At 40.7% G+C, this 121358-nt stretch overlaps 2 protein-coding genes, 1 pseudogene and 20 gene segments (V, D, J or C); 1 reads left to right on the top strand and 22 right to left on the bottom strand.

Annotated features, from left to right (window-relative positions):
• Positions 1-11513: 11513 nt before the first annotated feature.
• Positions 11514-11936, bottom strand: LOC115575160 (Ig heavy chain V region 5A-like). The segment is given in 2 exon segments: positions 11514-11806; positions 11897-11936. Coding segments are annotated over 2 exon segments (333 nt in total).
• Positions 11937-12895: 959 nt separating this feature from the next.
• Positions 12896-13335, bottom strand: LOC115574834 (Ig heavy chain V region 6.96-like; the record flags this gene model as incomplete). The annotated part of the segment is given in 2 exon segments: positions 12896-13176; positions 13271-13335. Coding segments are annotated over 2 exon segments (330 nt in total), but the record flags the coding sequence as incomplete, so codon positions are not given.
• An 8938-nt stretch (positions 13336-22273) lies between these two features.
• LOC115574837 (Ig heavy chain V region 5A-like) lies at positions 22274-22696 on the bottom strand (the record flags this gene model as incomplete). The annotated part of the segment is given in 2 exon segments: positions 22274-22566; positions 22657-22696. Coding segments are annotated over 2 exon segments (333 nt in total), but the record flags the coding sequence as incomplete, so codon positions are not given.
• A 1240-nt stretch (positions 22697-23936) lies between these two features.
• On the bottom strand, positions 23937-24372 carry LOC115574835 (Ig heavy chain V region 914-like; the record flags this gene model as incomplete). The annotated part of the segment is given in 2 exon segments: positions 23937-24235; positions 24324-24372. Coding segments are annotated over 2 exon segments (348 nt in total), but the record flags the coding sequence as incomplete, so codon positions are not given.
• A 154-nt stretch (positions 24373-24526) lies between these two features.
• Positions 24527-25985, bottom strand: LOC115575159 (immunoglobulin heavy variable 3-21-like; annotated as a pseudogene).
• A 2576-nt stretch (positions 25986-28561) lies between these two features.
• On the bottom strand, positions 28562-28969 carry LOC115574838 (Ig heavy chain V region 5A-like; the record flags this gene model as incomplete). The annotated part of the segment is given in 2 exon segments: positions 28562-28839; positions 28930-28969. Coding segments are annotated over 2 exon segments (318 nt in total), but the record flags the coding sequence as incomplete, so codon positions are not given.
• Positions 28970-31139: 2170 nt separating this feature from the next.
• LOC115574832 (immunoglobulin heavy variable 3-23-like) lies at positions 31140-31594 on the bottom strand (the record flags this gene model as incomplete). The annotated part of the segment is given in 2 exon segments: positions 31140-31432; positions 31534-31594. Coding segments are annotated over 2 exon segments (336 nt in total), but the record flags the coding sequence as incomplete, so codon positions are not given.
• Positions 31595-36391: 4797 nt separating this feature from the next.
• LOC115575979 (immunoglobulin heavy variable 3-48-like) lies at positions 36392-36826 on the bottom strand (the record flags this gene model as incomplete). The annotated part of the segment is given in 2 exon segments: positions 36392-36690; positions 36778-36826. Coding segments are annotated over 2 exon segments (348 nt in total), but the record flags the coding sequence as incomplete, so codon positions are not given.
• Positions 36827-40155: 3329 nt separating this feature from the next.
• Positions 40156-45496, bottom strand: LOC115575158 (Ig heavy chain V region 5A-like). The segment is given in 3 exon segments: positions 40156-40387; positions 42153-42441; positions 45441-45496. Coding segments are annotated over 3 exon segments (564 nt in total).
• A 1518-nt stretch (positions 45497-47014) lies between these two features.
• On the bottom strand, positions 47015-47449 carry LOC115576102 (Ig heavy chain V region 5A-like). The segment is given in 2 exon segments: positions 47015-47322; positions 47410-47449. Coding segments are annotated over 2 exon segments (348 nt in total).
• A 5195-nt stretch (positions 47450-52644) lies between these two features.
• On the bottom strand, positions 52645-53064 carry LOC115575965 (Ig heavy chain V region 5A-like; the record flags this gene model as incomplete). The annotated part of the segment is given in 2 exon segments: positions 52645-52934; positions 53025-53064. Coding segments are annotated over 2 exon segments (330 nt in total), but the record flags the coding sequence as incomplete, so codon positions are not given.
• Positions 53065-54303: 1239 nt separating this feature from the next.
• Positions 54304-54959, bottom strand: LOC115575956 (Ig heavy chain V region 914-like). The segment is given in 2 exon segments: positions 54304-54805; positions 54895-54959. Coding segments are annotated over 2 exon segments (363 nt in total).
• Positions 54960-61004: 6045 nt separating this feature from the next.
• Positions 61005-61441, bottom strand: LOC115575960 (Ig heavy chain V region 6.96-like; the record flags this gene model as incomplete). The annotated part of the segment is given in 2 exon segments: positions 61005-61303; positions 61393-61441. Coding segments are annotated over 2 exon segments (348 nt in total), but the record flags the coding sequence as incomplete, so codon positions are not given.
• A 3464-nt stretch (positions 61442-64905) lies between these two features.
• LOC115575153 (immunoglobulin heavy variable 4-38-2-like) lies at positions 64906-68055 on the bottom strand. The segment is given in 3 exon segments: positions 64906-65089; positions 67628-67925; positions 68016-68055. Coding segments are annotated over 3 exon segments (522 nt in total).
• A 4812-nt stretch (positions 68056-72867) lies between these two features.
• On the bottom strand, positions 72868-73300 carry LOC115575963 (immunoglobulin heavy variable 3-33-like; the record flags this gene model as incomplete). The annotated part of the segment is given in 2 exon segments: positions 72868-73157; positions 73252-73300. Coding segments are annotated over 2 exon segments (339 nt in total), but the record flags the coding sequence as incomplete, so codon positions are not given.
• A 3782-nt stretch (positions 73301-77082) lies between these two features.
• LOC115575952 (uncharacterized) lies at positions 77083-83514 on the bottom strand. Of its 16 annotated transcripts, XM_030408386.1 has the most exons (14): positions 83255-83514; positions 83126-83177; positions 82375-82437; positions 82166-82228; positions 81923-81985; positions 81714-81776; positions 81467-81529; positions 81258-81320; positions 80957-81019; positions 80710-80772; positions 80501-80563; positions 80273-80335; positions 80045-80107; positions 77083-79750 (listed from the first exon to the last, which is right to left on the bottom strand). In XM_030408386.1, exons 1-14 carry the CDS (start codon positions 83350-83352, stop codon positions 77528-77530), a joined length of 3066 nt encoding a protein of 1021 aa, XP_030264246.1. In that variant the 5' UTR covers positions 83353-83514; the 3' UTR covers positions 77083-77527. The 16 variants fall into 16 exon arrangements, with proteins under 16 accessions (XP_030264246.1, XP_030264248.1, XP_030264247.1 ...); XM_030408388.1 differs by lacking the exon at positions 80045-80107; XM_030408387.1 differs by lacking the exon at positions 80710-80772.
• A 21-nt stretch (positions 83515-83535) lies between these two features.
• On the top strand, positions 83536-88291 carry LOC115575954 (uncharacterized). The gene is made up of 7 exons (XM_030408404.1): positions 83536-83660; positions 84850-85076; positions 85906-86057; positions 86305-86479; positions 86627-86853; positions 87012-87221; positions 87514-88291. The coding sequence occupies exons 2-7, from the start codon at positions 84860-84862 to the stop codon at positions 87652-87654; spliced, it is 1122 nt and encodes a 373-aa protein (XP_030264264.1). The 5' UTR covers positions 83536-83660; positions 84850-84859; the 3' UTR covers positions 87655-88291.
• An 887-nt stretch (positions 88292-89178) lies between these two features.
• Positions 89179-91744, bottom strand: LOC115575152 (immunoglobulin heavy variable 3-23-like). The segment is given in 4 exon segments: positions 89179-89284; positions 90219-90259; positions 91298-91587; positions 91689-91744. Coding segments are annotated over 4 exon segments (480 nt in total).
• A 3223-nt stretch (positions 91745-94967) lies between these two features.
• LOC115575151 (Ig heavy chain V region 6.96-like) lies at positions 94968-96068 on the bottom strand. The segment is given in 4 exon segments: positions 94968-95082; positions 95213-95256; positions 95632-95933; positions 96020-96068. Coding segments are annotated over 4 exon segments (510 nt in total).
• An 846-nt stretch (positions 96069-96914) lies between these two features.
• LOC115575150 (immunoglobulin heavy variable 1-46-like) lies at positions 96915-97357 on the bottom strand. The segment is given in 2 exon segments: positions 96915-97219; positions 97315-97357. Coding segments are annotated over 2 exon segments (348 nt in total).
• A 19388-nt stretch (positions 97358-116745) lies between these two features.
• On the bottom strand, positions 116746-117197 carry LOC115575957 (immunoglobulin heavy variable 3-30-3-like; the record flags this gene model as incomplete). The annotated part of the segment is given in 2 exon segments: positions 116746-117044; positions 117130-117197. Coding segments are annotated over 2 exon segments (348 nt in total), but the record flags the coding sequence as incomplete, so codon positions are not given.
• Positions 117198-117970: 773 nt separating this feature from the next.
• On the bottom strand, positions 117971-118394 carry LOC115575962 (immunoglobulin heavy variable 3-30-like; the record flags this gene model as incomplete). The annotated part of the segment is given in 2 exon segments: positions 117971-118260; positions 118346-118394. Coding segments are annotated over 2 exon segments (339 nt in total), but the record flags the coding sequence as incomplete, so codon positions are not given.
• A 2315-nt stretch (positions 118395-120709) lies between these two features.
• LOC115575955 (Ig heavy chain V region 914-like) lies at positions 120710-121325 on the bottom strand. The segment is given in 2 exon segments: positions 120710-121127; positions 121262-121325. Coding segments are annotated over 2 exon segments (447 nt in total).
• Between the last annotated feature and the right edge of the window lie 33 nt (positions 121326-121358).

Below are 121358 nucleotides of genomic sequence, written 5' to 3'. Positions count from 1 at the left end.
CCTTTATTGTACTATAATGGGCAGCACATAAAAATAATAATGTAGATAATCTAAAGTTTTATTCTGATCACCAGCATCTTCTAGCATTTGTGAAATTCATGTCATTGTCATCTCACAACATCATACCATGAACCAGTGTTTGGAATATAGAATTGTATTTTTGTGGACGGATCACTTTCTAATCATGTTCTTATAAAGCTGTCTGATCAAATGTTGTTCAGCTTCTTTCTACTTCAATCATCAAATTTACATCACTTGTTACTTGTCACTCATTTCACACACTCAAAAGCTGACTGCAGAAGCAGCCATGCAAGGTTCCAACATGCTCATCTGGAGCGATACAACCCTTCTTATCCAAAGTCATTCTCATAAACACACACACACACACACACACACACCCACACACCAATGAAAAAGCCATCTGGAGCAATTTGTTCAGTATTTTGCCCAAGGATAGATCGACATGCAGATGTGGTCTGGGGATGCAACCACTGATTATTACTGTGACGGATCTGAAAAACGGAGAATTTTTATTTCATTGAATACAAACTATAAAATAACTCTAGGAAATCATATTTTCCACTCTGACATAAATCTACAGGTTTGTCAAGGGATCAGTTTGGAAATGAAAGTTCTGTTACACAATAAAAATTATGTTTTCTCTGTGATTTAGTGCATTGTATCTGAATTAAATATATAAAGATGACATTTGACTTCAACATTGTAAATCTCAAGCAGTATGAGAATTGATGTGACGCTGAAAAAGTGAGTGTTCTCATTTGTGGTGGTAAATAGAGGAAATAGTTTTTGTATGACTCTCCTGTTATTGTCTCTCACTGTGTCTCTCCGGCACAGTAATACACTGCTGTGTCCTCAGTCTTCAGACTGTTCATCTATAGGCAGAGTTTAGTGCTGGAGTCATCTCTGGAGATGGTGAATCTACCCTTGACTGACTGGGAGTAATAGATAGGAGTACTATCTGTGTGTATAAAAGCGATCCACTCCAGTCCTTTTCCAGGAGCCTGTCTGATCCAGTTCATAGGATAGTCACTGAATGTGAATCCAGAGGCTGTACAGGTCAATCTGTGAGATTCTCCAGGCCTTTCAACCACTGGTTCAGATTCTGTCAGAGTCTGACCATCAACACCTGTTGAGACAAAAAAAACGTATGTTGTTGAAGCCATTTTACAGATTTGCTTTATTGATTCACAATTATGTCGAGGCATCATGCATTTTCTGATGTTAATTATGCTGATCATGTGTTGGAATGTATTGTGTTGTGGTTTCTGTTTTGTTTTCATCATTATGATAACTACGATGATCGGATGTCTAATAGCGTGACGTGATTTGAAGGCGGGGAATGCCCTTTGATTTAGGACAGGTAAACAGGTGCTCAGGGGAGCGGAAGGGCAAACAATTTTCAACCGCACGACACGAAAGGATTTGTCTGAAGCCAAATTAATTTATGATCTGATTTTCTGTTTTCGTGCTTCAATAAAGGCCAAATGTGGCATTGAGGACATGAGTGCGTGTTGATTTGAGGACCGCTCCTAACATATGTCATTGGCTTGGCAGCACAAATAGAAGTAATCTAAAATTAAGACCTTTGTATACATTCACCTGCCCAGCAGACAGTTAACAGCAGCGGTCCTGTCCTATAGTCCATCATGTTAAACTGTGTGTCCACTGTTCTCTGTCATCCTCTCTGCAGTCAGATAAGTAGAGGAGGAAGACATCTGAGTTTTGCATTGACTCCTCCTCACATTGTAGAACTGGATTTGACATGGATCTCAGTCACTGTTTGGTGAAACTGGAGAACTGAAAGTTTATTGTTCATGAGTTCCTCCAATTTGTGCAACAGGTTGACAAGCACATGTTTAAAATTGGTTGATCTTCATCATGAAGCCACAAATGAAGAATTTCACAACATTTGATCAATTGCACAGTTCCACTAAAGGGGATTTGCTTAATTATATTTTAGAGGGGTGTTGTGCCAGCCGTTTCCTCATTACCTGCAGAAGGAAGAAAAGAGTCTTCAGAAGGAACAAAACTGTACCTTCTACGAGTCGACATATCGCTGTGATCCAGCCTGCCGTCAGCCATCTAGGACGCTAACACTGACCCCGCGTTCGCCTCCCGATCGAGTTGGAGCTCCGAGTTAGACGGGCACCCACGCTACAAGCGGCATCCAAAGTAAGAGGCTTTTGTTTGGGCAGAAACAGATAGTATATAGTGTGTTTTTCTTTGTTGTGCTTGATTTTGTTGTGAAAGGACCACCGAGTCCGATTTATGGTTACCCATACTGTGTGTGTTAACTGTGTTTGCTACGCTCGCTAGGAGCTCATTCAGGCTAACCCAGCCTGTATAGTCTTGCCGCCCTGTGTGACCACAATACGTCGTATTCCGGCTTGATCAGCAGACAATAAATGAACCTTGATTCGCTTGTCGGCCATTGTTCGAGGGAGAGATGACCGCTGTGTAACACATGGTCGTTGTGTTTGTTTCTTTGTTGTCTGCTAAGCCCCGCTTAGCTTCTCCCCTCTTTTACTAACACACACACACACACACTCACGAGATACACGGACTCTTTAGGGCGATCTCTTGTAAACGTACAGTTAACAACCCCGCTAAACATAAGGCGTGTGTTCAGCATTTCCCTTTATTGACTTGACGGACTGTTCTCGGTAGCACTGCTACTGTGGGTATTATCCCTGTAAATTCACTCCTCGTGTGATCAAACCGCACACGAGGTCAAAGACGGCGCAACCGCTGCTTGTTCAAACCTCGCGTGCACGTGTAAGTGGTCACCATCGGTCAATACCGTCACTGCCGCCATTTTGAATTCCAGGTACATGAATCAGTGAATCTGAATTCATTACCTCAGAATCCGCGCCCTCGCGTGACACAAAGTCACGCCCGGACTTCCCTGTGGTCTCTCCGACGAGACTTCCTAAGGCACGCCCACTAATTTGTAGTCCAACGAACGTGACTTCCCAAACCACGGTCGGCCATCTTTGTAGTCCTTGTTGGGGACTTTCTCACACACACATACATACATACACGCCTTTGTTTATGCTTGATATTGCTAGTTGTTGAAGGAAGCTGTTGTTTGTTAAAGTTGGTGGTTTGTTCTGTGGCGAAAAGCTTTAATAAATACTGTTGAGTTTAATTGAGCAGCCTCTGTGATTATTTTGCACAACCCCATATTGTGATAACTGCTGGTTGAGATGGTCAGTGCTCAGATTCACACCTTCCTTCTTATCTAATTATTGATATTTTCATAATATTGACAATTTGATTAATTTCCAGACTTTGAGACTCAAGGTAAATCATATTGATTGTTGATCCCTGATTTCAGGGTGGTGCCCCATGTTCATTAATGACTCATAGTTACCTAGGTTTCATTAATTAACTATAATGATTTTGATTAATCCTCCTGATTTTGATAAAGCCTGGGCTCTGGAACCCAACTCCTTGAGAGAGGCTGGACTCTCTTCTACTCTGGAGTTGCCCGCGGCGAGAGGCGGCGAGCTGGTGTGGGCTTGCTTATAGCCCCCCAGCTCAGCCGCCATGTGTTGGAGTTCTCCCCGGTGAGCGAGAGGGTCGTTTCCCTGCGCCTTCGGGTCGGGGATAGGACTCTCACCGTTGTCTCGGCTTATGGGCCGAACAGCTGTGCAGAGTACCCGGCCTTCTTGGAGTCCCTGGGAGGGGTACTGGAGAGTGCTCCAACCGGGGACTCCGTCGTTCTCCTGGGGGACTTCAACGCCCACGTGGGCGATGACAGTGTTACCTGGAGGGGTGTGATTGGGAGGAACGGCCTCCCCGATCTGAACCCGAGTGGTGTTTTGTTACTGGACTTCTGTGCTAGTCACAGTTTGTCCATAACAAACACCATGTTCAAGCATAAGGGTGTCCATATGTGCACGTGGCACCAGGACACCCTAGGCCGGAGATCAATGATCGACTTTGTGGTCGTGTCATCTGACCTCCGGCCGTATGTCTTGGACACTCGGGTGAAGAGAGGGGCTGAGCTGTCAACTGATCACCACCTGGTGGTGAGTTGGATCCGCTGGCGGGGGAGGAAGCTGGACAGACCTGGCAGACCCAAACGTATCGTGAGGGTCTGCTGGGAACGTCTGGCAGAACCCTCTGCCAGGGAGATCTTTAACTCCCACCTCCGGGAGAGCTTTGACCAGATCCCGAGGGAGGCTGGGGACATTGAGTCCGAATGGACCATGTTCTCCACCTCCATTGTTGACGCGGCTGTCCGGAGCTGTGGCCGTAAGGTCTCCGGTGCCTGTCGCGGCGGCAATCCCCGAACCCGGTGGTGGACCCCGGAAGTAAGGGTTGCTGTCAAGCTGAAGAAGGAGTCCTACCGGGCCTGGCTGGCCCGGGGGACTCCTGAGGCAGCTGACGGGTACCGGCAGGCCAAGCGTGCGGCAGCACGGGCAGTCTCGGAAGCAAAAACTCGGGTCTGGGAAGAGTTCGGGGAGGCCATGGAGGAGGACTACCGGTCGGCCTCGAAGAAATTCTGGCAAACCATCCGGCGCCTCAGGAGGGGGAAGCAGTCTTCCACCAACACTGTTTACAGTGGAGGTGGGGAGCTGTTGACCTCGACTGGGGACATCGTCGGGCGGTGGAAGGAATACTTCGAGGATCTCCTCAATCCCGCTGACACGCCTTCCATAGAGGAAGCAGAGGCTGGGGACTCAGAGGTTGACCCATCCATCACCGAGGTAGTCCGTAAGCTCCTCAGTGGCAAAGCACCGGGGGTGGATGAGATCCGCCCTGAGTACCTCAAGTCTCTGGATGTTGTGGGGCTGTCTTGGCTGACACGTCTCTGCAGCATCGCGTGGCAGTCGGGGACAGTGCCTCTGGACTGGCAGACCGGGGTGGTGGTCCCCCTATTTAAAAAGGGGGACCGGAGGGTGTGTTCCAACTATCGGGGGATCACACTCCTCAGCCTCCCCGGGAAAGTCTATTCCAGGGTACTGGAGAGGAGAATTCGGCCGATAGTCGAACCTCGGATCCAGGAGGAACAATGCGGTTTTCGTCCTGGCCGTGGAACACTGGACCAGCTCTATACCCTCCGCAGGGTGCTCGAGGGTTCATGGGAGTTTGCCCAACCAGTCCACATGTGTTTTGTGGACTTGGAGAAGGCATTCGACCGTGTCCCTCGTGGCATACTGTGGGGGGTGCTCAGGGAGTACGGGGTCGGGGGCCCTCTGTTAAGGGCCGTACGGTCCCTGTACTGCCGGAGCAGGAGCTTGGTTCGCATTGCCGGCAGTAAGTCAGACCTGTTCCCAGTACATGTTGGACTCCGGCAGGGCTGCCCTTTGTCACCGGTTCTGTTCATTACTTTTATGGACAGAATTTCTAGGCGCAGCCACGGGCCGGAGGGGATCTGGTTCGGGAGCCAATGGATCTCATCTCTGCTTTTCGCGGATGATGTGGTCTTGTTGGCTCCTTCGAGCCAGGACCTCCAGCATGTCCTGGGGTGGTTTGCAGCCGAGTGCGAAGCGGCTGGGATGAGAATCAGCACCTCCAAATCCGAAGCCATGGTTCTCGACCGGAAAAAGGTGGCCTGCTCCCTCCAGGTGGGAGGAGAGTTCCTGCCTCAAGTGGAGGAGTTTAAGTATCTTGGGGTCTTGTTCACGAGTGAGGGAAGGATGGAGCGTGAGATTGACAGACGGATCGGTGCAGCGGCCGCAGTAATGCGGTCTTTGTATCGGTCCGTCGTGGTGAAGCGAGAGCTGAGCCGAAAGGCGAAGCTCTCGATTTACCAGTCAATCTACGTTCCGACCCTCACCTATGGCCATGAACTTTGGGTCATGACCGAAAGAATAAGATCCCGGATGCAAGCGGCCGAAATGAGTTTCCTCCGCAGGGTGGCAGGGCGCTCCCTTAGAGATAGGGTGAAGAGCTCTGTCACCCGGGAGGAGCTCAGAGTAGAGCCGCTGCTCCTCCACATCGAGAGGAGCCAGCTGAGGTAACACGGGCATCTGTTTCGGATGCCCCCGGGACGCCTCCCTCGGGAGGTGTTCCTGGCATGTCCCTCCGGGAGGAGACCCCGAGGAAGACCCAGGACACGCTGGTGTGACTATGTCGCCCAGCTGGCCTGGGAACGCCTTGGGGTCCTCCCGGAAGAGCTGGAGGCAGTGTCCGGGGAGAGGGAAGTCTGGGTGTCCCTGCTCAGGCAGCTGCCCCCGCGACCCGGCCCCGGATAAGCGGATGAAAATGGATGGATGGATGGATGGATTTTGATTAATTAATAATAACATATTAATTAATAATCAATAGCCAATAACGATTCCTAACAGGGGGAAACAAAAAATGACAACAGATGTTGTTTCTTTTGTTGTTATGTTGATTTTCTGAAACTTCTATTGAAGTGCTCATGAGGCATACCTTTCTGAAACATCTGAATAAAGCTCCAAATGAAAAAAAAAGAAGAAAATTTGAATGAACTATGAATGAATTGAAATGAAATGAATTATATTTCTTTTATTTTTTTCATTGCTGAATGTGTCTTTATCTCCCTTTATCACTGCAACAACTACATCTGAGTGTTGAGAGTCAATCAGTGAATATTAATGACAACACAGAGTCTCCTTTAAGTAACAGAGGAGAGACAAACTTGTCACTGACTGCCCTCTAGTGATTTCATGAAAGAAACTGTAACATTATTTGTCATCTTCATATGACTACTAATTTGGATTCCACAAAATTTAGAGACATTGTTGCTTATAAATGCATAGAAAAGTTTAATTTTGTGGTAGTAGTTTTTTCAGACCACATTATTGTGCTGTCTTTTGGCATTTATTGTGTTTTGGTTCATTTAATGTTTACTATCAACATTTCTCAGGAAAAGATTTAAAATTATAATATAATTATGTATGATATAAAATATGTCATGCTTGGGCTACTTCAACTCAGTAAAGATGAGTTCTGTAGCTTTTTGTACAGCTGCTCAACAACTCCAGTCACTGTGAGTCTCGAGCACAATAATAAACAGCAGAATCTTCAGTCTTCAGACTGTTCATCTGCAGATACACCTGCTGTCTGCTGTTGTCTCTGGAGATGGTAAACCGGCCTTTGGCTGACTCAGAGTAGTAAGTGCCGCCACTACCAGTATAGATCCGAGCAAGCCATTCCAGTCCTTTTCCAGGAGCCTGTCTGATCCAGTGCATGTATTGGCTGCTGAATGTGAATCCAGAGGCTGTACAGGTCAATCTGTGAGATTCTCCAGGCCTTGTAACCACTGGTTCAGATTCTGTCAGAGTCTGACCATCAACACCTGTCAAGGCAAAACAGTTACACATATAATGAGTTACGTTCCCAATGACAATGAAAATATTTGAAATGAAAATCAGTGTAGATGTTCACCTGCCCAGCAGACAGTTAACAGCAGCAGTCCTGTCCTATAGTCCATCATGTTAAACTGTGTGTCCACTGTTCTCTGTCATCCTCTCTGCAGTCAGATAAGTAGAGGAGGAAGACATCTGAGTTTTGCATTGACTCCTCCTCACAGGGAGGAAACAGCTGGACTAGTGATATTTAATGAAACTGGAGGATCAACGTCCAAGAGTCTACTCTTCTAGTCTGCTGTTTTGATATTTGACTGACAAGTGTTACATTTAAATTGTCTATAAGTGTGAACACTAGACCGACTCCAAACATAAGAAAATGTTCTGACAACCGAAACAGTGACATCATGAAGATGTCTTCAAATGTTCAGAATTATCACTGATACATCAAGGCGATGTCAGTATTTCCTTTATTGTACTATAATGGGCAGCACATGAGAATAATAATGTAGATAATCTACAGTTTTATTCTGATCACCAGCATCTTTTAGCATTTGTCAAAATCATGTTATTGTCATCTCACCACATCATACCATGAACCAGTGTTTGGAATTTATATACTTATATTTATGTGGACGGATCACTTTCTAATCATGTTCTAATAAAGCTGTCTGATCAAATGTTTTTCAGCTTCTTTCTCTTTTAAGCTAAATTCGTGTATTTAATGATCTGTAGTTGTGAATATAAAGCACTTGTCTAGTAAATCATCAAATTTACAACACTTGTCACATTCACTCGTTCATACACACATTCAAAAGCTGAAGAACATTTGAATAAACTATGAATGAATTGAAATTAAATTAATTATGTTCCTTTTATTTTTTCATTGCTGAATGTGTCTTTATCTCCCTTTATCAGTGCAAAAACTACATCTGAGTGTTGAGAGTCAGTTAATATTAATGAGAACACAGAGTCTCCTTTAAGTAACAGAGGAGAGACAAACTTGTCACTGACTGCCCTCTAGTGACTTTTTGAAAGAAACTGCAACATTATTTGCCATCTTTATATGACTACTAATTTGGCTTCCACAAAATTTTAAGACATCATTGCTTATAAATGCATAGAAAAGTTTAATTTTGTAGTAATAGTTTTTTCAGTGACCACATTATTGTGCTGTCTTTTGGCCTTTATTGTGTTTTGGTTCATTTAATGTTTCCTATCTACATTTCTCAGGAAAATATTTGAAATTATGATATAATTATGTATGATATAAAATACTTCATGCTTGGGCTCCCTCAACTCAGTAAAGATGAGTACTGTAGGTTTTTGTACAGCTGCTCAACAACTGCAGTCACTGTGTCTCTCGAGCACAATAATAAACAGCAGAATCTTCAGTCTTCAGACTGTTCATCTGCAGATACACCTGCTGTCTGCTGTTGTCTCTGGAGATGGTAAACCGGCCTTTGACTGACTCAAAGTAGTACTGGGTGCTACCACTGCTATAAATCCAGTCAACCCACTCCAGTCCTTTTCCAGGAGCCTGTCTGATCCAGTGCATAGCGTAGCTGCTGAATGTGAATCCAGAGGCTGCACAGGTCAATCTGTGAGATTCTCCAGGCCTTTTAACCACTGGTTCAGATTCTGTCAGAGTCTGACCATCAACACCTGTTGAGACAAAAAATATGTGTGTCATTGCCTTGGCAGCACAAATAAAAGTTATGAAAATCAGTGTAGATGTTCACCTGCCCAGCAGACAGTTAACAGCAGCAGTCCTGTCCTCCTCACAGAGAGAAAACAGTTCCCTGATTTATTTTAATAACACACCAACATGTGAATTTTATTTCAGGAATCTGTCAAGTTTCCAAACAGCAAACATTCGAACAAGTTCACAAATAATTTGTCTCATTGTCATAGTTTCTCATTACTTCCTGTAGACCGCATATGTGCTAAATACTAATCTGCAGCATTCTTACGATCACCAACATCGATGAGTAATTTTGAAATTTGTTGAATTGTCATCGTATCATGTTAAACCATCCACCAATAATCAGAATGTGTTTTGGGGGGAGTTTGTACTTAAGTAGATGTCATTAGAAATATTGAATCATTTAATATTTTGACAACTGAATAAACTCTATTATTGTGAGTGGTGTCACACAAATAAAAGAATATTTAGTCATGAGTTTACAGTAAACTCTATGGAAATCTAATGTGGATATAAAGTGCTTTTACAGGTGGAGATGAAACCCAGATGTCATGAAGGTCACATGTTTGTTGTCTGTAGAGGTTTTTGTGCAGCTGCTCCACTGTCTTCAGTCACTGTGTCTCTACGAGCACAGAAGTAAACAGCAGAATCTTGTGCTGTCAGGCTCCTGATCTCGAGGTACTGAGTGCTGCTGGACACATCTTCAGTCATGAGGGAACCACTTTGAAAGGAGCTGGCATAGCTAGCAGAGTTTGAACCTGTGCTCATCCACCCAATCCACTCCAGAGCTTCCCCTGGTTTCTGTCGTATCCAGACCATATTAGCACTCTTCATGCTATAACCAGATATGATACATGACATCTTCACTGTCTCTCCAGGTCTTTTCACCTCAGAGGGAGACTGGTCCAGTTTGATCTCACTCCAAACTCCTGGAAGCAAAGAAAATGTGAACATTTACCATTAAACTTGTAAATCACAGGTTTGACATTTACAAAAGAAGTAAAGCAGAATTAATTTTCTCACCATGAATACTAACTACGAATAATAAACTCCAGATGATTGTATTTTCCATTCTGTGATAAATACTGTAGTTCGGAGCTCTCTGATCTCAGTGTTTCAAATATATCTCAGTCTGTCACAGGTTTCTGTCACAAGTTACTGATGGTGTGTTTATAAGAGGAGAGTTTGCATAAACCTCCTCTACAGGTTTAAAGAGGGAACATGTGACACACACATTTTCATAAGTACAGTAATAGCAGACAATGTAGAAAAATGTCCTGGCACCCAATTTCTGGACTGATGTTGTCATGAAATACAATAATCTTTTTTGCTAAATGGCATAAGATTTTTTCAGCTTGGCCAAATTCCAACAGGGAAATTAGCATCCTATTTGTGTATTTGTTAAAAAATAAAGCTACTCTTAAAGTTGTAGTTACGTTATGAAAAGTTTTTTGCCCATTTTTTGAAGGCATTGCAATACATGTGCAATGTGTCCCACAGTCTTGTATTGGGGGACATTTAAAATTCTCTCAGTCTCCTCTGTTGTGTTTTGAACATTTATTTAGAAAGCATGAAAGAAAATGTGTTTATTATCTGAAGTATAGTTTAATGTGAACAAATGTTTTTTTTTACTAATCTTCAAACACAAGCCGAGTCAAACATTCACATTTATGAGAAGATCATCAAAATATTTACTGCTCCCACTTTGAAGCACTATTCTAAAAAAAAAAGAAAAAAAAGTCTGAACAAGTTGTATTGTTTTTTATGTTCTTAATCTATGAATGTGAAATGCAGAGTTTTGACTTGTGTGTGTTTCTTTGATCAGACCTGGACAATGATTTAAGAAACGAGGCTGTTGTGCTGTTCTTGAATGTTTGTGAGGGAGTGATTGTTATTGAAAAAAACTTGAATTCTCCTTCAACAGGACTTTTGCTCTCCTAACATTTAGTATATATTTTGAAAGTTGTAAAATGTTTTAATTTTAGATGAATTTTTTGAGACAAATTCTCAATTGGATTTAAAATTCAACATTTCAGTTTAGATAAAATAAGAATTCAATATTGAATCACAACTTCGAACTTTCAAGACCGACAGTTACTGACAAAAAAGTGATACCAGGAGAACTGAATGATTCCAGTGGTGGTAAATAGAGGAAGTAGTTTTTGTATGACTCTCCTGTTATTCTCTCTCACTGTGGCTCTCTGGCACAGTAATACACAGCAGTGTCTTCAGACTGCACATTCTGTCCATTTAGAGTCACTGTGTTGCTGGAAGAGTCTGTGCTGATACTGAACTTGTTCTTTAGAGAATCTTTGTAGCGTGTTGTGTATCCAGTAGCTGCATGCCCAATCCACTCCAGTCCTTTCCCTGCAGGCTGTCTGATCCAAGCTGTGTAGTAGCTGCTAACAGAATAAGAGACCTGACTCTCTTCCTCTCTTTAATGTAACAGTGAACTGGTGTCTAAATCATTAGTGGTCTGAGGGCTCCTCCTCTGGTTTGTGTTATTGTGGCTCTCTGGCACAGTAATACACAGCAGTGTCTTCATGCTGCACATTCTGTCCATTTAGAGTCACTGTGTTGCTGGAAGAGTCTAAATTGACACTGAACTTGTTCTTTAGTGAATCCTTGATGTTAGTATCTGAACTAATCCACTCCAGTCCTTTCCCTGCAGGCTGTCTGATCCAAGCTGTCCAGTAGCTGCTAACAGAATAAGAGACCTGACAGGTGATGGTCAGACGTTGACCTGGCTGCACAGTCACAGAGGCTGGCTGTGTCAACTGTTCACACTTCACACCTGTGGAGGAAACAAAATGTTTTGTCAGAAATGATCAAGTTAAACTACAAAAGAAGAACTGTTGACTTTGACAAATCCAGAGAGACTCACATCCAGCTGCCAACAGCAGCAGCAGAGCTACAGAAAACATGGTTGATGTTGAAAGTGACGTGCTGTGAACTCCACTGACAGCCTGATGGGAAGTTTTTATAGCTGAGTAACAAGGAAGCTCACTGAGTTTGCATAGAATCAAACATATGAAGCATCAATGTTGGTCTGACTGGAGCCAATAGAAGAGTCTGTTGACTGTTATTATATCTGCAGAGTGAAAACTTGCCTGGAAATCACCTCTGCTTTACACATGATATTTTCATTTCATTACACACTCAACTGGAACATTTTGAAATTGTCCCTGTTTTTACAGAAATTAAACAACTGTAAATGATTATCACAACTATTCTCACTGTGAATATTACATGAACCGTAATTGATGGAAAACTTCTGTCTGATGCTGCTGGTTGGCATGAAAGATCCTTAATCATTTCAGTGTCAGCAGATGTTCGAAGACAAACAGAGAAACTTGGAGCCTCGAGAGGAAAACAGCTGCTCAGGAACTGAAACCTGTGAGACAAAATGCAAAAACTACATCTGAGTGTTGAGAGTCAGTCAGTTAATATTAATGAGAACACAGAGTCTCATTTAAGTAACAGAAGAGAGACAAACTTGTCACTGACTGCCCTCTAGTGATTTCATGAAAGAAACTGTAACATTATTTTTCACCTTTATAGTATGACTCATTTAAGTTCTACAAAATCTACATTGTCTCTTAATTTGTAGAAATGTTTAATTTTGTAGTTTCAGTCACCACATTGTTGTCCTGTCTTCGAGCATTTGATCAACAATTGACCTTTGTTGTGTTTTGTTTCATTTGATGTTTTGTATCGATATTACTCGGGGACTGATTTCAAATTACAATATAATTGTGTATGATATGAAATACTTCATGCTTGGGCTCTTATAGTCCAGTAAAGATGAGTTTTGATGGTTTTTGTACAGCTGCTCAACCAACTCCAGTCACTGTGTCTCTCGAGCACAATAATAAACAGCAGAATCTTCAGTCTTCAGACTGTTCATCTGCAGATACACCTGCTGTCTGCTGTTGTCTCTGGAGATGGTAAACCGGCCTTTGACTGACTCAGAGTAGTAGATGTAGCTACTACCATCAGCACTGATAGCAGCAAGCCACTCCAGTCCTTTTCCAGGAGCCTGTCTGATCCAGGCCATATAGTAGCTGCTGAATGTGAATCCAGAGGCTGTACAGGTCAATCTGTGAGATTCTCCAGGCCTTTTAACCACTGGTTCAGATTCTGTCAGAGTTTGACCATCAACACCTGTCAAGAGAAAAAGGGATATGCCGTCCTTAGTTGCTTGAAGCTGGAAGCTTTTTGAAGACAACTCTGAATTAAGATCAGTGTAGATGTTCACCTGCCCAGCAGACAGTTAACAGCAGCAGTCCTGTCCTATAGTCCATCATGTTAAACTGTGTGTCCACTGTTCTCTGTCATCCTCTCTGCAGTCAGATAAGTAGAGGAGGAAGACATCTGAGTTTTGCATTGACTCCTCCTCACATGGAGGGACCGGATTTGACTCATATATGAGTTACTGTTTGGTGAAACTGTAGTGTTACGGCCCCAGGGCTGTGGGTGTATTGTGTGTGTTTTCTTTCACCCATTCAGGTGACTCCCGCATCCTCCTCCTCCACGTCAGTGTGTGGATCGCACACCTGAGGCTGCTTGCCACTTAGGCCAGGTGGTGTAAAGGTGCTGCAGATGCCAGTAGGCCGGCCGCAGCAGTGATATGCAGGAACCAGATGCCTGAGAGCCTGAGCTACAGCATGTAGTGTGTTTTGTGAAGTGTTTTTGTCGTGACTATAGCCGTGTGGGCCAATAAGAGTTTCTTTCTGTGGGCAATAAAGCCGTTTTTGTAACAATCTCTGTCGGAGGCAGGCGTTTCAGGGCTTTGGCCACTGATAGTAGCCTTTCAAGTCGCCTCGAGCCCAGCACCCTCCAGAAGATAAACAGGTAAAGTTTCATCATAGGTAGGATCTGAGGAGTTTTGTTCTCGCGCGGTTGGTCGGGTAATGATTGTGTGTGGCGTCGGACGTCAGTGTTACCACGTGCGCTGCTGTTAGATGCAGTGATTGAATTTCATTTTAGCGATCAGCTGTGATTTGCCTGGCCAAGTGGAATGCGGCTTTAAACTAGCCGGTGGCTAGGTGTGTGATTTTCTTTATCTGCTGTTTTTTGAGTATGGCGACTTTTGTGTTAGATGAGTTTGTGGCACATGAACACTTGTGGTCTGGTCATTTGGGGGTCACTAAAACATATAATCGCATCCTGAAACATTTCTTTTGGCCATGTATGAAGGGGGAGGTAGCGCGTTACTGTAAAACTTGTAAAAACTCAGATTGTGGGAAAACCAAATCAGGTGGTGCCTCCAGTCCCTCTGCACCCTATCCCAGCTTCTGGTGAGCCCTTTGAACATGTGACTGTAGACTGTGTGGGTCCGTTGCCCTGTACAAAGGCGGGTACTGAATTTATGTTGACTATAATGTGTGTTGCCACTCGCTTTCCTGAGGCCATTCCCTTAAGGAAAATCACGGCCCCAGCTGTCACCCGAGGTTTGACTAAGCTTTGAGTATGGCGACTTTTGTGTTAGATGAGTTTGTGGCTAATCCTAGTGTGGAGCAGCTTGAACTGTATAAAAAGCGCGATTTATATGAAATTGCTAAGAATTATGAATTACCTGCAACTGTGTGGGTGAAGGGAGAGCTTAAGGCAGCTATTCTTAACGGCCTAGTTGATCAGGGTTAGTTGCTGGTACCTGGGTCGGATTCTCCTGGCTTGGTGGCCGCCGGTGAGGGCACCGCCCCCGGGTCGCCAGAGCTCCTGGCCGCCGGCCGCTCCGCTCCTCAGGTGGGGGAGGCGGCGCGGTCAAGGCCGGTTGATCCTACTCCTGGTGTGGGGAGAGTTGGGCCGGAGATGAAGCCGTTCACGCTGCCTCGATTTGAACCACTCTCGGTTGAGTCGTCTCCCAGTTCAAAAGTAGACACTCGGTTGAAGCTCCGGATAGCTCGTCTGCAGTTAGACCAGCAGGAGAGGAGGGAAGAACGGGAGTTTCAGCTCCGGAGGGAGTTGGAGCTCAAAAAGTTGGAAGCGGAGGCTGAGACTGCTGTTAAGTTGCGCCATCTGGAGCTGCAGAAGGAAACGGTCAGTCTTCCTAGCAGCGTCCGCTCGTCAGATAACGCCTTTGACCTGAGTAGGAATTTTTTGTTGGTGCCCCCGTTTCGTGAGAGCGAGGTTGAGTCCTACTTAGGTGCATTTGAGCGTCTTGCAGTTGCTTTACGCTGGCCGAAGGATGTGTGGGCCATTTTACTTCAGTGTAAACTAACCAGCAAAGCTCAGGAGCCTTGTTCTTCTCTGTCCGGGGAGTACGGTCTCAGCTTTGAGAAAGTGAAAAGTGCGATTCTGCGTGTGTATGAGCTCGTGCCTGAGGCGTATCGGCAGAGGTTTCGAAACCTCCGAAAAACATCAAGCCAAACACACGCTGACTTTGCGAGGGAGAAAGTGCTTCTTTTTGACCGTTGGGCCGCAGTTGGCTGGTAGTTCAGAAAAGCTGTGTTTCTTTTGCCATAAGCCTGGTCATGTAGTGGCTGACTGTCAGTCCCTGAAGCGTAAGCAGCAGGCGTCGAAGCAGCTCAAAGGTGTCGGGCTAATTAAAACCGCCTCTGTGGTGGAGCTGTCCAGTGTTTCAGGTGGACCTGATGAGTGTTTCAAGTCATTCATTTTTCAAGCTTGTTTCCCTCACAGGAAGAGCCGAGGACCAGCGTCCTGTCACCATGCTGCGAGACACTGTGTGTTCACAGTCCCTCATCCTCTCAAGGGTGCTGCCATTGGGTGCGGAGTTGGTCTGTGATGTGAGTGCGGTGGTGAGAGGAATTGAGATGGGGTTTGTACCAGCACCCCTCCACACAGTTCACATTAAGTGCAAGTTGATAACTGGTTTCTTCCCAGTAGCAGCAGGTGCTTGTTTTCCAGTGGACGGGGTCGACCTCATCATGGGGAATGACGTGGCTGGGGGTGGAGTTTTTCCATTGCCAGAAGTGGTTGTGAGTCCCATCCCTCAGTCTGAGCCTGACGACCTGGCTAAGGGTCATCCAGGAGTGTTTGCTGCTAATGTGCTCACTCGAGCGCAGTCTGTTAAGCCGGCTAAAGATGTTGACCTGTGTGATTCCTTGTTTGCTTCTGTTTTAACTGAGGATAGATTGCCCCCTGTTGGTGAGATGGTGGATTGCGCGCCCAAGAGCCAAAAACCAAAGTACCTGCATCTGCAGATCCATTGCCGCTAACACATAAAGCGCTGATTAGTGCTCAGAAAGGTGATCTATCCCTGGCAAAATGTTTTGCTGCAGTCGAGCAGAACCCTGGCGAACCCTCATTGATAAAGGTGTCTTGATGCGTAAGTGGGTTTCACAGCCAAAGGTTTGTGATGAGGACAGGTGCACGGTGTATCAAACTGTCGTTCCTCTGGAATGTAGACGTCATGTAATGGAGTTGGCACATGAACACTTGTGGTCTGGTCATTTGGGGGTCACTAAAACATATAATCGCATCCTCAAACATTCCTTTTGGCCATGTATGAAGGGGGAGGTAGCGTGTTACTGTAAAACTTGTAAAAACTCAGATTGTGGGAAAACCAAATCAGGAGCCCTTTGAACGTGTGATTGTAGACTGTGTGGGTCCGTTGCCCTGTACAAAGGTGGGTACTGAATTTATGTTGACTATAATGTGTGTTGCCACTCGCTTTCCTGAGGCCATTCCCTTAAGGAAAATCATGGCCCCAGCTGTCACCCGAGCTTTGACTAAGTTTTTCACCACTTTTGGTTTGCCGAAAGTAGTGCAAACGGACCAAGGGACTAATTTTCTTTCCAACCTGTTTAAGCAGATTCTGCGATCATTAAGCATCTCGCATGCTGTATCCAGTGCCTACCACCCTGAGTCACAAGGTGCGCTTGAGAGGTGGCACCAGACCTTAAAATCAACGTTGTGAAAATACTGCCATGAAACTGGTAGGAGCTGGGTTGAGGGCTTCCCATTTGTCCTGTTTGCCATCAGGGATGCAAAACAGGAATCACTTGGTTTCAGCCCCGCAGAGTTGGTGTTTGGGCACAATGTGCGTGGTCCGTTAAAGGTGCTAACTGAAAAATTTATGTTGGAGTCTGAAAAGATGAATGTGCTGGATTTCGTCTCTCAGTGTAGGGAGAGCTTGCATCGTGCCTCCGCCCTGGCGAAAGAAGCACTCGCCGCCTCTCAAAGTGGCATGAAGATACAGTTTGACAAGAAGGCTGTGGTGCGACAATTTAATCCTAGTGATGAAGTATTAATTTTGTTGCCCATGCCTGGTGCAGCTCTCCGTGCACAATTTAGTGGCCCTTATGTGGTTAAAAGTCAGATGTCACCCACAGACCATATAATCTTGACACCTGAGCGTAGATGCAAAACAAGGTTGTGCCACGTGAACATGCTCAAGCCTTTCCTTTCCAGAGATGTCACTGAGGGGAAAGGGGAGCCGGCTCCAGCAACTGCAGCTCCTGGAGGGGATGCTGTTTCATTAGCCTGTGCAGGCTTCCTGGTTGATGATGATTTGGAGGAGCGAAGTGATGGTGAACAATCTGGTAGGCTGAGTAACTCGAGCATATTGGCCAACATTGAGTCTCATCTGTCCTACCTGCCTGTCGAGCAGCGCAGTGAAGTTGTAAATCTGCTCTACTCACACCCCTCTTTGTTTGGTGATGTGCCCTCCCGTACCAGTGTGTTGTCTCATGACATTGACGTTGGCTCTGCTGCACCCATCAAGCAGCATGCATATCGATGTCCACTTCCAAAGAGGGAGATGATGAAACAGGAGGCCGAGTATCTGTTAGAAAATGGTCTAGCAAAGCCTAGCAGCAGCCCCTGGAGCTCCACATGTTTACTTGCTCTTAAGGCCGATGGAACACCGCGCTTCTGCACAGACTTTCGAAAGGTTAATTCCGTTACAGTGCCGGATTCATTTCCTCTGCCACGTATGGAAGACTGCATTGATAGCATTGGTCCCACCTCCATCATCACAAAATTAGATTTTTTGAAAGGATATTGGCAGGTCCCTTTAACAGCCAGAGCATCTGCTATCTCCGCGTTTGTCACACCAGACCATTTTCTGCAGTATAATGTCATGGCTTTTGGTTTAAGGAATGCCCCTGCCACCTTCCAGCACTTGATGCACCTGGTGTTAGGAGATGTGCCAGCCTGTAACGTTTACTTAGAATATGTGGTGGTATATTCTGACTCATGGGCGGAGCATGTGTCCACCTTGTCTGAGGTGTTCCGGCGATTGGCTCCCGCATCGCTGACGTTGAACCTTGCGAAGTGTGAGTTCGCCAAGGCCACCGTCACCTTCTGGGGAAGCAAGTGGGCCAGGGCCAGGTCCGTCCGGTGGATGCAAAGGTCCAGGCGGTGGTGTCCCTACCCTGTCCCATCCACCAGACGTGAACTCAGGCGGTTTCTTGGAATGACCGGATATTACCGATACCGATGTTTCTGTCGTAATTTCTCTGTTGTGGTGGCCCCGCTTACCAAATTGTGCAGCCCTGCTGCCCATTATGCGTGGAGTGAGGAGTGTCAAAGTGCGTTCGAAGCAGCCAAGTCTCTGCTCTGTAGTGGCCCTGTTCTGGCAGCCCTGAACTTCTCTCAACTATTCAAGCTCGAGGTTGATGCCAGTGCATCAGGGGCAGGTGCTGTGCTACTGCAGGATGGCAAAGGTGGCATAAGTCATCCTGTGTGTTATTTTTCCTTCAAGTTTAAACGCCACCAGCTCAACTACTCCACGATAGAGAAGGAGACACTTACCATGCTCCTGGCTCTTCAGCACTTTGAGGTGTATGTGGGCTCGAGCCCCTCCACTGTGTTGGTGTACACTGACCACAACCCCCTTGTGTTCCTGGCGCAGATCCGCAACCACAATCAGCGCCTGATGCGCTGGGCTCTGATAGTGCAGGGTTATAACATCCGTGTGTGTCACAAAAAAGGGTCCAACAACATAGTAGCAGATGCACTGTCTCGTGGGTGAGGTGAGGGGTCTGTTTTTGGTTGCCAATTGTCATTATGGTGCTGGGTCTGGTGTAACATGAGTGCTTTGTGTGTCACCAGGTGAATATGACCTGTGGCAGAGGTCTGCACTGTGTCTGTCTGTGTGTGAATAACATGTAGTGGAGGTGTATGGAGTAAGATCGCTGTCAAAAAGACGTGTGCATGATTCTAACATTCGTATTCGTAATGTTAAACATTTGTGTGCAAATAAAAATGTTGTAGGCCTACACAAAATTCTACTGTCATATACACAAGTCTGAGAAATTGTTTGGGTTAGGATTGTTTTTATGTGAGTATGAATCTAAAAGCTGTGAGTGCAAAGTCTTGTGAGCACGACTCTAATTTCTACGACTACGAAGTCTTCACTGTGAACATGAATTCAAGTTTTTGGGTACGAGTAGAAAAGTGTTGAAATTACGTCACGTAGGTCACAGGCAGGTCACAGGGGAAAACAATCGAACCTCGATCACTCCAAACGGTGCACTGTACCTGTCCTCTGTGAGAGGGGCGGGTCGAGAGGCGAGCTGCCGGAATCTGACCGAGACCCCAAGACCAAGAGAGAGATTAACTGAAACTGTAGCGGAACCACAAGGTCCAAAAGACTGAAACCATCCGGCTCCCAGTGAAGGAAAAGAAGGAAAGAAGATAGAGGTACAGTAACGTTAATGTGATGAAGAGAAAGGAAATGAATAGTTTAATGATTGTAGTTACCGTTGTTGTTAACTTGCTAACTTACTTCGGGCGATAGCAGCATTGTTTAATAATCAATAAATAGTTCGAGTCGACGTGTGTTAATGTTACTCCACCTTAAATTCACAATGGACGTTTGGAAAGTTAACGTTAGGCCTGTTCAGGTGTTATTTACAGGTGTCTTTCCTGCTTGTATGTAAGTTAAAATGCTAGTAGTTTTCCATCCCCTTTGTAACAGGGTCGTTGTAAGCCTTTGGTTTATTGTGTCACAGTTTATGTTTGTTAAAGTTTACATCAGTGTTAAAGTGTATTACTGTTAATACTCCACATCTTAGCTTTCCCATATCATTCATAGGCGAATGAATATATATTAGGGCCGGGACTCGATTAAAAAAATTAATCGAATTAATCAGAGGCTTTGTAATTAATTAATCGAAATTAATCGCATTTTAATCGCATATAGATATTTGACCTGAGAACAGTGAGAAGCAATTTTTTTCACATGGATTTTAGTATACCATTGAATAATGACTGACTACAGAAGCTTAAGCAACAAAACATTGTTTTTTTTTTTTTTTTCATAGTTTATAGTTGTCGTTTTCGTTAAGGTTCTCTAGTCTTCTAGTTTCAGCTTTATAATTTATATTTGATATTTGAGTTAGTCTATTTAGTTATTGTATATAATTCAGCCTTTTATTGTATTTGTTTCTTTTACCTACCTCATTGTTTTTGGATTTTGATCTATGTCAAGTGGCTGTAACACTTTAAGTTCCCTTTGAGATTAATAAAGTACTCTATCCATCAACCAGTGTCTCATATAACTGGCAGTTTCAAAAGTGGTATTTTTATTAAGCCCACTCTGTAGTAGTAGCTATATCTACATACATTTTAAGCTAATCATTTTGACTAATCACCATACTTTGGTTTTGTAGAAATTGCATTTTTGATGTACCCTGTGCTGGTTAAAAATTACAAAAGTAATAATTCAGAGTAATGTTTCTCTGTTACTGTATTTGTTTATTATCCAAGTTTGTCTTTTGCATCCCTCGGGATCAACTCGTCTCCGTCCTCCTCACCCTCTGCCATCTTTCCATCAAGTAACGTAACTCACTCAAGCTAACCTGTCTGTGCAGCAGACACGTTGTTAGTCTGTGGTGTCACCGTGCTACAAGTGCTTCTGCCGGCTCCACATACACGGCCATGTGTGGCGGTGGCTTCACCGGCTTATCCTTTTCATTTCAGACCGCAACAGAAAGCTCCGCTGCGCTGAACTTCAGAGGTGTTCATAAAAATTTTGCTTGTGTGGACGCTACCGCGCTACTTGGTCAATAAAAGAGCAAAGCTACTGAAAAGCTATTTCATTCAGAAAGTAGCGACGCTACCACCACGCTACTGAGAAATGTAGTTAAACTAGTAACCCCGCTACTTGCCCAATACTGCATGAACGCTATGCATGAACGTTTGTTGGTGCTCCAGTATAATCGGTACCCCTGAAACTCATCCAGTGAGAAACGTTCCGCGGTGCAAAAATTAGTGCGATTAAAATGCGATAATTTTTTTAACGCGTTTTTTTTTGTGTAATTAATTAATCGTAATTAACGCGTTAAAGTCCTGGCCCTAATATATATATATATATATATATATACATACATACATACATACATACATACATACATACAGAGAGAGAGATGTAGATATAGATAGATATAGATATACACTGCACTTGTACTCTGATTAGACTTAATTGTATTGCAATGACAATAAACTGAATGAATCTCATCACATGTTCATTATTAGTCTTATGTATAGCACCCATAAAGCATCTGTTTTTGTTTTTGTTTTTTTATTAAAATGTAACATGCAGTGGTCACATATACTTCTCTTCTCTCTTCAGATGCAGTTTTAAAATATTTCACCAGCCCAGTGACACAGCATCAGGACTAAAGGCTGACTGGACATCACTTCTGACTAGTTCACAGAGGACCAGTTCAAATAAAAAAGCAGTTACACATTTTCCAAAAACAAAGATGGGAGTGTGTCACTGTGTTGCTGGAAGAGTCTAAATTAATACTGAACTTGCTCTTTAATGAATCTTTGAAGTATGAGCCTGCAGTATTTTTCATCCCAATCCACTCCAGTCCTTTCCCTGCAGGCTGTCTGATCCAAGCTGTGTAGTAGCCAAGAGAATAAGAGACATGACAGGTGATGGTCAGACGTTGACCTGGCTGCACAGTCACAGAGGCTGGCTGTGTCAACTGTTCACACATCACACCTGTTAAAAAAACAAAATGTTTTGGAACAAAACAGTTATGAGCTGAAAAAATGTCATCATTAGTTCATTAATTGTGAGTCAGACAGAGAAGACACTTTTTAGATGATGTCTCTGCTACATTCAATGATATTGTTATTTTGCATTCTAAGGAAATACGTTGTATTCATTTTTCTTTATCATTGTTAAATGTGTCTGTTTCTCTTTACAGTTAAAGTGAACTGGTGTTGAAATCATTAGTGGTCTGAGGGCTCCTCCTTTGGTGGCTTCATATTACAAGTGTTCAGGCACTGAGGGGTTTTTGTTCAGGTCTACTGATGGTTTGTGTTATTGTGGCTCTCTGGCACAGTAATACACAGCAGTGTCTTCAGACTGCACATTCTGTCCATTTAGAGTCACTGTGTTGCTGGAAGCGTCTGAGCTGATACTGAACTTGTTCTTTAGTGAATCTTTGTAGTATGTTGTGTATCCAACACGTGCAATCCCAATCCACTCCAGTCCTTTCCCTGCAGGCTGTCTGATCCAAGCTGTCCAGTAGCTGCTAACAGAATAAGAGACCTGACAGGTGATGGTCAGACGTTGACCTGGCTGCACAGTCACAGAGGCTGGCTGTGTCAGCTGTTCACACTTCACACCTGTTAAAAAAACAAAATGTTTTGTAACAAATCATCAAGTTAAACTGCAAAAGAAGAACTGTTGACTTTGACAAATCCAGAGAGACTCACATCCAGCTGCCAACAGCAGCAGCAGAGCTACAGAAAACATGGTTGATGTTGAAACTGACGTGCTGTGAACTCCACTGACAGCCTGATGGGAAGTTTTTATAGCTGAGTAACAAGGAAGCTCACTGAGTTTGCATAGAATCAAACATATGAAGCATCAATGTTGGTCTGACTGGAGCCAATAGAAGAGTCTGTTGACTGTTATTATATCTGCAGAGTGAAAACATGCCTGGAAATCACCTCTGCTTTACACATGATATTTCATTTCATAACACACTCAACTAACATTTTGAAAATGTTCCTGAAATGAAACAACTGTAAATGATTATCACAACTATTCTCACTGTGAATATTACATGAACCATAGATAATGGAAAACATATTCTTTAAAATCAGCATTACAATATTAATGATGATGTGTCATGGAAACAAAAGGAGAAACCACCAAGAATGTAACTTTCTATAAGCCATGTTTACAGTGTGTTCAGCATGTTTTCAAATCATTAAAACACTTTAAATATGATGTGAGCTGTTTTCCTGAGAGAATGTATTTACTGTCAGCACCTCCTACATCACATTTAAGATTAACTTCAAATGTAAGAACAGCTTGTTGTTATTGCAGCATTTGATCACTTAGTGTTCTTCCTGTATTTGCAGCAAAGTGACAGCAGACAGCATCATGTAAACAGTATGAAAACTTCTGTCTGATGCTGCTGGTTGGCATGAAAGATCTTTAATCATTTCAGTGTCAGCAGATGTTTGAAGACATACAGAGAAACTTGGAGCCTCGAGAGGAAAACAGCTGCTCAGGAACTGAAACCTGTGAGACAAAATGCAAAAACTACATCTGAGTGTTGAGAGTCAGTCAGTTAATATTAATGAGATCACAGAGTCTCCTTTAAGTAACAGAGGAGAGACAAACTTGTCACTGACTGCCCTCTAGTGTTTTTATGAAAGAAACTGTAATATTATTTTTCATCTTTATGATGATCCATTTAGATTCCACAAAGTTTAGAGACATTATTGTCTCTAAATTTTGTAGTAGTGTTATTTCAGTGACTACATTGTTGTGCTTTTCTGCAGGCTTTTTATCAACAAATATTCTTATTGTGTTTTATTTCATTTAACATTCACTATAAATGTTTCTCAGGAACAGATTTAAAATTATGATATAATTATGTATGATATAAAATACTTCATGCTTTGGCTCCATCAGTCCAGTAAACATGACTTCTGTAGGTTTTTGTACAGCTGCTCAACAACTCCAGTCACAGTGTCTCTCGAGCACAATAATAAACAGCAGAATCTTCAGTCTTCAGACTGTTCATCTGCAGATACACCTGCTGTCTGCTGTTGTCTCTGGAGATGGTAAACCGGCCTTTGACTGACTCAGAGTAGTAAGTGCTGCCACCACTAGGATAGATCTCAGCAAGCCATTCCAGTCCTTTTCCAGGAGCCTGTCTGATCCAGTTCATATAGTAGCTGCTGAATGTGAATCCAGAGGCTGTACAGGTCAATCTGTGAGATTCTCCAGGCCTTTTAACCACTGGTTCAGATTCTTTCAGAGTCTGACCATCAACACCTGTTGAGACGAAAAAAAAACATGTGTGTCATTGCTTTGGCAGCACAAATAAAAGTTATTTAAAATTAAAATCAGTGTAGATGTTCACCTGCCCAGCAGACAGTTAACAGCAGCAGTCCTGTCCTATAGTCCATCATGTTAAACTGTGTGTCCACTGTTCTCTGTCATCCTCTCTGCAGTCAGATAAGTAGAGGAGGAAGACATCTGAATTTTGCATTGACTCCTCCTCACAGGGAGGAAACAGCTGGACTAGTGATATTTAATGAAACTGGAGGATCAACGTCCAAGAGTCTACTCTCCATAGTCCACTGCTTTGATTTTCGTCTGACAAGTGTTACATTTAAATTGTCTATGAGCGTGAACACTAGAACAACTCCAAACATGAGAAAATGTTCTGACAACTGAAACATTGACATCATGAAGATGCCTTGTTCAGAATTATCACTCCTACATCAAGGCGATGTCAGTATTTCCTTTATTGTACTATAATGGGCAGCACATGAGAATAATAATGTAGATAATCTACAGTTTTATTCTGATTACCAGCATCTTCTAGCATTTATGTCATCTCACAACATCATACCATGAACCAGTGTTTGGAATATAGAATTGTATTTTTGTGGACGGATCACTTTCTAATCATGTTCTAATAAAGCTGTCTGATCAAATATTTTTCAGCCTCTTTCTCTTTTAAGCTAAATTCATGTATTTAATGATCTGTAGTTATGAATATAAAGCACTTGTCTAGTAAATCATCAAATTTACAACACTTGTCACCGTCACTCATTCATACACACATTCAAAAGCTGACTGCAGATGCGGCCATGCAAGGTTCCAACATGCTCATCTGGAGTGATACAGCCCTTCTTATCCAAAGTCATTCACACACACACACACACACACACACACACACACACACCGATGAAAAAGTCATCAGGAGCAGTTTGTTCAGTATTTTGCCCAAGGAAAGATAGACATGTAGATGTGGTCCAGGGATCCAACCACTGATTATTACGGTCAGGGATCTAAAATTGTGTGGAAAATCAATATTTTTTTTCATAAGCTTAATTATTTACCAGAAAAGTATTTTGTGTTTTCAAGCAGACTTATTTCCTTTCAATGAATGCAAACTATAAATTAACTCTAAGAAATCATATTTTCCACTCTGACCTACATCTACAGGTTTGTCAAGGGACAAAGCAGTATTAGAATTGATGTGATACTGAAAAAAGTGAGTGCTTCCATTTGTGGTGCTAAATACAGGAAGTAGTTTTTGTATGACTCTCCCGTTATTGTCTCTCACTGTGTCTCTCTGGCACAGTAATACACTGCTGTGTCCTCAGTCTTCAGACTGTTCATCTGTAGGTAGACTTTACTGCTGGAGTCATCTCTGGAGATGGTGAATCTACCCTTGACTGACTCAGAATAATAGATAGGAGTACTAGCTGTGCTTATAAAAGCGATCCACTCCAGTCCCTTTCCAGGAGCCTGTCGGATCCAGTTCATGTATTGGCTGCTGAATGTTTACTCCAGAGGCTGTACAGGTCAATCTGTGAGACTCTCCAGGCTTTTTAACCACTGGTTCAGATTCTGTCAGAGTCTGACCATCAACACCTGTTGGGACAAAAAAATATCTGTGTGTCATTGGCTTGGCAGCACAAATAAAAGTTATCTAACATTAAGATCAGTGTAGATGTTCACCTGCCCAGCAGACAGTTAACAGCAGCAGTCCTGTCCTATAGTCCATCATGTTAAACTGTGTGTCCACTGTTCTCTGTCATCCTCTCTGCAGTCAGATAAGTAGAGGAGGAAGACATCTGAGTTTTGCATTGACTCCTCCTCACAGAGAGGACCTGGATTTGACTTGGATCTCACTGTTTGGTGAAACTGGTGAATGATTGTTTACTGTTCATGATTAATTCCTTCAAGGGAATCTGTTTTTATATCCACATTGGCTGTTGCAACGATGTGACAGTGATCCTACAGCATTGTTCTTCTGTTCTGGAATCATTTTTCATCAACTGAAAACCCAGAGACTGTAACGTCATTCATCAGCTTCTGTGAGGACTGCGTTGTACCATCATGCACCAGGGTGAGCTATAACAGTGGCTGAAGTTATAACAATAAAGGTTGAAGAAGTATTTAGGAGTGGGGACAAAGACAGTTTTAAAGAGTCAGAGTACAAGTTTAGCAAGGTGGTGAGAGAAGCTAAATGACAGTACTCTGAGAAACTCCAACATCAGTTCTCAGCCAATGACTCTGCTGTTACTGTCTGGAGTAGACTCAGGAAGATCACAAACTATAAACCTACAGCCCCCCACCATCCCTGTGACACCCTTCATGAGCTCCAGCCCAGGATCTCCCCCTCCCCGACCTCGGCATGAGCACCTGCTTTTCCACCATGGCCCACCTCTGCACCCTCTCCCCCCCACCACAATGACAACTCTCTCCATCCTGAAGAGGGATGTCAACAGACTCTTTAAGAAACAGAACCCCTGCAAAGAAGCCAGTCCTGATTGTGTCTCTCCATCTGCTTCTGACCTCTTTGGTAATGAAGTCGTTTGAGCGCCTTGTTCTGTCTCAGCTCAAAACCATCACTGACCCCCTAATGGAGTCTCTATAGTTCACCTACAGAGCAAAAAGGTCTGAAGACGATGCTGTAAACACAGCGCTCCACTACATCCTCCAGCATCGCAACTCTACTGTCAGTTAATATTAATGAGAACACAGAGTCTCCTTTAAGTAAGAGAGGAGAGACAAACCTGTCACTGACTGCCCTCTAGTGATTTTATGAAAGAGACTGTAACAATATTTGTCACCTTTATATTATGACTCATTTAAATTCCACAAAATTTAGAGACATTATTGTCTCTGAAATTGTAGAAATGTTTTATTTTCTAGTGACAACTTTACTGTGCTGTCTTTGGACGTTTTATTAACAAATGATCTTTATTGTGTTTTGTTTCATTTAATGTTTGCTGTCAATATTTTGCAGGAACAGATTAAAAATTATGATGTAATTATGTATGATATAAAGTACTTCATGCTTGGGCTCTTTCAGTCCAGTAAAGATGAGTTCTGCAGGTTTTTGTACAGCTGCTCAACCAACTCCAGTCACTGTGGCTCTTGAGCACAATAATTCAGTCTTCAGACTGTTCATCTGCAGATACACCTGCTGTCTGCTGTTGTCTCTGGAGATGGTAAACCGGCCTTTGACTGACTCAGAGTAGTAGATGCTAGTGACATCAATAGTGGCAACCCACTCCAGTCCTTTTCCAAGAGCCTGTCTGATCCAGTTCATTAAGTAGCCACTAATTGTCAATCCAGAGGCTGTACAGGTCAATCTGTGAGATTCTCCAGGCCTTTTAACCGCTGGTTCAGATTCTGTCAGAGTCTGACCATCAATACCTGTCAAGGCACAAAAGATACACATTTAATGAGTTATGTTCCCAACAACAATGAAAATATTTGAAATAAAAATCAGTGTAAATCTTCACCTGCCCAGCAGACAGTTAACAGCAGCAGTCCTGTCCTATAGTCCATCATGTTAAACTGTGTATCCACTGTTCTCTGTCATCCCCTCTGCAGTCAGATAAGTAGAGGAGGAAGACATCTGAGTTTTGCATTGACTCCTCCTCACAGTGTGGAACTGGATTTGACTTGGATCTCATTTACTGTTTGGTAAAACTGATGAATGAATATTTACTGAACAAATTCATTCCTTCAAGAGAAACTGTTGCATGAATTGTAGTTTTTGTGCAGCTAAGACAAAAACATAATTTTGGCTGATTGCACCTCAATATAAAACCCAACTGCCGCACTGTGCATCATGTCAAGAATTTTTGCAATGCCACTGAAGAGAGTATTTTGTATCATATTTTGATAGGAAAAACACAAATGTATGACAAATGTTGTTGTTTATATAGTTATGTTGATTTGCTAAAAAGTGTTTATGGAACATGCCTTTTTAAGGACGTCAGAGTAAAGACAACTAGACAAGCAACACACCTTTATTTAGTTTCATGTTTGTTCAGATAAAGAGATTTTTCAAAATTCAGTTGTGAGCTAGAATAAATTTGTCAGTATTTAACTTATATATTGTGAGTCAGACAGACAAAATACACTTTTTGGAAAATGTTTCCATTCAATATTATAATTTTTAAAATATTTTCATACTCTCTTCCTCTCTTTACTGTAACAGTGAACTGGTGTCTAAATCATTAGTGGTCTGAGGGCTCCTCCTCTGGTGGCTTCATGTTACAAGTGTTCAGGCACTGAGGGGTTTTTGTTCAGGTCTACTGATGGTTTGTGTTTCTGTGGCTCTCTGGCACAGTAATACACAGCAGTGTCTTCAGACTGCACATTCTGTCCATTTAGAGTCACTGTATTGCTGGAAGAGTCTAAATTGACACTGAACTTGTTCTTTAGTGAATCCTTGACGTTTGTATCTGAACTAATCCACTCCAGTCCTTTCCCTGCAGGCTGTCTGATCCAAGCTGTGTAGTCGCTGCCAAGAGAATAAGAGACCTGACAGGTGATGGTCAGACGTTGACCTGGCTGCACAGTCACAGAGGCTGGCTGTGTCAACTGTTCACACTTCACACCTGAGGAGGAAACAAAATGTTTTGTCAGAAATGATCAAGTTAAACTACAAAAGAAGAACTGTTGACTTTGACAAATCCAGAGAGACTCACATCCAGCTGCCAACAGCAGCAGCAGAGCTACAGAAAACATGGTTGATGTTGAAAGTGACGTGCTGTGAACTCCACTGACAGCCTGATGGGAAGTTTTTATAGCTGAGTAAGAAGGAAGCTCACTGAGTTTGCATAGAATCAAACATATGAAGCATCAATGTTGGTCTGACTGGAGCCAATAGAAGAGTCTGTTGACTGTTATTATATCTGCAGAGTGAAAACATGCCTGGAAATCACCTCTGCTTTACACATGATATTTTCATTTCATTATACACTCAACTGGAACATTTTGAAAATGTCCCTGTTGTTACAGAAATGAAACAACTGTAAATGATTATCACAGCTATTCTCACTGTGAATATTACATGAACCATAAATGATGTAAAACTTGTGTCTGATGCTGCTGGTTGGCATGAAAGAGTTTTAATCATTTCAGTGTCAGCAGATGTTTGAAGACATACAGAGAAACTTGGAGCCTCGAGAGGAAAACAGCTGCTCAGGAACTGAAACCTGTGAGACAAAATGCAAAAACTACATCTGAGTGTTGAGAGTCAGTCAGTTAATATTAATGAGAACACAGAGTCTCCTTTAAGTAACAGAGGACAGACAAACTGACTGCCCTCTAGTGATTTTATGAAAGGAACTGTAACATTATTTTTCATCTTTATGATGATCCTTTTAGATTGCACAAAGTTTAGAGACATTATTGTCTCTAAATTTTGTAGTAGTGTTATTTCAGTGACTACATTGTTGTGCTGTTCTGCAGGAATTTTATCAACAAATATTCTTGTGTTTTATTTCATTTAACATTGACTATAAATGTTTCTCAGGAACAGATTAAAGACTATAATATAATTGTGTATGATATAAATACTTCATGCATTGGCTCTTTCAGCCCAGTAAAGATGACTACTGTAGGTTTTTGTACAGCTGCTCAACAACTTCAGTCACTGTGGCTCTCGAGCACAATAATAAACAGCAGAATCTTCAGTCTTCAGACTGTTCATCTGCAGATACACCTGCTGTCTGCTGTTGTCTCTGGAGGCAGTAAACCGGCCTTTGACTGACTCAGAGTAGTAGATGTAAGCACTGTCAGATCTGATATACGCAAGCCACTCCAGTCCTTTTCCAGGAGCCTGTCTGATCCAGCTCATCCAGTAGCCACTGATTGAAAATCCAGAGGCTGTACAGGTCAATCTGTGAGATTCTCCAGGCCTTTTAACCACTGGTTCAGATTCTGTCAGAGTCTGACCATCAACACCTGTCAAGAGAAAAAGGGATATGCTGTTGTTAGTTGCTTGTAGCTGGAAGTTTTTTGAAGTAAACTCTGAATCTAGATCAGTGTAGGTGTTCACCTGCCCAGCAGACAGTTAACAGCAGCAGTCCTGTCCTATAGTCCATCACGTTAAACTGTGTGTCCACTGTTCTCTGTCATCCTCTCTGCAGTCAGATAAGTAGAGGAGGAAGACATCTGAGTTTTGCATTGACTCCTCCTCACAGGGAGGAACTGGATTTGACTTGGATCTCAGTTACTGTTTGGTGAAACTGGAGAATGAATATTTACTGAACATGTTTCATTCATTCAACAGAAACTTGTTCATGTTTAGCAGTTTTTGTGCAACTGTTTGACAAACACCCCTATATTGCCCCTCAATATAAAGCACTCTGCACAATTTCACGAAATTGACCAGCTGATCAGTTTTACAATACCACTAAATTGAGTATTTTCAAAAAAATTTTATCAGGAAAAACACAACATTCGTGACAAATGTGGTTGTTTGTCTTGTAATGTTGATTTTCTGACAAAGGGTTTATGAGGCATACTTATTTAAGGACATAGATGAAAGAAAACTAGACAAGTATGAGAAATATTGAAGTTTCATGTTTGTTTAGATTGAGATTGTTTTTCAAAATGCTTTGAGCTGAAATAATGTCAGTATTTAACTTACATACTGAGTGTCAACACACAGAATATAGTTTTAGGAAAATGTCTCCATTCGATATGATCATTTTTGAATATTTTCATATACCAGCTCATGTTTCTTTTACTTTGTTTAATGTCTCTCTTCCTCTTTACTGTAACAGTGAACTGGTGTTGAAATCATTAGTGGTCTGAGGGCTCCTCCTCTGGTGGCTTCATGTTACAAGTGTTCAGGCAGTGAGGGGTTTTTGTTCAGGTCTACTGATGGTTTGTGTTATTGTGGCTCTCTGGCACAGTAATACACAGCAGTGTCTTCAGACTGCACATTCTGTCCATTTAGAGTCACTGTGTTGCTGGAAGAGTCTGAGCTGATACTGAACTTGTTCTTTAGTGAATCTTTGATGCATGTGCTCCATCCACCACCGCCTCTTATAATCCACTCCAGTCCTTTCCCTGCAGGCTGTCTGATCCAAGCTGTAGCATAGCTGCCCAAAGAATAAGAGACCTGACAGGTGATGGTCAGACGTTGACCTGGCTGCACAGTCACAGAGGCTGGCTGTGTCAGCTGTTCACACTTCACACCTGTGGAGGAAAACATGTTGAATATTGAATGAGTGTAATAAGAGTGAACAGTCAGTGTGCTGTGATCATACTGTCAGTGTCTCTGCCTCAGTGAGACTCACAGGATCCAGCAGCCAGCAGCAGCAGCAGAGCTACAGAGAACATGGTTGGTATTGAAGGTGATCTGATGGGAGCTTCTCTTCTTCTGTTGCAGCTGACAGCATGATATCAAGTCTTTATAGCAGACTGTGAGGACGGTCACTTTGCATAGAGAAGGACACTGACAGGATATAAAAGAAGAATCAACTGTCCTTTTACAAGAAGTCACGGCTAGAAGTTTTGAAAATTCATTTTGACACACATGTAAGACAATGTTCATGTGATTTTAATGATGTTAGTTATTCAGTTTTTTTCATTCTTTACAAAACTTTATCAAGTCAGATGGAAACACACTGACATAAAGAAAATATTTAAAGCTGTAGTCTAACTACTTTTTGGTTATAATTGCTTAAATTGTCATTAAGATACAGGTCAGCTGTGTAAAAATCCACCGTCTGTGGCTCCAACCAGTGGCTGTAATTTGATTTGCAAGAATCTACTGCTCCCGGCTAAATACAACCAATCAGTGTCCCTCCCCCGCAGTGCCTGCTCTTACCTGGTCAGATACTTTCATGCCCAAACTGTAAACAATGGCAGAGGACAGACAACAACAACAGAGCAGAAAAATGCCCCACCATTGCCCATGTCAAAGAGAAGAAATAAGAAGACTGATAGAGAGAAAAGTAGGATAAATATCAGAGCGTCATTTCAGAGGTGGAGAGAGCTGCGGGATTTGCAAGGACTCAAGAGTGACGCAGAGTTTGCTGCTTTTCTGCTGGACAAGTAAGGACCCCCCTTTGATATATGTTTAATTCTATGTTTTGACCACAAGGCTATGGTGGTGGTTACAGTAATACTCACAGGGCAGTTGCTAGGAATTCTGGGCCCCCTGAAAGAATATCGGTGTGGGCCCCTCTACCCCATTCAATGCCACCTTCAATTTTCTTGTTTTTCAGTATTCTTGACGGTGCCTGGTGTAATACAGCCAATTTGTTTCCTTTTTTACGATTAACGACTTAACAAGTCAGAGTGTTATTATGTAAATTATGTATAATTAGTTGTCTTATTCTCATTTCACTGATTTGCAACACGTTATTACACCTCTGATTGCAAATACATTTTCAATTAACCACTCAACAAATAGGTAGTGGGTCACTAATAAACCAAAACAGCCAACCAGTGTGTACATCACTCACTCACCATCAAAGGCATCATTGGACTGCTGGGCTGAGCGACTGCTGTGGGGTCAAACTCAGATGAAGCAGCCACTGCTGATTCTAGTGCAGCAGAACATAACGTTTTTTGTTCCATTATATATATTGTAAACATTACATGTTATGTTTCATGGAGAAACTGATGCAGAACTAACCTATTCTTGGACAAAATCTAAATGGGCTTCTTAGTACCATAGCTCTAGGTGGACAGCTTCACTTTCCCTGGCAAAAAATATTCTTAAACCATTCAAAAGTCGGTGTAAACTGTCCACAACTCTAAATAGTCTTTTTTACTTTGTTGTTATCAGCTATTATGGTGTCTTTTATTTTATACTGCTATGAAAACAAACAAATCTTTGAACATTTTACTTTTTTGTATTTAGGCTATTTAAATGTCCCACTAATAACACATTTTACAAGACAACATTGAACACATCAATGATAACGTAACTGACCTTCGTCAGATGCTCATAATTACTGAGTAGAACTTGAATGCGTCATAATACAATTCAATGCAGCCTCTGAATGGGCGCATACTGGAGCACTGTCCAACAGTGATATGTGTGAAACACACAGTCACTGTAGTAGCCCCTAAATTAGTAACGTTCAGTTATAGCTACTCTAGGAACCGTTGCTCTACAATAAACTGGCGACTTGTCTTGAGTGTAGCACGGCCAGATGACAGCTAACGTAGGCTCCAGCTTGCGCCCCGTCAAAGGTAATTTTACAGACATTAAATTAATGAACAAGTAGGCTAATTGTTTCAGCCGCCCTCGGTAGTTTTACTCTCACCATTCTTAGAAAATAAGTTGTTGATGTCCTGGGCCCCTGCTCTGCTGCTCCTACTCCTGGCCTCCTTCTCAACTCTCTTCTGGTGTTCGGACTTGTGCTTTTTGGTGGGCATCCCAACCCTGCTGGAGTTCGCTCGCGCTCACTTAATTCCGATGAGGAAGAACCATGGGAAGAACGAACCGCGGTGTGGACCAAACCATTTTTTAAGAAGGGACCAACGGGGTTAAAAAGAATATTAAAAATAATTAAAATTAGAATATTATATGACTGTTTTTGTTTTAATTCATATTCATTCGTATGAATATATATTAGTTCAGTGTATGCACAACCATTTTGTCATAGAGGCTACTTGGGGCTGTGTGTGGGCCCTATAGCGGGCTGTGGGCCCTTAGAATTGTCATCACCTTTCCCCCCTATACGATGGCACTGAATACTCATAATAGGGCATATGGCCGTGTGATGTTGCAGTCAAGCTACGTAGCTTGTTGCTAAATCTAGTTTGTTATCTTGTTAACTCCAGTGTTTAACTTTGTGTTTATGGCTACAGGTTAGCAAAAAAGTCTTTCAAGTGACCGGGCAGTCATAATAACGTTAGCTTGTGTTCAGGACGCTCTGAAGTGGTTGAATTAGTGTAGAGAAATAATGTTATTCATGCTTCAGAGAAAAAAAAATGTTGCGCGTGATTATGTCAGGCCGGGGTAAAAAGGGGAAAACTATGGCGATATAGGAGTTGGACCCAAACGCAGATAATCAGAGGACAAGAGGCAGCAATGAGGGGAATGAAAGGCGAGCTTTAATAAAACTAAAGCTGAAGAAAAAAAACAAAGTAGCAACACAACAGCAGGACAAAGTTGCAAAATAAAACAGTTCAGCAAAGTGTAAAGAAAAAGACAAAGTACAAATCAAACACGAAAAACTCTAAACCAAAACATACCACAAAGAGACTGGAAACAGGAGCGGAAGTGGACAGCGGCAAACAGAGCCATGAACGGACGCTGGCAGAGACAATGAACGGACAAGGAGTGCAGGGAATTCACAGACTAAATACACAGACTAATGACCAGACAAGGAACAGGTGGGGAGAGAGGAGGGAGGAGCCCAGGTGAGGTAACGAGAGGGAGGAGCAAAGAGGACAAAACACTGACAGACAGAGGGAGACAGACTGCAACTAGGAAAACACACAGGAGAAATTTAAGAACACATGACACAAGAGGGCATGGAAAATCAAAACATGAGACAGAAAACACACAACAACATGAATACAGAGACATAAAACTAGAGTCATGACAGATTAGCTGGTTGTCAAGTCGGGGTTTAAAGGGAAAACTAAGAAGGGATAGGAGGTGGACCAAAATGCAGTTACACACGGAAGGCATGTATTCTGAGTTTTGCATTGACTCCTCCTCACAGGGAGGAAACACTTCATCAGTTCAAGTGTAATTTGCCTCAGCATCATGGTTTCTCATTACTCCCCACAAGCATATTGGACAGATGAGGTCAATAATCTACTGTTCAGTATCTTTCAGTAATCAGAGAATATCCATGAGCATTTCTGAAAATGTTTTATTGTCATCTCATCATGTTAAACCATCCATCAATGATTTGAATGAAACTTTTTGATCAACAGCTTTCATTGTTTGTACTTAAACACAATGACATGGGCAGTTTAATATGAAATAATGTTTTGCCAATTGAGGAGACTATTTTTGTGAGTAATCTAGTGAAATAGTGTAGCTCGTCATGCTATAACCAGACATGATACATGATATCTTCACTGTCTCTCCAGGTCTTTTCACCTCAGAGGGAGACTGGTCCAGTTTGATCTCCCTCCAAACTCCTGGAAGCAAAGAAAATGTGATCATTATCCAACAAACTTGTAAATTACAGGTTTGACATTTACAAAAGAAGTAAAGCTGAATTAATTTTCTCACCATGAATACTAACTACAAATAATAAACTCCAGATGATTGTATTTTCCATTCTGTGATAAACACTGTAGTTCAGAGCTCTCTGATCTCAGTGTTTCAAATATATCTCAGTCTGTCACAGGTTTCTGTCACAAGTTACTGATGGTGTGTTTATAAGAGGAGAGTTTGCATAGACCTCCTCTACAGGTTTAAAGAGGGAACATGTGACACACACACATTTCCATACGTTGAGTACAACAGACACTGTAGAAAAATGTCCTGGCAACTAACTTCTGAACTGAATGTATCATGAAAAATAATCATCAGTGACAATCTTTAAATTACAAAATGGAAGCGTGCATCCTATTTGTGAATAGATACAGCTACTGTTTAAGTTGTAGTTGAATCACAAAATGTTTTCTCATTTTTTAAGGCATTACAATACATAAAGATAGATTAATAAAACAAGTCGCATGCATCTTGTATTGAGGGAAATTTAAGTTTCTCTCAGTCTCTTCTGTATTGATGTCGACTGAAGGGGAAGTCAACTTAGATCTACCATTAAAATTCTCAACTCTTCTTCTGTCTGCCGGAAACACATAATTACCTAACAATTTACATAACAATTCATTCATATAGACTCCTCAGACATCCCTGTATACATTAATGTTTGCATTTAACAACATGTGTGTGCTGGAGTCCCATGGTTTCTGGCTATTTGTGACTTAGACTCTGGATAGACCACACATATTAAGACAGAAAGGGAATAAAAGTAGCATTTTAGAGTAAACTGTTTGTTGCATTTATTCAGACCATGTCCACTTACTTTGTGTACTGATGTATTGCTATTGTTTGTTAATCAGAGATGAAGGAAAAGTGATGGTTAGACAACTGAGTGTTCCCAGTGCTAAATAGAGGAAGTAGTTTTTGTATGACTCTCCTGTTATTGTCTCTCACTGTGTCTCTCTGGCACAGTAATACACTGCTGTGTCCTCAGTCTTCAGACTGTTCATCTGTAGGTAGAGTTTACTGCTGGAGTCATCTCTGGAGATGGTGAATCTACCCTTGACTGACTGGGAGTAATAGATAGGAGAACTAGCTGTGCTTATATAAGCGATCCACTCCAGTCCTTTACCAGGAGCCTGTCTGATCCAGTTCATCCTGTAGTCACTGAATGTGAATCCAGAGGCTGTACAGGTCAATCTGTGAGATTCTCCAGGCCTTTTAACCACTGGTTCAGATTCTGTCAGAGTCTGACCATCAACACCTGTTGAGACAAAAAAATATGTGTGTCATTGGCTTTGAAGCACAAATAAAAGAGTTATCTAAAATTAAGATCAGTGTAGATGTTCACCTGCCCAGCAGACAGTTAACAGCAGCAGTCCTGTCCTATAGTCCATCATGTTAAACTGTGTGTCCACTGTTCTCTGTCATCCTCTCTGCAGTCAGATAAGTAGAGGAGGAAGACATCTGAGTTTTGCATTGACTCCTCCTCACAGGGACCTGGATTTGATTCGCTCTACACAAGTCATTCATCCAAGAGACCATTTTGCATATTTTAATATATTTTATCTAACAGAGTGACAAACACAATATCTAAGTAGATTCCAAGCCAACATGTAATGTTAGGTTATTTAGATCATGTCTGTCCAGCCCCACTTTTGTATGTCTGGTGAAATTAAGAACAGGTTTAATATCTGAATGTCCACCTGTTATGGATGTACAGGCTGCACATAGTATATTTGAATGTCTGGCTGGGGTCCCTATTGGATGTCTATTGATGTTCGAAACAGGTTAAGTATCTGAATGTCTGACTTTTTTGGATGTCTGTGAACGTGCAAGAAGTGCTTAAAATCATGCCATCTTGGCAGAACCCCACAGATGTCTGACGTAGGTTCAACATCTGAATTGCCTTTGTTGTAAAATACAACGTGTTTCTTGACAAATAGTCATGTATTTACCTGTTAATGAAAATAGATATCTAAATTATAGTGTAACAGTAGTTACAACTAATGACTATTTGATATAAATATAAAAAAAATATTATGGATTATGGAAATCATGCTGGTCTATGCTGGTATGCTGATGCTATGATGGTGCTGGTAAGCTGGTCACCAGCATACACTTTCACTATTCGTTTTTGACTTTCTTCATAAGAATAATGTTTTTCTGTGTTTATGTGATGATTTCCAGAGAGAGACAATACATTTCCACTTGTGACAAGACAAGAAGCTAAACTGACAAATCCCATTTCACAAATAAATTCTGAAATCACGACATCACAACTATCAGATAATAATAATAATCGAAGCCATGACAGTACAGATCTAATTTAATTTGATTTACTACTTGTGAGCAGCAGCACGTGAGAAAACATGATCATCAAATCGATTATTTATTTTCCCTCCTTTCTGATGAAAATTACTGAGAAACAAAGAACCAAGAGTGACTGACAATCTGAGGTCTATTTGATTTTATCAAAGCTCAAAGGTAAGAGGCACATCTGAATCCTGTGGATGAAACATTATGTTTTACTTTTCTTTCACATAAGCATGAGGGCGAGAGTGGAATATGAGTACTTTTACAAAATGTTCATGTTAAAACATGTTAAATACTTTTTCTCAAATAAAATATTGGATGCATGGCTTTTACCTTTAACAGAGTATCTCTACATCTGTGCTGGTCTGTCTGCTCTGTGTTGGAACTTATAGTCAACAGGGCAGTTAGAAATTTTAACAGCAAAATGTGTACTCATTTTCATTATTTTTTAATTTTTAATTTTTGTAGAAAACTTTGTCTTGTGAGTCTTAGAGCTGTTGAGCCCAGACATAGAGGCCATATTGTACTTACAAACCAGAAATGAAGGATAAAAGTCAAGATGAAACAGATGCAATAATGGTGGTGATTCAAATGTACTCTAAACACAGATCTGTCAACACATCAGCCGTATACTGCACAGACAGATTGTCACCTGACAGGAAGGCACCAGAAAATGTGTCTAACACGTCAGCAATGTTGTCTCGTAATTCATTATTGTCAAGAGAGTCTGGATTCTCCAAGGCTCATCCCTGACTGTCTGTACCTTTAAAAAGTCTCTCGTCTAGTTCTCTGTGACTTTGTGCAGCACAACTCAGTTAGAAGAGGAAGTAGTTTTTGTATGACTCTCCTGTTATTGTCTCTCACTGTGTCTGTCTGGCACAGTAATACACTGCTGTGTCCTCAGTCTTCAGACTGTTCATCTGTAGGTAGAGTTTACTGCTGGAGTCATCTCTGGAGATGGTGAATCTACCCTTGACTGACTCGGAGTAAAAGATAGGAGAACTATCTGTGTGTACAAGCGCGATCCACTTCAGTACTTTTCCAGGAGCCTGTCTGATCCAGTTCCAGACTGAGCGTCTAAAGTTAAATCCAGATGTTGTGCAGGTGAGTCTGTGGGACTCTCCGGGTCTTTTAACTGCTGGTTCAGACTCTGTTATGGTCTGACCTTCAGCACCAGTGGAAACAAACAGAGCAACAACCAGGAGTGTCAGCTTTCTGTAAGCCATGTTCAAAGTGTGCTTCTGTTTTCAAATCCATGAGTCCTCTTTAAATATGATGCCAACTGGATCACTGTGAGAGTTTGTTTACGGGAAGCTCCTCCTACATCTCATTCTGCTTTTAAAGTCAAATTCAACAGTTTGAATGCAAAATGAAACAGCATTTAAACAACCTGACAAATAGTGATTAAACACATCTGTACCTCCATGACTACAAAGAGCTGCTGGGTAAATTTAGACAATTTGACTTTTCTGTTTCATTATGTTTTTGTCAAAGCATCCAACAGTTTTAACTTGAGTCAAATAAGCTACATAATGGCTTTAAGTCTGTTTAATATTATAATGTAAAATGAAAAAATGCTGTCGTGCACATGTAAATCTCTGCTGACTGTCGGTTAGATATTCTATATGTCAGTGATCTTTTAAATAACAATTACATCTTATATAATAAAATTTGCAATTACAACACAAATGCTTTTTTTTTGTCAGCGACTGTTTTCTCTGAGGTGTGGATTCCAAGAAGTTCAACTATGGAATGAATAAGATGTCCCTTTTTTGTAATATTTTTGTTGTACTTAAACCTTATAGGTTTCTCATGATGATTTCAATTTAGCTGCATGTGTTATACGTATTATGTACAATGTATTACATGTGATTTTCTTCGACTGATTGAAGTGGGGACAATGATGATGTGAGATGATCATGATGATGATGAGTTCTTTTGGGTTTTGTGATGTTTACAGACTTTATTTATGTAGTGAGTGTTTTTTTTATTATTATTATTGGTCAATGGTGATCTTATCAGGCCAGTTTAGATGAGTTCTGTAGGTTTTTGTACAGCTGCTCAACCAACTCCAGTCACTGTGTCTCTCGAGCACAATAATAAACAGCAGAATCTTCAGGCTTCAGACTGTTCATCTGCAGATACACCTGCTGTCTGCTGTTGTCTGAGATGAGATGGTAAACCGGCCTTTGACCGACTCAGAGTAGTAGATGTCGCTACTGGCACTGCTGATATAAGCGACTTCAGCGATTTCACAATATTACAAGATCGCTAAGTATCATTATAAACTTGCATGCTCCAGGCATAACTTGTCCTGGCTTCACATGTTGCCCATATCTTTATGCCATATTTAGACGGCTTGCTTGGCATGTACTGTTTGAAAGGGCAGCGTCCCCTCAAAGCGACTAGACGCTCATCCACTATGACTTTTGGACTTGGGTTGTAGATGAGTGGCAGGTGCTCTACCCCAAACCTCTCTGATTGCTGCCAGTTTGACTTGTTGACGACGGCCTGGTCTTGTATCACGGTTGTCAAAGCGAATCACCCGTGACAGCATGTGAAATTTCTGGAGTGACATGGTGGCCCAAAACCTTGTCCGACCAGATTCTGCATCCCATAAACTGCTGGTAGATTTGTTTCTGGATCTGTACACACCAGCCAAAATCACAACACCCATGTATGCGTTCATGTCTGTCTGGGTTACCTCCTTCCAATCGTCTTTGTAGATCCGTTTCCTCTCCAAGTTGGTCATGTTTACCACTGTTTTTGATGGAGTCAGTCAGGAACAGTTCAAAGCAGGATTTGATGTCATCAATACAGGATACGGCATATTTTGTAGGTCCTGGGGTCCATTTTCAGCTGAAAGCCTACCTTGATTCTCAGGTGGGGATGAAGACCAGGATAAGTTCCCATTCTTTGACCTGAATGTGACAGCAGCCTCAGCATGGCCATCCTCTTCATCACTGGATTCCTCCCCATCAGTTAAATCTTGGTCTGGATTATATTCTGTGTCGTCTTCATCTTCTGACACTTCCTCCTCTAATCCATCCTCACTGTCAGTTTCCTGGCCTCTCTCCTCCTCACCAGTGTGGTGATCACATAAGTAATCAATAGCCTCACTTATGGTATATCGACGTGCCATGGTGCTGCCACACAATGAACTGTGAGCAAGGCCTCAAAAAAGCATTTATATAGGCTACCAAAGCTGCAAGAAAAGTTCAATATTATTGAAACAATGTTGCAACTTTCTGAGAACAGGTGTTGTTCCCGCGGGAGAGAGACTCTACTGGGCTAAGGTTCCCGTGGTGGTTGCCTGGGAACCAAGGTGTGTATGTGTGGGTGTGTGTGTGTGCATGTGTGTGTGTGTCCATATGACAAATGAAGATGTACCTGAGATCAGTTTTTTACACTAATTGTAGTCTCCCCCATGACTGGTCATTTTTGACCGGGAACACCAAAAGTGTACAAAAGTTGAATAAAATACACAAAATTGTATGCAAATAAATACTGTGTTGAAATCCTCTTTGTGGACAAAGTCATGGACTCTTAGGTCAGTCTGATCAAATTAAGTACATTTTTCAGAGATAAAACTTTTAAATCGGTCAGATTTGACCGGAACACAACATAAGGGTTAAAGCAACAGTTTTTCTTCTGAAGAATTGTCTTAAAAAAATCAAGATATGCATATTTAATTAATTTTATGATTGCTACATTTATTTTTTTAAGAAATATTCTCTAATTAAAAATTAGACGTTCTCACAAAGTATTTACTGTAAATGTTTTGTAACATGTTCTTGGAGACTGCTTGAAGTGAGAACAGTATTCATGTGAGATAATTGTGGTAAAGATGAGTTCTGCAGGTTTTGGTACAGCAACTCATCATGCAGGCTTGTTTATCTTATATGCATTACAGACGTACAATCTGACATTTGACACACATACAATTTGATTTCTTAAACTATCACTATATTTGTGATCTAATTTGGACAGTAAATAACAGGTTAGACAAGTAATAAGATATTTGATAAGAAGTGTAAAATGGGGCAGATATGTTTTTAAATAATTATACAAATGAATGCTCCTTAAACAGGACTTTTACTCTTCTAACATGCAGCATATATTTTGAAAGTTGTAAACTGTTTCAATTTTAGAAGTTTGTCTGGGAGATCTTGGACTGCCAAACAAGATTCTTTTCATGACTTTTTGTGTGACAAATTTGCAACTGAATTTAAAATATACAATTTCAGTTTAGATAAAATAAGAATTCAATATTCAGTCAGAACTCTGAACTTTCATGACTGTCAGTCACAAAATGTAATACTGAGACAAGTGAAGGTTTCCATTGGTGGTAAATAGAGGAAGTAGTTTTTGTATGACTCTCCTGTTATTGTCTCTCACTGTGGCTCTCTGGCACAGTAATACACTGCTGTGTCTTCAGACTGCACATTCTGTCCATTTAGAGTCACTGTGTTGCTGGAAGACTCTAAACCGATGCTGAACTTGTTCTTTAGTGAATCTTTGTAGTGTGAGCCTCCAGTATATCTCCTCCCAATCCACTCCAGTCCTTTCCCTGCAGGTTGTCTGATCCAAGCTGTGTAGTAGCTGCCAACAGAATAAGAGACCTGACAAGTGATGGTCAGACGTTGACCTGGCTGCACAGTCACAGAGGCTGGCTGTGTCAACCGTTCACACTTCACACCTGTTAAAAAAACAAAATGTTTTGTAATAGATGTTAACAAAGTTAAACTGCAAAAGAAGAAGTGTTGACTTTGACAAATCCAGAGAGACTCACATCCAGCTGCCAACAGCAGCAGCAGAGCTACAGAAAACATGGTTGATGTTGAAAGTGACGTGCTGTGAACTCCACTGACAGCCTGATGGGAAGTTTTTATAGCTGAGTAACAAGGAAGCTCACTGAGTTTGCATAGAATCAAACATATGAAGCATCAATGTTGGTCTGACTGGAGCCAATAGAAGAGTCTGTTGACTGTTATTATATCTGCAGAGTGAAAAAATGCCTGGAAATCACCTCTGCTTTACACATGATATTTTCATTTCATTACACACTCAACTGAAACATTTTGAAAATGTTCCTGTTTTTACGGAAATGAAACAACTGTAAATGATTATCACAACTATTCTCACTGTGAATATAACATGAACCATAGACAATGGAAAACATATTGTTAAAAATCAGCATTACAATATTAATGATGATGTGTCATGGAAACAAAAGGAGAAACCACCAAGAATGTTGCTTTCTATAAGCCATGTTTACAGTGTATTCAGCATGTTTTCAAATCATTAAAACACTGTTTTGTGAGCTGTTTTCCTGAGAGAATGTATTTACTGTCAGCACCTCCTACACCACATTTAAGATTAACTTCAAATGTAAGAACAGCTTGTTGTTATTGCAGCATTTGATCACTTAGTGTTCTTCCTGTATTTGCAGCAAAGTGACAGCAGACAGCATCATGTAAACAGCATGAAAACTTCTGTCTGATGCTGCTGGTTGGCATGAAAGGTTTTTAATCATTTCAGTGTCAGCAGATGTTTGAAGACATACAGAGAAACTTGGAGCCTCAAGAGGAAAACAGCTGCTCAGGAACTGAAACCTGTGAGACAAAATGCAAAAACTACATCTGAGTGTTGAGAGTCAGTCAGTTAATATTAATGAGAACACAGAGTCTCCTTTAAGTAAAAGAGGAGAGACAAACTTGTCACTGACTGCCCTCTAGTGATTTTATGAAAGAAACTGTAACATTATTTTTCATCTTTATGATGATCCATTTAGATTGCACAAAGTTTAGAGACATTATTGTCTCTAAATTTTGTAGTAGTGTTATTTCAGTGACTACATTGTTGTGCTGTTCTGCAGGCTTTTTATCAACAAATATTCTTGTTGTGTTTTATTTCATTTAACATTCACTATAAATGTTTGTCAGGAACAGATGAAAGATTATAATATAATTGTGTATGATATAAATACTTCATGCTTTGGCTCTTTCAGCCCAGTAAAGATGACTACTGTAGGTTTTTGTACAGCTGCTCAACAACTCCAGTCACTGTGGCTCTCGAGCACAATAATAAACAGCAGAATCTTCAGTCTTCAGACTGTTCATCTGCAGATACACCTGCTCTCTGCTGTTGTCTCTGGAGATGGTAAACCGGCCTTTGACTGACTCAGAGTAGTAAGTGCTGCCACCACCACTGATAGCAGAAACCCACTCCAGTCCTTTTCCAGGAGCCTGTCTGATCCAGCTCATCCAGTAGCCACTAATTGAAAATCCAGAGGCTGTACAGGTCAATCTGTGAGATTCTCCAGGCCTTTTAACCACTGGTTCAGATTCAGTCAGAGTCTGACCATCAACACCTGTCAAGACAAACAATATGTGTATGTCATTGCTTTGGCAGCACAAATAAAAGTTATTTAACATTAAGATCAGTGTAGATGTTCACCTGCCCAGCAGACAGTTAACAGCAGCAGTCCTGTCCTATAGTCCATCATGTTAAACTGTGTGTCCACTGTTCTCTGTCATCCTCTCTGCAGTCAGATAAGTAGAGGATGAAGACATCTGAGTTTTGCATTGACTCCTCCTCACAGTGTAGAACTGGATTTGACTTGGATCTCAGTTACTGTTTGGTGAAACTGGAGAATGAATATTTTCTGATCATGTTTCATTCATTCAACAGAAACTTGTTCATGTTTAGCAGTTTTTGTGCAACTATTTGACAAACTTATCATTTAAGTTTCTTGCCCCTCATTATAAAGAATTCATGTCATGTCGAGAATTTGACAAGCTGATCAGTTTTACAATACCACTAAATTGAGTATTTGTAAAAATATTTTAATCAGATCATCAAGAAATGACAACAGATGTTGTTCTTTTTGTTGTAATGTTGATTTTCCAATTAAGTTTTTATGAGGCATTCCTTTTGAAGGACATCAGGGGAAATTAAACTGCAGAAGCGAATACTGAACTTATTTAAGTTTTATGTGTCTTTAGATGAAGCACTTTTGAAATGCAGTTGTGAGCTGAAATAATATTGTCATCATTTCACTCACATATTCCGAGTCAAAATATCTCCATTCAATTGTATCATTATTGAATATTTTCAAAAAACAGTTCATGTTTCTTTTACTTTGTTTAATGTGTCTCTTCCTCTTTACTGTAACGGTGAACTGGTGTTGAAATCATTAGTGGTCTGAGGGCTCCTCCTCTGGTGGCTTCATGTTACAAGTGTTCAGGCACTGAGGGGTTTTTGTTCAGGTCTACTGGTGGTTTGTGTTATTGTGGCTGTCTGGCACAGTAATACACAGCAGTGTCTTCAGACTGCACATTCTGTCCATTTAGAGTCACTGTGTTGCTGGAAGAGTCTAAATTGATACTGAATTTTTTCTTTAGTGAATCCTTGAGGGATGTGGTGTATCCAACACGTGCACTTCCAATCCACTCCAGTCCTTTCCCTGCAGGCTGTCTGATCCAAGCTGTAGAATAACTACTGACAGAATAAGAGACCTGACAGGTGATGGTCAGACGTTGACCTGGCTGCACAGTCACAGAGGCTGGCTGTGTCAACTGTTCACACTTCACACCTGTGGAGGAAAACATGTTGAATATTGAATGAGTGTAATAAGAGTGAACAGTCAGTGTGCTGTGATCATACTGTCAGTGTCTCTGCCTCAGTGAGACTCACAGGATCCAGCAGCCAGCAGCAGCAGCAGAGCTACAGAGAACATGGTTGGTATTGAAGGTGATCTGATGGGAGCTTCTCTTCTTCTGTTGCAGCTGACAGCATGATATCAAGTCTTTATAGCAGACTGTGAGGAAGTTCACTTTGCATAAATAAGGACAGGCTATAAAAGAAGATGTGACTGTCCCTGTGACTATATTGTCAAGACTCTGATTTGTGTCACCATCTACATTATTCAGGGAATGAAGATGACATTTTATATACATAAGAACAACACTGATCTTCTGACTCTCATTAAGAAAGCACATTTTTGAAAAGTGTTACTAAGCAGATTTTGTGATTGTGTTCATGTGGGTGTTTTAGATTTTTGTCTGAGCCTACAAGTCAAACAGTTCTGGGATAGAGATTATTTTATTTAGTAATTCAAGATGAGTGCTGCTCCATAATTCTTCTTTGACACCAACAACAAATGTTTACCTGAGGGATTTTTATTCACACATGCCCTCATTTATTTTTTCAATGCAATATTTCTCTGAGGGGGCGGCTGTAGCTCAGCAGGTAGAGCGGGTCAGCTAGTGATCGGAAGGTTGCTGGTTCAAATCCCGGCTCCCCCAGGCTGAGTAGAGCTGCATGTCAACCCCAACTTGCTCCTGAGGGTCCTGCATTGAGCTGGCGAATTGTCCAGGGTGTACCCTGCCTTTGCCCAGAGACAGCTGGGATTGGCTCCAGCAACAAACCTTGTAACCCCTTAAAAAAGGGATAAACTGTTGGACCTCAGTCAGTTGTTAATATAATTATGTAAATCTGTGACTCTTTCATTTAATTGTGTTAAGATATTTTGTTTTTCTCTATAAACTGAGCTTGTGGGAGTATGTAGAAGCCCGAAACAGGACACTCAAATGTGTAATAACTGAATGACACAAAGTCCTTCACAGTTTCATATATGGTAAAAGAATGTGATTATTAGTGGAAAAAATTTATGAACGTTCATGTTTTTGACACAGAATGAAAGACAAACCCATTTAGACATCAACAGCCTTAATAAATGTGAAACAAAAAGGTAAATGTTGTTCATCTTCATGAATAAATGGACAAACAGCAATGACAGAAATGGGTGCAACTGTAACATCTGATGTAAAACAATACAACTGAGATAAAACTTAATTCAGTAAAAGATACGGCTGCATTTACTTTCTTTTTTCATCATGCAATTAGTTTATCCTATATGCATTAGGGACTTAGGAGAGAGAGAGAATGCTCCTTAAACATGACTTTTACTTTCCTAACATGCAGTATATATTTTCAAAGTTGTAAAATGTTTTAATTTCAGATGTTTCTTTGACGATCTTGGACAACCAAACAAGATTCTTTTCATGACTTTTTGTGTGACAAATTTGCAATTCGATTTCAAATTTTATATTTCAGTTTAGATAAAATAAGAATTCAATACTGAGACACAACTCTGAACTTTCATGACTGACAGTTACTCACAAAAATGTGATACTGAGACAAGTGAATGTTTCCAGTGGTGGTAAATAGAGGAAGTAGTTTTGGTATGACTTTCCCATTATTCTCTCTCACTGCGTGTCTCTGGCACAGTAATACACAGCAGTGTCTTCAGACTGCACATTCTGTCCATTTAGAGTCACTGTGTTGCTGGAAGAGGCTGAGCTGATACTGAATTTGTTCTTCAGGGAATCTTTGTAGTGTGTGCTGTATCCAACGTATGCACTTCCAATCCACTCCAGTCCTTTCCCTGCAGGCTGTCTGATCCAGTGTGTGCGATAGCTGCTGACAGAATAAGAGACCTGACAGGTGATGGTCAGACGTTGACCTGGCTGCACAGTCACAGAGGCTGGCTGTGTCAACTGTTCACACTTCACACCTGTTAAAAAAGGAAAATGTTTTGTAAGAAATGATCAAGTTAAACTGCAAAAGAAGTGTTGACTTTGACAAATCCAGAGAGACTCACATCCAGCTGCCAACAGCAGCAGCAGAGCTACAGAAAACATGGTTGATGTTGAAAGTGACGTGCTGTGAACTCCACTGACAGCCTGATGGGAAGTTTTTATAGCTGAGTAACAAGGAAGCTCACTGAGTTTGCAAAGAATCAAACATATGAAGCATCAATGTTGGTCTGACTGGAGCCAACAGAAGATTCTGTTGACTGTTATTATATCTGCAGAGTGAAAACATGCCTGGAAATCACCTCTGCTTTACACATGATATCTTCATTTCATTACACACTCAACTGGAGCATTTTGAAAATGTTCCTGTTTTTACAGAAATGAAACAACTGTAAATGATTATCACAACTATTCTTACTGTGAATATTACATGAACCATAGATAATGGAAAACATATTCTTTAAAATGTTATTTTATTTAAAATCAGCATTACAATATTAATGATGATGTGTCATGGAAACAAAAGGAGAAACCACCAAGAATGTTGCTTTCTATAAGCCATGTTTACAGTGTGTTCAGCATGTTTTCAAATCATTAAAACACTTTAAATATGATGTGAGCTGTTTTCCTGAGAGAATGTATTTACTGTCAGCACCTCCTACATCACATTTAAGATTAACTTCAAATGTAAGAACAGCTTGTTGTTATTGCAGCATTTGATCACTTAGTGTTCTTCCTGTATTTGCAGCAAAGTGACAGCAGACAGCATCATGTAAACAGAATGAAAACTTCTGTCTGATGCTGCTGGTTGGTATGAAAGATCTTTAATCATTTCAGTGTCAGCAGACATTTGAAGACATACAGAGAAACTTGGAGCCTCGAGAGCAGGGGCGGTTCTAGGGGGGGGGGGGCCCGTAACTCTGAGTCTGGACCCCCCAGTGGCCCCGTAACTCCGAGTCTGGACCCCCCTGTGCCACCCCCCCCCCCCCCCCCCCCCCCCCCCGATTTTTCCAGGAGCCTGTCTGATCCAGTTCATCCCGTAGTCACTGAATGTGAATCCAGAGGCTGTACAGGTCAATCTGTGAGATTCTCCAGGCCTTTTAACCACTGGTTCAGATTCTGTCAGAGTCTGACCATCAACACCTGTTGAGACAAAAAAAAAACGTATGTCATTGGCTTGGCAGCACAAATAGAAGTAATCTAAAATTAAGACCTTTGTATACATTCACCTGCCCAGCAGACAGTTAACAGCAGCAGTCCTGTCCTATAGTCCATCATGTTAAACTGTGTGACCACTGTTCTCTGTCATCCTCTCTGCAGTCAGATAAGTAGAGGAGGAAGACATCTGAGTTTTGCTTTGACTCCTCCTCACAGGGAGTAACTGGATTTGACTTGGATCGCAGTTACTGTTTGGTGAAACTGGTGAATGATTGTTTATTATACATGACTCTTTCCTTCAAGGGAATCTGTTTTTACATCCACATTGGCTGGTGCAACAATATGACAGTGATCCTACAGCATTGTTCTTTTGTTCTGGAATCATTTTTCATCAACTGAAAACCCAGAGACTGTAACGTCATACATCAGCTTCTGTGAGGACTGCAAGTGTACCATCACGCACCAGGGTGAGCTATAACAGTGGCTGAAGTTATAACAATAAAGGCTGAAGAAGTATTTAGGAGTGGGGACAAAGACAGTTTTAAAGAGTCAAAGTACAAGTTTAGCAAGGTGGTGAGAGAAGCTAAATGACAGTACTCTGAGAAACTCCAACATCAGTTCTCAGCCAATGACTCTGCTGCTACTGTCTGGAGTAGACTCAGGAAGATCACAAACTATAAACCTACAGCCCCCACCATCCCTGTGACACCCTTCATGAGCTCCAGCCCAGGATCTCCCCCTCCCCGACCTCGGCAGGAGCACCTTCTTTTCCACCATGGCCCACCTCTGCACCCTCTCCCCCCCACCACAATGACAACTCTCTCCATCCTGAAGAGGGATGTCAACGGACTCTTTAAGAAACAGAACCCCTGCAAAGAAACCAGTCCTGATTGTGTCTCTCCATCTACTTCTGACCTCTGTGGTAATGAAGTCTTTTGAGCGCCTTGTTCTGTCTCATCTCAAAACCATCACTGACCCCCTAATGGAGTCCCTACAGTTCGCCTACAGAGCAAAAAGGTCTGAAGACAATGCTGTAAACACAGAGCTCCACTACATCCTCCAGCATCGCAACTCTACTGTCAGTTAATATCAATGACAACACAGAGTCTCCTTTAAGTAACAGAGGAGAGACAAACTTGTCACTGACTGCCCTCTAGTGATTTTATGAAAGAGACTGTGAAATATTTGTACCTTTATATTATGACTCATTTAAATTCCACGAAATTTAGAGACACTATTGTCTCTGAAATTGTAGAAATGTTTTATTTTCTAGTGACCACTTTACTGTGCTGTCTTTGGACGTTTTATTAACAAATGATCTTTATTGTGTTTTGTTTCATTTAATGTGTGCTGTCAATATTTCGCAGGAACAGATTAAAAATTATGATGTAATTATGCATGATATAAAGTACTTCATGCTTGGGCTCTTTCAGTCCAGTAAAGATGAGTTCTGCAGGTTTTTGTATAGCTGCTCAACAACTCCAGTCACTGTGTCTGTCGAGCACAATAATAAACAGCAGAATCTTCAGTCTTCAGACTGTTTATCTGCAGATACACCTGCTGTCTGCTGTTATCTCTGGCGATGGTAAACCGGCCTTTCACTGACTCAGAGTAGTAGATGCTGCCACTGCTATCACTGATAGTAGAAACCCACTCCAGTCCTTTTCCAGCAGCCTGTCTGATCCAAGCGTTCCAGTAATTGCCCCCAAACCCTGAATATGTGCAGGTCAGTCTGTGGGATTGTCCAGGTCTTTTCACTGCTGATTCAGACTCAGTCAGTGTTTGACACTCAGTACCTACAGACAGTTAAACAGCTCATTAGTTACTGTAATGCAGCCATGTTGTCTTTGTAGCAGGAGGTTTGTCAGAAAAAACATTCATTGTTCTTACCTGCCCAGTTAATAGACAGGATGAGAAAAACAACCAAATAATCAGGTGTGATCATTGTAAAAGCCAGTTGTCTCTGTCCAGTCTACAGTGTGTCTGTCAGTGATTCAGTCTCTGTCCTTGACTCTGCAACACATATGTAGAGATGAAGAGATCAGAGTTTTGCATCGACTCCTCCTCCTCACAGAGAAACACACCACATCTCACACACCTCTGGACAAAACAACAATGACATCATCATATTATGTTATACATTTTAAGTTTTTTTATTGTAATGTTTTTAATAATGAAGACGTTATTTAACAGTGATGTTTATTCACACACCAGTAAGGTGTATTTATTTGTTGGTCCATCCATATACTGGATATATCAAGTAAATGTTCAAATATATTCTCATCACCTGTTGTTAAACATTAATAATGGGAACATTATAAACCATCATTGTTGTAGAAAAACACATGTTAGATGTAACACTGAGAAACAGGAAGTCACAAACCACAACATCAGCTGTTGTTTTCATATGATGCATGTATGTATGTGTGAGTGTTTAGAGTCACTGTCATACTCTCCTTAGTTAGTGTCATCTGACTTCATATGTTCTGCTGCCACCTGTAGGTCTTTGGAAACAAATGTTCTGTGGAGTTTTTGTAAAGCTTCTCTGCTTCCTTTAACCAGTGTGTGTGTTTGGCACAGTAATACACAGCAGAGTCCTCTGGCTTCAAGTTGGACAGTCTCAGATACACCATGCTGTTGCTATCTTCTCTACTGATTTCTGCACGTCCTCGCACACTGCTGGCATATGGATGTTTCATGTTAGATACAAAAAACACATCCATAGACGAAAACACCCATTTATGTATTTACCTACCTACTATTACATTTATTTCTTTATTTGTGAAGCACGTCTCAATGATTTAATGTAAAATTCTTGCTTAGCACAGCTACAGAGAACATGGTTGATGTTAAAGCTGTTGAAGCTCTTCTGTCCTCTCACTGACACAATCGTCACTTCCTTTTAATTAACATTAATTTGTAAATATTTTAGGTAGAGAAAACTTTTTATCATAGGAAGCTATTTTGAATAAAAAATCTCATTTGGACATGTAAGGGTTTATTTTTTGGGGGGGCTGAGAACAATAGTAAGCAGACCAAAAAGCCAAACTTCAAGAATAAAAAAGTTTCAAGTTTATTTACCAGAATAAACACACTTTCCTCACAAGAATGATGTGGGCAGCCAAAAAAACACAAAAGGGCCTAAACGGAGCAGAGTTTCTAGCTGGCAATCTAATCTGAGGTTCTCAGTGACAGATTTATAATGCATGCAAGAAAGAATGAGATTGAGGATGAGAGACACCTGGGTGTCAATTCCCACCTCTTTTAAGCCTTCACAAAAGTGCGTCATCACACCATGATTGGCTGGGATGGAAATGCCCCAAGCTGCATCCACTCCTCAATCAGGAGTCAGTCCCCCACCCTGCTCACAGGGGGTCAGAATTCTCTGCACTAGGATTTTGGAAAATAAGCCCAAAACAGGAAAGATAGCGAATCATTGAGACTGCTACAATTAAACTGAACTAAACCTACAAACCTCTTTTTCTCATATAAATGTTTGAAATTTTAATCTGAGCTGAGTTTTGCAGATTATCTGACTGGAATTTGACCAAAACAAACAAAAAGGAAAATGTTGTTCATGTTTATAAATCAATGGGCAAACAGCAATGACAGTAATGGGTGATACTGTAATACCTGATGTAAAACAATACAACTGACATAAAATCGTATTCTAAAGACTTAAAAGCACAACCAATTTGATTTCTCAAACTATCACTATATTTGTGATCTAATTTAGACTGTAAATTATGGGTTAGACAAGAAATAAGATATTTGTATAAGAGCTGTAAATGGGGCAGAAGTTTTAATTAAAAAAACTTGAATGCTCCTTAAACGGGACTTTAACTCTTCTAATAACTTTTTAAAAGTTGTAAAATGTCTTAACTTAAGAAGTTTCTTGGGAGATCTTGTACGAAGATTCTTTTCATGACTTTTTGTGTGACAAAATTGGTATTAAATTTAACATTTTACATTTCAGTTTAGATGAAAAAAGAATTCAATATTGAGTCACAACTCAGAACTTTCATGACTGACAGTTACTCACAAAAATGTGTAACTGAGAAAGTGAATGTTTCCAGTTGTGGTAAATAGAGGAAGAAGTTTTTGTATGACTCTCCTATTATTGTCTCTCACTCTGGCTCTCTGGCACAGTAATACACAGCAGTGTCTTCAGACTGCACATTCTGTCCATTCAGAGTCACTGTGTTGCTGGAAGAGTCTAAATCGATACTGAATTTGTTCTTTAGGGAATCTTTGTAGAGAGTGTCTCCAGTATATCTCATCCCAATCCACTCCAGTCCTTTCCCTGCAGGCTGTCTGATCCAGTGTGTGCGATAGCTGCTAACAGAATAAGAGACCTGACAGGTGATGGTCAGACGTTGACCTGGCTGCACAGTCACAGAGGCTGGCTGTGTCAACTGTTCACACTTCACGCCTGTTAAAAAAACAAAATGTTTTGTAACAAATGATCAAGTTAAACTGCAAAAGAAGAAGTGTTGACTTTGACAAATCCAGAGAGACTCACATCCAGCTGCCAACAGCAGCAGCAGAGCTACAGAAAACATGGTTGATGTTGAAAGTGACGTGCTGTGAACTCCACTGACAGCCTGATGGGAAGTTTTTATAGCTGAGTAACAAGGAAGCTCACTGAGTTTGCATATAATCAAACATATGAAGCATCAATGTTGGTTTGACTGGAGCCAATAGAAGAGTCTGTTGACTGTTATATCTGCAGAGTGAAAACATGCCTGGAAATCACCTCTGCTTTACACATGATATTTTCATTTCATTACACACTCAACTGAAACATTTTGAAAATGTCCCTGTTTTTACAGAAATGAAACAACTGTACATGATTATCACAACTATTCTTACTGTGAATATTACATGAACCATAGATAATGGAAAACATATTGTTTCAAATCAGCATTACAATATTAATGATGATGTGTCATGAAAACAAAAAGGAGAAACCACCAAGAATGTTGCTTTCTATAAGCCATGTTTACAGTGTGTTCAGCATGTTTTCAAATCATTAAAACACTTTAAATATGATGTGAGCTGTTTTCCTGAGAGAATGTATTTACTGTCAGCAAAGTGACAGCAGACAGCATCATGTAAACAGCATGAAAACTTCTGTCTGATGCTGCTGGTTGGCATGAAAGGTTTTTAATCATTTCAGTGTCAGCAGATGTTTGAAGACATACAGAGAAACTTGGAGCCTCAAGAGGAAATAAGCTGCTCAGGAACTGAAACCTGTGAGACAAAATGCAAAAACTACATCTGAGTGTTGAGAGTCAGTCAGTTAATATTAATGAGAACACAGAGTCTCCTTTAAGTAACAGAGGAGAGACAAACTTGTCACTGACTGCCCTCTAGTGTTTTTATGAAAGAAACTGTAACATTAATTTTCACATTTATGTAGCCTAGTGAAATTAGAATAACAGAGGACACAAACTATTTTATGGGATCTTTATTTCTCTGATACTCTTTAAAAGCGAGAGATTAATATCTTATCCTTCAAAACTCAAATGATTTCACTTATCTTGGTTTATAATATCCCTGACTGAAATGCTTTAACCTTTTGAAAAAAGTGACCAAAATCCTCAACTTACTAAAGCTGTATCCAACTCAGTGATTGAGCTTAGTGCATCAATGACATACATCTGAATATATCTGAATGAAAGTGGCTGCATTTATATAATGACTCATTTAGATTCCATAAAATTCAGAAACATTATTGCCTCTTAATGTTTAGAAATGTTTACATTTGTAGTAGTTTTATTTCAGTGACCACATTGTTGTGCCATTTATCAACAAATACTCTTTATTGTCTTTTCTTTCATTTAATGTTTGCTATCAATATTTCTCTGGAATAGATTTAAAATTATAATATAATTGTGTATGATATAAAACACTTCATGCTTTGTCTCCTTCAGCCCAGTAAAGATGAGTTCTGTAGGTTTTTGTACAGCTGCTTAACCAACTCTAGTCACTGTGAGTCTCGAGCACAATAATAAACTGCAGAATCTTCAGTCTTCAGACTGTTCATCTGCAGATACACCTGCTGTCTGCTGTTGTCTCTGGAGATGGTAAACCGGCCTTTGGCTGACTCAGAGTAGTCAGTGCCGCCACTACCAGTATAGATCCGAGCAAGCCATTCCAGTCCTTCTCCAGGAGCCTGTCTGATCCAGTTCATGTATTGGCTGCTGAATGTGAATCCAGAGGCTGTACAGGTCAATCTGTGAGATTCTCCAGGCCTTTTAACCACTGGTTCAGATTCTGTCAGAGTCTGACCATCAACACCTGTCAAGGCAAAACAGTTACACATATGATGAGTTACGTTCCCAATGACAATGAAAATGGGTGAAATGAAAATCAGTGTAGATGTTCACCTGCCCAGCAGACAGTTAACAGCAGCAGTCCTGTCCTATAGTCCATCATGTTAAACTGTGTGTCCACTGATCTCTGTCATCTTCTCTGCAGTCAGATAAGTAGAGGAGGAAGACATCTGAGTTTTGCATTGACTCCTCCTCACAGGGAGGAACCGTATTTGACTCATATATCAGTTACTGTTTGGTGAAACTGTAGAATGAATGTCTATTGATGTCCGTAACAGATTCAGTATCTGAACCTCTGACTCGTTTTGTTTGTCTGTGAATGTGCAAGAAAAGCTTCTTGCCAGAGCTGTTGGAGGTCTACAGACATCTGACCCAGGTTCAACATCGGAATTACCTTAATTGTAAAAGCTTTTCAACAAATTATCATGTAAAATACTTGTAAATAGAGAACAGTAGCTTTGAATTATGGCTATTTGATATAAAGTTATTACAAAATGATATTCATAATAAGGGGCAGACTTTTGGGGAAAGTTCCAGAAATGTTCAAAGGTCTGGTCCGTTTTGTAAAACATCATTAAATAGAAAGTGATCATGTGGCTCAGTAAATCACAAGCAAGCATGTGGCCTTCACTATTATTAGTATTACTGAATACAACATTTTGGTCTTCTAATCACTGAACAGTAGCTGAACTGGTGGAGGTTTGATGACCAAAACATGGAATTCCACAAAGCTAAAATTAAATGCAGACAAAATTGTCCTCAGTCAAACATTGAGGACTTTTGAAATCAGTCATTACTATTAATGGATCATTGAATGCTGAGTGGCTCATAGCTCATCCGTATACATTGTCCCACTAGTTGTACCTTACGCTGCAGCTATCTATTTTTCACTTTCTCGTCATAGAATAATGTGTTGTCCAATTTGTCTGGCGATTGCCAGAAGGACACAGTAAATTCTCTATAAACTAAACTAAAGAACCCATTTTCTTATATAAATGCTTGAAATCTTGATCTTGACTGAAGTTTGCTGATTATCTGACTGGAATCTGTTCAGTGTTTAATGCAGAATCTGCTTAACTGTGGTTTGATATTTCAATAAAACAATATCTAAAACACAAACAAAAAGTTAAATGTTGTTCATTTTTATGAATGAATGGACAAACAGCAATGACAGAAATGTGTGATACTGTAATATCTGATATAAAACAATGCAACAGAGGAAATAAAACTTGATTCAATAAATGATACTGCTGCACTAAGACTTTTTTCATTGTGAATTTAGTTTATCTTATATGTATTAAACTCTATAAGCACATACAATTTGATTACTTAAACTATCACTATATTTGTGATCTAATTTGGACGGTAAATTACAGGTTAGAAAAGGAATAAGGTATTTTGCATCGACTCCTCCTCACAGAGAAACACACCACATCTCACACATGTGGAAGAAACAAGAATGACATCATCATATTATGTTATAGATTTAAAGATTTTTATTCTGATGTTTTCAATAATGAAGCTGAAGTTATTTAACAGTGATGTTTATTCACACAACAGTGACATGCATGTATGTGTTGGTCCATCCATATACTGGATATATCATGTAATTATTCAAATATATTCTCATCACCTGCTGTTTAGCATTAATAATAAGAACATTATAAACCATCTTTGTTGTAGAAAAACACATGTTAGATGTAACACTGAGAAACAGGAAGTCACAAACCACAACATCAGCTGTTGTTTTCACATGATGCATGTATGTATGTGTGAGTGTTTAGAGTCACTGTCATACTCTCCTTAGTTAGTGTCATCTGACTTCATATGTTCTGCTGCCACCTGTAGGTCTTTGGAAACAAATGTTCTGTGGAGTTTTTTATGAAGCTTCTCTGCTTCCTTTAACCAGTGTGTGTGTTTGGCACAGTAATACACAACAGAGTCCTCTGGCTTTAAGTTGGACAGTCTCAGATACACCATGCTGTTGCTATCTTCTCTACTGATTTCTGCACGTCCTTGCACACTGCTGGCATAAGTGTTTCTACTGGAGCTGGAGAAGCCATTCCCGATCCATTCCAGTCCTTTTCCTGCAGGTTGTCTGATCCAGCTCATAGTGCAGCAGCTGAATGTGAAGCCAGATCCCCTGCAGGACAGACTGAGAGTCTCCCCAGGATTTTTCACTACTGAACTGGAAGGAATTGACTCCATACTCTGACCTGTACAACCTGATGAGATGAAAGAAGAGAGGAGCCACAGAAGAAAGTGAGACAGTCATCTGGGAAGTGTTCTGCTATCACTGACTGACCATCAGTCCATGTTGTGTGATAAAAGATAAAACAGCAAGAAGCAGGAGAACTCACAGGGCAGAGAGAGAGCAACCAGCAGAAGAGTGAGTGTGTTCATCATCCTGAGGCTGGAGATGTGACCTCTGATGCTCCACACAAAGTACAAGAGCAGTCAGCAGGACAGAAGTACACTGCACAGACTGAAGATTTGCATCAGGACAACATGAGGAGGGAGTGGCTCATCTACACACACTCTGTTAGTTTCATTTAATCATATTTCTTATTCACTATTGGTTTGTTTTTTCAAATTAATGATGCTTTCCACATTGGATACAAAAACAAATCTGTAGACAGAAGCACCCATTTTTACATTTATCTACATCTGATCATTGTTTTATGTTATTTACAAGTCTGTATTTTTGTCACTGCCAACTGTAGTCAAGTTCAAATAAGATCATCTAAATGAATTATTGAGTTTGCTGCAGCTGGTTGAAGGCCATTATTTCTATTTATTTATATATTACTTCAAATAACATAACCAATTTTGTTTTTCAAGCAACTGTTTTTTTTTTCTGCGAAATCTTCTTGAATAAGATTTGTTTTGGAAAAATCAAGATATTCATATGTAGTTCAATGATTTCTACATGGGGCAGTTGTAGCTCAGCGGGTAGAGCAGGGCAGCTAGTGTTTGGAAGGTTGCTGGTTCAAATCCCAGCTCTGGGCTGAGCTGCATGTCAAAGTGAGGGCCCTGCGATGAGCTGCCGACTTGTCCAGTGGTGTACCCTGCCCTTGCCCAGAGAAAGCTGGGATTGGCTCCAGCAAAAACCCCCAACCCCATAAAAGGGATAAAGCAGTTACAGACAATGGATGGATGGATCTTTTCTACATTTATTTTTTCAGAAGTAAACATCAGAGGTTTTCACAAAATGTTTCCTGTAACTGTTTTGTAACATGATCTTAGGGACCACTTGAAGTGAGAACAGTATTCATGTGAGATAATTGTGGTAATAATGAGTTCTGTAGGTTTTTGTACAGCTGCTCAACAACTTCAGTCACTGTGGCTGTCGAGCACAATAATAAACAGCAGAATCTTCAGTATTCAGACTGTTCATCTGCAGATACACCTGCTGTCTGCTGTTGTCTCTGGAGATGGTAAACTGGCCTTTGACTGACACAGAGTAGTAGATGCTAGTGACATCAATAGTGGCAACCCACTCCAGTCCTTTTCCAGGAGCCTGTCGGATCCAGCTCATTAAGTAGCCACTAATTGAAAATCCAGAGGCTGTACAGGTCAATCTGTGAGATTCTCCAGGCCTTTTAACCACTGGTTCAGATTCTGTCAGAGTCTGACCATCAACACCTGTTGAGACAAAAAGTCATTGTCATTGGCTTGGCAGCACAACTAAAAGTTATCTAAAAATTCAGATCAGTGTAGATGTTCACCTGCCCAGCAGACAGTTAACAGCAGCAGTCCTGTCCTATAGTCCATCATGTTAAACTGTGTGTCCACTGTTCTCTGTCATCCTCTCTGCAGTCAGATAAGTAGAGGAGGAAGACATCTGACTTTTGCATTGACTCCTCCTCACAGGGACTAAACTTTTCCCTGATTCATTTTAATAACACACCAAAATACGAACTTTAGTTTAGGAATCTGTCACATTTCCAAACAGCATTCATTCAAACCAATTCACATATAATTTGTATCAGCATCATTTTTTCTCATTTCTTCCTGTAGACAGCATATGTGCTGAATGATAATCTGCAGTATTCTTATGATGGTTATCACCAATAACACTTAGTATTTTTGAAGTTTGTTGAATTGTCATTTTATCATGTTAAACCATCCACCAATCACCTGAATGTGTTTTTGGGGATTTATGACATGAAGAGTTTGTACTTATGTAGAAATCTAGTGTTATTTAATGTTTTGACAAGTGAAGAAACTCTGTTACTGTGAGTTATGTAACATAAAGAGAATAAATATTTAGTCATGAGTTTACAGTAAACTCTATGTGAATCTAATGTGGATATAAAGTGCTGTTGCAGGTGGAGATAAAACCCAGATGTCATGAAGATCACATGGCGGCTGTGGAGGAGTTTTAGCCCACTCTTCATTGCAGATTTGTTTTCATTCAGCCACATTGAAGGGTTTTCGAGCATGAACGGCCTGTTTGAGGTCATGCCACAGTATCTCAAATTTGCATTTAAATATTGAATACCAAGTCATTGCAAATTACTTTCAACAGTTTCCGATAGTTTAGTAATGTAACATCATAAAGATAATAAGAATGACACCATATGGTATCTGTAAGGTGTATTAAATCAAGGGACTTTTTAACAAGATCATGGTGAGAATATCATTTAGATCACATGTTTGTTGTCTGTGGAGGTTTTTGAGCAGCTGCTCCACTGTCTTCAGTCACTGTGTCTCTCGAGCACAGAAGTAAACAGCAGAATCTTCTGCTGTCAGGCTCCTGATCTCGAGGTACTGAGTGCTGCTGGACACATCTTCAGTCATGAGGAAACCACTTTGAAAGGAGCTGGCATAGATAGCAGAGTTTGAACCTGTGTTCATCCTCCCAATCCACTCCAGAGCTTTCCCTGGCTTCTGTCGTATCCAGTGAATATAGTAGCTCGTCATGTCAAACCCAGATATGACACATGACATCTTCACTGTCTCTCCAGGTGTTTTCACCTCAGAGGGAGACTGGTCCAGTTTGATCTCACTCCAAACTCCTGGAAGCAAAGATAATGTGATCATTATCCAACAAACTTGTAAATCACAGGTTTGACATTTACATAAGAAGTAAAGCAGAATGAATTTTCTCACCATGAATACTAAATACAAATAATACACTCCAGATGATTGTATTTTCCATTCTGTGATAAACACTGTAGTTCAGAGCTCTCTGATCTCAGTGTTTCAAATATATCTCAGTCTGTCACAGGTTTCTGTCACAAGTTACTGATGGTGTGTTTATAAGAGGAGAGTTTGCATAGACCTCCTCTACAGGTTTAAAGAGGGAACATGTGACACACACACATTCCCATAAGCAGAGTAACAGCAGACACTGTAGAAAAAAGTTTGGCAACTAATTTCTGAACTGATGGTGTCATGAAAAAAAAATATATTTTTCTAAATTACAATTTTTCTGAAGATATAAAACTTTAGAGATTTGCTGACTAGGCGGTTTTTCAATGTTTCAATGCTATAGGCCGTACATGTGCCAACACACTGCTCGAAGAATGTGGTAACATCCATCTAAGACCCTCTCCAAATGTGGCCGAGTGATCAGACCTCTAATGTGTCATCAGGAGTGTTCACAGCTGTATCTGTACTACTGTACTGAGCAGGAGACGTTATCTCTCAGAGCTCCATTCAATATGTGTCCAAAACAACAACAGTTTAATTAATTCATATGCTTTTGCATTACTGATTCTGTTGAGAGGCACACAGAGTATGATAAAGGAGAGAAAACATTTCTCTGTCTTGACTCTGTGTTGTCCTTGTTGGAATCTTGCTGCCAAATGGATTGAAAACCTGTACTCCAAAAACAGCTTTATACAGTTAATGTAGTCTTTTGAATTATTATTATCATAGTCTAGATTCTCCAAGGCTCATCTGTGAGTGTCTATACCTCCAGACACACAGGGTCTGCTTATACTGTATAAGTATTACAACATTATTTTATGATCAGAAGTTTCTCCAATGGACTTTTACATCTCCTCTAAACATTACCTCCAAGGAAAAACACACAAACGAGACTTTTTGTTACTTAAAGTCTCTATTTGAATTCTCTGTGACTCTGTGGAGCTCATTTGGAAGAGGAAGTAGTTTTTGTATGACTCTCCTGTTATTGTCTCTCACTGTGTCTCTCTGGCACAGTAATACACTGCTGTGTCCTCAGTCTTCAGACTGTTCATCTGTAGGTAGACTTTACTGCTGGAGTCATCTTCGGAGATGGTGAATCTACCCTTGACTGACTGGGAGTAATAGGTAGGGTAACCGAGTGTGCCTATATAGGCAATCCACTCCAGTCCTTTTCCAGGAGCCTGTCTGATCCAGTGCATAGCATAGTCACTGAATGTGAATCCAGAGGCTGTACAGGTCAATCTGTGAGATTCTCCAGGCCTTTTAACCACTGGTTCAGATTCTGTCAGAGTCTGACCATCAACACCTGATAACACAAAGAAGAAAATAGTCACTGGCCGTAAGTTGGCAATTTTTTGAAGACATATCTACATCAACACCTGTATAGATGTTCACCTGCCCAGCAGACAGTTAACAGCAGCAGTCCTGTCCTATAGTCCATCATGTTAAACTGTGTGTCCACTGTTCTCTGTCATCCTCTCTGCAGTCAGATAAGTAGAGGAGGAAGACATCTGAGTTTTGCATTGACTCCTCCTCACAGGGAGGAAACAGCTTGACTGGAGATATTTATCAAAACTTGTGAATTAATGTCTGAGAGTCTAACACATTTTACTTTCTATAAAATGTCAGTATGAACAACGCAATCACATTTATTCTATTGAAATCTTATTCTTAGTTCAGACATCTGACACATTAACATACAGGTTTTATTCAAGCTAATTAGATAATAATTAATCTTGTTATCAGTGCTTTGTTTCTTATCAGCCAACAGTTGGCAGCACATTAGAAGTTTTACAACAATAAAAGTAATCTACAGTTTAATTCTGATCAGCAGTATCACTTTTATGAATATTGCTTCATTGTCACCTTATACCATCACACATTTAACAGGTGTTTTAAATAGATTTGTGATTGTGTTTTAGCCAAGACATGCTGACACAATCTTTTTCAACCTGTTTTTCTCTTTTCAAACTACATTTAAATACTTTATGGTTGAAAAACTGACACATGGTGAGTGATGCAACATGATGCACATGCATCATTTGTTCATTTGATGTTCAATTGAGAGTCCAAATCTGAAAATGAAAACATTATTCTTTATTTCATTACTTGTGTTCAGCAGACAGACCAGATGAAATGTGTTTCATTGTTAAATGGCCTCACTCAAACGAACATTATTTGTTTTCAAAGTCCTGACATGCTTCCGTGCTTCTCATACAGAGATCAGTGTAGTTCAGTGTTTGTACAGCTCTGTAGTCTGCTGTGTCACTGTGGCTCTCGTGCACAATAATAAACTGCAGAGTCTTCTTGTTTTAGACTCTTCACCTCTAAGGACACAACATTTCTGGACGTTGTGCCATTTCCACCATCAATGCGTCCGATCCATTCCAGTCCTCTCCCTGGTTTCTGACAAATCCAGTGCAGCCAAGCCAGAGCAAGTCCTTCCACTTTACAGGACAGAGTGACTGGTTGTCCAGCTCTGCTGACCACTGGCTCTGAGGAGGTGAGGGACTGACCCTGAGCAGCTGAAACAGACAGAGTTTAGATGACGAGGAGCCAGCAGACATCCAGCGCTCTTGTTCTCCTCTGCTGACACACTGACACTGACTTCACTCACCTGAAATGAGAGCCAAGAAGAAGAAACTCAGTACAGCTGTCATGGTGGAAACTTGGCTGAGTCAGCAACTGCAAAATATTTTATGAAGGAGATATACTGTACAGGCAGAGTGGGCGGGGACTGTTCATCAGTGTGTGAATTTGCATTTGATCAATCAGAGATTTTGGAGAAACAGTTTTGAAACATAAACACTAAATCTGAGAAAAGGAGGAGCGCTGTTGAGAGTTAGAATGTGTGGTGTGAAGTTAAGAAGAGCATTAATACAGTTCAAGCTGAACTGTCATTCTCATGCTTCCATTATAAAACTGATGGGTCACCTCAGTGAGGAAGAATACTGCAAAGACAGGAAACAAAGGGAAAGGTTCCGTCAGGGTTTGAGTATCATTCAGAATCTGACTATAGACACCACATAATACAAACATAATTGTCAATCCACTGATTTAAACAGATTGCTTGCTTTCATCAGCTTTTTATGTGAGGAGCTGATCATTACAGGAAGATATTTTAGTTATTTGTTTTAATGTTAATTGTTGATGGTTAATAACATATTCATCAATAGTGATCATGATTTTATTGAAAACAAACAAAAGAAAAAATACAACTAAAATTATTTTTCAAGATCTTCCAGCCCAGTAAAGATGAGTTCTGTAGGTTTTTGTACAGCTGCTCAACAACTCCAGTCACTGTGTCTCTCGAGCACAATAATAAACAGCAGATTCTTCAGTCTTCAGACTGTTCATCTGCAGATACACCTGCTGTCTGCTGTTGTCTCTGGAGATGGTAAACCAGCCTTTGACTGACTCACAGTACAAGATGTAGCTACTGTCATAGCTGATAGTAGAAACCCACCCCACTCCTTTTCCAGCAGCCTGTCTGATTCAAGCATTCCAGTAATTGCTATCAAACCCTGAATATGTGCAGGTCAGTCTGTGGGATTCTCCAGGTCTTTTAACTTCTGGTTCAGACCCAGTCAGTGTTTGACCCTCAGTACCTACAGACAGTTAAACAGCTCATTAGTTACTGTAATACAGCCATGTTATCTTTGTAGCAGGAGGTTTGTCAGAAAAACAATCATTGTTCTTACCTGCCCAGTTAATAGACAGGATGAGAAAAACAACCAAATAATCAGGTGTGATCATTGTAAAAGCCAGTTGTCTCTGTCCAGTCTACAGTGTGTCTGTCAGTGATTCAGTCTCTGTCCTTCACTCTGCAACACATATGTAGAGATGAAGAGATCAGAGTTTTGTATCGACTCCTCCTCCTCACAGAGAAACACACCACATCTCACACACCTCTGGACAAAACAACAATGACATCATCATTTTATGTTCTACATTTTAAGATTTTCGGTGTGATGTTTTTGATCATAAATAACTGTCTGAAGTAATTTAATAATTGTGTTTATTCACACACCAGTAAGATGTATTTATTTGTTGGTCCATCCATATACTGGATATATCATGTAATTGTTCAAATATATTCTCATCACCTGCTGTTAAACATTAATAATGGGAACATTATAAACCATCATTGTTTGAGAAAAACACATAATAAATGTAACACTGAGAAACAGGAAGTCATGAACCACAACATCAGCTGTTGTTTTCATATGATGCATGTATGTATGTGTGAGTGTTTAGAGTCACTGTCATACTCTCCTTAATGTCATCTGACTTCATATGTTCTGCTGCCACCTGTAGGTCTTTGGAAACAAATGTTTCTCCCTGCAAGAACCATTAGCATGAGCAAACATGTACGTTATGAACAGAAAAACGAAAATGCTGGAATACGTTTCTGTCTGCAAAATTCCAGTTTCCGTCGCTGCCAGTGAGGGAGTAAGCGCACGCTCGACAGATCGACTAGTTTGGTCTACGACACGGATGTCAACAAACGGTATATAGCTGCTTGCACAAACACGCTGTTTTAACCACTTTTTTATTCATTGTGAGTCATAAACGCTACAGTGCTGTGTTCTTAGGTGTCTGCTGATGTTGCATACTTTTTGGGGTGAGATTTGAAGCGTGTTAAGACGCTTAAAACACAGTGTAAAGTTCTGACCCCATGCTGTTTGCTGTCACTGCTAACTCTCTGTTGAAGGAGCTCTGTAAGAGGTGGACCAAAAGTGTTCGCGTTTTCGGTACTGGCTAGTCAAGGGTAGCTTGAGCGATAAAGCTGCATGTTGAAATCTACCGAAGTTCTCCTTTAAGTTGGACAGTCTCAGATACACCATGCTGTTACTGTTATCTTTGCGGATTTCTGCACCTCCTCGCACACTGCTGGCATAAGTGTTTCTACTGGAGCTGGAGAAGCCATTCCCGATCCATTCCAGTCCTTTTCCTGCAGGTTGTCTCATCCAGCTCATAGTGCAGCCGCTGAATGTGAAGCCAGATCCCCTGCAGGACAGACTGAGAGTCTTCCCAGGCTTTTTCACTACTGAACTGGAAGGAATGGACTCCATACTCTGACCTGTGCAACCTGATGAGATGAAAGAAGAGAGGAGCAACAGAAGAAAGTGAGACAGTCATCTGGGAAGTTTTCTGCTATCACTGACTGACCATCAGTCCATGTTGTGTGATAAAAGATAAAACAGCAAGAAGCAGGAGAACTCACAGGGCAGAGAGAGAGCAACCAGCAGAAGAGTGAGTGTGTTCATCATCCTGAGGCTGGAGATGTGACCTCTGATGCTCCACACAAAGTACAAGAGCAGTCAGCAGGACAGAAGTACACTGCACAGACTGAAGATTTGCATCAGGACATCATGAGGAGGGAGTGGCTCATGTACACACTCTGTTAGTTATTACTCTATTATTAATATAATAAGTTTCAACTAATTGTGACATTAATTTATTTTTGTTTGAATAATGATGACAAAAACACATCCAAAGCCAGAACCATCCATTTATGTATTTACCTACCTACCATTTTGTTTATGTATTTATTTGTGAAGCACGTCTCAATGATTTAATGTAAAATTCTTGCTTATCACAGTACAGAGAACATGGTTGATGTTAAAGCTGTTGAAGCTCTTTTGTCCTCTCACTGACACAAATGTCACTTCCTTTTAATTATCATTCATTTTTATATATTCTAGGTGGAGAAAATGTTTTATTATAGGAACATATTTATATAAAAGAGCCTATGTGGTCTTTTAAGGGGAGGTTAATGTTGGGGGGAAAGGTGGGTTCTTTTTCATTGGGTGGAGAGCAATACTGAGGAGACAAAAGAGCCAAACTTCAAGAATAAAAAAAGTTCCAAATGTATTTCACCAGAATAAACACACTTTCCTCACTAGAATGATGTGGGGAGCCAATAAAACACAATAGGGCCTAAACAGACAAGAGTTTCTGGCTGGCAATCTAATCTGAGGTTCTCAGTGAAAGATTCAGAACGCAAGACAGAAAATTATAATTTTCGAATAATGATAGTGAAAATGAGGTTGAGAGACACCTGGGTGTCATTCCCCACCTCTTTTAGCTTTCACAAAAGTGCGTCGTTACACCATGATTGGCTGGGATGGAAATGCCCAAAGCTGCTTCCACTCCTCAACCAGGAGTCAGTCCCCGACCCTGCTCACAGGGGGTCAGAATTCCCTGAAATTACTCCAGAGGGATTTTGGAAAATCAATCCAATATAAAGAAAGATAGCAAATCTTAAACAATGAGACTGCTACAAATAAAATGAACAACACAAACAAATCTCCTTTTTCTCATATAAATGTTTGAAATGTTAATCTGGACTGAGTTTTGCTGATTATCTGACCGGAATCTGTCCAAAACAAACAAAAAGGTAAATGTTGTTCATGTTTATGAATGAATGGACAATCAGCAATGACAAAAATGGGTGATACTGTAAAACCTGATATAAAACAATTGACATACAACTTGTCAAGTTGTATGTCAATTCGTGATACAGATGCGAGTTGATGTAGCCACCAATCGGGAGGACATGGCGAAGCTAACAGCCATAAAAGCTGCCGAGGAGACTGATGAATAACATGAAAATGCATTAAAGGGCTCTTACACCATCCCAACACCATCTCAACAAATAATAAATACACTGGACTTTTGCTCTCTCTCAATTGGATATTCTGACTTTGTGGCAAGCCTGGCTATAAGATGAGGCCATAAGATGAGACTGTTGTTCACTCATGATGGACTAATATGGACACATGTGCAGACACACATGTAATCTGTATGTACTGTCTAGAGCTTGAATTCAGCTCTGTATGCTACTGCTGTAATATGTGTTGTCAAAGGTCATAACAAAAGAAAAAAAGAGAAGAAAAGAAAAAAGTAATTTGCAAAAGACAAGAAAAGATCAGAATGAAGATTTTATCCTGTGGGTAATGGGGGCGGGACTTGATAAGCTTTGGCTTCTCCCGCTTTTTCCCTTTCGGCCATGTGTGTTGTATTATTTGAACAATGATGAAATGTGATGCTTATGAATTGTCCGAAACAAACAACATAAATAAATAAATAAAAAATAAATGAAGATTCAGTAAAATTTACTGCTGCATATACTCTGTTTTTTCATCATGAAATTAGTTTATCTGTACTAAAGCACATACAATTTGATTTATTACACTATCACTATATTTGTGATATAATTTAGATCTAAATTACAGGTTAGACAAGTACTAAGATATTGCGAGCTGTAAAATGGGGCAGAAGTTTTAATTTAAAAAAAGAAAAAACTTCAATGATCCTTAAACAGAACTTTTACTCTTATAATAACTTTTTAAAGTTTGTAAAATGTCTTAACTTCAGATGTTTATAGGGAGATCTCGGAAGCCGAAGATTCTTTTCATGTCTTTTTGTGTGACAAAGTTGCAATTGAATGTAATATTTTATATTTCACTTTAGATAAAACAATAATTCAATATTGAGACACAACTCTGAACTTTTATGACTGACAGTTGCTCACAAAAAAGTAATACCAGGAGAACTGAATGTTTCCAGTGGTGGTAAATAGAGGAAGTACTTTTTGTATGACTCTCATATTATTGTCTCTCACTGTGGCTCTCTGGCACAGTAATACACAGCTGTGTCCTCAGACTGCACATTCTGTCCATTTAGAGTCACTGTGTTACTGGAAGAGTCTAAGTCGATACTGAACTTGTTCTTTAGTGAATCTTTGTAGTATGAGCTTGAAGTACTTTTCACTCCGATCCACTCCAGTCCTTTCCCTGCAGGCTGTCTGATCCAAGCTGTCCAGTAGCCAAGAGAATAAGAGACCTGACAGGTGATGGTCAGACGTTGACCTGGCTGCACAGTCACAGAGGCTGGCTGTGTCAACTGTTCACACTTCACACCTGTTAAAAAAACAAAATGTTTTGGAACAAATGATCAAGTTAAACTGCAAAAGAAGAACTGTTGACTTTGACAAATCCAGAGAGACTCACATCCAGCTGCCAACAGCAGCAGCAGAGCTACAGAAAACATGGTTGATGTTGAAAGTGACGTGTTGTGAACTCCACTGACAGCCTGATGGGAAGTTTTTATAGCTGAGTAACAAGGAAGCTCACTGAGTTTGCATAGAATCAAACATATGAAGCATCAATGTTGGTCTGACTGGAGCCAATAGAAGAGTCTGTTGACTGTTATTATATCTGCAGAGTGAAAACATGCCTGGAAATCACCTCTGCTTTACACATGATATTTTCATTTCATTACACACTCAACTAACATTTTGAAAATGTTCCTGTTTTTACGGAAATGAAACAACTGTAAATGATTATCACAACTATTCTTACTGTGAATATTACATGAACCATAGATAATGAAAAACATGTTCTTCAAAATCAGCATTACAATATTAATGATGATGTGTCATGGAAACAAAAGGAGAAACCACCAAGAATGTTGCTTTCTATAAGCTATGTTTACAGTGTGTTCAGCATGTTTTCAAATCATTAAAACACTTTAAATATGATGTGAGCTGTTTTCCTGAGAGAATGTATTTACTGTCAGCACCTCCTACATCACATTTAAGATTAACTTCAAATGTAAGAACAGCTAGTTGTTATTGCAGCATTTGATCACTTAGTGTTCTTCCTGTATTTGCAGCAAAGTGACAGCAGACAGCATCATGTAAACAGCATGAAAACTTCTGTCTGATGCTGCTGGTTGGCATGAAAGGTTTTTAATCATTTCAGTGTCAGCAGATGTTTGAAGACATACAGAGAAACTTGGAGCCTCGAGAGGAAAACAGCTGCTCAGGAACTGAAACCTGTGAGACAAAATGCAAAAACTACATCTGAGTGTTGAGAGTCAGTCAGTTAATATTAATGAGAACACAGAGTCTCCTTTAAGTAACAGAGGAGAGACAAACTTGTCACTGACTGCCCTCTAGTGTTTTTATGAAAGAAACTGTAACATTAATTTTCACATTTATGTAGCCTAGTGAAATTAGAATAACAGAGGACACAAACTATTTTATGGGATCTTTATTTCTCTGATACTCTTTAAAAGCGAGAGATTAATATCTTATCCTTCAAAACTCAAATGATTTCACTTATCTTGGTTTATAATATCCCTCCTATTTCTCGATTGTTTACACACATTTTCTGAAAGCATGCCTCATGCTCTCAGAACTCTACACACAAATCAAAAATCACACACACAATGGGCAAAACCCCTCAATTCTCCTGCAAAATTAAACTTTACATTCAAAACAATGTTATTTCTTCTCAAAATGGTATTTTGTTTTCAAATGACACACACAAACCATCAAATGAATAGACATTTATAAGAACCAGTTGAACACTGATGTGCTCAGTGTAAAACACTATGATGAATGGAAAAACACTTCTTCTTCATTCATCATAATGACTTAGGCCTTTTTTGTTCAGTTACACTTACTACAGTCAGTACATACATAAGTGTGATGTAAAATATTTGAGAATATTGTTTTTATACTCAGAACACACAAATACACGGTAACAGATATATTTTATTTTTCCCACAAAAACAATGTACACAGTGTACATCTCAACCAACACAAGGTGCATATACAACAATATACGGTCTACCTACAAAACAACAGAATAATTTACTGTACACAGTTACAGTAAAAAAAAAAAAAAACAACCAAAAAACTGTGCAGCATGATCTCCTCTGTTTCGGTCTGGCCACAGCACCTCATCCACATCACAAGCAATGTTTTCCCTGGCCAAGCAGCAAGAGAAACATCACCTAGCATGGTGAATCCAGCCATGAAAAGCACAAACTGCTATATATCCACATGCATCTTCCATAGCTTGGAGAAGGGGTATACACATTTGTGGATTTGTGGATTTTGGTCATACACTTTACAAAAAATTCTCAATAGGATTGAAGAATGGAGAATATGGAGGGAGATAAAGCGTGGTTGGGCAGTGAACCAGTTACGAACCAGAGCTGCCCAGTGGAAACTTACGTTGTCCCAAATGACAATGTACCTGAGCTGCTCTGGTGGAATGAGTGTGTTGTGTAGGGTGTCTAGGTGTTTGCCCATGTGATGAGTCAGTGTGCATAGTAGGGCAATTCACTTTATAATTTTGAATGACAGAGTGTTCTTTGTGAAAGCAAGAGTTTTTCTTCATGAAAATTGTGCCAAATGCAGAGAATTGTGTGTAGTGTTTTGAAAAAAGTGTGTTTTAGAACTGCAATTTGAGTGTAAAGCAGGAATTGTGCTTCTAGTTTAGCAGAATTGGTTCAGGGGGTTGGTGCATGAGTTACATGTTGTGGTCATTTTGTCTCAAGTACCAGTTTTTGTGTGTAAACAATTTAGAAAAACTGTAATGAGAACACAGAGTCTCCTTTAAGTAACAGAGGAGAGACACACTTGTCACTGACTGCCCTCTAGTGATTTTATAAAAGAAACATTTTTTTTCACATTTATGTAGCCTAGAGAAATTAGAATAACAGAGGACACAAACTATTTATGGGATCTTTATTTCTCTGATAATATTTAAAAGGGAGAGATTAATATCTTATCCTTCAAGACTCAAATTATTTCATTTATCTTGGTTCATAATATCCCTGACTGAAATGCATTAACCTTTTGAATAAAGTGACCAAAATCCTCAGCGGACTAAAGCTGTATCTAATGCAGTAATTCAGCTTAGTGTATTAATGAGAATACATCTGAATAAAGAATACATGATCCCTAAATTACTTGACTGAAAGTGGCAACATTTATTTTAATGACTTAAATTTAGCGACATTATTGCCTCTTAATTTGTAGTTAACTTTTATTTCAGTGACCCCATTGTTGGGCTGTCTTTGAGCCAAATAATCTTTATTTTCTTTTGTTTCATTTAATGTTTACCATCAATAATTCTCAGGAAAAGATTTAAAATTATAATATATGAAATGTATGATATAAAAATACTTTATGCTTGGCTCCTTCAGCCCAGCAGAATCTTCAGTCTTCAGACTGTTCATCTGCAGATACACCTGCTGTCTGCTGTTGTCTCTGGAGATGGTAAACCGGCCTTTGACTGACTGATGTTCAATTGAGAGTCCAAATCAGAAAATGAAAACATTATTCTTTATTTCATTACTTGGGTAGAGCAGACAGACCAGATGAAATGTGTTTCATTGTTAACTGGCCTCATTCAAAGGAACATTATTTGTTTTCAAAGTCCTGACATGCTTCAGTGCTTCTCATACAGAGATCAGTGTAGTTCAGTGTTTGTACAGCTCTGTAGTCTGCTGTGTCACTGTGGCTCTCGTGCACAATAATAAACTGCAGAGTCTTCTTGTTTTAGACTCTTCACCTCTAAGGACACAACAGTTCTGGACGTGTCTTTGGTGATGGTAAACTGGCCTTGGACACTTTGGGCAAATATTGTGCCAGTTCCACTATCAATGCGTCCGATCCATTCCAGTCCTCTCCCTGGTTTTTGATGAATCCAGTGCAGCCAAGCCAGAGCAAGTCCTTCCACTTTACAGGACAGAGTGACTGGTTGTCCAGCTCTGCTGACCACTGGCTCTGAGGAGGTGAGGGACTGACCCTGAGCAGCTGAAAGAGACAGAGTTTAGATGACGAGGAGCCAGCAGACATCCAGAGCTCTTGTTCTCCTCCTCTGCTGACACACTGACACTGACTTCACTCACCTGAAATGAGAGCCAAGAAGAAGAAACTCAGTACAGCTGTCATGGTGGAAACTTGCCTGAGTCAACTGCAAAGGCTTTCATGAAGGATATATACTGTGCAGGCAGAGTGGGCGGGGACTGTTTTACAATTTGTGAATTTGCATTTTATCAGTCAATGATTGGAGATACAGTTACACTAAATCTGAGAATAGGGGGAGCCTTTTTTACATTAAGAATGTGTGATCTAAAGTTAAGAATAACTTTAAGAATTCACTATAAAACTGATGGATCACCTCAGTGAGGAAGCATACTGCAAAGACAGGAAACAAAGGGAAAGGTTCAGTCAGGGTTTGAGTATCATTCATTTAAGATCAACGAGATCAGCAGATATGAGAGTCTCCTCATAGTGAGAGAGAGAAACTTGACACTGACTGACATCTAGTGGTTTTGTAAAGGGAACTGCAACATTATTTCTCGCTCTCAGATTGTGTCTAACTTTAGATACCAAATAATACAAACGTTATTGATTATTCATACCTGGACAATTATTTCAGCAGATTGTTTTGCTGTCTTTTCCTATCATGTGAGTGATTGATCATTACAGTAAGATATTTTATGATCTGTTTAAATGCTTGCTGGTTCAAGATGCACTTTGTAATTTTGGTTAATACATTTTAATCAGAAGTCAAAGTCCATTGACTGATTTCTTTTATGCCTTAAGAAGAAGCTAGAAGCCGAAATAAACTAAATAAATAAAAAAAAAACCTCTCTTCATATGTTGGTTGACTAAACAGAAAACACAATTTCATACTGTCTATTTTGTTTATATATGGCAGACCCCCCACCTTCCTAGTTCCAAACACTGTTTTGGGGACCTTATTTTCCTTAGCTTGTTTATTTATTTTTGGAAAAGATCAATATTTCTGAATTTGTATTATCACCTCATTGATGTTGTAAATATTAAAAGTCTGACATTAAATTTCTTCTCCAAAACTACACAGTGCCCCTTTAATGACTTATTCATCAATAGTGTTCATGTTTTCATTATTAACATAATAGGACCAAATAAAACTAATTATTTTTCAGGCTCTATCAGTCCAGTAAAGATGAGTTCTGTAGGTTTTTGTACAGCTGCTCAACCAACTCCAGTCACTGTGTCTCTCGAGCACAATAATAAACAGCAGAATCTTCAGTCTTCAGACTGTTCATCTGCAGATACACCTGCTGTCTGCTGTTGTCTCTGGAGATGGTAAACCGGCCTTTGACTGACTCAGAGTAGAATTGTTTGCTGTCATCATGATAAGTCAAGGCGATCCACTCCAGTCCTTTTCCAGGAGCCTGTCTGATCCAATGCATCCCATAGTTGCTGAATGTGAATCCAGAGGCTGTACAGGTCAATCTGTGAGATTCTCCAGGCCTTTTAACCACTGGTTCAGATTCTGTCAGAGTCTGACCATCAACACCTGTTGAGACAAAAATGAATATACAGTAGTAAGGTGCTTTGAGCTGGAACCATTTTTAAGGCCACTACAACTTAATATCAGTGTAGATGTTCACCTGCCCAGCAGACAGTTAACAGCAGCAGTCCTGTCCTATAGTCCATCATGTTAAACTGTGTGTCCACCGTTCTCTGTCATCTTCTCTGCAGTCAGATAAGTAGAGGAGGAAGACATCTGAGTTTTGCATCGACTTCTCCTCACAGGGAGGAACCGTATTTGACTCATATATCAGTTACTGTTTGGTGAAACTGTAGAATGGATGTCTATTGATGTCCGTAACAGGTTCAGTATCTGAACCTCTGACTCTTTTTGTTTGTCTGTGAACGTGCAAGAAAAGCTTCTTGCCAGAACAACTTTTGGAAGTCTACAGACATCTGACACAGGTTCCACATCTGAATTACCTCCATTGTAAAATAAGTTTTTCAACAAATTGTCATGTAAAATACTTGTAAATAGAGAATGTATGTGTAAACAGTAGTTTTGAATGATGGCTATTTGATAAAAAGTAAATTCAACATTATATCCATAATAAGGGGCAGACTTTTGGGGAAAGTTCCAGAAATGTTCAAAGGTTGGGTCCATTTGTAAAACATCATTAAATAGAAAGTGATCATGTGGCTCAGTAAATCACAAGCAAGCATGCGGCCTTCACTATTATTAGTATTACTGAATACAACATTTTGGTTTTCTGATCATTGAACAGTAGCTGAACTGGTGGAGGTTTGATGACCAAAACATGGAATTCCACAAAGCTAAAATTAAATGCAGACACAATTGTCCTCAGTTAAACATTGAGGACTTTTGAAATCAGTCATTACTATTAATGGATCATTGAATGCTGATTGGCTCATAGCTCGTCCATATACAGTCCTTACCAGACAGCTATTTAATTTTGACTTTCTCTCTGCATTTACTCTCTTTTTTCATCATGAAATTAGTTTATTTTATATCCATTAAACTTAATTTGGACTGTAAATTACAAGTGAGACAAGTTATAAGATAATTTTGATAACATCTGTGAAATAAGGCTTATTTAAAAAACTTTATTGCTTCTCTAACAGGACTTTTACTCTTCTAATATGCAGTATATATTTTCAAAGTTGTAAAAAGTTTTCATATCAGAAGTTTCTTGGGAGATCTTGGATGGTCAAACACAACTTTTTTCCATGACTTTTTGTGTGACAAATTTGGGATTGAATTTAACGTTTAACGTTTAGATGAAATAAGAATTCAATATTGAGTATCAACTCTGAACTTTCATGACTGACAGTTATTCACATAAAAGTGATACTAAGACAACAGAATGTTTCTAGTGGTGGTAAATAGAGGAAGTAGTTTTTGTATGACTCTCCTGTTATTGTCTCTCGCTGTGGCTCTCTGGCACAGTAATACACAGCAGTGTCTTCAGACTGCACATTCTGTCCATTTAGAGTCACTGTGTTGCTGGAAGAGTCTAAATCGATACTGAATTTGTTCTTGAGTGAATCTTTGTAGTATGAGCCTCCAGTATATTTCATCCCAATCCACTCCAGTCCTTTCCCTGCAGGCTGTCTGATCCAAGCTGTGTAGTAGCCAAGAGAATAAGAGACCTGACAGGTGATGGTCAGACGTTGACCTGGCTGCACAGTCACAGAGGCTGGCTGTGTCAACTGTTCACACTTCACACCTGTTAAAAAAACAAAATGTTTTGGAACAAATGATCAAGTTAACCGCAAAAGAAGAACTGTTGACTTTGACAGATCCAGAGAGACTCACATCCAGCTGCCAACAGCAGCAGCAGAGCTACAGAAAACATGGTTGATGTTGAAAGTGACGTGTTGTGAACTCCACTGACAGCCTGATGGGAAGTTTTTATAGCTGAGTAACAAGGAAGCTCACTGAGTTTGCATAGAATCAAACATATGAAGCATCAATGTTGGTCTGACTGGAGCCAATAGAAGAGTCTGTTGACTGTTATCATATCTGCAGAGTGAAAACATGCCTGGAAATCACCTCTGCTTTACACATGATATTTTCATTTCATTACACACTCAACTGGAACATTTTGAAACTGTCCCTGTTTTTACAGAAATGAAACAACTGTAAATGATTATCACAACTATTCTAACTGTGAATATTACATGAACCATAGATAATGGAAAACATATTCTTTAAAGTCAGCATTACAAAATTAATGATGATGTGTCATGGAAACAAAAGGAGAAACCATCAAGAATGTTGCTTTCTATAAGCCATGTTTACAGTGTGTTCAGCATGTTTTCAAATCATTAAAACACTTTAAATATGTGAGCTGTTTTCCTGAGAGAATGTATTTACTGTCAGCACCTCCTACATCACATTTAAGATTAACTTCAAATGTAAGAACATCTTGTTATTGCAGCATTTGATCACTTAGTGTTCTTCCTGTATTTGCAGCAAAGTGACAGCAGACAGCATCATGTAAACAGTATGAAAACTTCTGTCTGATGCTGCTGGTTGGGATGAAAGAGTTTTAATCATTTCAGTGTCAGCAGACATTTTAAGACATAAAGAGAAACTTGAAGCCTCGAGAGGAAATCAGCTGCTCAGGAACTGAAACCTGTGAGACAAAATGCAAAAACTACATCTGAGTGTTGAGAGTCAGTCAGTTAATATTAATGAGAACACAGAGTCTCCTTTAAGTAACAGAGGAGAGACAAACTTGTCACTGACTGCCCTCTAGTGATTTTATGAAAGAAACTGTAATGTATGTGTATTAATGACATACATCTGAATAAAGAATACATGATCCCTAAATTACTTGACTGAAAGTGGCTACATTTATATTAATGACATACATTTAGCAACATTATTGCCTCTTAATTTGTAGTTAAATTTTATTTCAGTGACCACATTGTTGTGCTGTCTTTGGGCCTATTATGAACAATTGACCGTTATTATGTTTTGTTTCATTTGATGTTTTCTATCAATATATCTCATGGACTGATTTAAAATTATAATATTATTATGTATGATAGAAAATACTTCATGCTTTGGCTCCTTTGGCCCAGCAGAGATTAGTTGTGTAGGTTTTTGTACAGCTGCTCAACAACTCCAGTCACTGTGTCTCTCGAGCACAATAATAAACAGCAGAATCTTCAGTCTTCAGACTGTTCATCTGCAGATACACCTGCTGTCTGCTGTTGTCTCTGGAGATGGTAAACCGGCCTTTGACTGACTCAGAGTAGTACTGGGTGCTACCACTACTGCTATAAATCCACCCATATGGAAAAGATATAGATACATTTTGCTAAGTTTTTACGTGTTTTGTCTGAAACTTGTAAGTAATATATATGACAGTCAAACCAAGAACAAGATCCTTAGTAAATTTGTGTAAAATCAAACTTATATAATTTGGGAACCTATAAGTACTATATATGACAGTAGATCCACATACAATATCCTTAGTAGATATGTGTAATATCAAACTTATATGAGTTGGGCAATCATTAGTGAAACCAAAAGCTTGCAAGTGTTGTATTAAAACCTTACAAGACATATGTAAGATGCCACATATATGAAACATACAAATAAAAAAAATAACAATCTTCTTATAAAATTACAATGAAAATTACATTAGATGACCAAATGAGTTTTGGGTATTTTTTTTAAACATTTTATGACACTTCCCAAACCCAGGTTTTTAGCTCACACCTTCTTCTGTCTCAAATTATTAATTTTCCGAAAATGATCACATGGGGAATATTTGTTGTTATTTTGAATTTTATGATACATTTTATCCAATAAAATAGGCAAAACACATTTTTATTCGCACAGATTTTCTTTTAAAGTTCTGTATGCAGCAAATTTTCAAAATTGTGTATTCAATATCAAGCAAAATAAAAATGAGATTAAAAAAACCACTCCCTCCTTTCTTGCTGTAGAAAGATTTTAATTTTTCACAAAATTAGCAAATGACATTACACAAGTTGCATATTTACTTAAAATTCAGAAAAGTGGCAATGGATTTTTTTTCTTTTTACATGACCCAACTGACCCAAGTTGATTAAGATGCAACTTTAAGTTGTTTTGCACTTGTCTCTTTTTGGACGTTACATTGAAATACATACAAGTTGATGACATGCATTGCAAAGGTATCAAAGAAGAATAAATGTATTTGTCATTCTGATATATGCCATTTCATCATAGTTACATTGGTAATAGATTTGTGTTTCTCACCTTAAAGTTAAAGAACGTACAGTTCAGTCACAGTACAATTACACTCAATTACAGTAACAGTAATAGCAATTAGTTACTTTCCAGCTCAGCGACCCTAAATTAATAGGTGACCATCTTCACATTTAGTTCACAATCATTCATTTACAATAATATGTCTTCAGCAGCCGACACACAAACGAGCTGGATTGTGGACACTGAATATACATACATGGTCCAACTACCTGAGTAGTGTTTATGGCTTTGTGAAAGCCTGTGGGAAAGTGCACCGTTGACATGTAGCTCAGTGGAGTTTTGATAAGAGAACCTCTGGCTAACTTCTGCACTGTGCATTTACCATAGTTCCCTATGGCATATAAACACTGATCACCAATGTCAATAAAGTGGGAGACTCTAAAAATACTCCCATCCTTCAAAAGCACAATTGAGTTGTTTCTTTGTTTTGTTTTGCTGTAGGTATGACCATGTACAACTTCTGCATTTACAGCAATTCTCTTGTAGTAATTCACCACATAGTTTGTGGGAACCTGTTTCACTGTGTGGAGGGCAGCTTGATCACCAACAGATATTAATCTTACATTTGGTGGACCAAGGGCAGTCACCTCAGCAAACTTTGCAAACTTCTTGACATGATGCTTTTCGGTTCTCATTTCATTACAGAAATCTTTAACCTCTGCTGGTGCATTTGTTAGGAATTGTTTTGCTAAACGGGGAAAAGCACGGGACAACATCACTCGTTTGCATATTTGTTGTGGTACAGCTTGACTACTTTTTACTTGTTTCAGTAGGTATCCATTGAAAGCTTCAAACATAAAGGCTGAGTGGGCCCACAATGGACCCCAATGCACAACACTTTGGCTTAAATGCAGAAGTGAATGAACATTGAATGTCATGTGCTCTTCCCCATACAGCGCTTGCACACCTCCAACAAAGTACACTAATGCGTCATGGGCGTGATTTATCTGCTCTGTACTTAATTCAGATCCCAACAGAATGCTTATGCCCTCTATCAGTAACGCCCAATGAGAGTGATACTTCTGTGGAAGTATGCCTTTCAGAACTGGCAAGCTATAATACAGAAGCCAGTGTTGCCACTCGTGGGCTTTCCAGAACTTGCGTTCAGTGAGAGATCTTGGAACTCGAGCAACAATACCTGGTGGTTTTATAGACAAGAGGTGTCTGTCCATGATTGCTGTTTGTGTGCCAATGTACCATGGCTCAGAATAGCTCTTAGAATCGATCCATAAAGTCGCCATTTGTCTACACACGCCAAGCAACACACAGTGCATATAGTCAGGGACCATCCCATTGATTAAATCAAACTTTGCTAAATCTACAATAGCAGATGGGCCCTTTATGCCCAATATAGTCTTCCCTTCTCTTTCAGCAATTTGTCCTATTTCTACTGTGGTTTTGTGATTTCTGTCACTTGGTTTTTCAGCTGAACATGTGTAAACTCTTGAGTTTCCTTGTCCTTTCCTCATTTGCACCCCAGGGTGAAGGCAGACTCCACAGCCATATTCATCATTAAATTGCTTAAAATTCTGTAGTAAAGGCCTTGCTACTGCATCACACACACAGCACAATGGGTGCACCTTCACATTTCTCCATGACTGATCAATAGGATGATGCCACTTAAAACCAGTTTTTGAAAGATTGGCACATTCCTCCACAAATGGTTTGAAGAAACAGGTCATGTCTGGCTTTTTGGAACCGAACCACAAAGCACATAAAAGTACATGCTTATCTCTGCACTGAGGGGGTATCTCATTAACACAACACAGTATTGGCCAAATACTAAATTTAGAGGACTGAAAGACTGGTACACCATCACAATTAAATGTAAGGGAAAGGAAATCCACTTCACTGTTTGACTGCAAGGCCTGATATAAGGTGCCATCACATATATCATTTATTACTTCTCTACTACTGTCATCAGCAGGAAAACAGAGATCATGCATACCCTGATTCTCAAGAATATCTTTCAGTTGGCCCTTTAATGGAATACTGATAAAGAAATGTCCTTCGTGTAAACTGGCTTTTACTGTTATGGATGAGGAACATGACACGCATGTAAGTGTTTCTTCTTGTGACTGTGAAGTGCCAAGGTACTTAGTACATACGCTGCAGTAATGATGGTGTTCAAATTGATCTACAATACCAGCTAATGGTTTCCCCAAAAAATACTTGCTTGCTGGAATTGCACTTGTCCCAGCAGAATGTAACTTTAAAAGTTTCAGCAGGTCTTCCATCAATACACCTGTAGTGTTGTGTCTCAATGCAAAGGAGAGAATCGAGATGCAACTTTGCTCTTCCGTTAGTCCTTGGGTGTGGACATCATCTATTGCTTGAGGTACATTGTCCTAAAATTTCAGAAAAAGAAGCGTTTTATTAAAACTTATCAGGTTCTGTGTTTTTATTTTTCCACTACATAACCTTGTTTTGGTGTACAGCACTTAGCACAAAAAAATTTAATGGAATTCACAACACATGAAGAATCAAAAAAGAGGAAGGACAGAAAGTGTCGGTACACTTACATGAACTGCGGAAATGAATGTGTGAATGTTGTTATTGCATTGGTTGTCTTGTGATACTTTATTTTCATACCAAATTATGTAATAAACTTCATAAATGTGTGCACTGTAGTTTTGTCTCACCTGTGTTGATGTGAAAGGCTCTGCTCTCTGCTCTTCGCTTTGGCTGGGATCTTCATCAATTTCCTAAAAAGAACACAAATCCATTATTTATCAATAAGATAAGATAAAGAGGGAGAGGGATGGGGTATGGGAGGTGACAGATATAGTAGCTGTAGTTTGAGAGAGGGTGTGTGCGAGAGAGAGAGGGAGGGAGAGAGAACAGTGTTTAATACTGTAGTTTTGTCTCACCTGTGTTGATGTGAAAGGCTCTGCTCTCTGCTCTTCGCTTTGGCTGGGATCTTCATCAATTTCCTAAAAAGAACACAAATCCATTATTTATCAATAAGATAAGATAAAGAGGGAGAGGGATGGGGTATGGGAGGTGACAGATATAGTAGCTGTAGTTTGAGAGAGGGTGTGTGCGAGAGAGAGAGGGAGGGAGAGAGAACAGTGTTTAATACTGTAGTTTTGTCTCACCTGTGTTGATGTGAAAGGCTCTGCTCTCTGCTCTTCGCTTTGGCTGGCATCCTCATCAATTTCCTAAAAAGAACACAAGTCCATTATTCATCAAAAATATAAAAAAAGGAGGGAGAGACATGGGGTATGGGAGGAGACAGATATAGTAGCTGTAGTTTGAGAGAGGAGAGAGAGAGAGAGCATTGTATAATACTGTAGTTTTGTCTCACCTGTGTTAATGTGAAAGGCTCTGCTCTCTGCTCTTCGCTTTGGCTGGCATCCTCATCAATTTCCTAAAAAGAACACAAGTCCATTATTCATCAAAAATATAAAAAAGGAGGGAGAGACATGGGGTATAGGAGGAGACAGATATAGTAGCTGTAGTTTAAGAGTGTGTGTGTGTGCGAGAGAGAGAGAGAGAGAGAGAGAGAGAGAGAGAGAGAGAGAACATTGTTTAATACTGTAGTTTTGTCTCACCTGTGTTAATGTGAAAGGCTCTGCTCTCTGCTCTTCGCTTTGGCTGGCATCCTCATCAATTTCCTAAAAAGAACACAAGTCCATTATTCATCAAAAATATAAAAAAGGAGGGAGAGACATGGGGTATAGGAGGAGACAGATATAGTAGCTGTAGTTTAAGAGTGTGTGTGTGTGCGAGAGAGAGAGAGAGAGAGAGAGAGAGAGAGAGAGAGAGAGAGAGAGAGAGAGAGAGAGAGAGAGAGAGAGAGAGAGAGAGAGAGAGAGAGAGAGAACATTGTTTAATACTGTAGTTTTGTCTCACCTGTGTTGATGTGAAAGGCTCTGCTCTCTGCTCTTCGCTTTGGCTGGCATCTTCATCAATTTCCTAAAAAGAACACAAGTCCATTATTCATCAAAAATATAAAAAAAGGAGAGAGAGAGATGGGGTATGGGAGGAGACAGATATAGTAGCTGTAGTTTGAGAGAGGAGAGAGAGAGAGAGCATTGTATAATACTGTAGTTTTGTCTCACCTGTGTTAATGTGAAAGGCTCTGCTCTCTGCTCTTCGCTTTGGCTGGCATCCTCATCAATTTCCTAAAAAGAACACAAGTCCATTATTCATCAAAAATATAAAAAAGGAGGGAGAGACATGGGGTATAGGAGGAGACAGATATAGTAGCTGTAGTTTAAGAGTGTGTGTGTGTGCGAGAGAGAGAGAGAGAGAGAGAGAGAGAGAGAGAGAGAGAGAACATTGTTTAATACTGTAGTTTTGTCTCACCTGTGTTGATGTGAAAGGCTCTGCTCTCTGCTCTTCGCTTTGGCTGGCATCTTCATCAATTTCCTAAAAAGAACACAAGTCCATTATTCATCAAAAATATAAAAAAAGGAGGGAGAGAGATGGGGTATGGGAGGAGACAGATATAGTAGCTGTAGTTTGAGAGAGGAGAGAGAGAGAGAGCATTGTATAATACTGTAGTTTTGTCTCACCTGTGTTAATGTGAAAGGCTCTGCTCTCTGCTCTTCGCTTTGGCTGGCATCCTCATCAATTTCCTAAAAAGAACACAAGTCCATTATTCATCAAAAATATAAAAAAGGAGGGAGAGACATGGGGTATAGGAGGAGACAGATATAGTAGCTGTAGTTTAAGAGTGTGTGTGTGTGCGAGAGAGAGAGAGAGAGAGAGAGAGAGAGAGAGAGAGAACATTGTTTAATACTGTAGTTTTGTCTCACCTGTGTTGATGTGAAAGGCTCTGCTCTCTGCTCTTCGCTTTGGCTGGCATCTTCATCAATTTCCTAAAAAGAACACAAGTCCATTATTCATCAAAAATATAAAAAAAGGAGGGAGAGAGATGGGGTATGGGAGGAGACAGATATAGTAGCTGTAGTTTGAGAGAGGAGAGAGAGAGAGAGCATTGTATAATACTGTAGTTTTGTCTCACCTGTGTTAATGTGAAAGGCTCTGCTCTCTGCTCTTCGCTTTGGCTGGCACCTTCATCAATTTCCTAAAAAGAACACAAGTCTATTATTAATCAAAAAGATAAAAAGGGGGAGAGATGGGGTAAGGGCAGGAGACACAGAGATAGTCCTTGTTACAATAATATTGTAAGGTTAGTGAGAGAAAGAGAGAGAATATTTACTGTAACAAGTTCAACTCAAATATACATTCATGCATACATCTATATGATACTGTATGCAATACATATCAATCTTAATCTTGTATGAATGTTCATATTACGGTTATTGTGTACTGTCCAAATATTAGACAACTTGTATTTTGATGCTTTGTTTGGCAACATTGTTGTTAAAACGTTCATGCAAGTAAAGCCTTTTGAATTTTACTGAATTCACTTTACGAGGTGAATAGAGCTGACTAACAGTAGTTGCTGTAAATGCTGTAACGTTACCGATCGTTTCAACATGATGGTACATCAGCCTTAAGGTCTGTAAACACCAGGTACATTATAAATAAACAACATGAAAAACACCTATGCCAGCTGTGCACATTTTGGTGAAGCTAACATTATCCTTTCAGATTCGCAACTTTTGCAGTATGTCCACACATGTCAGGGCTTGAATGATATTGTGTATGGCAGGCTATAAGTAAAATAATATCTTATAAAGTTACATAACTGTTGAAATGTATACCTTAAGCTCCTAAAACCGAGAGGACAAGAACCGGGCTGCACTTACATGTCGTTGAGCAGTGTGTTTTTCAATGTCAGTCAAAGTTCTGTTGATTTTCCTAAGGAAACAGTCGACAGTAACGTTAACTGTAATTATTAATTACACCAGCATTAAAAAAATAAACGTAGCACAAACCTTTTTTTCCATCTTGTCAAAGTACGTCTTGGAACGTTTTCTCTCAACCAATCTTTTTCTTTCGTGTTGAGAGTAACGTTGTGTTTTCTTTTCGACATAGCTATTACTGTAACTGTCTTGTAACGTAGCTAACGTTAGTCAACTAGACTGGGCAAGCAACGCTATCTCACGCAAATGTCCTCAGCATCCATGCTATAACCTAAACACGCCGTAACCAGTTTTACCGCTCGCAAGCTTCCGGTATCTATACATTCAGTGGCGGGATTGTACGGTGCCCGGGAAGGGACACTGTGCGAGATCTCGCGAGACCTCCCAAACCAACGGTACATCTTTGAATGAAGACGAACGGCGGTACTTGACGGCGGCCACCCAGATTTTGCTTCTACGCAGTTGGGTGAATTTAGAGGTATGTGAATTAACGTATGTTTTTAAATGTGTTTGCTTAAATTCGACTTATTCATGTAACAGTTGATTTTCTGTCTGGCTAAAGTTAATTCATTTTCAGCGTTCATTTAGCTAGCTAATTTAACAGTCACTTAGCTAACTTTAACCTTAACCGTTAACATTACCCAAAGTGGCGCATTTTGGAAGGTAACGTAACATAATGTTAACATAAATTAGCTCTAATAGGATTTCTATGATAGGCTAATAACACAAATGAAACCTAAAACCCTCATTATGTTTGCAGGAATAGATAAAGTTACGTTAACTAACCAAGGATTACAATATTCTGTCATTGGAGAGCGAAAATTATAATTAAACGTTAAGGTTGCAAGTGATCGGGACTGTTCAGCTGTTATCTAGATTCATTTTTCCAATGGAATTTTCAATTTACAAGACAGAATCATGGGAAATGAATAGATTACAATGGGTAGGCTTATCATTCTAAGCATATAATACATAATTTTCTATTTGCTGCAATATAACAGAACATTTGTTTTTGATCCTAAACTTAAAATGTAACTTATCCCGATCAGTAAATAGAATAATTATTTATATTATATATATACTATATCTGGTTGCACAGCCTCTGGCCAAAGTAACCATAATCAAGAACATCTTGTAGCCAGTGATGTGTTTCCTGCAGCTCTCTATTGTCTGTTATAGCAAACACCAGACCCACTTGACCCTCTCTGGTTGGTTGTAGGCTGTGGAGGCTCCTTTCAGATAGGGCTGGGCTGTATGAAAGAAGTAAAAATCACAATAATCATCAGGACTTTTCAATATCAATATACTGTACATCACAATATGTGCTCACCTATGTGAAATTAAGATTTATGTCACATTTATCTGCGTGGTAATGTAAAGTGTGGTTTAAAACCAAAAATGCAATTTTCAGTTAAATTCCTTCAAATATTTCAGATCAAATTAAGGTAGAAATTATGGTTAATATGTGCTTGGTGTTATCAATTTAGATAACAGAATGGTATATCACGATATATAATGACATTTGTCTTAAATTTAATTCTGAGTGGCATCAAAAAAACTTTAATATAACTAGCCTAAACCTGCAGATACCTGAAGTTTTTTTTTGTCCAAAAAAGGCTGTTAAGGTTATTCATATTTTCTGTCTACTCTATTTATTGATTGCTAAGCTAAGGACACATGGAGAGGAAGTTTGCCGTGGTGCAGTGGAGTGAAGGGGAGGATTTTGGAAAGCTCAGCGAGATAAAAACTGATGCCATAAGGGGGTATGATGATTCCAAGATGGACCACGATGGGAATCCCATTTCCAACTATTCAACTGTCATTGAATGGCGCCATGGGAAGAAACAACGAGGAGGGTGGCCTCACTACAGAGGCATCGTCATCTTTGTTAGTGGTAAGATAGAGTTACTATGGCTTTGATTGCAGATTGTCCTCTTTAATTTACAGCATTTCAAAAGAATTTGTTAGTTGTTCAAACATGAATAGGGCGAGATTCAGCCTGTTTTAGCTCATGTGTTAACTTTCATTGCCAGTTGACAGAAGACTTTCTCGCATTTGTTGTGTTGTATAAATGATAAATGGATTTGGAATGTTATTGGTGGAATGTGTCCACAGCAATAAAACTGTTTAAGTACAAACTTCAAACATTCAAAGAAGTCAACCCATGTTTTAAAATGTAATTTGGTCAAACAGAGCTCATACTTTTGTTGTAACAGTTTTGTCACCATTTCATCATGTATACCGAACTACAAATGCAAGAAAGTTGTTAGTTGGCAGTGAAAACTTGTTTCAGAAACATGCAATCATCTACAAGTTAACCTGACTAAAAGTTAATGCATAAGCACAACTAATACATGGTTGATTCCTTAGTTATACCCATTGTGCTCTACACAAACACAAGTACTGTGTTGTTTTGCTGAAAGTGTCCTAACATATCAGTATATCAACTGACAATCATGTCACTTGACATGGCCTCTGTCAATTTGACATTGAAGGTGACATAATAATACTTTGACTGTTGACACCAGGTGGAACAAACCTTTTTGAATGGTAACGTATGATTGTGTCAGGTGTCATGTTTGCCTATTGCATAACCCCTTCAAATGAAATGCACATAGGAGCAAACATCACCATCTTGAAGTATATTTTCAGTATTAGTGTTATGAAAAAGTGATCTGCCATTTGAGTATAACTAGGGTATGTCTTTTTCTTTCCTTCTTTAGCCACTCGTTTTGAGACAACTCGTAAACTTAACTCACTGCTAAAGGAAGACGAACCTGCAGAGCTGGCAAAGAGGGTGTCAGTGGCCCCCCAAAAATATGGGGATGATTCGGAAGGCTCAACCGATACTGAGACTCAGTCATTGCAAGTTAAGGTGATGTGAATTTACTTTAGCTCCTGTGTATTGACCATATTTCCCAGTGGTAACGTAAAAAGAATGTGTAAGGGGTTGGCACTACTGTGTAATAGGCATTACATCTAGCTAGAAAAGAAAATATGTAAAGATTACTGATTCTTGATGTTGATTCTGTTGTACAGTATGGCTGGTCAACTCCAGCGTAAACCATGTTTGTCTTTTGGTTTTCTATCTGATGATTCTATTTTTTTCTCTTGACACCCAGAGGTCAAAGGTTCCCACGAGGACAGACCCCGCAGACGAGTTTCTTAAGCAATATGGTCAATCACAGCCTTCTCCAGATAATCATAACAATCAGAGGAAGACTGCAGTTGAATTAAAGCAGGAGATCAAGGACCTAAAAGCAGAAAATGCTAAATTGAAGGAGATGGTTCTTCGAGGTATCATGATATCAATAATTTAACCATTAGACAACTATTACACTTTTTTTCTAAATGACTGTAGGCTGAATTGACTGTGTTGTAGGCTAGTTTGGCCTAAAGAAGAGGGTTGATAACTAATTGTTTTTTTTGATATACTATGTCTAGATGTGCCAGGACTCCTACAGAGCATGAGGAATATAATTGATTCGGCTGCATCTCCTGAGAGATCCAGGTTGGAGCTTAACACACCACCGCTGGTCCTCCCAGGTTCTCCGCAGTCCGGGTCCAGTTGTCCATCTGCCACTTCACTGCTGTCCGTACCCAGATCTACGGTGTCCAGTTCCAGGTCTGCATCTGTCACTCCATCACTGACTGTCTCCCAGTCTTCTAAGGTAATTGTTTTATAAAGAATAAATAAATACACCACATAAAATAGACCTTTTAATGATTATGGCAGATCTAATCTGCTTTTATGTCTAAAATCTGTTGGGCTGAACAAATCATACATTTTCTAACTTTAAATGCTTACCTTGTGTCCTTGTCTAAACAGGTTGAGATCCATCCTGGGACCGGAGTCATGGTTGAGAGACTGGCATGGGCCTATGCCCTCAATGCAAATTCGGCCTCAGTATTTGTAAGACATCTGCTCACCGCAGTCTTCCCGGTAGAAGTACTGCTAGTGAGCAATCTTCGGGGCAACAAACGAGGCAGAGGAGATGCTCGTCTACCGCTGGACAAAATAAATTGGATGCCATTTACAGTACGTTTTCAGGTTTTCATGGTCATATATTTGTCATTTTACAACACAGGGTTGCAAAACAAAATGAACTGTAACCCCTTCATACACAGTACAAATATACAGATAATTGAATTTGGAATGAAAATAGATTAAAACAATATATACAGTTAATTATATAGCCTATATCTACATACGTATATACACCTCAGATTCAATAGGTGTTTCCCCAATAGTCTCTGCTTTTGTGTCTGATTTCATCCTACTGTACTAAGCTTTTGCATTCTTGTTTTTGTTTGTTTTTGTTTATATGTAGGTGCAACTCTTGAGAGGTGGCCAGGGACCCAGCTCTCCAGCATTGGAAGCACGATCAACGCCAAGATTACGGAGCTCCGGTCAAAAAGTAAAAACGTTGCTGTGTCCGCAGCTCTCCATTAAACTGTTTTGTTTGCTGTAAGTTTTACACAAGTGTATCACATAGGCCTTGGCCCTGAGCAAATACTGGTACTGACTACTGTCTGCTGGAAGCATGTGTGGCACTTTAACCATACTACGCACTGCTTAGTGCTTGTTTAGTGAAGCATGCTAAACAGTAGGCAGTACTAGCATTTGCTCAGAGATCTTTGCCAAGGTTCAACCTTAGCTCTATCCGGGTTAGGGTCGAGTGTGAAAAACGCCTGCAGTTGTTGCAGATGTTCGCTGTCTCTGAGGCGCAGCTCTGAATGACAGCCAGCACCGTCATTTGACATCACTGGAGGCAGAACAACAGATTTTGCAGCTGCGCACCAGAGACACAGAGAACATCCTCAACAACTGCAGATTTTTTTTAACATTATATCCCTAACCTCGGATAGATAGAGGTAAAATTGATTTCCCTTTAAGCCCTGTTTTTCCTTTCTTTGGATGTGAAGAGGCAAATCAGTTAGATGTGTACACCTGTTTGTAATGACAACAATTAGTTGAGGGTGACACTGTTCCCATATTAGTAGTAGTAGTAGAATAAGCATTTGCTCTTCATGTATGTATGCAGGCATGACACGTGTTAAATATCATAACTAATTGAGAGTCATATTTCTATCTTGCCACTAGTTCATTCAAAGAATATCTTTGAAAACACGATCTTTCCTAAGATTATAGTTTACTGCTGTTTGTTTACTGCTGTCGGCACTGTAATCCCAGCAATGTTCCACTGTTAATAAAGACATGTTTTCAACATAACAGATCTATACAGACTGCATTTATATCACTATATGGTGAAATTAGTTGTTCTGTGCGATGACCAGGCAAACCACGTCTTGCCAGTTTTAAACTTGTTTCATCCAAGACAGTATCAGTATAGGAACATATGAAGTCCTGTCATTTTAATATGTGATTCATATGTTTTTGACTACAGAAACATGTATGAAATGTCATAAATTAATACATAAAAAGCATATATTTGTTATACTGTAATGGAAATTTGCATTGCCAGACATATAAGAATCTAGTTTAAAAAAACATAAAAAAGCATAGTTTACATGACATTAACATACAAAAAATCTATATATGATTTATATATTCATATATAAAAAGTATATGTTTTTATACTGATATGGTGATTTTAATGGACTGACATATGACAGTCTTATAAAAAACATATAAATAAAGCATAGTTTACCTTTAAATTAAATGCACTTTACACACAAAAATCATATATATAATATAATATATTTATATAAAAAAAGCACATGTCTTTATAACTAAGACATGTAATTAAAAAGTACAAACATTATATTGTACACATATGGAAAACATAATTTGCCATGCGCATTCCTTATAAACAATATATGTAATGTTTACTTGATTCATTTTTAATTCTTATAATTATGTTGTATGAGAAAAATGCAAAAGTGGCCACTTTCATGAGTAAATCATAGTATGAGACATATAAGTCTTATAAGACATACAATACATATAAAACATAAACATTTACTATTAGAGGCTATGGGAAAGTCTCATAAGTTTTTTCTATTTCTTTTCCATATGGGCAGGCAACCCACTCCAGTCCTTTTCCAGGAGCCTGTCTGATCCAGGCCATCTCATAGTCACTGAATGTGAATCCAGAGGGTGTACAGGTCAATCTGTGAGATTCTCCAGGCCTTTTAACCACTGGTTCAGATTCTGTCAGAGTCTGACCATCAACACCTGTCAAGGCAAAAAAGATCCACATTTAGTTACGTTCCCAACAACAATGGAAATATTTGAAATAGAAATCAGTGTATATGTTCACCTGCCCAGCAGACAGTTAACAGCAGCAGTCCTGTCCTATAGTCCATCATGTTAAACTGTGTGTTCACTGTTCTCTGTCATCCTCTCTGCAGTCAGATAAGTAGAGGAGGAAGACATCTGAGTTTTGCATTGACTCCTCCTGTGTGTGTGTGTGTGTGTGTGTGTGTGTGGGGGGGGGGGGGGGGGGGGGGGGGTTGACCATATTTATTACTTTGTTTGTCAGGCTGATGGACTATTATTCACAGTGTTTCTCTTATTTCTATTCCTAAATATAAAATGTATAAACTGTTACTTTAAATACATTTAGGGGGATTCAGTCCCGACTGCTATGTCTTTTTTACTTTCTCATATTTTTTTTCTTTTTGTATGACGATTGCCAGAAGGACACAGTTCATTCTCAATAAATTAAACTAAAGAACCCATTTTCTTAGATAAATGTTTGGAATCTTGTTCTGGACTGAAGTTTGCTGATTATCTGACTGTGTCAGGGTTGGGGTTTTAGAGGGGAAAACTCAGGATAGAGGAGGTGGACCCAAATGCAGTTAAACAGGGGACAAGAGGCAAAATCAGGGGAAAAACAAACGGCGAGCTTTATTAATTAAAAGTTGTCAACAGACAAAGTATCAAAAGAAAGCAAGGCAAAGTAGCAACCAAAAAAGGCAAGACAAAGTACAAACCAAATAGCACAAAGTTCAAATCAAAAGGCAAAACCCAAATCCAAAAACACATACCGTGGGGGAACATGGAACAGACAGGAGCAGGTACAAGAACTGGAGCATGGACACAGAAAGAGGCTGACAAGAACAATGACCAGACAAGGAGTGAAGGGAACACAGAGACTAAATACACAGACACTGATGACAAGACGAGGAACAGGTGAGGTGGACCAACAGGTGAGACAACGAAGGGGAGGAGCACATGAGAACATGAAGGGAACAAAGCAATAGACAAGGGAGCCAGAGGGAAGAACACAGGAAAATACACAGGAGAACTTAAAGGACACATGAGGGCATGGAAAAACAAGACACAAGACAAGATACAAAGACATGGAAATCAAATACAAGAAACCACAAGACAAAACCAGACAAGAACACAACAAACAGATCTACAGTCATGACAGACTGCAATCTGTCGAGTGTTTGACGCAGAATCTGCTTGACTGTGTTTTGTTATTTCAATAAAAACAATGTGTCAGAATCAAACAAAAATGTAAATGTTGTTCATGTTCATGAATCAATGGACAAACAGCAATGACAGAAATGGGTGAAACTGTAATACCTGATATAAAACAATACAACTGAGGGCATAAGACTTGATTCAATAAAAGATACTGCTGCATTTACTCTCTTTTATCATCATGAAATTAGTTTATCTTATATGCATTAAAGACTTGAAAGCACATACAATTTGATGTCTTAAACTATCAATATATTTGTGATCTAATTTAGATCTAAATTAAAGGTTAGACTAGTAATAAGAAGTGTAAGAACTGTAAAATGGGGCAGAAAAGTTTTAATTAAAAAAACTTTAATGCTCCTTAACATGACTTTTATTCATCTAATAACTTTTTAAAAGTTGTACATTGTCTTAACTTCAGAAGTTTCTTGGGAGATCTTGGACGGCCAAACAAATTTGGAATTGAATTTAATATCAAACATTTCAGTTTAGATAAAATAAGAATTCAATATTGAGTCACAACTCTGAATTTTCCTGACTGACAGTTACTCAAAAAGCGTGATACTGAGACAAGTGAATGTTTCCAGTGGTGTAAATAGAGGAAGTAGTTTTTGTATGACTCTCCTGTTATTGTCTCTCACTGTGTCTCTTCTGGCACAGTAATACACAGCAGTGTCTTCAGACTGCACATTCTGTCCATTTAGAGTTACTGTGTTCCTGGAAGAGTCTAAATCGATACTGAACTTGTTCTTCAGGGAATCTTTGATGCGTGTGGTCCATCCAACACCTCCAAATATAATCCACTCCAGTCCTTTCCCTGCAGGCTGTCTGATCCAAGCTGTAGCATAGTCGCTAACAGAATAAGAGACCTGACAGGTGATGGTCAGACGTTGACCTGGCTGCACAGTCACAGAGGCTGGCTGTGTTAACTGTTCACACTTCACACCTGTGGAGGAAAACATGTTGAATATTGAATGAGTGTAATAACAGTGAACAGTCAGTGTGCTGTGATCATACTGTCAGTGTCTCTGCCTCAGTGAGACTCACAGGATCCAGCAGCCAGCAGCAGCAGCAGAGCTACAGAGAACATGGTTGGTATTGAAGGTGATCTGATGGGAGCTTCTCTTCTTCTGCTGCAGCTGACAGCATGATATCAAGTCTTTATAGCAGACTGTGAGGAAGTTCACTTTGCATAAATAAGGACAGGATATAAAAGAAGATGTAACTATCCCGTCACTATTGTCAAGACCCTGATTTGTGTCACCATCTACATTATTCAGGGAATGAAGATGACATTTTATATACATATAAGAACAACACTGATCTTCTGACTCTCAGCAAGAAAGCACATTTTTGAAAAATGTTACTAAGCAGATTTTGTGATTGTGTTTATGTGGGTGTTTTTGATTTTTGTCTGAGCCTACAAGTCAAACAGTTATGGGATAGAGATTCTCTTATTTTGTAATTCAAGATGAGTGATGCTCCATAATTCTTCTTTGACACCAAAAACAAATGGTAACCTGAGGGATTTTTATTCACACATGCCCTCATTTATTTTTTCAATGCACTATTTTTCTGAGGGGATTGCTGTAGCTCAGCAGGTAGAGTGGGTCAGCTAGTGATCGGAAGGTTGCTGGTTCAAATCCCGGCTCCCCCAGGCTGAGTAGAGCTGCATGTCAACCCCAACATGCTCCTGAGGGTCCTGAATTGAGCTGGTTAGTTGTCCAGGGTGTACCCTGCCTTTGCCCGGAGACAGCTGGGATTGGCTCCAGCAACGACCCCTTAAAAAAGGGATACATTGGTTACAGACCATGACTGTTTGGACCTCAGTCAGTTGTTAATATAATTATGTAAATCTGTGACTCTTTCACTTAACTGTGTTAAGATATTTTGTTTTTCTCTATAAACTGAGCTTGTGGGAGTATGTAGAAGCCAGAAACAGGACACTCAAATGTGTAATAACTGAATGACACAAAGTCCTTCACAGTTTTATATATGGTAAAAGAATGTAATTATTAGTGGAAACAATTTATGAACATTCATGTTTTTGACAGGTGATGGTCAGACGTTGACCTGGCTGCACAGTCACAGAGGCTGGCTGTGTCAACCGTTCACACTTCATACCTGTTAAAAAAGCAAACTGTTTTGTCACAAATGATCAAGTTAAACTGCAAAAGAATAACTGTTGACTTTGACAAATCCAGAGAGACTCACATCCAGCTGCCAACAGCAGCAGCAGAGCTACAGAAAACATGGTTGATGTTGAAAGTGACGTGTTGTGAACTCCACTGACGGCCTGATGGGAAGTTTTTATAGCTGAGTAACAAGGAAGCTCACTGAGTTTGCATAGAATCAAACATATGAAGCATCAATGTTGGTCTGACTGAAGCCAATAGAAGAGTCTGTTGACTGTTATTATATCTGCAGAGTGAAAACATGCAAGGAAATCACCTCTGCTTTACACATGATATTTTCATTTCATTACACACTCAACTGGAACATTTTGAAAATGTCCCTGTTTTTACAGAAATGAAACAACTGTAAATGATTATCACAACTATTCTTACTGTGAATATTACATGAACCATAAATGATGGAAAACTTCTGTCTGATGCTGCTGGTTGGCATGACATATTTTTATTCATTTCAGTGTCAGCAGATGTTTGAAGACATACAGAGAAACTTGGAGCCTCAAGAGGAAAACAGCTGCTCAGGAACTGAAACCTGTGAGACAAAATGCAAAAACTACATCTGAGTGTTGAGAGTCAGTCAGTTAATATTAATGAGAACACAGAGTCTCCTTTAAGTAACAGAGGAGAGACAAACGTGTCACTGACTGCCCTCTAGTGATTTTATAAAAGAAACTAACATTATTTTAGAATAGTATATTAGTATATTAGAATAACAGAGGACACAAACTATTTATGGGATCTTTATTTCTCTGATAATCTTTAAAAGGGAGAGATTAATATCTTATCCTTCAAGACTCAAATTATTTCATTTATCTTGGTTCATGATATCCCTGACTGAAATGCATTAACCTTTTGAATAAAGTGACCAAAATCCTCAGCGGACTAAAGCTGTATCTAATGCAGTAATTCAGCTTAGTGTATTAATGAGAATACATCTGAATAAAGAATACATGATCCCTTAATTACTTGACTGAAAGTGGCAACATTTATTTTAATGGCTTAATGAAATGTATGATATAAAATACTTTATGCTTGGCTCCTTCAGCCCAGTAAAGATGAGTTCTGTAGGTTTTTGTACAGCTGCTCAACCAACTCCAGTCACTGTGTCTCTCGAGCACAATAATAAACAGCAGAATCTTCAGTCTTCAGACTGTTCATCTGCAGATACACCTGCTGTCTGCTGTTGTCTCTGGAGATGGTAAACCGGCCTTTGACTGACTCATAGTAGTATTGGGTGCTACCACCACTACTGATATAAGCAACCCACTCTAGTCCTTTTCCAGGAGCCTGTCTGATCCAGTGCATCTCATAGCTACTGAATGTGAATCCAGAGGCTGTACAGGTCAATCTGTGAGATTCTCCAGGCCTTTTAACCACTGGTTCAGATTCTGTCAGAGTCTGACCACCAACACCTGTTGAGACAAAAACATATGCGTGTCATTGGCTTGGCAGCACAGATAAACGTTATCTAAAATTTAAGATCAGTGTAGATGTTCACCTGCCCAGCAGACAGTTAAAAGCAGCAGTCCTGTCCTATAGTCCATCATGTTAAACTGTGTGTCCACTGTTCTCTGTCATCCTCTCTGCAGTCAGATAAGTAGAGGAGGAAGACATCTGAGTTTTGCATTGACTCCACCTCACAGGGAGTAACTGGATTTGACTTGGATCGCAGTTACTGTTTGGTGAAACTGGTGAATGATTGTTTATTGTACATGACTCTTTCCTTCAAGGGAATCTGTTTTTACATCCACATTGGCTGGTGCAACAATATGACAGTGATCAGCATTCTTCTTCTGCTGTGGAATCATTTTTCATCAGCTGAAAACCCAGAGACTGTAACGTCATACATCAGCTTCTGTGAGGACTGCGTTGTACCATCACGCACCAGGGTGAGCTATAACAGTGGCTGAAGTTATAACAATAAAGGTTGAAGAAGCATTTAGGAGTGGGGACAAAGACAGTTTTAAAGAGTCAAAGTACAAGTTTAGCAAGGTGGTGAGAGAAGCTAAATGACAGTACTCTGAGAAACTCCAACATCAGTTCTCAGCCAATGACTCTGCTGCTACTGTCTGGAGTAGACTCAGGAAGATCACAAACTATAAACCTACAGCCCCCACCATCCCTGTGACACCCTTCATGAGCTCCAGCCCAGGATCTCCCCCTCCCCGACCTCGGCAGGAGCACCTTCTTTTCCACCATGGCCCACCTCTGCACCCTCTCCCCACACCACAATGACAACTCTCTCCATCCTGAAGAGGGATGTCAACAGACTCTTTAAGAAACAGAACCCCTGCAAAGAAACCAGTCCTGATTGTGTCTCTCCATCTACTTCTGACCTCTTTGGTAATGAAGTCCTTTGAGCGCCTTGTTCTGTCTCACCTCAAAACCATCACTGACCCCCTGATGGAGTCCCTACAGTTCGCCTACAGAGCAAAAAGGTCTGAAGACGATGCTGTGAACACAGAGCTTCACTACATCCTCCAGCATCACAACTCTACTGTCAGTTAATATCAATGACAACACAGATAGACATTATTGTCTCTGAATTTGTAGAAATGTTTTATTTTCTAGTGACTACCTTACTGTGCTGTCTTTGGACGTTTAATTAACACATAATCTTTGTTGTGTTTTGTTTCATTTAATGTTTGCTAACAATATTTCACAGGAACAGATTAAAAATTATGATATAATTATGCATGATATAAAGTACTTCATGCTTGGGCTCTTTCAGTCCAGTAAAGATGAGTTCTGTAGGTTTTTGTACAGCTGCTCAACAACTCCAGTCACTGTGGCTGTCGAGCACAATAATAAACAGCAGAATCTTCAGTCTTCAGACTGTTCATCTGCAGATACACCTGCTGTCTGCTGTTGTCTCTGGAGATGGTAAACCGGCCTTTGACTGACTCAGAGTAGAATTTGCCGCTACCACTACCGCTGTCAATCCAGGCAACCCACTCCAGTCCTTTTCCAGGAGCCTGTCTGATCCAGCTCATCCAGTAGTCACTGAATGTGAATCCAGAGGCTGTACAGGTCAATCTGTGAGATTCTCCAGGCCTTTTAACCACTGGTTCAGATTCTGTCAGAGTCTGACCATCAACACCTGACAAGCCAAAAATGAGACACATGTCATGCTTGAAAATGGTCGCAAAATTAAAATGACAAATCAAGCCCTGTAAAGACCTTCACCTGCCCAGCAGACAGTTAACAGCAGCAGTCCTGTCCTATAGTCCATCATGTTAAACTGTGTGTCCACTGTTCTCTGTCATCCTCTCTGCAGTCAGATAAGTAGAGGAGGAAGACATCTGAGTTTTGCATTGACTCCTCCTCACAGGGAGGAAACAGCTGACTGGAGATATTCATCAAAACTTGGTAACTAATGTCCAAGAGTCTAACATGTTTTACTTTCTTTAAAATGTCAGTCAGTAACAACACAGTCACATTTATTCCATAAATACAGACTTGTAATTCTTAATTCAGACATCTGACACATTAACATACAGGTTTTATTCAAGCTAATGAAATAATAATTAATCTTGTAATCAATGCTTTGTTTCTTATCAGTCAATTTGAGAAAAACTGGCAGCACATTAGAATGTTTACAACAATAAAAGTAATCTACAGTTTAATTCTGATCAGCAGAATCACTTTTATGAATATTGCTTGATTGTTGTCTTATACCATCACACAATTAGCAGGTGTTTTGAATAGATTATCAATTTTGTTTTGATCAAGACACACTGATCAAATCATTTTCAATCTGTTTTTCTCTTTTCAAACTAAATTCAAATAATCTATGGTTGATACATTTACATAAAGCTATTGATGCAACATGATGCAGTCCCTCACTCCATGCATCATTTGTTCATTTAATGTTCAATTGAGAGTCCAAATCTGAAAATGAAAACATTATTCTTTATTTCATTACTTGGGTAGAGCAGACAGACCAGATGAAATGTGTTTCATTGTTAACTGGCCTCATTCAATGGGACATTATTTGTTTTCAAAGTCCTGACATGCTTCATTGCTTCTCATACAGAGATCAGTGTAGTTCAGTGTTTGTACAGCTCTATAGTCTGCTGTGTCACTGTGGCTCTCGTGCACAATAATAAACTGCAGAGTCTTCTTGTTTTAGACTCTTCACCTCTAAGGACACAACATTTCTGGACGTGTCTTTGGTGATGGTAAACTGGCCTTGGACACTTTGGGCAAACATTGTGCCAGTTCCACCATCAATTCGTCCGATCCATTCCAGTCCTCTCCCTGGTTTCTGACGAATCCAGTGCAGCCAAGTCAGATCAAGTTCTTCCACTTTACAGGACAGAGTGACTGGTTGTCCAGCTCTGCTGACCACTGGCTCTGAGGAGGTGAGGGACTGACCCTGAGAAGCTGAAAGAGACAGAGTTTAGATGACGAGGAGCCAGCAGACATCCAGAGCTGTTGTTCTCCTCCTCTGCTGACACACTGACACTGACTTCACTCACCTGAAATGAGAGCCAAGAAGAAGAAACTCAGTACAGCTGTCATGGTGGAAACTTGGCTGAGTGAGGCCATAAGGCTTTTATGAAGGATATATACTGTGCAGGCAGAGTGGGCGGGGACTGTTCATCAGCGTGTGAATTTGCATTTTATCAGTCAGAGATTTTGGAGAAACAGTTTTTAAACATAAAGACTAAATCTGAGAAAAGGAGGAGTGTTGTTGAGAGTTAGACTGTGTGGTGTGAATTTAAGAAGAACATTAATACAGTACAAGCTGAACTATCAGCCTCATGCTTTCATTATAAACTGATGGGTCACTTCAGTGAGGAAGAATACTGCAAAGTCTTCTCTGAGAGTCTTCTCTTTGTGACAGAGAGAGAGAAACTTGAAACTGACTGACATCTAGTGGTGGTGGAGCCCTCATGTTGTGACCGACTTTAGATACCAGGGCTCGTATTCCAAAAGATTCTGAGAATCCTCTCAGAGAGCTCCTAACTCAACCTAAAAAATCCTAGCAAGGAGTCTTAGCTTAGGAGTGATTCCAGAACATTCTCAGAGAACTCTGAGCAAGGAATGGACAGAAACTCCTATCTTAGTGAGGAGGTGTGGTCGACCCCGTTGCTAGGTGTGAGTCATCATTTCAAAAGCTGTGATTGGTTGATCCTAAAAGCTAGATAAAAAATATACTTTTTGTGATAATGGGCAAAGGATGGACCCTCAAATCCATAAACTTAATCATAGAATCTAATCTTATGAAGACTGTGTAATTGTAAATAATATTTCACATAAAAGAAAATATCTGTTAAATGAATAGTAAGCTATATTTAAAAATTATCCTACAAAATGTGTGAAAACGTAGGCCCACTTGCACAGTATTCACATAGTGACAGTTATATTTATTTGCTTATATTAATTGCCATGCTGGTAATTTTTGCACTTTTAACTTTCGACATTTCAACTTAATTTGGTATTAACGAGGGTAAAATGACTCAGCTTTCATCAATGTCTGTGATTACTGACCGGCCTATAAGAAGCAGTGTTGTGATGATTTTCATTTCGGGTGGTATTGCATTGTGGCGTTGGGTTGGAGAAGTAAGTCCATCTCTAATGAGATCAACCACAAACATGATTCCTGCACGATCCAATCTGTAGCGTTTCATTAATTCACTGTCATCCAGTGTTTGGAGAATATCTCTCCTGCCTCTTCTGTCCGCCATTTTGTCCTCTGCTTAGGGAACTCCTAAGCCGCTTAAAAGTCCTCTTCCCTGCTCTTAACAGATCTCACCTTAGGAGCTCTCTTAAGAGCTAGCATTCTTTGGGAATAGCTTTTATCTTTACAAGGATCTAATCTTCACTTTTAGGGGAAATTCTAAGAAAACATCATGATTCTAAGAATTAATTTGGCCACTAGGAGCAACTCTTTGCACTAAGAATCTTTAGGAATATGGCCCCAAGTCATACAAACATTATTGTGGATTCATTTATTTTATTCATACCTGGACAATGATTTACGCATATCGTATTGCTTCCATTGCCTGTTATGTGAGTGATTGATCATTACGGTAAGATATTCAATGATTTGTTTTAATGCTTATTGTTGTTAGTTAAAGGTGCACTTTGTACGGTGGCCCAGAGGTGTCAGGCCAAATACAAAAGCCACAACACGAATACAAAAGCCACAACACAAATACAAATGCCACAACACGAATACAAATGCCACAACACGAATACAAAAGCCACAACACGAATACAAAAGTCACAACACAAATACAAAAGCCACAACACGAATACAAAAGCCACAACACAAATACAAAAGCCACAACACGAATACAAATGCCACAACACAAATACAAATGCCACAACACGAATACAAAAGCCACAACACAAATACAAAAGTCACAACGGAAGTGACCCACAACGGAAGTGACCCAAAACGGAAGTGACCCACAACGGAAGTGACCCAAAACGGAAGTGAACGGCAACGGATGTTGACAATGCGGCGGATTGTTGCTGCCATTTTAGGACCCGTGTGCCGGCTGTCTCTGGGCAACACAGAGTCCAACCTCGTCCTTGACTTTTTTCCAGGCTCTCTCTGTGTATCTGTTTCTGTCCCCGAGCTCCGGTCTCTGTATGCGTAGTGTGGTAGTATAGTACGGAGCTAACGAGCTTCGGGGCGCCGAGCACGGAGCATTAGCCCCAGTTAGCACAACAATAGAGCAGCTAGCTTTTCTCGCTTGTTGTGTCGCTCCGAGCCGGGGCTGCAGCGCCGACAGCAGCGCTCCGGTCTGCTCCCCAAGCTCTGTACTTGCTAAGTTATGAAAATATGTGTCTGTTACTTGATTACAGCGGTCTGTTGTACTTTATTATGAACCACAGTAGCACAATCACATTCATGTGTCCTTCATTTCCATAACTCTGCCTAATATATATATATATATATATATATATATATATATATATATATATATTTTAATAAGGTAACGCTGAGTGGCCTTGATGCCTGTCAGTCATGAGTCGCATCTCGTCACCTCTCTGCTGTGTCTGCAGCTGAGCACTGTGACGCATGTCTCTCTCCCCGGCCGGGAGAGTTATCATACCGTGAAATATCAAATAATAGTCGGGCCGTTTATTTGTTTCAATCACTTAACAGACCAGGCGTTTATTTGGGACAGACGTTTAATTCCTTCCTCTCAAAAATCCGGGTTGAAAATGTCACAAACTTCGCCACCTTCTCGGTGAATTATCTGGCATCATTCTGCAAGTGAAGTTGTTGCTGTCACTCATGGTTGCGTACATTTGTACAGCTGTGATTGTGCTACTGTGGTTCATAATAAAGTACAACAGACCGCTGTAATCAAGTAACAGACACATATTTTCATAACTTAGCAAGTGGTCCAACTTCCTCTCTGATGTTCTCCAAGCACTCTCCTTTATTGTCCGGTCTCTGTATGTGTGTACAGCGGTATGGTGGTACAGAGCTCGGGGAGCAGACCGGAGCGCTGCTGTCGGCGCTGCAGCCCCGGCTCGGAACGACACAACAAGCGAGAAAAGCTAGCTGCTCTATTGTTGTGCTAACTGGGGCTAATGCTCCGTGCTCGGCGCCCCGAAGCTCGTTAGCTCCGTACTATACTACCACACTACGCATACAGAGACCGGAGCTCGGGAGCTCCGGGACAGAAACAGATACACAGAGACTTGGACAAAACAGGAGAGAGCTTGGAGGAAAGTCAGCGACGAAGTTGGACTCTGTGTTGCCCAGAGACAGCCGGCACACGGCTCCTAAAATGGCTGCAACAATCCGCCGCATTGTCAACATCCGTTGCCGTTCACTTCCGTTTTGGGTCACTTCCGTTGTGGGTCACTTCCGTTGTGACTTTTGTATTTGTGTTGTGGCTTTTGTATTCGTGTTGTGGCATTTGTATTTGTGTTGTGGCTTTTGTATTCGTGTTGTGGCATTTGTATTCGTGTTGTGGCTTTTGTATTCGTGTTGTGGCTTTTGTATTCGTGTTGTGGCATTTGTATTCGTGTTGTGGCTTTTGTATTCGTGTTGTGGCTTTTGTATTCGTGTTGTGGCATTTGTATTTGTGTTGTGGCTTTTGTATTTGTGTTGTGGCTTTTGTATTCGTGTTGTGGCTTTTGTATTTGGCCTGACACCTCTGGGCCACCGTAACTTTGTAATTTTGGGGAAGAAATTTTTATTAGAAGTGAAAGATCATTGACTACTGACCCTGCCACCTTTCTAGTTTCAAACGGTGTTCTGGGCTTGTTCACTTATGGAAAAGATAAATATCTCTTAGTTTGTATTATTACCTCATTGATATTGTAAGTATTACAATTCTGAGTTTAAATTTCTTCTTCTGAACTAAATAGTGCAACTTAAATGACTTATTCATCAATAGTGTTCATGATTTAATTATAAACAAAGTAAGAATAAATAAAACTAAGTATTTTTCAGGCTCTTTCAGTCCAGTAAAGTTGAGTACTGCAGGTTTTTGTACAGCTGCTCAACCAACTGTGTCACTGTGGCTGTCGAACACAATAATAAACAGCATAATCTTCAGTCTTCAGACTGTTCATCTGCAGATACACCTGCTGTCTGCTGTTGTCTCTGGAGCCAGTAAACCGGCCTTTGACTGACTCAGAGTAGAATTTCCTGTCATTATTATTTTCAACCCAGGCAATCCACTCCAGTTCTTTTCCAGGAGCCTGTCTGACCCAGTTCATGTGGTGGCTGCTGAGTGTGAATCCAGAGGCTGTACAGGTCAATCTGTGAGATTCTCCAGGCCTTTTAACCACTGGTTCAGATTCTGTCAGAGTCTGACCATCAACACCTGTCAAGGCAAAAAAATCCACATTTAGTTACGTTCCCAACAACAATGAAAATATTTGAAATAAAAATCAGCGTAGATTTTCACCTGCCCAGTAGACAGTTAACAGCAGCAGTCCTGTCCTATAGTCCATCATGTTAAACTGTGTGTCCACTGTTCTCTGTCATCCTCTCCGAGTCAGATAAGTAGAGGAGGAAGACATCTGAGTTTTGCATTGACTCCTCCTCACAGTGTAGAACTGGATTTGACTTGGATCTCAGTTACTGTTTGGTGAAACTGGAGAATGAATATTTTCTGATCATGTTTCATTCATTCAACAGAAACTTGTTCATGTTTAGCAGTTTTTGTGCAACTATTTGACAAACTTGTCATTTAAGTTTCTTGCCCCTCATTATAAAGAATTGTGCATCATGTCAAGAATTTGACAAGCTGATCAGTTTTACACTACCACTAAATTGAGTATTTGTAAAAATATTTTAATCAGATCATCAAGAAATGACAACAAATGTTGTTATTTGTGTTGTAATGTTGATTTTCCGATTAAGTTTTTATGAGGCATTCCTTTCAAAGGACATCAAGGGAAATTAAACTGCAGAAGCGAATACTGAACTTATTTAAGTTTTATGTTTCTTTAGATGAAGCACTTTTGAAATGCAGTTGTGAGCTGAAATAATATTGTCATCATTTCACTCACATATTCTGAGTCAAAATATCTCCATTCAATTGTATCATTATTGAATATTTTCAAAAAACAGTTCATGTTTCTTTTACTTTGTTTGATGTGTCTCTTCCTTTTTACTGTAACAGTGAACTGGTGTTGAAATCATTAGTGGTCTGAGGGCTCCTCCTCTGGTGGCTTCATGTTACAAGTGTTCAGGCACTGAGGGGTTTTTGTTCAGGTCTACTGATGGTTTGTGTTATTGTGGCTCTCTGGCACAGTAATACACAGCAGTGTCTTCAGACTGCACATTCTGTCCATTTAGAGTCACTGTGTTGCTGGAAGAGGCTGAGTTGATACTGAACTTGTTCTTCAGGGAATCTTTGATGCGTGTGCTGTATCCAACACCTCCGCTTATAATCCACTCCAGTCGTTAACAGAATAAGAGACCTGACAGGTGATGGTCAGACGTTGACCTGGCTGCACAGTCACAGAGGCTGGCTGTGTCAACCGTTCACACTTCACACCTGTTAAAAAAACAAAATTTTTGTAACAGATGTTTACAAAGTTAAACTGCAAAAGAAGAACTGTTGACTTTGTCAAATCCAGAGAGACTCACATCCAGCTGCCAACAGCAGCAGCAGAGCTACAGAAAACATGGTTGATGTTGAAAGTGACGTGCTGTGAACTCCACTGACAGCCTGATGGGAAGTTTTTATAGCTGAGTAACAAGGAAGCTCACTGAGTTTGCATAGAATCAAACATATGAAGCATCAATGTTGGTCTGACTGGAGCCAATAGAAGAGTCTGTTGACTGTTATTATATCTGCAGAGTGAAAACATGCCTGGAAATCACCTCTGCTTTACACATGATATTTTCATTTCATTACACACTCAACTTACAGAAATGAAACAACTCTAAATGATTATCACAACTGTTCTTAATGTGAATATTACATGAAACATAGATTATGGAAAACATATTCTTTAAAATCAGCATTACAATATTAATGATGATGTGTCATGGAAACAAAAGGAGAAACCACCAAGAATGTTGCTTTCTATAAGCCATGTTTACAGTGTGTTCAGCATGTTTTCAAATCATTAAAACACTTTAAATATGATGTGAGCTGTTTTCCTGAGAGAATGTATTTACTGTCAGCACCTCCTACATCACATTTAAGATTAACTTCAAATGTAAGAACAGCTTGTTGTTATTGCAGCATTTGATCACTTAGTGTTCTTCCAGCAACACAGTGACTCTCCGGGAACCATCACCTTATCGCGGTGGAGAGGTTTGAGTGTCCCAATGAACCTGGGAGCTAGGTTGTCAGGAGCCATGTGCTCCCGGTAGGGTCTCCCAAGGCAAATTGGTCTCAGGCGAGGGGCCAGACTAAGTATGGTTCAAAATACCCCATGAGAAATGAAGGTGTGAGGCGAGAGACCCTGCCCAGAGGAAGCCCGGGGCCCACGTCCGGAGCCAGGCCCGGACGGAGGGCCCGTGAGCGAGCGCCTGGTGGCCGGGTCTGCCACGGGGCCCGGCCGGGCACAGCCCGAAAGAGCAACGTGGCACTTCTCCCTCCCCCATCCCATGGACCCACCATCCGCAGGAGAAACCGCTGGGGTCGGGTGCGTTGCCACATGGGTGGCAGTGGTGGTGGCGGGCCTCAGCAGCCCAGACCTGGGTGGCAGAGGCTGACTCTGGGGACGTGGAATGTCACCTCTCTTGGGGGGAAGGAGACGGAGCTGGTGCGGGAGGTTGAGCGTTACCCGTTGGATCTGGTGGGGCTTGCCTCCACGCACAGCATCGGCTCTGGATCCAAACTCCTGGAAAGGGGCTGGACACTATTCTTCTCCGGAGTTGCCAAAGGTGTGAGGCGTCGGGCGGGTGTGGGGATACTCACAAGTCCCCGGCTGAGCGCCGCCGTGTTGGAGTTTACCCCGGTGGACGAGAGGGTTGCCTCCCTTCGCCTAAGGGTTGGGGGGAAAACTCTGACTGTTGTCTGTGCGTATGCACCGAACAGCAGTTCGGAGTATGCGGCCTTCTTGTCAGTGGGGGACTCCGTAGTCTTACTGGGGGACTTCAACGCGCACGTCGGCAATGACGGAGATATCTGGAGGGGCGTGATTGGGAGGAACGGCCTCCCCGATCTGAACCCGAGTGGTGTTCTATTATTAGACTTCTGTGCTAGTCACAGCCTTCTATAATGAACACCATGTTCGAACACAAGGATGCTCATAAGTGTACGTGGTACCAGAGCACCCTAGGTCAAAGGTCAATGATCGATTTTGTGATCGTATCATCTGATCTTCGACCGTGTGTTTTGGACACTCGGGTGAAGAGAGGGGCAGAGCTGTCCATTGATCACCACCTGGTGGTGAGCTGGTTTCGGTGGCAGGGGAAATCCCTGGACAGACCTGGTAAGCCCAAACGAGTAGTGCGGGTAAGCTGGGAACGTCTGGGGGAGGCCCCTGTCCGAGAAGCCTTCAACTCCCACCTCCGAAGGAGCTTCTCTAGCATCCCTGTGGAGGCTGGGGATATCGAACCTGAATGGACGATGTTCAAAGCTTCCATTGTTGAAGCTGCAGCTGTGTCCTGTGGCCATAGGGTCTTAGGTGCCTCAAGGGGTGGCAACCCTCGGACACCGTGGTGGACACCGGTGGTCAGGGAAGCCGTCCGACTGAAGAAGGAGTCCTTCAGGGACATGTTGTCCCGGGGGACTCCTGAGGCAGTCCTGGGGTACCGACGGGCCCGAAGGGCAGCAGCCGCAGCTGTTGCAGAGGCAAAGCAGCAGGTGTGGGCGAGGCCATGGAGAAGGACTTTCGGGCGGCACCAAAGCGCTTTTGGAAAACTGTCCGTCACCTCAGGAGGGGGAAATGGGGAACCATCCAAGCTGTGTACAGCAAGGATGGGACCTTGTTGACTTCGACTGAGGAGGTCATAGGACGGTGGAAGGAGTACTGTGGTGACCTCCTGAATCCCACCCAGCCACCCTCTGTAATGGAGACAGAGCTGGAGGATGATGGGGTATCATCGCCGATTTCCCTGGGTGAAGTCACTGTGGTAGTCAAACAACTCCACAGTGGCAAAGCCCCAGGGATCGATGAGATACCACCAGAAATGCTGAAGGCTCTGGGTGTTGAGGGGCTGTCTTGGTTGACACGCCTCTTCAACATTGCGTGGGGGTCGGGGTTGGTGCCGAAGGAGTGGCAAACAGGTGTGGTGGTCCCTCTCTTTAAGAAAGGGGACCAGAGGGTGTGTGCCAATTACAGAGGTATCACACTACTCAGCCTGCCTGGGAAAGTCTACTCCAAGGTGCTGGAAAGGAGGGTCCGGCCGATTGTCGAACCTCAGATTGAAGAGGAACAATGCGGATTCCGTCCTGGTCATGGAACAACGGACCAGCTCTTTACTCTGGCAGGGGTCTTGGAGGGGGCCTGGGAGTACAATCTCCCAGTCCACATGTGTTTTGTGGATCTGGAGAAGGCGTACGACCGGGTCCCCCGGGATGTTCTGTGGGAGGTGCTGCGGGAGTATGGGGTGAGGGGGTCCCTTCTCAGGGCCATCCAATCCCTATATTCTCAAAGCGAGAGCTGCGTGTGTATACTCGGAAGTAAGTCGGACTTGTTCCAAACGGATGTTGGCCTCCGCCAGGGCTGTGCCTTGTCCCCAATCCTGTTTGTGATATACATGGACATGATTTCGAGGCGCAGTCGTGGTATGGAGGGGTTACAGGTCGGTGACCTTAAGATCGCATCACTGCTTTTTGCAGATGATGTGGTCTTGATGGCATCATCGGCTGTAGATCTACAACGCTCACTGGATCAGTTCGCAGCTGAGTGTGAAGCGGCAGGGATGAGGATCAGCAGCTCTAAATCTGAGGCCATGGTTCTCAGTAGGAAACCGGTGGATTGCCTACTCCAGGTGGGGAATTTGTCCTTGCCCCAAGTGAAGGAGTTCAAGTACCTCGGGGTTTTGTTCACGAGTGAGGGGATGATGGGGCGTGAGATTGACAGGAGAGTCGGAGCAGCGGGTGCGGTGTTGCATGCGCTTCACCGCACGGTTGTGACGAAAAGGGAGCTGAGTCGAAAGGCAAAGCTCTCGATCTACCGGTCAATCTTCGTCCCTACCCTCACCTATGGTCATGAGCGATGGGTCATGACCGAAAGAATGAGATCGCGGGTACAAGCGGCCGAAATGGGTTTTCTTCGCAGGGTGGCTGGGGTCTCCCTTAGAGATAGGGTAAGAAGCTCAGCCATCCGGGAGGGACTCAGAGTAGAGCCGCTGCTCCTCTGCGTGGAAAGGAGCCAGTTGAGGTGGTTCGGGCATCTGATGAGGATGCCACCAGGGCGCCTTCCTAGGGAGGTGTTCCTGGCATGTCCAACTGGGAGGAGACCTAGGGGTAGACCCAGGACCAGGTGGAGGGATTATATCTCTTCTCTGACCTGGGAGCGCCTGGGGATTCCCCAGTCAGAGTTAGCCGATGTGGCCAGGGAAAGGGATGTCTGGGGCTCGCTACTGAAGCTGCTGCCCCCGCGACCCGACTTTGGATAAGCGGTTGACAATGGATGATGGATGGATGGTGTTCTTCCTGTATTTGCAGCAAAGTGACAGCAGACAGCATCATATAGACAGTATGAAAACTTCTGTCTGATGCTGCTGGTTGGCATGAAAGATTTTTATGTCAGCATATGTTTGAAGACATACAGAGAAACTTGGAGCCTCGAGAGGAAAACAGCTGCTCAGGAATTGAAACCTGTGAGACAAAATGCAAAAACTACATCTGAGTGTTGAGAGTCAGTCAGTTAATATTAATGAGAACACAGAGTCTCCTTTAAGTAACAGAGGAGAGACAAACTTGTCACTGACTGCCCTCTAGTGATTTCATGAAAGAAATTGTAACATTATTTTTCACCTCCATATTGTGACTCATTTAGATCCCACACAATTCAGAAACATTATTGTCTCTAAATCTGTAGACATGTTTAATTAGGGCCCGAGCAGGTCTTGACTCGCGAGGTCCCCAAATTCACTATATGCCGCAAACCTTCTTGTTCGATCTCCTCCCGGGCGATTTCACCGATTTGCACGAAACTTTGCACACAGCATCTGTTGACTCTCCTGACAAAAGACTTTCAAAAGAATTTTGATATTCTAAACAATACTCAAGTTATTAAGTAACAACTTCCTGTACATTTTGCTCAAAACACAAAGTGTTGCACATCACATTGGTCTCTCTGAATGACAGAAACACAGGTGATTACTTCCCCATGAGCCACTAAGGCTCTGTGAAAAAATTATAAACTTGTTTTATTGAACTCCTCCTAGGCCATCTGATCTGCGAGGGCCTGTTCATCGCTGCTTGCAGCTTTAATTTTGTAGTAGTTTTATTTCAGTTACAACATTGTTTCGCTTTCTTCGGGCCTTTTGTCAAGAAATAATTATTATGTTCTTCTGTTTCATTTCAGGTTCCCTGAAATGTATTTTTCAGGAACATATATCAAATTATTATACAATTATGTATGATATAAAATACTTCATGCTTTGTCTCCTTCAGCACAGTAAAGATGAGTTCTGTAGGTTTTTGTACAGCTGCTCAACAACTCCAGTCACTGGTCTGCAAATTGTAGTCAAGCTATGTAGTTCAACTAAATGTACGTCTCCCCAACACTGTAGACAGCAGAGTAAAATACCTGCTGGTTAATCCGTCAAATGTGGATATGCAAGTGATCTTTACGTCACAATTAAATCTTAATGAAAACAATTTGAAAAAATATTTATCTACACAGATACTGTGTATTTTTCAGCAAGTTGTTTTAATGTAGCTTTTATGATGAACATTTGATGTGAATAAAGATATGTCTGTTTATTAAAATTATTTAAAGATTCATATCTCAGATTAGAACTATTTGCTAATTAAAACTTACAGTTCACTGTAACCAGGCATGGACTGGCCATCTAGCGTACTGGGCAATGTCCAGTGGGCCGACGCACATTTTTGGGCCGGGCTGTCATAATTTAATCAAAAAAGTATATTATAAATAAATTTTATCGACCGCAATGGCCCATTGGTTGATTTTCTTGAAGGACATTGGGCTACTCCAATGAAATCTCTCAGCCCCCCCTCTTTTTTCTAAATGCACAATTTAGAGGGGCGGCCCATTGGTCCATCTTCAATATAGACAGTGGACTGAGCCAATCAGGATATAGTACGACAGCGGCCCCACCCCTGCCTGCGCTGTCTCCTGTAACTTCTGCTAGTTTCAAAGTTTTCAGCGCGAGGACTGACAACATGGAGCAACCAAAGAGAAAGAAATTGGGTGCGGAGAAGTTGCGTGCTAAGAGAAGAATCTCACTGTAGATGCTGCAAAATGTGTAAAGATCACAGACATGTTCGCTGGAGGGGCTGCTGTAGCCTCGACGTCCTCTGAGACAGCAATGATCCAGCAACAGCAGGTCGAAGGTGAAGACAGCAGCAAGCAGGAGAGGAGCAGCAGAGATGCAGACTGACTGATAGGGACCGTGTACAGCCAGTAAGCAGGTAGTAATGTTAGGATAATACAGGGACTGTGAGGTGATGGAGGTAGGGTTAGCTCTATTACATGTAGAGTTATAAACGGGTCGGGTCGGCCCGACAAACCTGACTGGACGTCACGTGGGGGGGCGGCAGACAATTCATGCGGGTGGGTCGGGCTGCGTCGGGTTCGGGCTTAAAAACCTGCAGGCCGGGTATCAATATTAATTGGTATTGCATACTTCCCAAAATCTGGCAGCCACGGCACCTTATTCTGATAAAATAGCAAATGGTCAAGACTGACAAGTGTTGGATGAGCAGCAAGTGTCCATTTTAGGCTCCATCATTGCATTTTAGATATTTAGGTTAAAGGTGTGTTGAAAGGCTGCATAGTAATTTGCATGTGTAGAAACCCCTATGCTGTGGTTAAACATGTTTTAAAAAACTGATTTTAAAATTGCTAAATGATAGTAAAAGCTTTGCAATTTAAGCATTACTAAATTAAGTGTAAAAAAAGTATAAAAATATTATTAGCAAAAGGTGCTTTTAACCTCTCCGCACCCACCCGCCCGCCGACGGGCGATTTCAGATAAATGACTGTATGTCTACACTGCGCAGTGACGTATCCCGCTTCAACTTTCATCAATATGGACATACTATACGTCGTTAGAAAGAGGAGAATCTCCGCAATTCATTCATCCAGTTGATTTTGCAGAAATCATGAGCACCAAACCATAAATCATTGATATTCACCAGCATGGTAAACGTGAGACACAAGAAACACACGGCGACTCCCTACCTTTGAAGCGGCCATAAAGCCGTGATATGTGTCCATTCCTCAATTATCTATATTCCAGTTGTCCGTAAGAATCCACTGATCAAAAGCATCAAAATGGTTTTTCATAAAATTATTCCAGCTTGTGAATATCGTCCTGTAAAGTCCATTTGTTTACCGTCTGCCAACTTTGTCCGGCAAATAAAGTTCATACTTTACCGGCCGCACTGAAATGTTTTCTAGTTCCTGTATGGTGATGTTGGGTATGCTTGTTTTCATCACTTTGCTAGCTACAAAATAAAAGTGTCCCCATCTTTTTCTGCTCAGTTTTCACCCCAGCAGAGCCCCTGAAGTAGATCGAGCGCTGCCTGTTTGAAGGACCAATATACTTTGTTTACTGTTTTTCGCTACCTTAGTATAGGAATAGCGTATTGGCTATCGACATGTCAATAACTCAGGCTTCTAGCCAATTATTTTACCTTTCTAATGAGGGCAGGCGTGCCCAGGTCAGGTATTTATGAGCCGAGGGGTTTCCGTGCGTCTGGCGACTCGTGGGCGGACTTTACGCAGCAGACGCATGGTGAAGAGACGCAGCAAACATTTACATTTCTTCGTAGGCATTTTCAGAGTTTACAATGGCGAAAGCCAGGAAGAAATCCAAATATATCCGAGAAGATGACCAGGAATGGACTATAGCATCATCTGATGAGAGTCAAGACAGTGAGTATGACTCTGAGAGAGAGGAGATGTTCGCTCAGGGACTTGACGACATCTTAGATCGGTGAGTAACGTTATCTTTGATCATGTTTTATTTATTTATTTAGCCATGAGTGAAATTTGAATGAAAGTTAGTGGGTGGGTTTTTTTTTATGATTACAGTGAACAGTACAGTATACATTAGCATGTCATAAATGATGCTAAATGGTTAGCGCCCCAGGGCCTAATTAGCCTTGCTAAGCCTAGCTAGCTAGCTAGCTACTCAACTACTCAACTAAAGTTATGTAATCCTTGTAATCCTATCAGTGGCGGCTGGTCTATAGAGGGCGCTCGGGCGCCGCCCCACCCCTCCCCCATGAGAAGAATCACATAAATGATCTTTGAAAAAAATATGAAAAGTATAAAAAATATATTAATGAGCACGGAAATATTATATAGTTATTGAGTAAAATGTATAATCTTCAATAAAATATTAGATCAAAAATGTTCTACGTTGTCTGAAGTTACTGACTGGTGACGTATTTCCGGTTTGGGGCGCAAAAATTTGCGCTCCGTTTGCCCATTGACTCTCGTTATAAGTTACACATGCGCATTCACTCCTCCTCAATACAACAGATAGGAGCATGTTCGGGCGCAATTAAATGCGCCCCAAAGCATTACCGACCCCAACGCGACAGGGGGCAGTGGAGTGACATGCCCCATCACTTGACAGGCAGCAGCGCGCCGGCCACTCACTCGGGTCTTGACACCAGCGTGCATCGGGCAAGACGACCCATGATGTCGGCAGCAGGAGTTATGGAGAAGGAAAATTCCGTTAAATCACTGAAAACAACACCATTCAGCAGGAAATCACCAGAAGAGAAGCTCAGAGTCATAGAGCTTGGACCTGACCAGCCGGACATTAAAATCCAGCAACAATCCAAAGACAGAGGACGAGATTACACCCACTCATTTTCAAGGAGCTGGTTCAGCAAGAAGGCTTGGCTAACAGCATGCCCTGAAGCTAATGCTTTATTTTGCTTTCCCTGCCTCCTTTTTCAGACGTCAGGATCAGACCCAGCATGGATTCAGACAGGTGTGTCTGATTTAAAGCACTTCTCTGAAAAAGGAAAAAAGCATGAACAAACTAGGGTCCACATGGAAAATGCTTTGAAACTAGCCATGTTTGGTCGAGTCAACATTGGTGAGCAGCTTAATGAAGGCTACAGATTAGGGATCCGTAAGCATAATGAGGAGGTGGACAAAAACAGGCACATATTGTATAAAATAATAGACTGTGTCAAGTTCTGTGGTGCATTTGAGCTAGCTCTGCGGGGCCATGATGAAAGTGAAAGCTCTGAAAACCCTGGTGTTTTTAAAGGATTGGTGGATTTTGTAGCATCACTGGATTCTGTTCTACAGGAGCATCTGCAGACTGCTACTGTTTTTAAGGGAACATCTAAAACAGTACAGAATGAACTCCTTGACTGCATGTTCTCAGTTCTGAGAGAGCACATCATCGACGAGATCAGGAGTGCAGACTTTGTCTCTATCCAGGCTGATGAAACGATGGACATCTCCACTCAGTGTCAGCTGGTGCTAGTGATCCGCTATATTGATAAAGCCCATAATGTGCAAGAGAGGTTTTTTGAGTTTATTCCTCTCCAGAGTGCCACCGCTGATTCCATCGCCACAGCACTTTTGGATAGGTTAAGCTCCATTCTCCCTGATGACAAGAAGAGCAAGCTCATTTCCCAGGCATATGATGGTGCAAGTGTCATGAGAGGAGCCACTGGTGGTGTGCAGAAGAAGGTGCAAGATGTGTATGTGAATGCACACAATGTCCACTGTTATGCTCACCAACTTAACCTCATCATGCAGCAGGTGACATCTCACATCCCAGTAGTGAATCAGTTCTTCTCTGACCTGGCTGGATTCTCCGGATTTTTTTCAAGATCTCCAAAGAGAACCAGTGTGCTTGAGTGGTGGCACACAGACTTCCAAGAGCAAGCACAGTGAGATTGAACTTCCATATCCGTGCCGTGAACACTGTGTTTGAGCACAAAGATGACCTCATCCAGTGTTTTGAAACCATCAGGGACTCAGGGGAGTTTGAGCCTTCCACTGTGCGGGAAGCTGGAGGGTTTGTGAGGCTACTGGAGGATGATACTTTCAGCTTCTTCCTGAAACTTTTTCATCACATCATGCCTCATGTGGACATTCTCTTCAGCCAGCTCCAGAAGCGGACCATCGACTCAGTCTTTGTCCAGAGAATCATGCAGCAGTTCACAGACAACATGCAAATGATCAGGTAAATTAATATGTATGTTGTGCTGTGAAATATTGATATTGTGTTAATGTCAATGATGCTTAAACAACTCAGCTATGATATATTCCTGGTTATTTTACCAGGCAATTAAAGCTTAACTTTTCTCTCTGGCTCTGTTCAGAGATTCCATCCCTAATCTCTGTGGAGAACACAGTGCATCTCAGCAGCAGCTGGCCAAGAAACGCCGCACACAGGGCCCAGGTGAACTTCAGAGGATAGCTGCAGAGGTGAGATAGAAGCTAAATGTTTTTGGTTTGTTTTTCACAATCATAGTGCTCTATTCTGCCCTATATAATTATGGGGGAATTAAGTTTATGTTCCTTTGCTCTGTCCCTATCATAGGGTGTCTGCAGGTCCTCTAAAAGTCATTAAATTGTCTTAAATTTGAAATTGTGAAGTTTAGTTGCCACAAATATTTTATCAAATTTCATTTACCCATCTTTTCATTTCTTTCAGTCAAAATGAGTCAAGCTCTTTTGTGTGAAAGTCCTTTAAACCTACCACTGAAACTAATACTGTATTTATACTTTATACTTCCACTTACCTGTTAGTAAGATATAGATTAACCTAACTTACTCTAATAACCATATTCCTCCAGAAATCCTACTTCTGCATGGGACCACACACATAGTACATACCTTTATACTTACCTGCAATTCTTGAATAAAATAGAAGAGAGAGAGAGAGAGAGAGAGAGAGAGACTTATATCCATCTCCATATTGTTTTTAATTGGTGCTTTCATTTTTTTAGGTTTGTGACACTATCTTGGGCCATGCGAAAGAGAGGTTCTCCTTCACCAAACACCTGATCAGTGCTACCCTGCTGCAGGGAGACAAATTCCAGCAGTACAACAGCCAGTTCCCTGAAGCAGCTCTGAACACCACCGTGGAGGCTTACCCACTGCTGAATAAGAACAAGCTGAAAACTGAACTGTCTCTTATCTACAGCAATGAAGAATTCAAGAACTGTAGTGGAGCTTTGGCTCTGTACCAGCTCTTCATGGAGAGCAATCTTCAGGACACCTTTTCAGAGACTGTGGCTCTGCTGAAGATCCTCATCACAACTCCCATGACTACAGCTGAGTCTGAGCGGTGCTTCTCCACACTGAAGAGAATAAAGACCTTCCTCAGGAACACAATGTCACAGGATCGTCTTAATGCACTGGCCATGCTCTCTATGGAGAAGAAACTGATCAAAGACATCCATGACTTTAACCATAGAGTCACTGAGAAATTTGCATCTCTCAAGGAGAGAAGGGCAAAATTGATGTACAGAAAGTAAACATTGTCAACATTGTTGTGCTCATAAGGCAGTGGAGCACAACAAGCCTCCATTTCTCCTCTGTCTTTCCGTTTCATGAAATCTTTTTTTTTTCTTTTTATACTTTATTTTTTACTTTTTCATAACACAAACAAGAGGTCATGTACATACATTCAGTCACATTGAGTGATGCATCCTTTTCTTTCTGCAATCTCAAAATGAAAGTTATATGTTCCATACTGTATGCATCCTATGATGTCATGTATCATATTTTTCCATTGGTTCAGGGTGGGAGGTTCTCTAAGAAGCCAGCATGTGGTAATTGTTTTTTTACATGCTGCCATGAGGATCTTTAATAAATATGTCCCTGTTATGCAGATCCTTTGATATATTCCCCAAGTTAAAAGGAAATTCAAGTAAAGTCAATGTCAAATCCCCAAATCCTCTTTGTTGTAGCCTGTACTTGAGTCCAGAAAGGTTGTAAGGCGGGGCGTTTCAGTAAATCTTATATTGGACGTATATTTATGATTTTGGTATAGCCCCCCCTGGAAAAAAAAGCACCAGCCACCACTGAATCCTATTCTATAATGTCAGGGTTTTCCCTGCCATTATACGGCTTAGGCGCGGCGCCCAAGCGTTTTTGCCTCCCGCCTAAGCAGGGTTCTCCCCAGACGGTGGAACAGCGGCGCTACCCCGCTATACCGCTAGGTCAGCGGCGCTATACTCCGCGCGTGACGGTGACGAGCGTCCGTCCCCCGGCTGACGGCGATGAGCGTCCGTCCGTCCGTACGTGTCTCTCTCTTCCCCCACCCCCCGGGACAGACGGTGCGACGAGGCTCAAAATGAATGTAATTCATTTTGAGCCTCTAATTCCCTTTTATTTAGATTTTTTTTTTCAAGCTTGTAAACAAATTGAACTAGATCTTTTTCACTGACCAGACACTGGGAATATTCCCCCAATTCAATTATTCTGTTTATGTACAGTTATTTCCCTGATGTTTTTGTGTAATATATAATATCATATCCGTGTTTATTTGTTTCCTATGTAAATAACACCCCATTGAAATGCATTTATATATTTTTTCATTATATTTGGTAACATTTGTGCATTGCATTGTGTTTTGTAGGTCACAGTCTGACAGTGACGTGGATTGGGAGCCTCAAAGTAGGACACTCAGACGCCAAACCCCATCTCCTGCTGAAGGTGGTCGGCAGAAGCGGCAACGATCCTCTGCATCCACCAGTGCTACCTCCCCCGCTGCATCTTTCACTGCCCCCTCTGGCTCAGGGGACGCTGCAGCTTCTACACCAACTGCTGGCAATCCCGTGCTGCCAGACGTGCCCGGGGGAGGGGCAGAAGAGGAGGATCCTCCAGAGCACATAGCTCCCACACGGAGGAACAACAGTGGCATGATGTGGGGGATGACGACGTTGAGCCTGCTCAAGTTGCCTTCATGCCGGTGAGACAGCCCGGACCACAGCAGGAGACCAGAGTGGCAACCAGTCCACTGCAGTTTTTCAGACTGTTTTTCACCGACGCAGTGCTCGGGACTTTGATGGCAAACACTAATATTTTGTTGATATTGGCACAGTTATACATACAGTAATAGTGTATTGATAGATAATACAATCCTTGTTTGAAATTCAGTTCAGTATAGTCTGTCATTTTTGTATAATGGTAACTATTCTGTAGTGTCTTGTCACATGACAATATCTCAATATGGCCACCTAGAAGCGTGTGGAAACCCCTCCAACCACCCATCAAATGAATGTGTGAATAAATTATGTTTTGAATCATGGAGAAAGATTTTATAGTCACCAAAATGCTTCAGTAATGTTTCCAGTGTCACAGAAGTGAGTAAAAGCATTTGGCACAATTTGGCCATTTGGAGACGTTTTGGAGACGCCAGTGACACCACAAACTAAAACCTCCATAACTCCCATAAGGGTAGGCCTAGAAGTCTAAAATTTCACCCAGGTGTAGTTGACAAGATGAGGAAGGTATGTGCTGTATTGCCATATGCCTTACATAAAGCACATCTTAGTTATTGTTATTCAAATATGACCCATTATTTTCAAAGACAAAAAAAATGTTTTAGAGCCATGTTTGAACTGATGTCATTTTGGTTGTGTGTATGGTACATGCTAAATAAACACATTCACAGAAACTAGAGGTTGTCAGCTTTCAAATGGCGTATCATACATCCACCTCGGACTTGTAGTTCTTGTGTTATCAGCTTTTCCATTTGGGTATGCTAAATAGGCGAAGTTACTGAAAATAGGTGGGTGTGAACAGGTTAAGACATAGTTGCTTTGCATGAGTTCATAAAGCAGCCCTGTCTTTAGCCTGATATAACAATGTTATAGCTTTAGAGCACCTTTTAACCTGAAGAATTAGAATTGAGCTGGTATATCAGGGAAATTCAGAAAATACATATCAGTGATGATTTCAGTAAAAAGGATGAAAGACTACACAGAGCAGACAAAAGTGGTGGAGTTAACAAAAGATGTTTAACTTCTGATATTTAGGATGCTGATGATACATCATGCTTGAAATAGAATATACCTAAGGAGGTAGAACTATGTGTTGAGTAAATTTACTTATTTGCTTTCCACAATGGTTATTTGATAGACTTCTAAAGTAATGACAAACTGTAAATTTCTCCTTTTTTTTTCGGTTGTGCTCCGCTAATTGTGAGGGGCCGGTCTAAGCCAAAAATGCCAGGGCCGATTTTTTGTCCCACTCCACCCATGAATGTAACTGTTTAGTATAATTTACTCTTACTGCTTTAAGTAGGACATGTCAGACAGTAAAGATGAGTACTGTAGGTTTTTGTACAGCTGCTCAACCAACTCCAGTCACTGTGGCTCTCGAGCACAATAATAAACAGCAGAATCTTCAGTCTTCAGACTGTTTATCTGCAGATACACCTGCTGTCTGCTGTTGTCTCTGGAGATGGTAAACCGGCCTTTGACTGACTCAGAGTAGTAGATGCTGTTACTGTCATATCTGATAGCAGCAACCCACTCCAGTCCTTTTCCAGGAGCCTGTCTGACCCAGTTCATCCAGTAGTCACTGAATGTGAATCCAGAGGCTGTACAGGTCAATCTCTGAGATTCTCCAGGCCTTTTAACCACTGGTTCAGATTCGGTCAGAGTCTGACCATCAACACCTGTCAAACCAAAAAAGATACACGATGAGTTATGTTCCCTACAAAAATGAAAATATGCCAAATAAAACTCAGTGTAGATGTTCACCTGCCCAGCAGACAGTTAACAGCAGCAGTCCTGTCCTATAGTCCATCATGTTAAACTGTGTGTCCACTGTTCTCTGTCATCCTCTCTGCAGTCAGATAAGTAGAGGAGGAAGACATCTGAGTTTTGCATTGACTCCTCCTCACAGGGAGGAAACAGCTGACTGGAGATATTCATCACAACTTGGAAATTAATGTCCAAGAGTCTAACATGTTTTAGTTTCTGTAAAGTGTCAGTCAGTATTAACAACAAAAACACATTTATTCCATAAACAAAGAAATATTATTCTTTGTTCAGACATCTGACACATTAACATACAGGTTTTATTAGAGTTAATGAAATAATAATTAATCCTGTCATCAATGCATTGTTTCTTATCAGTCATTTTGAGAACAGTTGGCAGCACATGAGAATATTTACAACAATATAATAATCTACAGTTTATTTCTGATCAGCAGTATCACTTTTATGAATATTGCTTGATCGTCATATTATATTTCACACAATTATCAGGTGTTTTGAATAGATTTTAGTTTATGTTTCGATCAAGACACGGTGTGATGCAACATGATGCAGTAACTCGGTCTGTGCATCATTTGTTCATTTGATGTTCGATTGAGAGTTCAAAATCAGAAAATGAAATCATTATTCTTCATTTCATTACTTGTGTTCAGTGGACAGACCAGATGAAATGTGTTTCTTTGTTAACTGGCCTCATTCAAAGGAACATTATTTGTTTTCAAATTCCTGACATGCTTCAGTGCTTCTCATATAGAGATCAGTTGTGTTCAGTTTTTGTACAGCTCTGTAGTCTGCTGTGTCACTGTGTCTCTCGAGCACAATAATAAACTGCAGAGTCTTCAGTCTTCAGACTGTTCATCTGCAGATACACCTGCTGTCTGCTGTTGTCTCTGGAGATGGTAAACCGGCCTTTGACTGACTCAGAGTAGTATTTCCTGTCATTATCATTTTCAACCCAGGCAATCCATTCCAGTCTTTTTCCAGGAGCCTGTCTGATCCAGTTCATCCCGTAGTCACTGGATGTGAATCCAGAGGCTGTACAGGTCAATCTGTGAGATTCTCCAGGCCTTTTAACCACTGGTTCAGATTCTGTCAGAGTCTGACCATCAACACCTGTTGAGACAAAAAAATATGCGTGTCATTGGCTTGGCAGCACAGATAAACGTTATCTAACATTAAGATCAGTGTAGGTGTTCACCTGCCCAGCAGACAGTTAACAGCAGCAGTCCTGTCCTATAGTCCATCATGTTAAACTGTGTGTTCACTGTTCTCTGTCATCCTCTCTGCAGTCAGATAAGTAGAGGAGGAAGACATCTGAGTTTTGCATTGACTCCTCCTCACAGGGAGTAACTGGATTTGACTTGGATCGCAGTTACTGTTTGGTGAAAGTGGTGAATGATTGTTTATTGTACATGACTCTTTCCTTCAAGGGAATCTGTTTTTACATCCACATTGGCTGGTGCAACAATATGACAGTGATCTTACAGCATTGTTCTTTTGTTCTGGAATCATTTTTCATCAACTGAAAACCCAGTGACTGTACATTCATACATCAGCTTCTGTGAGGGCTGTGGTGTACCATCAGGGTGAGCTATAACAGTGTCTGAAGTTATAACAATAAAGGCTGAAGACGTATTTAGGAGTGGGGACAAAGACAGTTTTAAAGAGTCAAAGTACAAGTTTAGCAAGGTGGTGAGAGAAGCTAAATGACAGTACTCTGAGAAACTCCAACATCAGTTCTCAGCCAATGACTCTGCTGCTACTGTCTGGAGTAGACTCAGGAAGATCACAAACTATAAACCTACAGCCCCCCACCATCCCTGTGACACCCTTCATGAGCTCCAGCCCAGGATCTCCTCGGCAGGAGCACCTGCTTTTCCACCATGGCCCACCTCTGCACCCTCTTCCCCCCACCACAATGACAACTCTCTCCATCCTGAAGAGGGATGTCAACAGACTCTTTAAGAAACAGAACCCCCACAAAGAAACCAGTCCTGATTGTGTCTCTCCATCTACTTCTGACCTCTTTGGTAATGAAGTCCTTTGAGCGCCTTGTTCTGTCTCACCTCAAAACCATCACTGACCCCCTAATGGAGTCTCTATAGTTCGCCCACAGAGCAAGAAGGTCTGAAGACAATGCTGTGAACACAGAGCTCCACTACATCCTCCAGCATCACAACTCTCCTGTCAGTTAATATTAATGAGAACAGAGTCTCCTTTAAGTAACAGAGGAGAGACAAACTTGTCACTGACTGCCCTCTAGTGATTTTATGAAAGAGACTGTGAAAATATTTGTCACCTTTATATTATGACTCATTTAAATTCCACGAATTTTAGAGACATTATTGTCTCTGAAATTGTAGAAATGTTTTATTTTCTAGTGACCACTTTACTGGGCTGTCTTGGGACGTTTTATTAACAAATAATCTTTATTGTGTTTTGTTTCATTTAATGTTTGCTGTCAATATTTCGCAGGAACAGATTAAAAATATTATGTAATTATGCATGATATAAAGTACTTCATGCTTGGGCTCTTTCAGTCCAGTAAAGATGAGTTCTGCAGGTTTTTGTACAGCTGCTCAACAACTCCAGTCACTGTGTCTCTCGAGCACAATAATAAACAGCAGAATCTTCAGTCTTCAGACTGTTTATCTGCAGATACACCTGCTGTCTGCTGTTGTCTCTGGAGATGGTAAACCGGCCTTTTACTGACTCAGAGTAGTAGATGCTACCACTGCTATCACTGATAGTAGAAACCCACTCCAGTCCTTTTCCAGCAGCCTGTCTGATCCAAGCGTTCCAGTAATTGCCTCCAAACCCTGAATATGTGCAGGTCAGTCTGTGGGATTCTTCAGGCCTTTTCACTGCTGATTCAGACTCAGTCAGTGTTTGACCCTCAGTAGACAGTTAAACAGCTCATTAGTTACTGTAATGCAGCCATGTTGTCTTTGTAGCAGGAGGTTTGTCAGAAAAACAATCATTGTTATTACCTGCCCAGTTAATAGACAGGATGAGAAAAACAGCCAAATAATCAGGTGTGATCATTGTAAAAGCCAGTTGTCTCTGTCCAGTCTACAGTGTGTCTGTCAGTGATTCAGTCTCTGTCCTTCACTCTGCAACACATATGTAGAGATGAAGAGATCAGAGTTTTGCATCGACTCCTCCTCCTCACAGAGAAACACACCACATCTCACATACCTCTGGACAAAACAAGAATGACATCATCATATTATGTTATACATTTGAAGATTTTTATTGCATGTTTTTAATAATGAAGAAGTTATTTAACAGTGATGTTTATTCACACACCAGTAAGATGTATTTATGTGTTGGTCCATCCAGATACTGGATATATCATGTAAATGTTCAAATATATTCTCATCACCTGTTGTTAAACATTAATAATGGGAACATTATAAACCATCATTGTTGTAGAAAAACACATGTTAGATGTAACACTGAGAAACAGGAAGTCACAAACCACAATATCAGCTGTTGTTTTCATATGATGCATGTATGTATATATGTATGAGTGTTTAGAGTCACTGTCATACTCTCCTTAGTTAGTGTCATCTGACTTCATATGTTCTGCTGCCACCTGTAGGTCTTTGGAAACAAATGTTCTGTGGAGTTTTTGTAAAGCTTCTCTGCTTCCTTTAACCAGTGTGTGTGTTTGGCACAGTAATACACAGCAGAGTCCTCTGGCTTTAAGTTGGACAGTCTCAGATACACCATGCTGTTGCTGTCATCTCTACTGATTTCTGCACGTCCTCGCACACTGCTGGCATATGTGTTTTTACTGGAGGTGGAGTAGCCAACCCCGATCCATTCCAGCCATTTTACTGCAGGTTGTCTGATCCAGTGCATACTGCAGCAGCTGAATGTGAAGCCAGATCCCCTGCAGGACAGACTGAGAGTCTCCCCAGGCTTGTTCACTACTGAACTGGAAGGAATGGACTCCATACTCTGACCTGTACAACCTGATAAGATGAAAGAAGAGAGGAGCCACAGAAGAAAGTGAGACAGTCATCTGGGAATTTTCTGCTATCACTGACTGACCATCAGTCCATGTTGTGTGATAAAAGATAAAACAGCAAGAAGCAGGAGAACTCACAGGGCAGAGAGAGAGCAACCAGCAGAAGAGTGAGTGTGTTCATCATCCTGAGGCTGGAGATGTGACCTCTGATGCTCCACACAAAGTACAAGTGCAG

This window comes from Sparus aurata, chromosome 23 (assembly GCF_900880675.1).
Source record: "Sparus aurata chromosome 23, fSpaAur1.1, whole genome shotgun sequence".
Taxonomy (NCBI): domain Eukaryota; kingdom Metazoa; phylum Chordata; class Actinopteri; order Spariformes; family Sparidae; genus Sparus; species Sparus aurata.
Note: the sequence above shows the minus strand (reverse complement) of the source record. Positions and strands in the feature narration are given on the sequence as shown.

Coding starts and splice junctions, on each gene's coding strand:
- LOC115575952 (XM_030408386.1), bottom strand. CDS start 83,352: ATGTCGAAAAGAAAACACAACGTTACTCTCAACACGAAAGAAAAAGAT. Junction 81,020..81,257: donor AGCCTTTCACATCAACACAG/GTGAGACAAAAC, acceptor TGTTCTTTTTAG/GAAATTGATGAGGATGCCAG. Junction 79,751..80,044: donor AGCCTTTCACATCAACACAG/GTGAGACAAAAC, acceptor CTGAAATTTTAG/GACAATGTACCTCAAGCAAT.
- LOC115575954 (XM_030408404.1), top strand. CDS start 84,860: ATGGAGAGGAAGTTTGCCGTGGTGCAGTGGAGTGAAGGGGAGGATTTT. Junction 85,077..85,905: donor CATCGTCATCTTTGTTAGTG/GTAAGATAGAGT, acceptor TTCCTTCTTTAG/CCACTCGTTTTGAGACAACT. Junction 87,222..87,513: donor TAAATTGGATGCCATTTACA/GTACGTTTTCAG, acceptor GTTTATATGTAG/GTGCAACTCTTGAGAGGTGG.